This window comes from Camellia sinensis, chromosome 9 (assembly GCF_055761805.1).
Source record: "Camellia sinensis isolate YWXY chromosome 9, ASM5576180v1, whole genome shotgun sequence".
Lineage (NCBI taxonomy): Eukaryota > Viridiplantae > Streptophyta > Magnoliopsida > Ericales > Theaceae > Camellia > Camellia sinensis.
Window position 1 is genome coordinate 135400776 of NC_138969.1, and position 144179 is coordinate 135544954.

Here is a 144179-nt window from a genome sequence, read left to right on the forward strand (position 1 = left end):
TCATTTTCTATTTCTTTTTCATTTCTTTTTCTTTTCTATTTTTTTCTTTTCTTCTTTTTGTATTTTTCTCTTTTTTTGTTGTATTTTTCTCTTGCTCTAACTTTTGCCTGGGTCGCCCTTCCGGGTTTTCGGCCCAGCGAGCCTCTCAAAGGGTAGAAGTGTAGCAAGTCCATGCCAAATGGTTTTTTTTGAAATTGAAGCCTCTCTGTGTCTAGGAGAACGGTTGTTGCACTGATTTGCAGAAGAATCCATCAGGGTTACTCTACGAGCTTCTTCCGGCGAGGTCTACTCCTTCTGATTCGGCTTTGGTGCCTCCTGCTCGAGGGCTGTTTCGAAACCGGCCACACGGGCCTCCATGGCGTTTGTCCGTTGAACTTTCTGAACATTCTGAACGGGTTCAAACTCGGAAAACAAATAGGTTGAATCTTGAGGCTGAGAGCGATCCTAGGCTGCGCAATCTCAAGAGCAATTCCACACAGGTCTTCGCAGGGCTGCGTAAAACATTTGCTTTTGAAAGTTTTTAAGAAAGCGACAAATCGCTCGCGCCGAAGACAGTGTGGAACCAATCTGGATCAGGCCAGGGTCCTTCTCAGTACTCACGCCGACAAGCATGATTTCATTCATAAAAAGGCTTAGCACGCCTCTCTTTCTCTCAAAATGATCAAAATTTTACAAAACCCGAGGAATTCCTTCCTTTTCGTTTTCATCACCGCAGTGTTCAAAAAGTTTGTTTTTTGGAAAACTTAGGCTAATGCAATGAGTTTGGCACACAGGAGAGCAGGCGAGATGTACTGTCAGCCCGATCAAATTCTCTGGTCCTTATGCTGAAAGCAAGCATAACGTTTGAGATAGCAGCAGCTGTTTCATTCGGATCCGTTGGTGCAACTGGCCCCTCGACAGAAACAAACTCAAAACAAAAACAGATAATAATTACAAAACAAAATGGTGTTCGAGGCAACAACCCCAGAATCACCTGGTATTATATACAACGGGGACTGACTCGATACAATCAGACAGACCCTTAAGCAAAAAAGACTGACTCAAGACAAAGAGACAGACTTAAAAACAAAAGACTGACTCGACATCCAAGCCAGGATTTACAAAACTCGGTCTCACCGATGCTCAAAAATGCGTGCCAGACGCTTCAAAAACACACCAAATGTTGCCCGCAGGCGGTCCACTTTACATACTTGCAGTATCTGAGCCCTCGAAATCGAACAACTGAGTGGTGACGGGCTTGCCTGAGGTAGGTGGTAGGATAACCTTCTTATCAATCAAATCCTGCACTTCATGACGAAGGCGGGAACATCCATCGGTACTGTGACCGGACTGCTGATGGTACGCGCAGTACAAGGTAGCATCATGAGTGGTGGGGAGATTCTTCGGGAGTGGCCGGGGCTCCAAAGGCTTAAGATGCCCATTCTTCGCCAATATTAGCAATGCCCCAGACAAAGGCATGTGGAGGTCGTGAAAGGCCGTGCGCCCTCGGGGCAGGTACTTTGCAGTTTGAGGATTCTTGCCAGATGCGCTGGCAAAAGGATCAGCTGGCGCTGCCTTGGCTTTTTGAACCTTCCCTGGTGCAGGGTTGGGAACTACAGGAATTGTCTGGGCATGACGGGGCCCATCCCGGTTTTCTGTCTGGCTTGAACTGCCTTTGATTGGAGCGGGGAAAGCATCATCTACAGCTTTGGTCACTATTGCAGATGTTTGTTGCTTGTTCATCCCTCTGACCTTCAAAGCCTCGACTGCCCACAGCAGTTGCTCAATAGGGTCGGCGTCTACCTTTGCCTTGTCCTTTCCCCTGGCCTCAGCCTGATCGAGGGTCTGGGTTGGTGCTGACATGTCGTAGCTATAGCCGGAAGCCACCTCTGGCTGGCTGAGCTCTATCACAATCCGCCCCAGTAGCGGGGGCTCCTGTGGTACAAAATTCCCGGCATACGGCGCCGCTGGCGGTGGAGCCGACATTCCATAGGCGAGGTCTGCCATAGACCTTTGGAGATCGCCTATCATCCCCATCAATTCGAAGGTGGTGGGCTCACGAGCCTGATATAACTGGGGAGCCCAAACCGGGAGCACAACGGGCATCCTGGGCGGGTGTGACATACTGATATTGGCCTCACTCTGCGGAGCGGTCCCCTGCTCTGGTGCGGCTGTCATAACCACAATTTCTTCTGAACTTTGTGCCGCCATAAATCTCGCCTCAGCAAAGGGGAGACACTGGTTGTTCTGTATCAACTCTGCCACTCTCTGAACTGAAAGGAAAAAACAGACAGCATTTCAGCCCAAACTGATCAAACACGGGTGTAGCCACACAACTGTACCCTTCTGCTGATCACTGTTCCCAGAAATTACTGTTCCCGAAAACTGAACCGATACCCGCGGATAACTGATTCTCACAACTGATACTGATACTTGGTATCTTCAGGTTTGATCCTCAAACTTGCAAACTGATACGTACTTCCCTGTAGAAATACATTCTAGAAGCACATAGCAAGTAAAGAGAAGAAAACACCCCTATATTGGGGTAGGGTTTCCCTGTCCTATTTTGTCAGGAGCTAGGGTTTCACTACGCACACAGCGGTTTCAAACAACTTAGCATCGGGTAAGCAACCTGTCCTACTTTGGAATGGTCACTATGGATTCCGAATATGCACTAGGTCGAATGGTCAAAATGGGTGCCCCGGTAAAACCGGGGTTTGTGTTCCCATGCTGTCAGAGCCCATAGCCGGTCGGCCTTATGGACATGCCTTGACAAGACAAGCCTCCGGCAAACCGTTCAGGAATGGCAGATGGCAAACACTGTGTTCCTAGGCGCACCAATGCACATGCAATGCAAAGAAACACATAAATGAAGTCAAAATGGGATATCACGAGTTCGAGTCAAGCTCTCTAAAATCCCCAGCAGAGTCGCCAGAAACTGTAACAGCGCCCGCGTGGGACCTCGTGCTACAGTTCGGACTCGATTTGTGTCACGGTTCTTAATCTGAACCAAAGAGTCCAAATCTGGCAAATCGTTTTGAGAAACAGATTTTTGAAAAAGTAGTGCCAAACATGGACTGCTTTGCCAGATACAGAGTCGCCACCTAAATATTTTTAAAATGGGAAAATTTAGGAAACCCTGACTCGGTGCCGAAGGCCACATGTCCGTCATCACCGGAGTTGTCTCGGCTCGGGAGCTTGGGTACGATCGGGGAAGGTCAGCTATGAGCACCCCCTTTCGCCCGGTCCGAAGACCGGCCTCTACTAACCGTGATATCCAATTTTGAAAACGTTATGTGTTCTTATTCCAATTATTAGCCTAGAATTACTATGTTATGCGCACAGCAAACAAGTATAGACTAGATTGCCTAATTGGGAAAGAAACATTGCATATCCGTTTGTTTTGAAAATGCTTTAAATTTTGCTACTCGCAAGTAGGCTAAAACACGGATTTCAATGAGTTTTTCCAACTCAAACAATCCAACCTTCACCCACAGGCATTCAAAACAGTTTAACACATAAGCATCTAGCCACATGTTAAGCATGCTGTTATGGCAACATTCACACTCATGCGATATGCTAAAGCGGAAATACTTACATAGTACTCCGTGCCAAAACAAAGAACTTGTTAGCACACATGCATGATCCAAGTCCATGTGAAGTGCCTAATGCATCGCATACAAAATGTTGCTAGAATAGGCTCGGCTATCCTAAACATGTCATGTGAAAATGCACAGTTATCACATATTCAGTTTGGAATTGAAGCATTGATGCAATTAGCGTGATGTGCCGAGCCTAATGCATGCAATACAAATGCATGGATGCACACATGCATAGCATAAGGTATGCTAAATTAGACGTGCCCTAATACTAACCATCAAAGCAGGTAAGTAAAAGGGAAGAAAGAAGTGGGGATTGGAAGACATTCACACCACCCACACACACTTATTACAGATTTGCCCTCGCTCGGAGGGACCAAATAAATATTACAAATTAATTAACTACGCAAGCTAATTAAATATTACAAATTAATTAATTAACAAATTAACTAATTAATTAAAGCAGGAAAACGCCTCGGGAAGCGTGCCACCATGCTCAAGCTGCCTCTGTTTTCCTTCCTTTCCTCCTCTGGAGGCTGTCAAAGCCTCAGGACTGCATCCTTGGACAGAGAGGATCATCACCGGCTGAATGAAACTTCCACCGGCAGTGTAGTATGGCCATCGGCACAAAATAGGGTCTGTCGGCAGAGAAAATTGTGCCGGTCGGCACATTACACTGCCGGTCGGCAGAGTATTCCTGCAGAACCTGCAACTCACAGCAACAAAGGGCAAAACAAGGCATGGCAGCATATTTCAAGGCATGTATGCATCAACCATGTCTCTTATCATTGTGATGACTCAAAGGGACATGTGCCTCGGTTCTCGGACCACCAATCACGCATTTCCATGCATGATGGCCCAAGGAACCAAGTATGCAACTTTGATTTCAAATGCATGCAAACCAATCAAACAAATTAGGCCCTATTCCTATCACCAATTCAAGGAACAAGGCATGCATACAAAATGCAATGTAACCTAGGCATACAAGCTAGGAGTGCAACATGACATGGCAATGCACTTATGCAATCATGCAAGCATACATAGGGCAATGCAAATGGATGGCAAGATGGACTTATACATGAATTAGGCAGCTCTAAAATAGGCCTAAAACAGTAGCCATTGTGCTAAAAGGTGAGGGCTAAATGGCATGCACACACACATGCACATAAGGACCAACACTTAAGCATAAATCAAACAACATTCAAGCACACTTGAAAGGAGGGATCATGGACTAATTAGCATGCAACATGAGCCCTAAAATTATGTTATAAAATGATGCCAAATCAAGTTATAAATCAAGCCAAAACATGCAAAGAGTAGTCCAAGTGTTCAAGGCAAATCAATAATGCATTGAACTACACTTATCATGACCAAACATGGCATGCATTAAACAACTAAAAACAGATTTTTAGCATGTTAAAACAAGGCCAAAAGACTCCTTAGATGGCATCTAAATGGCCCAAATACAAAGGCATACACCATGGCCAAAACATGGAGCATTGCAACACATGCTTTCAAAGCATTAAAGAGACATGCAAGGAAATCAAACAAGCATGGAAATGGGACTGAAATAGCATGTAGAATGATCCCAAATCACCAAAACAATGCAAAGATGGCATGCTACACATGCACATACTCAAGGCCAACAAGCCCAAATACAAAGGAGCTATATCAAGCATGCCAAAATCAACCCAAATACTTATGGACAGACCTAGAACATGGCAAAATAAGCACATAAACTTCACAAATACAAGCCTAAAACATGCTCCAACAAAGGCTAACAACCTAAGGCACATTAAGGCATAAACAAGGCATTACATGGCAACTATGCTAAACATGCATGGAGTTCCAAAACCAACTTGAAATCATGTTATATCATGGATATATAAGCATGAAAAACAAACCAAATATGCTCAACACACACTCAAGCATAGGCTTCCTTAAGAGGCCAAAAAGTGTCCTTTTCAAGGACAACAAGGAGAGGGGGTGGCCCTCTCCTTCTTGGGACTTCAAAGCATCATCTTCACCACTGAAATCCCTCAAGATTTCAGTGGTGAAGAGACCTCAACACCAAAATCCCGGAGCTAGCACAAAATGGCTCAAAATGAGGCCTTTTGAGGCCTAAGGGTGGTCAACACCCCTCAAACAACAAAACACTCTTAATAAACAATAAAAAGGGCTTAAAAATAGAACTTTTTTATGTTATACAATAATCACAAAAACAGTTCTAAGATAGGTATAAAATTGATGCAAAAAAGGGGGAAAAATGGACTAGTTTCTCACCCTTGATGCCTTCTTCAACAAAGATGCTCCAATGGCCTCCTTGAGCTTGAATCCAAGACCAAAACTTCAAAACACACTCTTTAGAACCTCAGCTCCTAGAGGAAGGTGAAACACTAGGTGTTTGTGTGCAATAGTGAGACACAAAACACCTAGTGTGCAAAATGAGAGGGAAAGAGAGATAGGTGAGTGTATCTAACCCTAACCCTAGAAAACCAGAGCTCTCCTCTGTATTTTCCTTCCTCAAAAATGTCTAAAGCCTCCCTTTTTTTGCCTTAGAGAGAGTTCCTCTCTATAAGCCTCTTGTAAAGCTTACAAGACAAGCTTTGCAAGAGGGAGATCCCTCCATACACGTGTATGGAGGGGAGCAAAAGTTATACAGCTGTCCTAAAATATCTACAAAAGCAGATGAACAGCAATCGGCCGGCAAAAAATGCCATCTTGGCCAAACAAAGTGCCGACCGGCACAAAAAAGTGCTGACCGGCAACAAATAGTGCCGACCGGCAAACTATATTGCCGGTGGCAGCAAAAACCAGCCGGTGGCATCTAGCCACTGCCGGTGATGGGTGGGGATGGTCTACAAGCCCCACCCTGCCTCTCAAAGGCAAGATGCAAGTGTTTGGTGCAAAACCAGACACTAAACGGTCGAGTTCGGGGATCCTGAGGCGGGGCGCGCGAGCCGAGACCTCCGGGAACTCCAAACGAACACAAACATGGATAATCACCGAGTGTTCAAACGGTGACGTCCAAGTCTTGAGGACGGTCAAAAATGGGGTGTCTACATATGCCTTAGGTTGTTAGCCTTTGTTGGAGCACGTTTTAGGCTTGTATTTGTGAAGATTATGTGCTTATTTTGCCATGTTTTAGATCTGTCCATAAGTATTTGGGTTGATTTTAGCATGCATTATATAGCTCCTTTGTATTTAGGCTTGTTGGCCTTGAGTATGTGCATGTGTAGCATGCCATCTTTGCATTGTTTTGATGATTTGGAATCATCCTACATGCTATTTCAGCCCCGTTTCCATGCTTGTTGGATTGCCTTGCATGTCTCTTTAATGCTTTGAAAGCATGTGTTGCAATGCTCCATGTTTTGGCCAAGGTGTATGCCTTTGTATTTGGGCCATTTAGATGCCATCTAAGTAGTCCTTTAGCTTTGTTTTAACATGCTAAACCTCTGATTTTGGTCCTTCTTTTCATGCCATGTTTGGTCATGTTAAGTGTAGTTCATTGCCTCATTGATTTGCTTTGAACACTTGGACTATTTGTTGCATGTTTTGGCTTGATTTTGTTGCTTGGTTTGGCACCATCCTAACATGATTTTAGGGCTCGTGTTGCATGCCAATTGTTCATGTTTCCTCCTTTCAAGTGTGCTTGAATGTTGTTTGATTTGTGCTTAAGTGTTGGTCCTTATGTGCATGTGTGTGTGTATGCCATTTAGCCTTCACTCTTTAGCGCTTATTGGCCACTGTTTTGGGCCTTATTAGAGCTGCCTAATTCATGTATAAGTCCATCTTTCCATTTATTTGCATTAACATATGTATGCTTGTATGCTTGCATAAGTGCCTTGCCATGCCATGTTGCATTCCTAGCTTGTATGCCTAGGTTGCATTGCATCTTGCATGCATGCCTTGTTCCTTGAAATGGTGATAGGAATTAGGCCTAATTTGTTTGATTGGTTTGCATGCATTTGAAATCAAAGTTGCATACTTGGTTCCTTGGGCCATCATGCATGGAAATGCGTGATTGGTGGTCCGAGAACCAAGGCACATGTCCCTTTGAGTCATCACAATGATAAGAGACATGGTTGGTGCATACATGCCTTGAATTGTGCTGCCATGCCTTGTTTTGCCCTCTGTTGCTGTGAGTTGCAGGTCCAGCAGACTTTCTTTGCCGACCGGCAGTGTAAGGTGCCGGCCGGCAACCTTTTCTCTGCCGACAGACTCAATTTTGTGCCGATGGACACATACCAGTGCCGGTGATGATTCCACTCAGCCGGTGGTACTCCCCAGTGCCTAGGGATGCAACCCTGAGGTTTTGACAGCCTCCAGAGGAGCATAGGAGAGAAAACAGAGGCAGCTTGCGCATGGCGGCGCGCTTCCCGAGGCGTTTTCCTGTTTTAATTAGTCTATTTAATTTGTTAATTAAATTAGGCAATTTGTAATATTAATTAGCCGGTGTAGTTAATTAATTTGTAGTATTTATTCGGTCCCTCCGAGTGAGGGCAAATCTGTAATAAGTGTGCGTGGGTGGTGTGTATGTCTTCCAACCTCACTTCTTTCTTCCCTTTTACTTACCCGCTTTAATGGTTAGTATTAGGACACGTTTAAATTAGCATACCTCATGCTATGCATGCGTGCATCCATGCATTTGTTGACATGCACCGGGCTCGGTACATCATACAAACTACATTGTACTTTTCAATTCCAAATTGAATACATGTTACCTGTAGCATTTCATATGCCATTTTAGGGTTAGCCGAGCCTGTTTAGATTGCATCTTTGCATGTGTTGCATTAGCCATTTTTAACATGGACTTGGATCATGCATGTTTGCTAACAAGTTTATTATTTTGGCACGGAGTACGATGTAAGTGTTTATGCTTTAGCATCCCGCATGCGTGTGAATGTTGCCATGTCAGCATGCTTAACATGTGGCTAGATGCTTATGTGTTAAACTGCCTGAATGCCTGTGGGTGAAGGTTGGATTGTTTGAGTTGGAAAAACTCGTTGAAATTCGTGTTTTAGCCTACTTGCGAGTAGCAAATTCCAAAGCATTTTCAAACCGAACGGATATGCAATGTTTATTTCCAAATTAGGCAATCTAGTCTATACTTGTTTGCTGCGCGCATAACATAGTAATTCTAGGCTAATAATTGGGATAAGAACACATAAAGTTTTCAAATACGGATATCACGGTTAGTAGAGGCCGGTCTTCGGACCGGGCGAAAGGGGGTGCTCATAGCTGACCTTCCCCGATCGTACCCAAGCTCCCGAGCCGAGACAACTCCGGTGATGACGGACATGTGGCCTTCGGCACCGAGTCAGGGTTTCCTAAATTCCCCCATTTTAAAATATTTAGGTGGCGACTCTGTATCTGGCAAAGCAGTCCATGTTTGGCACTACTTTTTCAAAAATCTATTTTTCTCAAAACGATTTGCCAGATTTGGACTCTTTGGTTCAGATTAAGAACCGTGACACAAGTCGAGTCCGAACTGTAGTAACCCCAAATGAACAGAACGGGACTCATCCTCCCGGGGCGTTCGGGGCTTGTTACAGTAGTGCATGCTAATGACTTGGACCCTCAAAGCTAACAAGCTAGAATGTATGGTAGCTATGCAAAGTAATGCATATATGATCAAAACAACATGAAACAGAGCTTTAACATGCTGAAATATGAACAAAAGCTCCTTTGAGTCGAGTCAAAATCATGCTAAAACCATAGCTTAAAGCACAAAGCATGTTAAGGCAATAGAGAGGATTACAAGGCAAGTATATGGTGCATACAAGAGACCACTAAACCAACCTTAGACAGAGGTATAACATGACAAAATAACACCAAATACTTGCTAAAATGGAGCCAAAACAAGCTAAGCAAACATGTTACTATTATGAGCCATCAAAGCAAGCAAATGAGACACAAGGAGAGAGGGGTGCCCCTCTCCTATTCAAGACTTTAAAATCACCTTTCCACCACTGAAAATCCTCTGGATTTCAGTGGTAGAAAGGTCAAACCAAAGCAAGAACAAAGGCCAAAAGAGGTGGCTCTAAACAAGGCCAAACAAGGCCTAAGAGGGGGTAGACAACCCCCAACCAAAAAGTGACCTTAAACAATCATCTAAAGCATACAAAATCAGAACTTTTCTCAATTTGTAGTTAAGCTTAATACAATATGCAAATAGGTCTAAGGGCTTACGCCAAAATGGGGAAACAAAAAGTTAGTTGCTCACCCTTGAAGAACACCTTCAAGAACACAACTCTAGCTACTCCCTTGGATCACAACCAGCCCCAGAACTCTGAAACCAACTCCCTAGTGCCTCAGCAACCAAAGGAAGGTGATCTACTAGGTGCTATAGTGCAAAAGTATGAACAAAATACACTTTTAAGGCACCAACACACACACACACAAATATAGAGAGAGATATAGAGAAAGAGAGGGATATATGAACTCTATATCTATTTTGCTAAACCTCTGGAAAGGGAAGGGAGGCTCCCCTCTTATAGGAAATCAAGTTGAAAGCTTCTTAGAGAAGCTAAGCTTTGGTTCAAATCCCTCCATACACGTGTATGGAGGGGAGGGTCTGTGCTCACCAGCTGGCACAGCTGGCATGCATAATGCCTGAAAAAGGCAAAGAAAAGGCCTCGGACAGAAAATATGGCTGATCGACCAAAATAAGTGCCGACCGGCCAACACTTTTGGCCGATGGCAAGAAAACAAGGTTGATGGCTTCAAGCCTTGGCTAGTGGGTTAAGGGGATGGCAAACAAGCCACCCTCTTCCCTCAAAAGCAAAACCACACGTCCTTGGTTCACAACCAAGCACAAAATAGACAAGTTGAGAGATCCTAAGGCAAGGCGCGTAGCCGAGACCTTTGGGAACTCAAAACGAACACGAGCATGGATGATCATCGAGTGTTCAAACGATGACGTCCAAGTCTTGAGGAAGGTCAAAAATGGGGTGTCTACACACCCCTTTCATTAACTTGCGCTATTAGGCGCTGCTTTCCTTGCGCTGTTACGCGTGCTTTACTTGCGCTGTTATGCACTGCTTTAATTGCGCTGTTACGCATGTTTTACTTGCGCTATTACGCATGTCTTCTTGTTTTACTTGCGCTATTACGCATGTTCTACTTGTTTTACTTGCACTGTTATGCATGTCTTCTTCTTTAACATGCGCTGTTACGCATGTTTTACTTACGCTGTTACGCATGTTTTATTTCTTTTACTTACGATGTTACGCATGTGTGGACGCACCCCGCGTGAGGGCCTCACCCCACAGTTCGGACTCAATTTGTCACGGTTCTTAATCTGAACCAAAGAGTCCAAATCCGGAAAATCGTTTTGAGAAAATAGTTTTTTTTGTAAAGAAGTGCCCAAACATGGACTGCTTTGCCAGATACAGAGTCGCCACCTAAATATTTTATTTTGGGAGAATTTAGGAAACCCTGACTCGGAGCCAAAGGCCACGTGTCCGTCATCACCAAAGTTGCCTCGGCTCAGGAACTTGGGTACGATTGGGGAAGGTCAGCTATGAGCACCCCCGCTCACCCGTTCGAAGATCGGCCTCTACTAACCATGATATCTTATTTTGAAAACATTATATGCTCTTATTCCAGTTATTAGCCTAGAATTACTATGTTATGCGCACAACAAACAAGTATAGACCAAATCGCCTAAATTGGAACAAAACATTGCATGTTTGTTTCGAAAATGGTTTACTACTCGCAAGTAGGCTAAAATGCAAGTTTTGCCACCCTCAAGTGGGCTTTAGAAATGATGGTTTTGCCACTATCTAGTGGGCTTAAAACTCACAGTTTTAATGCATTATTCCAATTTAGGTAATTTGACATCCATCCACAGGCACTCAAGCAGTTATATCACATAAGCAGCTAGCCTCATGGTAAGTATGCTGTCATGGCAACACTCACAGGCATGCTAGGATGCCAAAGCACAAGAACTTACCGAGTACTCCGAACCAAAACAAAAACTAGGTAGTAATCATATGCATGATCCTAGTTCATGTTAAGATGGCTAATGCAACACATGTAAAATGCAACTAAGATAGGCTCGGCTAATCTACAATGACATGTGAAATGCTACAACTAACACGTATTCAATTTGGAATTGAAATACAAATGCAGTTAGAATGATGCGTCGAGCCCGGTGCATGTAACACAAATGTATGGATGCATGCATGCATAGCATAAGGTATGCTAATTTAAATATGCCCTAATACTAACCATCGAAAGCAGGTAAGTAAAAGGGAGAAAGAAGTGGGGGATTGGAAGACATGCACACACGCACCTACACTTATTACAAGTTAGCCCTCACTCGGAGGGACCGAAAGAATAATACAATTTAACTAACTAACAAGCTAATTAAATATTACAGACCAACTAATTAATTAAGCAAATTAATTAATCTAATTTAAGCAATAAACAGCCTCGGGAAGAGGGTCCGATGCGATGCGTGCTCGATTCCGCTCGGATGTCACTGCCATGCACAAGCTGCCTCTGCTTTGACTGTTCTGCTTCTCTGAAGACTGCACAAGTCCCAGGGTTGCTTCTCTGAGTGCTGTGGAACACCACCGGCCATGAGGAATAGTCACTGGCCATGGGGAATGGTCATCGACCATAAATTAATCCATCGGCCACTTATGAATGGCCGGTCGGCACTGCAGATGGCCGGTCGGCCAAATCTTCCTGCAGAATCTGTTTTTGACAGCAGCAGAAGGCAAAACATAGCATGGCAATGCATTTCAAGAAAATGTGTGCATGGCCACTCTCCAAATCATGTTATGGACTCAAGGGAGTGTTGCCCTCGGTACTCGGGCCACCAATCACGCATTCCAATGCATGATGGCCTAAGATACCAAGTTTGCCAATTAATGTAAAATGCATGCAACAAGTGAATGAATGCTAACACCCTATCATGTTGAGATCAAGGGCGTCAGCGACCGATGATTGAGACGTGTTTCGTCACTTTAAGTACGAACACTTCCCAATCCTCATACTTGGTTTGACACCCCAAACCAAGCGAAATGTAATGCAATGTATGCCATATACAATGCGAAGTAATGCAACTAATGCAATGCAATGCTACCTATTCATGCAAACATTAGTATGCCAAGAGTGTAACAAAATCATATGATGCAATTATCTAAACAATATGCAAACATGCAAACAAGGCATCATGCAAGCATGCAAATAATGGAATGCAACATGCCACATGCTAAGTATGCAATTATGTACAAGGGTGGTCTTAAACTGAAATGGGAGGCCTCAGCCACACCCCAAAACAGTGGCCAAAAACGCCAAAAAGGATGGATAAATGCTCACGAAAACATGCATACTAATAGGCCCAAGACAAGGAGCATTCTACTACAACTACCCCAAACACTCATGACATGCATCATGCAACCAAAAATAGAGTTTTAATGTACCAAAATAAGTCCCAAAACCCACTGTTATGGCAACTCAAAGCCTAAAACACATAGGCATGTACAATGCTCATTTCAAGGCACAACAAAACAACTCCCCTAAAGCATGAAAGAGATGATGAGTGTATGCATACAAGCACGGTTTATGGACTGAAACATGGTTCCTAATGATTCCAAAGCATGAGAATAAGCTAGGCTAAGCATGCTAGAGTCCCACATTCTTAAGGCTCACAAGCCAAAATGCAAAGAGGCTGCCCTAAACATGGAAAATATGACTAAAACAGCCCCCAACAGTCCTTGATCATGGCAAAATAATGCTAAGACCTTCATGGAGTTAAGCTAGAGCATGCAAGAATCATGGCCTAAATGCATGGCTTACTTATAGGCAAAATGGAGGAATGCAAGGCAAGTATACTATGCATGTAAGGGACCACAAATCTGACCAAAAACAAAGGCAATAAGTGACCAAATAACATCCAAAAACTTCTGAAATGGGGCCAAATACAACCAAGCATACATGCTACCCTTATGAGCCAAAAATGAGGGCAAAAGAGAGATAAAGGGAGAGGGGTGTCCCTCCCCTATGCAAGACCTTAAAACCTCTTCTTTATCACTAAAAATCCACTAGATTTTAGTGGTGAGAAGGCTAATACTCAAGGGTAACCAAAGCTTAGCAAAGAGGGCACCAAAAGGGCCAAATAGGGCCTAAGAGGGGGAGATCGACCCCCAACACCAAAACAACCTTAATGAAGTATCTTAAGCATGCAAATACAAGACTTTTTTCAGTTATACACAAAGTCTAAAACAATGAGCAAGGTAGGAAAAAGTCTAGTTCAAGATTGGGGAATCTAAAGTAAAAGAGTTACCCTTGAAGAACCCTTGATGAACAGCAAGTGCAGCCTTCTTCTTTTGATCAAAACCAGTCCAAAACCTCAAGAACAAACCCTTAAAGCCTCTCAAATTCAAAGTATGGTGTAGTAGTGTGTGTTTGTGTGCAAAACTAAGGATAAAATACACTTTAAGTCCCTCAAACACACACAAATGATGAGAGAGAGGGAGATATAGAGAGAGAAGGTATATCTCAGATGTATATATGTATATCCCTCTTGTTTTTGCTGAACCCAAACAAAGGAGGAGGAGGGGCTCTTATATAGGCAAGGTAATTGGCCAAAGCTTCTAAGGGAAGTTACTCAAAAGGGTCAAGGCTTACAAGGGAAGCCAAGCAAAGGGTGCAAGGCTTCCTGAGGAAGCCATGACAAAGGGCCAAGTCTTCCTCAAGAAGCTTGAGCAAAGAGTGCAAGTGGTTGGGATCAAAAGGGTCAAAGGCTCAAAACAGCCACACCTGTGCATGGGGGGCAGGGTCCGTGCATTCCAGCTGGCACAGCTAGCATGCATTATGCCTGTAAAAGGCAAAAAGCTGATCTCGGCCAGTAAAAGAGGACATCGTCGAAAACTATGGTCGGTCGACCACACCAAATGCCGACCGACCAATGGTACATTTCACCAATGGCCGGTAGTAAGAAGACACGGCCGGTGACCTCAATCCAGGGCCGGTGGGTGTCAGGGGTAGCTAAAAAGCTACTCTCTACCCTCAGGTGTAAAAACACACAAGTCCTTGGTGCAAAACCAAGGGCAAGACAGTCGAGTTAAGAGATCCTGAGGCAAGGCGCGCGGTCGAGACCACCGGGAACTCAAAACGAACACGAACATGGGTGATTACCGAGTGTTCAAGCGGTGACGTCCAGGTCTTGAGGACGGTCAAAAATGGGGTGTCTACAGCATGTTTTATTTCTTTTACTTGTGCTTTTACGCATGTTCTACTTGTTTTACTTGCGCTGTTACGCATGTTTTACTTGTGCTGTTACGTATTTCTTTAACTTGCACTGTTACGCACATATCTCTATCCTGCGCTGTTACGCATGTTTTTACTCTCGCTGTTACGCATATTTTCTTTGCACTGTTACGCATGTTCCACCCGCGTTGTCTCGCAGCTTCAGGATTGCATTGTCTTGCACCCCTCTACTTGCATTGTTATGCACTATTTCATTTGCGTTGTCACGTACTTTTCACTTGCATTGCTATGTATGTTTCTAACAATATTGTACCTGTTGAATTTCTTTCTTTTACAAGCGCGATATTATATGTATGGTTCATTTGGAGTTGCCACGACCAGACGAACCGTGCGGTATTGTATGCACTTCGTGTGAGATGTTGCTAGAATTGCATAATTCTCTTACATCCTTTCTATATGTAATGTACTTAGATTTGTAATTTGCCTACTTAAAACTGTTGCATTTATTGTATATAATTGCTTCATTACAACTTTCTTGCATAATCATAAGTTATGCTCTTGCATCGTGCATGTTATTTGCATTTTGCCCCAGTCTGCGGGCACATCTCTGTTTGTTTATTTTGAATGTTAGCCTGAGTCTTCAGCCTTGTCAAAAATGGGTCGTCTCTGGGCTTTGACATTCACTCCCCTCACTTTGTGACTTTTGAGTTTTGTCAAAGAGGGGCAACTGCGGACACCCCATTTTTGACCGTCTTCAAGACTTGGTTGTGCTTGCAGGTACATCCAACAACTTGTTCGATTGCTCGTCGAGTACTCGAATGTCGCGGCGGAACGTCATAGGTTTGAGCTTCCCAAACCCTGTATCCTTTCTGCCTTTTTTTGGACCATGTATTGTCCCATCCAGTTTGATTCTCTTGGTGTACTGCCCGCTCCATTTTGGCCCTACCGGCCATGCATTTGTTACTGCCGGCCATTGATGAAGCCTGTCGACCATCAATGAGCCACTGCCGGCCACTGCTGATGGCCGGTAGAACCCTAGTCTCAGTAGGTTTCACGCCAGATCTTTTGAGCCAACTGGTTTTCACTCATTTCCCATCCATACACACGTGTATGGAGGGATGAAGCTCTTGCCAAGCTTGTTCAACGAGCTTTGCATTGTTTTCCTTCTATATAAGGAGAGGCCCTCTCTCCTTAGCAAAATTTCAGCCATTTTTAGAGAAGAAAGACCACTCTCTCTCTATATTTCTCATTCTCGCTATATATATTGCATAGAATAGTGTTCTAAAGTCCATTTTCCTTGCACTTTTACACTACAACACATAGAGATACACCACCATCTTTTGGCTAAGGTTCTTGGGAGTGTTACTTGAGCTCTGAAACTTGGTTTTGGGCCCCTGAGGTTGCTGGTTTCGAAGTTGATTTTCAAGGGTGAGTATATTATCCATTTTAGCATTTATTTGTACCTCATTTTGGCCATCCTTGCATATTGTTTTAGGCCTTACTTTCAACTGAAAAAAGTTCTGTATTTGAGTTCTTTTGATGATTGTTTAAGGTCTTCTTGGTGTTAAGGGTGCACAACCCTCTTGTTTGCCTTGTTTGGCTTTGTTTTGTACCATGCTTTAAGGCCTTCGAGGTAGTTTTGGTTTGGCCTTTTAGCCACTGAAATCCAGTGGATTTTCAGTGGTAGGCATGTGGTTTTGAGGCCTAAAACCAGAGGGGGTGACCCCCTCTCTTTTTGTTTTGTTTGCTTGAGTTTTTGGCCTATCAAAGGAGCATGTATCCCTATACTTTTGAGGCTAGGTTCAGGCTCTTTTTTGTGACTTTTAGGACCTTCCTTGACTCTGTCCATGGCTGGTTTGGTCATCTTTTGCATGCTTCTTATATGTGTAGTGTAATCCCATTTGTGGCTCATCAAAGTAGCATGTTTGCCTAGCTTATGTTGAGTCCATTTCAGCATGTTTTTGGTGATGTTTTTCCATGACATAACCCTGCCTAAAGTTGGTTTGGTCATATTTTGCATGCTTCATATACTTGTAGAACAAATCTTGCTTACTAGCCTTATGTGCATGTTGATTTGACTCATCATTCCAGCATATTTTGGCTTTGCTCCAGCATGATTTTATTCTTATTTTGGGCTATTCTAGGACTATTTTGGGCTGCCATGGTCATATCACTCATGTTTTGTATAGCTATAGTGTAAATGGTTTGGCTAGCCTTGGGTTTTGAGGCCCCTACCATGCCATACATGTGATGTTTGCATGCTTTGCCATCATTTCGAATGTTATTTCAATCCATGAAATTTGGTCATACACCTTCATTTGACATGCTTTCAATGCTTTGGAGAGTTTTTGTTTTATGCCTCATGAATGGATCATTGTGCATGCCATCAAGCCTAGGCCTTTGGGTCATCATATCAGTGCATTTTTAGTGTTGTTATACTATGATGTAACTCTGTTTTATGTTGTCCAAGTCATGCCATGTTTGGTTTTAATAGGTATAATGTAATATCCCTCTTGTAGCCTTGCATGCTCCATGTTTTTTACCTTTGTTCTAGCTTGTATTGGCTAGGTTCAAGCATGTTTTTAGTATCACCTTGACCTGCCTAGGGACTGTTTTAGGTGCCCTTAGTCCTTCGGGGCTTGCCTTGCATGGCCATGGTTTAAGTCCCTTTGTTGGCTTCGTACTTTAAGCTTTCTTGCATGCTATGTTTGACTTGTTTGGGTGGTTTGGCATCACTCCTTGCATGATTTCTGAGATTACCTCATTGCCACATTATCATGATTATCACCCTTTGCTCATGTTTGAGAGTTGTGTCCTCATGCTTTAATTCTTGGGCTAATGCATTGTGCATGCATACCTTGCTTTTGTGCCCTCATTCCAACACTTTTGGCCACTGATTTGGAGCATGACTGAGGTCTACCCTTTTGGTTTAATTCCATTGTGTATGCTACGTATATTGCATTGAGTATGCCACCATTGCATTGAGCATGCTAATTGATATTCACATTGAGTATGCTAGTTGTTGTAAGCAGTAGCATTGTGCATGACATTAGCTTTGTTAAGTTAATCATATTACATTGCATTGAGTATGCCATGTAGTTGCATGTTTGCATACTTAGGACATATTGCATGGTTGCCATGCTTGTGTTTCATTGTTGTTTGGATTAAGTGTTAATCCGAGCACGAGGAACGAGGGGCGTTTCATACTTTAAGTGATGAAACGTGTCTCAATTCTCGGTCGCTGACGCTCTTGATGATCCATCATAGAGTTCTAGGCACTTATGCGTTTTTCTTGCGCATTCATTTTACATTGATTTGCACAAGTTGGATCTTTGGCCATCATGCATCGGTATGTGTGATTGATGGTCGTGGATCCAATTATGCCTTTACCCTGATGTTTCGAGGTGATATGGGGTGGCATAGTCCGCACATACCCTTGGGAGACCCTCCATTTTCTCCATTTTGTGCTCTGCTGCAGGTTGGTGTCCCAGCACATCAGTGGCAGGCAGTGCCTCGCAGATGGCCGGCAGTGCCCACTCTTGGTCGGTAGGATGGTCGACAGTGGCTCCCCATGGCCGGCAGGCCACTGATGTATTCCCCAGACTGGTTTTGGTAAGGTTCAGCAAGAATTCCTTGAGGACACCCTGCAGACAGAGCCTCAAAAGAGCATCCGGAGAGCTTTCGGGACAAGAACTGAGCATGCATCCCCTTCTCCCCCAACCAGAGCTGGAACAACATTATTTACTGTTTTCCTTAATTGTTAGTTAGCATTTGGTTTTGTAATTTATTTAGTTAATTTGTTAATTAATTAAGTTTTGTAATAATTAGTTGTAGCTAGTTATTCATTTGGTTATGTAATAATTAATTAGCTTGTCAGTTAGTTAATTAGTTGGCATGTATTGTTCATTCGGACCCTCCGTCGAGAGGGCACAATTGTTGTAATAAGTGTGCGTGCATGTGTGCATGTCTTCTAATCCCACGTCTTTCTCCCTTTTACTTAACGGCTTACAATGGTTAGTTCTAGGGCATATTTTCAAATTAGCATCCTTATGCTTTACATGCGTGCATCCATTCATCTGTCTTGCATGCACCGGGCTTGGCGCATCATACTAACTGTATCGTATTTCAATACCGATTTGAATACATGATTATCAATTGCTGCATCTCACATGCCATTTTAGAATAGCCGAGCCTATTTCTAGTTTCATTTTGCATGTGTTGCATTAGCCATCTTAACATGAACTAGGATCATGCATTGATTACTAACTAGTTTCTGTTTTGGCTCGAAGTACACTGTGAGTGTTTACGCTTTAGCATACTGCATGTGTGTGAGTGTTACCATGATAGCATGCTTTCCATGAGGCTATTTACTTAATTAATATAACTGCCTGAATGCCTGTGGGTGAAGGTTGGATTACTTGAATTGGAACAATTCATCAAATCCATATTTTAGCCTACTTACAAGTAGCAAACTTCAAACCATTTTCCAAACAAACGGATATGCAATGCTTTGTTCCAAATTAGGCGATCTAGTCTATACTTGTTTTGCTGTGTGCATCACATAATAGTTCTAGCTAATTAACCGGAATAAGAACACATGTGTTTTCAAAAACAAGATATCATGTTCAGTACAGGCCGATCTTTGATCGGGCGAGCGGGGGTGCTCATAGATGGCCTTCCCCAATCGTACCCAAGTTCCCGAGCCGAGACAACTTTGGTGATGACGGACACGTGGCCTTAGGCACGAGTCAGGGTTTCCTAAATTTTCCAAAAATAAAATATTTAGGTGGCGTTTCTGTATCTGGCAAAGTAGTCCATGTTTGACACTTCTTTATAAAAATCAGTTTTTCAAAACGATTTGCCGGATTTGGACTCTTTGGTGATTTATCGGTCTCATATCGCACATTGTGAGATTAGATTTAGAACTGTGAGATTGAGTCCAAACTGTAGTAGCTCAGAACAAAGCGAGATTTGCGCCTTCACAAGAAGCGTGGATATCGGAGAGTTCTCGGGAGCGTGTCTACACATACTATAGTTGTTCACATTGAAGATAGGTAGTAGTTACCGTGTCAAAAGTGTTGAGAAACTCTCTTCTTGATCATTTTTGAAATATGAAAATTGATGTCTCATCCTTGTTCTGTGAATAAAAGAGGAGTTATCAACAATTTTTGATGAGTTGTGTGTTTAAAGCTTTAAATAGTTACCTTGATTTTTTTGATTTTCTCCCTTTTCTTCTTTAAAGTGTTGTATGCTCTCTTCTAGTTCCATTTTTGAAGCATGGAAATGGATGTCTCATCCTTATTCCATGAGTAGGATAATGAGAATGCTATAACTTTTTATAGCTTTCATTCATTTACTTAGTCATGCTTTTGTTTTACTTTGAACCCAAATGAGAGCTCTTTCATCAGAAGAACTAGAAACTCTCTTCTAGTTCCATTTTGAAGCACGGAAATGGATATCAATCCATGTTCCATGAGTAGGAAGAAGAGTCTCTAAGTTCTTTCGTCAATGATGTAATCTCTTGTTTACAAGCCTCACTTTCAAAGATGGTTTTCTCTAACCTATTCTCTCCAAATTTGAGTACTCATTTACTCTTATTCACTATGAGATGTAGTAGGTTCCAACCATTACTTTGAATGATTTTCTTTTTTTTCTTTTTTTTTTTTAATTTTTGTTTTGTACTCATTAATTTTTCCATCTCGTTGTTTCATTAATCATCATGTAACACCCTTGGGATGTTTGATGATTTGGGAAGCAAACTTATTTCCTCCTTGAACAGCTTCATGATTGGAGGGAACATGAAGGATGAACATCCTTTGGAAATCCTCTGTTTACTTTGTTCCAATTCTGTTGCAGCAAGTTTTCCAAAATCAGCGGCCGGCCTGCCATCCAAGTGTACGGCCGAGCAGATGTTTTGTACAGTAAGTGTGCTTATGCAGCCAAGCAAAGCAGATCTTGAGGTCAAAACAGTACTGCTTTTCTGGCTATGAACAGGGCAATTTCTGGCAATAGACAGAGATGTTTCCGGAGGATGTTCTTGCTTGGGGCACGTAGCTTCCCGCCTTTGATTCAACTCCTTTAGATTGACCTCTTGAAAATTTGTATTTGTAATAATTGGTTAATTCATTTGTGTTTGTAATAATTAGTAAATTAGGACATTCAGACCCTTTTGTAAAGGGGGCAAATTTGTAATACTTGATGTATCTCTTCCAACCTCCATTTCTTTCTTCATTTTATTTACATGTTTACCGTGGTTGTATGAAGCAACATGTTTTCCTTTATCATTCCCATGCATTGTATCCATTTTTTTTGCAATTTCCTACTTGATTATATGTGCTACCTCATGCTTTGAGTTGATTCACATGTCAAGTTAGCCGAATCAAGTAGTTCATTTTTGTATGCATTGTATTAGCCATTTTGCATATTAGGATCATGCATTTTTTCTAGCTATCTTCTTTTCTTTGGCTTGCCACAATTGAGTGTACTAGATGAGCATTTTTTCTTTAGCATATCATATGTGCATTTGTGTTACCATGTTAAGCATATTACCATGACGCTACTTGTTTACTTCAAGTAATTCTATGAATGCCTAAGGATGGAGGCTGTTTTGCTTAAATTGGAATGACTTTGGTTGTCGTATATATGAGCTTGTTTTTCCTTTGAGTTGTACATATTCAAAACTCTTTCAAGAAAGCATGAAATGAAAGCATTCCAAAGTAAGTGATGTGGTCTATACTCGTTTGTCTCACATAGTAATGTTAGCATATTAATAACTAGAATATGAGCGTATAATGTCTATAAGATTCACATCATAATTTAGTAGAGGTGAATCTTTGATAGAGTGAGTGGGGTGCTCAATTCATCACCTTCCCCTTTCAAACCTAAGTTCCCGAACCGAGACAACTTGGTTCTGACGGACAAGCGGCCTTTGGCATGAGTCATGGGTTTCCTAATTCTACTAAGAATATTAGGTGGCGACTTCGAAATCTAGCAAAGCAGTCAATTTTTGGCATCTCTAATGATTAATGGGTTTTTCTAAGATTTGTCGGATCTTTTGTTTCACATTGCACTTGTGAAGCTAGATTCAGAACCACGGGAGTTTGAATTGTAGGAAATCACATTTAAGAAGACTAAACCCTTCTGAGGAGCACGAAAAACCAGCCACACTCACTTAGTTTAATAAGCATGTTATCAAATAGTATACGAGATCTATTTCTAATACTATCTAACGAGATACCCCATTGTGGTAAAAACCATATCCCACGATCCCAAAGTTTTCAAACCTGGTAGCTCTAATACCAAGTTGTAACGTCCCAAAAATAACAACAATAAAGCCATTCATTCTATTAAATAGAAAACACCGCTTACGGAACAATAACCCTCATTTATATAAGTCTGTCGTACAAATGGTGGCATATGCGGATATGCATTCACAAATCTTAACTCCTAAATCTATAGCATATACCACAAGGACGGAAATTGTGATAAAGGTTAAATAGATAAATAACAACAATAAACCCACTCATTGTATTAAATAGAAAACACCACTTAAGGAACAATAACCCTCATTTATATAAGTTTTTCGTACAGTGGCATATGCGGATATGTATTCACAAATCTTAACTCCTGAATCTATAGCATATACCAAATGGATGGAAATTGTGATAAAGGTTAAATAGATAAATTAATGTCTTAATGGCTACATGTTTCCAAGACAATGCTTAGGTACAACAAAAGTGAGTTTAAATCAATACAGTTAAAGCCCAAGGCTTGTGCAAAATAATTACAATAGATAAATAAAAAGGGAAGCCCTCGGCTCCTGGTCCTCCCAAGCTATGTCCTTGGTGGAGGCATATCATTAGCACCTAAAAGTTGTTTTTCACATAGGGTGAGCCAAAACCCAGTTGAGATACTTTAACACAAAATATGAATCTTAACAAAGTCATAAGGTGAATACACATGCATGCCATTTGCCAAAATTCTTCACATTTCCTTCTCAAAACAATGTAATGCCAGATTATATATCAATTCAAGAAAACATCTTTTTATAACAGAAAACAAGGTAGTGGACACAAAACACTAGGAACCTCTAGGTACATGTCTGGCAGTAGCCTATACAAGTACTACCAAAGCCATTTTACCTATATTAACTAGAGGGATTGGCCCCTAACTGCGCGAGTGTTTGGACTTTCACCAAGGACACACAAGCCAACATAACAACCACACCCCGTAAGTACATTCATCAAGGTATTCACCCATTTTTCTCAAAATGATGCATTTTCAATGTTAAGAATGAAACAATACACAATGCATGATGAATGAAAAATTAGTTTCGATTCACTTAATTCTCATGCAATTGCTACAACAATCAAAGCTATCCTACACCGATAGCCCAAAATAGATATTTCTATTTAATAGATAATTTTCAATGAAAGATATAATCTAATTTCCAAGATAGGAGTGATATTACATATCCAATTCTACCATCATCATCAACATATACATTCATCCCAATCTTTCACAACCAACATCATTTCCATTTTTCCTTCATAAACCAACATTTATGATTTTAAAACAAAATCCTATTTACTTTCAAAATGAATTTTCAGTTTGGAAATCCACCATTTTAACATAACTTAACTGTAGACACATTCCCACAACCTTTTCCAATGACCCAGTTGAAAACCGCTCTTTTTAATTTCCAAAATCAAACCCTAGGTTTACCCAAAATCCCTAAATTGCTAGATTCTTTAAAAAGATAAATAACTAAGATAAAAATCATGCCAAAGGATGAAGAAATCTCTACCTTGAAGCTAGGAGACAAGGGGTAGGAAGGATGAAACTTTGACTGATGACAGAGCCAAAAATATGATCCTCTCTTATTAGAATGAAACACTCAACGTGCTCTACATTTTCACTAAAGGACATGGGTGGAGAAATTGGCGGATAATGGTGTATTTGGGATGTGAAATCAATAACTAGAGAGAGTGTGTGATGAGCTTAGGGTTTTTGAAATGTTTAGAGAGAAGGAGAAGTGAAAAAAGTGATCCCAAAAGTCACTTTTCCAAATTGATACATGCCCAGATCGCTCGTGCGACCAAAACACCACTCGAGCGACAGACACAATAAGTGACACCACTCGAGCGACCATAATGACCGCTCGAGCGCAAGAAAGATTGCTCGAGCGAAGAACACTATATTCCCAGAAGTTTTGTAGATCTGCAAAAATACTAGGAGATCTTAAAGACCGCTCGAGCACAAGAATGACCACCCAAGCGAACAAGCAAAAATCTAGGCAACTACTCTTTTGAAAAACTAACTCCCCACCTGTTCCAAATGCAACAACAACACCCAAATAACCAAACCCAACTATAAATAAGATGAATAAGCATATGAACAACCTGTAGGTTGCTTTTTGTGCTCCTTTCGGATATGACTAGCTCTACAGTTTGGACTTTCGTGGTTCTAAATCTGATTCCACAAGTGAAATGTGAAATAGATAAACACAAATCAGTCCAAATCCAGCAATTCTTTTGGAAAATTGATTTTGAATCAAAAATATCAAAAATGAATTGCTTTGCCAGATTACAAAGTCGCCATCAAAATATTTTTAGGACATTTAGGAAACCCGAGAATCGTGCCAAAGGCCACTTATCCGTCATCATCGAAGTGTCTTGGCTTGGGAACTTAGGTATGCGAGGGGAAGGTCATGAATTGAGCACCCCACTCACTCGATCAAAGATCTGCCTCTACTAATCATGATGTGATTCTTATTTACATTATATGCTCTTGTTCCAATTTATTAGGCTAATTTACTATGTGGGTGTTTGGGAAGTGAGTTTTTATGTAGGTTTTTTTAGTTGTAGGATATTATTGGAGAAAATTTTTTGGTGTTTGGGAAGATAGTTGGGTTTTTTTGTGGTTAGATGTGATGTTTGTGAGAGAAAAAAGTGAAATGATTATGGGGTTGGATGTGATATTTTGTTTGGATGTGTTTTTTTTGGTTTTGCAAAAACTTTGTCTTTTAGTGAAAAAAAAAAAAAAAAAACCCAAACCCAAAACTTGCCAAACATCGCCTATGTGTTGTACACAAGTATAGACTAATTTGCAAAACTTAGAACATTTTGATTTCATGTTTGGTTTTGAAAATTATTTAAATATGTACCATTAAAAAAAAAAAAAAAGAAGGTGATCTCATATGTACATTCATCAAATTATTCCAATTTAAGCAATTAGCCTTCATCCATAGGCATCCTAACAGGTATATCAAGTAAGAACTTAGCCTCATGGTAATCATGCTTGACATGGCAACAACCATACACATGCAATATGCTAAAGCAATAAATGCTCACCTAGTACTCCGAGGCAAGCCAGACAAAGCAAAATAATTAGCAAACATGCATGCTCCTAATTAATGCAATATAACTAATGAGACACATACAATCATTCAATTTAATAGGCTTGGCTACTAGCATGGTATATGATCCAATCCGAGAGAAGAGAAATCACATATTCGAGTAAGAATTTTGAATTTGACATTAGTTAGTATGATGAGCCGAACTTTAATTGCATACGAGACGAGTGTATGCAAACATAGAAAGTGCTAAGGAAACATGATGCTACATGCAATCTAACATAAGCAGGTAAATAAAAGGAAGAAAGAAATGGGGGGTTGGCAGACATACACATTATTACAAATTACACCCACACGCGGAAGGGTTCAAATAATGTTCTATTTTAAGCTAATTATTACAACACCGAAATAACTAGCTACACTAACTAATTATTACAATACAAAAATAAATAGCTATCTAATGAATTGAAAGAAAAATGGACTGACTACTCTAACTAATTAATCACTTTACAACATGAGTTAACTAACTATTTACAACACAAATTATGTTGCTATTCTGACTAATTAATTAATTGTAACACACTACTAGTGAACATAATTATAATGAGCCCCGAAAAGCGAGGAATGACTCATGCATGTGCGCGGATTTCCACCCGAAAATGCTCTTTATTTTGCTGCCAGAATGCTTCTGTTGCACAGTCAGAAAATTGCACTTATTTTCACCTCAACCTTTGCTCTATTCTGCAAAAAAATAAAAATAAAATAACATTGCCTGGCTAAAAAAGGTGGCCAGCTGGGCACTAAGTTTTGCTACTGCCCTGCTACAACAGACAAGAAACTGAGTACAAATAGAGTATTTTCAGGGAATGTTTGTCCACTGTGCCTCTCCTTATCATCAAACAGGTCAAAGGAGAGATAAGCTCAATTCGCAAGCCATCAATTGGTGCACATTCATTGCATGATAACTTATGAATCAAAGAACACAAGCTTAAGAAATGAAGCTAAAAAAAAAAGACCAACAAAAACCCCTCCCTAACATGACATTGATCAAGGGAGTGGTTGACTTGATATTTTGAACCATTTTCATCATAAGAGAGTATGAAATGGCTCAAAACTCAACGGGATTAACGTCCGATTTAACCCCAAACCATTTTATTATCTTGTTACCCCTTCATTCAAGTTCATTACCTCTTGTAATTAACATCCCATTCATTAGTCATTTTAGTCCAATAATGAAGATTAAGTCCACTAATGGAGAGAAGTGTCAAACAAAGGGTTGTTTTGGGCATGAGAGAGATATCATGTCTTTGGTAATGAACCTCCGAAGAGATCAAACCATTAAGCATAAGGATCTTTATCTCAGGCTTAAACAATGACCATTTGAAACAACTCTCAAAACAAAGAAAAAGCCAAGAAAATAGGGAGGTTGCAGAGGTGATTAGAGGTGAACACAAATATGGAAAGCACTAAATAAATGCCATTAACTTAAATAGGTTGGTGGCTAAGGCCTAAACCACTAAACCTATGGGGACCATTACACTACAAGCATGCCATACAAAGAATAAATGAAACTAACAACCTAAAATAGTCAAAAATAACACTGAAATTCATATTGAAAAATCTAGCTACAATATTGAGGAAATTAAGCTAATAAACAAGCACAAGGAGGGGAGGCTAACCCCTCCATTTTTGGAACTTCAAGATAACATTTTCAGCCTCTGAAAACCTATGAAATTCAGTGGTAGAAAGCTCAAAAAAATTTGATGAAGTGATGGGAAACACAAGGGTAAAAGCTTAGGAAGTGACGTTCAAAGAAGGGTAGTCACCCCCTCTACCTTGGATAGCTTTTAACCATAAGTTTCAGCCTATAAACATAGGTGAAAAATACCCCAAAAACAGCAAATAAAGATGGTAAAGAAATTGTGCAAAGGAGCTAGGAGTTATACCTCTTGAACAGGGATGACCCTTTCAGATGCAAACCGCCAATTTTACATCCTCAAGAGCTAAGATGCAAGCTCAAGTACCTTAGCAAAGGGACCTCAAAGAACTTGTTTTAGAAGTCTAGGCAAAGGTGTATATAGGTTGCAAGGAAAAGAGAAATATTTTCTCAGAATTTTCTTTCTCCAAATTTTTCTAACCTAATTTTATGAGAGGGGATCAAGTATATATAGAAAATAATGTTAAGCTCTCAGAAATATCAATACAGAAATAGTTGGTGCAGTGCATGCACCTATGGAGACAGCTGGCATAGCTGGCAAAAATATCTGGTTTTTTGACACAAGTGGCCGGCCGGCCACTAAGGGGACATCCGTACACTCATTTGTGGCTAGACGACCACCAAGTGGTCTGCAAGCCTCTAGGTTGTTAGGTTTGGTCAGGCTTGGAAAACTACTATTTTGGTCCAAAACAAATGGTGCAAGGTTTATAGGTTTCTGAGGCTCAAAACCAAGGCTTTCTGCTGAGGAATTTGAGCATTTGACAAGCGTATAAATTCGTCATTGGGTGATCAATCGGTGGCGCCCAAGGCTTAAGGGTGGTAAAAAATGAGGCGTCTACAGTTGCCCCTCTTTGATAGAGCTCGAAGTCATGAAATGACGTGAGTGAATGTCAAAGCCTGGAGACAACCCATTTTGACAAGGTTGTAAGACTTGGGCAAATAATTAAGACATAAAATTAAAGTGGTTAAACCCAAAGGTTGCCTACATATCCCTTTGCAAGGAATAAAACTAGGGTAGTTTATTGGCAAAATGTAAAATGATATGCACAAAGAGTACAGTTGAAAGCTGGACGCACACGCTTCGTGAAGCCAGTTATTTTGAAAATCCATGATTATGCAAAACAATGCACTAAGAAATAACAAGATAATAGCATCTGCAAAACATGAGAGTAGAAAGAGAAAAACCGCTCAGGGTCATGCGTCTGCACACCCTGAAATACTCTAATCACGCTAAAAATTTGAGAAGAGGAAATGCGATGATGCAATAGATACACAATGTATTACCATGCGATAGATGCATAGAGTGGTATGATCGTGCGAATGATGCACGATGTAATTCGATCGTGCGATAGATGCAGGATGTAGTATGATTGTGCAATAGAATCGTTCGATTGATGCACAATATAATGACAGCGTAATCGTGTGATAGATGCACAGTGTAAAATTGTGCGATAGATGCATGGAGTGGTACAATCATGCAATAGATGCACGATGTGCTATGATTGTGTAATGGATGCACGATGTGGTATGATTCTGTGATAGATGCATAGAGTGAAATCGTGCGATAGATGCACAAAGTGAAATCATGCTATAGATGCACAGGGTGAAATCGTACGACTGATGCACAGGGTGAAATTGTGTGATAGATGCGCTGGGTGGCATTGTGCAATAGATGCATAGGGTGAAATCGTATGATAGATGCATAGGTGACATGAATGTGAGCACCACTCATGAATACAACACAAGGTGATGTAATTGAAAATTAGTTCGATGACAACGCCTGTTCTATGCAACATAATAGATGTAATGCACGTTCTATGCAAACGTGATGGGTAGATGAGTTACGATGCAGTGCGCACATGCAACGTAAAAGATATGAAAATGTACATTCTATGCAAAAGATACATGAACCAAAAAGATGGACAAAAGTGATCCCCAACAATGACCTCCAACTTACCACTCGAAGGCTCTGCAAAATGCTCAAAAAGGATACAACTTACTCATAGTTGAAATTGGGGTATGTTCATGCACCGGACATGCAACGGGATTCGAAACGATGCAACTGGAACACAGGTTCGAGATCTTTGGAAACCAAATCCACTTCAAGGACCTCAATCCTCCGTCCCAGACCCACAACAAGACCTCCCATACACTGATTGAGTAAAAACCAGCCCTGGGCCGCAAAAAGGGCCAGCCAGCCACAAATGAGTGTACGACCGGTCACTTGTGGCAGGTTCGGGGCAATTCAGACATTTTGGCTCAAGTCTTCATTAAATAAACACCCAAGCTCCATTTTCTCACACCACACGAACTGAAAATGCTCTCTTTCTCTCTCTCAGTGTTTTCTCTCTCTAGATTTGTGCTTTATACACATTTTCTAACGCCCCATGCAATCTTTATTCGTAAAACCTCTTTGGCCCTCTACACTTTGAACCGATCAGATTTTGATTTCATTGATTTTTTTTGGTTGTCATCAGTTTGGGCTCATTGTCCTCACGTCTTCCTTGGGTTTCACGAACTTTCCCAAATTTTGACTTTTTCTTCCTTTTTCTCTCTTCTAGGTTTGACTTTTTTCAGGCTTTCACTCTTTTTCCGTATTTTCTCCATTTTCTCACCCACTTTTTAGATGGCAGACTATGTCGCACATGACAGTGCCCCTCCCAAGGTACCTGTGCTTTCACCTATAGCCGAGGTAGAGGAGCCAACAGTTGCAGAGGCCAGCGGGGTGGCAGATGACATCGTCATTGATTTTGAGGCCGAGGTAGAGGTAGTCTTTCCCCCAGGGCCTGAGCCCGAGCCGCCACCATTGACATTAAGGCTATTTGATCCAGCCACTTATTACCCACAGATGCACATGATGGCCCCCGACGGCATGCTGCGGTTTGGTGATTTTATTAGTGGCTTGCCGAAGGATGTTTTGTTGAGGGAGCAGACCTCCCACCTTTCTTACGATGCTACTAAGGTACAAACTTTGCTTTCATGAACTTTACCTATTTCAGCATTTCATGCCTTTCATTATTGTCTTTATTCACTGTCTTTCATCTGACTCATTCTTTCCTTATCACAGGAGGACTCTCGCTCTTGAAGAGGCCACGGGATGGTAACGGCCAGGGACTGGTATCACGAGCTCCCCGCTCAGGTCTACGACCTTGTTGACAAGGCAGTCTTTGTCTTATTCTACACTGAGCTCTCACACTATATAGCCATCCGAGACTTACTTGGAGTCTTGGTGGAAAGGTGGTGGATACCACCAACTCCTTCCACCTCTGTTCCACCGGAGAGATGACGATGACTCCCTATGATTGCTCGATGACCACTAGCTTAGGCGTAGGGGTTGATCCGATCTCATTTGTAATGGATATGGGCCAGTGGGAGGCAGCCTGGATCTACCTGCTTGGAGCGAGCCCACCTCTATATAAGCCAACTATAGTCAGATACAGCTAGTTCTATGAGCACTTCTGCGGGAGTCAGCCCGAGACTCAGAAGAAGGTAGAGCAATATGCCCAGGGCTTCTTGATATACCTTCTCGATACCACCTTGTTTGAGAATAGGTGGAATACCATGGGCTTGTACCTATTGAGTGCCCTTGTGACCTTGCCTCGGGTCCAATTTTACAACTGGGGTGGAACTGGCCTTGCCACTCTCTACGGCTACATGAGCTCCAATTCCCTCATGAAGAGGAACAAGGTTGGAGGCTATTAGAGAGCCTGGGAGGTACTCACTATACTTATCATTATCTGTTTGCTTCTTATGCTTTCTACTTTGCATTTGTTGCTTATTATTTGCCCTTACACTGTGCTTTCTGCTTCACATATCTGTTCACACATCGTGCCTTCTGCTTTGCACTTTGTGCTTCGTATATATGTTCACACATATTGATTCACAACTGGTCTCTCCATGCATTTATGGGCTTATGCTTATTTTTCAGCCCTTGCCTCAGTACTGGTAGAAGTGGTAGCCCCGGCCGTGCGTTACTTGTGGCAGTATGATGGTAGGTGTTGCCGCCGGCGTCGCGTTGACACGACATTCAGTTACTTCCGTCGATATTTTGATATAGTGGTGGCCCAAGAGGTAATTCGAAATTTACAGTCATTTCATCTTTATTTCCATTGCTTCCGTTCTGATTCATACTCTGACAACTGACAGTAACTAAAAACTTATAAATTCTCAATTTACAGATCATGTGGCAGCCATGGGCAATGATGCTGACCGGAGTTAGAGACCAGTATACTAGGGCTTGGGCCACCTCCCGGTACAGGATGTTACTGGAGGGCCCATTCTGTCGGGCTTGGGTTTTGGGCGAGTGTTTCGTACGCTAGACCATGGGTCTACCTGCCCCAGTTATTCCTATTCTACCACCAGTATTGATGAGGTCAGCCAATAGCCATCTAGTTGAGGCTATTATTCAGTTCATGGAGGTGCAGGATACGGACTACTTCTGGCGAGATGGTGACTACACAGCCTTTATCAGGACTCACCTTATGCCACCCCTGACTGGAGTTCGTGCCAGCGACGCTGCAAGTGCCTTGTTTGCCGGAGAGGTTACCTAGGAGGTCGAGGCTGACGTTAGAGAGGCCCCTGTTATTGTGGATGCGGCCGGTTGGCCAGAGATTCCCACCATGATTCCATGCTAGCGGCTAAGCAGAATGGCCTATCAGATCCCGATAAAGCCACCAAAGGCGGGGCGCGAGCATGTCAGAGCCCCCGGGCGCACCTCAGGTATAAACCACACTTGAGAACTTGCATCCCGCATTTTTCCTTTCAGATATGGATCAAATTCACTTGTAGGTGCCCACAGAGTACACAGAGGGCCGCCTTCAGCTGTTTGCATCTCTAGTCCACATGGTGTAGAGGAGAGAGACGTTGCTTGCTCTTCACGGTATCCAGGTAGATCCCCTTCCCTCTCGTGCATTGCATTGCTTCCCACACTACACTTGCATGCCATACTCCCACTGATACACGATACTCATACTGTAAACTGACCTGACTTTTGAGACTACCTCACACTACACTGATGCACTGAACCTATGCTGAATATGTTTCATGTATCACACTCATACCAGATCATGTATTCTGCAACATACTTGTATTGTATCTAATGTTCTGGTGCATGTTTCCCAAGTCCCACCTGCACCGAGGGCACTGGCTGTACCGAGGGCACTGGCGGCACCTCATCCAGTGATAGGGAGAAGAGGTAGAGAGGTCCCATCATGCAGCCGAGATGAGCGTCAAGGTTGAGGCAAGGGCAAAGGTGCTCGTGGTTGGAGCAGCTCGGAGCCAGTTTTGAGTATGCTGAGACTAGTGACTCTGAAAAGGAGGCAGTGAGCCGACGCTCTAAGTCCAAGAGCAAGGACGATGATACTGGCTCGAGGTTAGGGAGTCCGGAGAGTGTAGAGACTGGCTCTGAATCAGAGAGCAGAGACGATGATTCCAGCTCTAGGTTGATGTTTGATTCTGATAATGGCACCGACGGAGACAATGCCCCTGAGTCCCCTCCGAGGAAAAGGACAATGAGGGCCTCCCAAGCTTGATTTGACTGGCGCAAATTCTTGTACTCTTTTGCTTAATTTCTTTTATTTTAGTAGCTTAACACATGTATAGCTTCAGATAGGTCTTACTTTTGTTTTTGAAAAGCCTTGTATTCATTTTTTGGAAAAACTATGATCGGGGTAAAACCCTACTGTTTTATAAAAAGAGCTATGTTTTTGCATCATGAGCACCATACTTGCATAGAATGTAAATGGAATGGAAATTGCAACCAAACTTCTTGTATTGGAATGATGTTCTTAACTCGATAATGAGCTAACCAACAACCAAAATACATAATACAACTCGATAAACAGAAAACAAAGCAAAAACAACCTGAACACAACTATTTACACTTGCTAAAACCAAAAGACTAAAAACAAGACCCCAAAAAACAAAGACCAGGACACAACCAAACTGCCAAAATCGCTAGGCCCACACTAGTGGACAACTGACCACTAAAGGTAGACGGCCGACTAGTTGTGGTGATCCATCAGCGGGCTAATAGTTGGCACCCACCCAAAGCCTTATCTTATACAAAAGGTCTTCATTTTCAATTTCTTTGCTAGAACCTCATTCTTGCTGCTATGTTTTCTACAAATAAAGACATTTCTTGCCGAGAAGCTCAAAGATTGGATAGCCACTTTGGACGGCAAGGAAAAGGTAAATTTCTCTGGTTTCGGCATAAATACACTTTTTCCGTTAAGTTGTACTTCACTTTGTTTTCTTTTCCTCCATGCCGTGGTATGATGTTGGGACCCAATTACACCTGTATTTCATTTCGGAGCACAAGAAATGTGCCCGACTCTTGAAGAGTTTCAAGCATTGTTGGAGTCCCAGCGCTATGAGGAGATAACTTCCCAGCCCCGTTTTGGCCATGCCTAGGCTTTGGGACGGATGTGTGGGCTTACTTTGCACGAAGCTCGATCCATGGCTCATGATGGGGGAGATAGATATACCCGGCTTGATTCATCGATTTTCTAACATCGGAGATAGAGGTGACCTCCTCTGACGATGTTATTGGCAATATGCCCTCTATTTATACATGCTCGCATATTTCCTTCTTGCCCTTAGTTACGGCAGAGCTAGCATCAGGTTGATTGACGTACCCCAATGCCTGAAGAAGGATTTGGCCCTACATGAAACTCTGGTGGGTTTAGATGCTTTTCATAGGCGAGAGACTACTCGGTTCACAGAGAGTCCACTGCTACTCCAGGTAATGTTCCCCACCCTTTCTCATTTATAGCTCTCATCACTCGGCGCTCACATTGTATTTTTCTCTACGCCCTTTTCTTTACTTTTCTCTCAGCAAATATCTATTTATTCTTTAATCTCTCTTCTTCTTTTTTTTATCCCTTCCCACGTATGGCTAATGGATAAGCTGAAAGTAGTGAACCCTTGCCCCAAGTATTCAGCCCAAGCCTACTTCTTCCACCAGCGGTTGGTGGACTTTCCCACTGAGGGATGGTGGTGCAACTAGATGTACAGCAGATCTGCGACTAACATAACTTGGCATTGCCCCTAGCTTAATTTGACTAAGATGAGCTACAACATATCCTGACAGCTAGGTACACAATTGATTAGCTTTACACACTACGTGTTCTACTACCTCTACCGGTTCAGACAACAGTTTGGACATGGCCAGATCTACCTAGAGGAGGAGGTGGAATACCCAGCTCCATTTCCAATTCGTGCTTCAAATCTGACTTGACACCTCATTGCTTGAAGGGCAAGAGAGCTTCTGGCCCCTGCCTCTAGCTTCAGTTACACCCATTCCAGCGAGTGTTTGGCCTGGCTTGAGGACGAGGGATAGGTTGGGCCAACTTTGGCTTCAGCGCCTTCCGCAAGCACAAGCAGAAGACGTAGGAACACCTGACTCATCTATGCCCCTACTTTATTGCTTTGACTTTTCTTTTCAAGTTTTTTGATGTAAAAGCAACTTTGATTTATTCAGAGATGCGGAGAATGTACTTGTGTTGAAATCAATGGAATTAAAGTTGTGAGCACTAAAAAATTTCCTTTTGGTCCCAAAATGGTCTAAGTTGTGAAAGGTAAAATTTTGAGAAAAATCAACTTTATGAAAACTTTTCAAAACAATTTTCAAAAATGATCGCCACCTGACACACACAAAATCAGCATGCAAGATGTACAAACCAGAATTATTGCATTTCATTCCAACTGACCCTTCTGCTAAAATGGAGATAACAACAACCAAGCTGACAGATAATGGACAAAGATGGCCCTATCAGATAAAAGGATAGGACAGCTGACCTGGAGATGGTTATGGCCGAACTTTAGGATGAAGTTGCCTACGTATCCCAAAAATGGGAATTAGGCCTTACGCAGTTTGGTTCTGGTTCACTCGACTACTAACTCTCTCTTTTTACGCTCTAACTTTTGCCAAAGTCGCCCTTTAGGATTTTCAACCTTGCGAGCTCAGTTTTTCTTCATTTCTATTTTTTCATGCTCTAACTTTTGCCTAGGTTGCCCTTTTAGGTTTTCGGCCTAGCAAGCCCCTCAAGGATAATATTTCCTCAACTTGTCCATATTGATCAGTTGTGAAAACTGCAAACCATCTAGGTCTATAAGAATAATTGCCGTTCCTGACCAAATAGATTTGAAAATGTAAGGGCCAATCCAATTAGGCCTGAAATTGCTCCTAGGGTCACAGATGGGAGCTAGGTTGTCTTTCAGCATCATATCTCCTTCCTTGAGGTTTCTAGACTTAACCTTCTTTTTGAAAGCACTAGCAATTCTGCGTTGGTAGCCCTGGATGTGATACAGTGCCCTCAGCCTTCTCTCATCAAACAACATCAACTCTTCGAACCTGCACTGCTGCCAATCCACCTCTACTATCTGACACTTAGCTATAATTCGCAGCGATAACACTTCAATTTCTATTGGCAGAACGGCTTCCATCCCATAGACAAAAGAATAGAGGGTTGCCCTGTGGATGTCCGAATCGATGTTCTGTAGCCCAAGAGAGCAAAAGGTAACTTATCCGGCCAGTCCCGGTAGGTCTCAACCATCTTCCCTAGGATGTTCTTAACGTTATTGTTGGCGACTTCAACAGCTCCATCGGTTTGTGGTCTATATGCTGATGACTTGTGAAAATCCAGGTTATATTTCTTGAGTAGATCCACCACCTCTTTCTTGAAGTGTGAACCATTATCCAGGCCTAATGATAAACCTTCATTTTCTCTTCTTTGACCTTACAGTCTCCGTTTACTTGAAAAACAACCAAGTTTGAGTCTCTAATAACATCCAACCTTATTGCCCCTAGTTCTAGGGCAACTTCCAAACCAACAATACACGTCTCATATTCTGCTTCGTTGTTGGACACTTTGGACCGGAGTTTGAAGGCTAGGGGTATATGGGAATCATCGGGTGCTATCAACAACACACCTATCCCATAACTGTACTGATTGGATGCTCCGTCGAAGTACATCGTCCAAGTTTCCTCTTCTACCTACAAAACATCTTCATTTGGGAACATGTATTCTACTACCTCATCTCCTTCTACTAGGTGGTCTGCCAAGAATTCTGTTACAGCTCTCCCTTTAACTGATTTGTGCATGACATACTTGAGATCAAATTCGGAGAGAGGAAGCAACAAACGAGCTAGCCTACCCGTAAGCGCCGGTTTCCGAAAAAAAAAAATTTGATAGGATCAAATCACGAAACTAGGATTACAAAGTGAGCTAACAAGTAGTGCCTTAACTTCCTGGTAGCCCATACCAAGGCTAAGAAAGCCTTCTCAAGGGGTGTGTAATGGATCTCATAGTCCAACATCTTCTTGCTCAAGTAGTAGATGGCATTTTCTACCTTATCCTTAGATTCTTGTGCGAGCATGCACCCCATGGTCGAGTCCGTTACTGACAAATATAGAATCAAAGGCTTCATCGGCTCCGGCGATAACAACGCAAGTGGATTCTAGAGGTACTACTTAACCTGCTCGAAGGTAAACTAACATCAATCATCCCATTTGACTTTCTTTCCTTTCTTTAAGAGACCAAATAGTGGTTCACAAGTCAAGGTTAATTTGGAAAAAAACCGTCTTATGAATTACACTTCGCCTAGAAAGTTGCGCACCTCCTTTTCAATCCTTGGTAGTGGCATTTCTAAAATGGCCTTGATTTTGGACGGATCTACTTCAATTCCCCTATGTGTGATTTGAAATCCCAGCATTTTCCCTGCCATCACACCAAATGTGCATTTCTGTGGGTTTAACCTCAATCTGTATTCCCTAATCCGCTGAAAGAATTTTTTCAATGCGGTGTAGTGGCCCTCTTGCTCTTTAGACTTGACAATCATGTCGTCCATGTACATCTCAACCTCTTTATGAATCATGTCATGCAGAATGGTGGTCGCAACCCTCTAATAGGTAACCCTAGCATTTTGCAAGCCAAAAGACATGGCTCAATAGCAGTAGGTGCCTATGGCATGGTGAATGCGGTCTTTTCTCTGTCTTCTAGTGCCATCACAATTTAGTTTTACCCGGAGAACCCATCCATGAATGATAGCAATGCATGGCCCGAGGTGAAGTCTACCAATTCATCAATGTGCGGCAAAGGAAAGCCATCATTCGGACTGGCTCTATTCAAATCCCGAAAGTCAACACAGACCCTGATTCTGCCATCTTTCTTTGGCAGTGGGATGATGTTGGCCGACCAGGTTGGATACTCAGACACTAACGAGAATCCTGCATCAATCTTCTTGGTGACCTCTTCCTTCATTTTCAATGCCCAATCCGGACGAATTTTACGCAATTTCTGTTTGACTGGTCAGGCCTCAAGGTCAAGAGGGATCCAGTGCTGTACAATCTCAGGGTCGATTCCAAGCATGTCTTCGTAGGACCACGCGAAAACATCTTTGAAATCTTTTAATAAAGCGATTAAACACTCACGCTTCTCCAAAGACAACGTGGACCCAAACTGGACTGAGCATGGATCCTTCTTAGTACCCACATTAATGGAAATGATTTTATCAATATAGGGCTTAGCAAGCCTCTTCTGCTCTCGATTAATCAAGTTTTTCAAAGCTAGAGTAATTTCTTCCTTTTCGTTTTCATTAAAATTCTAAAAATCTTGGTCAATACAATAAATCAACGGCACAGAAAAGTACACAAAATTTGCAAAGTTTTCATTTGAAAGGTCTGGCTCTTTGGTTATAGACTCAAAAGAAAAGCTAAATGAAGACCTAGACAGGACTTTGGTATCCAGGTTACTACCCCTGAAAATAGCAAACTCAGACTTAAAGGAACTTGATCTGATCCCGACTCCACAGAATTAGTGGAATCAGACTCCAGCTCATCACCTGATTCAGAACTGGAAATAAAGCCTTTTTCTAGTTGCCAAGTAAGACACGGTACCCTCGATGCTTCCAAAATACCACTGGTTGGGTCCACACCTAGTTCTTCCCCGATCATGGAGACAGTAAAGTTATCCCCAAGTACTCTAGGCCAATCGCAGGATTCGCCAAGAGACTGGCTAGTGCTGCCCCTACTTTAGCCTCGTTGTTGTCTGAGTCATCTTCCTTGCTTTAGCTAACTTTGGTGCATGGCTCATCCCTCTTCTTATCACTATTTTGCAGTTGTAGATCAAAGAAGATTTCAAATCCGGGGACTCACTTTTTCAAGGAATTTAGCCAAGGCTCAGGAAAGCTGTACAAAGGGAAATCCTCTCATTCTCGAACAAAACGACCATTCAACGTCCCCTGGATTAGCATGTGGACAAGCTCATAATGCTTCCCACCTCTCTTGGCCTTGGTGTTAGCCCTCATCTCTTCCTTCTTTCTTGTCCAGTCTTCTTTGGTGGGCTCATAGCCCAGTCCAAAGGCATGTGGGTTATGTGACACCTCGATTGATGTTGTAACACCTTTTTGCTTGCTCTGTCCAAGTCCTATTCTGCATGTGCCATAGTTCATTCATGAAGTAGATGGACTGGGCACTAACGTACATGCCTTCGTCCGCGTCTAGAATGGTCTGCACCACTCGAGCTTCTGCCAAAGTGAATCCTGAGAGGAATACATCTTCATCGCCATGGTTAATCTTTAACACTGGTGTAGTTACCTCTGGAGGTGGATAGATAGATGAGTTCCCAAAACTAGTTGCTACTCCTCCCTCATGAGGATACTTCAACATCTGATGGAGGATGGAGGAGACAACCTTCACATGATGTAACTAAGGCCTCCCTAACAGCAGATTAACGGTAATCGGCACATCCAAGATGTGGAACTCGATCTCTTGCTCTGGCGAGCCCACCTGAACCCGCACTTTCGCTGTACCCATGACCTTCATGCTTGTATTGTCATACACCCGTATCACCTAGGCTATGGGGATAAATTCTGCCGGTTTAAGGCCAACCGCATAGGCAATACGGGAGGGACAGACATTAATGGTAGAACCGGTATCTACCAACACCATTGGCACCCACTTCTCTCAGCACTCCACAGATATGTATAATGGTTTGTTATGAGCCGACCTTTCTAGCGGCAGCTCTTTGTCAGAGAAAGTGAGCATTGGCTTGGCACCGCTAGGAAAGACCAAGCCCACAAGTTGCTTAAGCGTTGTATCAATGGACAATTTAGCCTTGTCCATTGTTGACAATATTGCCAGTCGGTGCACCCGTGAAGCCATAAGGAGCCCCTAAATAAAGATATCAGCTTGGATTTTCTTGAGCTGCTTCATGACTAACTCTTCTTCTAGTTGTTTCTCCTTCTGTTTCTCGACCTCCTTGTCCTTTCCTGATGGCTCTTCTTGATCCAAGTATGGCAGCTTGAAGCACCGTCCACTTCGGGTAAGATGGTCTATCTCCTCAGCATACCAAGTATTATTTGAGATGCAGTCCCCCCAGCCTCTATTAGTATGGGCCAAATGCAAATCATTGTTGTCCCACCACTCGCCCTCTGCTACCAACAAACAATTGTCCAACTTCCCCTGAATCATCTCTAAAGTACAAGTGCCCCCCTCAGGGCGACACACGGTTATAATTTTCAGGCTGTCTTCAATTCTTTCACTGTCAAACTGCCTCAGCGTAGCTTCCTATTAAGTATCTATAGTATTCATAACACACACTTTTTAGGCTGGGTCTCTTGCACATGTGCCCTCTGGCAGTTTTCCTTTTTCAGCCTTTCTGACTACCGCAACTACCTATGTTCCCTTTCCCCCTGGGTTTATCGTAGTTTTTTCGTCCTTGTCTAGCTCATCACTCAGCCATCTGGTATTATCGGATGATCCATTCAAGTCAAACCACTCGATCTGTACATCTCCCTGATCACACTCATCGAAGAACTGTAAGTTGTCTAGGTCTTTTTCGAGATCTGCTAGGTCGTCTAACGCTTGGCTCAAGCCATTCTTCCTAACCACTTTAATCTCTACCCAAGGTTAGTAACACCACTTCAGGCCTGGTTTGAGTGTTTGGCACGATATAGCAACTCGGATCATATGCCCTTTCAAATAGATCCCTGAGACACCTCGACGACAAACTAGTACCTTCCTCTGAAGCAAAAATCTTCTTTACTACAGGTATTGTCACCACATTGTGAGGCTCAGGTTATGGATTAGATGTGCCCATCATGCACAAATTCGTGCCCTCGAGAACAAGCAACATCGATTTTGGTAGGTAGGAGGGGGAAATATATACGCTGGGGTCACAAGAGGTAGCCAGTGTATGGATAAGGTTCAGGTTTTGAAGTGGAGGGACTTGATTATAGGTCGGGAGTGGATTTGTTGTTACATATGGTTTTTGACGTGGAGCGATGACTTTGTTGTCAATGAGATCCTGAATCTCATGATGCAAGTGGAAGCACTGGTCGGTATCATGACCGTGCTGCTATTGAAAAGCACAGTACTTTGCGGGGTTATGATTGGGTGGAAGAGGATCAGGAAATGGACAAGGTTCTAAGGGATTTAGGTGCCCTTTCTTGACCAGCACCTGCATGGCTTTGGATAGGGTCATGTATAGTTAGTTAAAAGTCCTACCTTAAGGTTGGGTAGGGTTTGACGATGTTTGTGGGCTTATGTTGGCAAAGGGGTCGGCAGTCTTGGTTGTGGTAACAACACTTATATCGGATGGCCTTGCAGCTGTGCTACCACTGGCAGCATTCGACTTGCGAACAAATGGCCTCTTAGCCGGTCCCTTGTTGTCGATGATAATCCCCTGCTTCATGGCATCCTCTATTTGAACCCCTATCTCATGAAGTTCTTTGAATGTAAACAGGGGAGAACAATCATTTTCTGTAATAGCTTGCCATGCAGATTCCGAACAACCATTCTAATTTGATCTTTCTCTGAAGGTCGAACAGTCGTCATGGATACTTTAGCATTCCATCTTGTCATAAACTCAAAGAAACATTCCTTTGGCTCTTGCCACGTCGCCTCGAGATCACGGGTTCTAACCTCAATTTGCGTGTTGTAAGAGTACTGAGTCATGGACTCAGCTAGCTCCTCCCAATTCTGCTTTACTGAATCTTCTAACTTGGCGTACCAAATGGCCGCTATACCCGACATAATGCGACCGAAGAGAGATAGCTTTTCTAGTCTAGTTAAGCCTATCGGCCGTAAGATATCTAAAAACAGTCGTAAGTGAACCATCGGGTCTCCATAACCATCAAAGCGGTCAATGTGCGGCATCTTGAACCGCTCTGGTAAAGTAACCGCAGATTTAGTGTGTCCCTCCATTATGTCTAGAATGGAATTGACCCCTTGTGCCTTTTTGAACAACTTTTCCAGTTTGTTGACTTTGAGCGTAGTAGGATCAACCTCCAATTCGAATGGTGCCTCGGTTTGATAAACCGGGGTTTTGGAAGCTTGTGCTGGAATGGGTTCTGTTTGAGCTGGGAAAACCAAATCACCATCGTTTTTTGGATCTTGAGTAGTGGCTATATTAGCAGTGACACCGGGTACAAGGATAGCCGCGGTGGATGCATGTGATGCAAAGGTCGTTGCTGGTTGCGGTTGCTATCACTGTAGCCTAGTTATAACCTCAGCCTGACGGGCCGTGTCCTGCTGTAATGTCTCAATTGTCTGTTACAGCTGGAGTATTAAGTCCTCCATATTTACTAGGGGATACTGTGCCATTGGAATAGGTGACTATTCTTGATCTGGACGGGAAGTAGACGCCTGTTCTTGAACCGGGCTGAACACAAGTGAGCTAAGAGGTGATTGCTATAAGAATTGAACTGGTGAATTCTGTCTGACCGTTCTGCACATCATAACTGGTGACAGTGAGGTAAATATGGGCTGTCCCCAAACAAGATCTCCGACTTTGCAAAGTCTTTCGACGTGGGTCCAGAGTACTTGGGGGATATCAGAACCTTCTGAAGCTATGGTTTAAACTACCTATCAAAAGTAATAAAGCAAAAGAGCAGTAATGAGAAACCGCATAGCACCTCTGCTAAGATGTTATCAATACAGACATGATCAAAACTGTATGACTGTACTCCACACTGAATTCTGCCCCAAAATAGATACCAACTCTACCACTGATATGAACATTCTTGTATAGTCTCATTGCAAAGCTCATACCAGTTAAGAAAGAGACAAAACACCCATACGAGAGGATAGGGTTACCCTGTCCTAGTTTTGTCATGAACTAGGACTCACTACTTCAAACAAGTGGTTTCACACAATCCTGCATACAAGTGAGCCTCCTGTCCTAGTTTGGAACAATCACTATGGCTTTACTATATGCAACTAGGCCAAATGGTCGAAGGGGGTACCTCAGCAAGACTACCTAATATACCTCTCATTTGTAACACCGAGAAGTGAAAGGGGCATCAAGCGGTACGATGGTAGTCCAAATCCAAGGGTTGTGTTTCCAACATGGTAGAGCCCACGACCAGTCAGCCTTTTGGCAAGCTTTTGGGTAAGCCTCCAGCAAACCATCTAGGAATAGCAGATGGAAAACATAGTGGCTTATAGAACCATGCAGATGCAATGCAAACAACATATAAGTGTAAATAAAAATTCACATCATGAATTTCAAGTCAAGCTCTCTAATTCCCTAGCAGAGTCGCCAGAAACTGTAGCTTGCTATTCGTGTTCTTTTCAGATACGGCTAGCCCTACATTTTGGACTCCCGTGGTTCTAAATCGGATTCCACAAGTGCAATGTGAAATAGATAAACACAAATGAGTCTAAATTCGACAATTCTTTTGGAAAATCGATTTTGAATCAAAAATGCCAAAAATGGACTGCTTTGCCAAATTACAGAGTCGCCACCTAAATATTTTTAGGAAATTTAGAAAACCCGAGACTTGTGCTAAAGGCCACTTATCCGTCATCACCAAAGTGTCTCGGCTCGAGAACTTAGGTATGAGAGGGGAAGGTCATGAATTGAGCACCCCACTGATCCGATCAAAGATTGGCCTCTACTAATCGTGATGTGATTCTTATTTATATTATATGCTCATGTTCCAATTTATTAGGCTAATTTACTATGTGTTGCACACAAGTATAGACTAATTTGCAAAAGTTGGAACATTTTGATTTCATGTTTGGTTTTGAAAATTGTTTGAATACGTACCACTCTAAAAATAAAAAATAAAATAATAATAATAATAAGCAATCTCATATGTACATTCATCAAATTATCCAAATTTAAGCAATTAGCCTTCATCCATAGCCATCCAAACAGGTATATCAAGTAAGCACTTAGCCTCATGGTAATCATGTTTGACATGGCAACAACCACACACATGCAATATGCTGAAGCAATAAACACTCACCTAGTACTCCGAGGCAAGCCAGACATAGCAAAATAATTAGAAAACATGCATGCTCCTAATTAATGCAATATGACTAATGAGACATATACAATCGTTCAATTTAATAGGCTCGACTACTAGCATGGTAAATGATCCAATCCAAGACATGAGAAATCACGTATTTGAGTAAGAATTTTTAATTTGACATCAGTTAATATGATAGGCCGAACCCTAAATGCATGCGAGACGAGTGCATGCAAACATGGAAAGTGCTAAGGAAACATGATGCTACATGCAATCCATCTTAAGCGGGTAAATAAAATGAAGAAAGAAATGAGGGATTGAAAGACATAAACATTATTACATATTGCACCATCAAGCAAGAGGGTCCAAATAATGTCCTACTTTAAGCTAATTATTACAATACTGAAATAACAAGCAACACTAACTAATTATTACAATACAAAAATAAATAGCTATCTAATGAATATAAAGCAAAATGGACTAACAACTCTAACCAATTAATCACTTTACAACATGAATTAATTAACTATTTACAACACAAATTAAGTTACTATTCTGACTAATTAATTAATTGTAACACGCTACTAGTGAAGACAATTGTAACGGGCCCCGAGAAGCGAGGAATGACTTATGTATGCACGTGGATTTTCATCTGAAAATGCTCTCTGTTCTACTGCTAGAATGCTTCTGTTGCACAGTCAAAAAATTGTACTGATTTTTACCTCAACCTCTGCTCTTCTGCAAAAAAAATGACACTGCCTGGCTGAAAAAGGTGACCGACTGGCCAGAAGAAGTAGTCTGCTATACAGTAATGGTGGATGGCCAGCCACTAATTTTTGGTATTGCCTGCTGCAAGAGACATGAAACAGAGCACAAACAGAGTATTTTCAGGGAATGTTTATCCACTCTGCCTCTCGTTATCATCAAATAGGTCAAAGGAGGGGTAGGCTCAATTCGCAAGCTATCAGTAGATGCACATTCATTGCATGATAACTTATGAATCAAGGGACACAAGCTTAATAAATGAAGCTAAAAAAACAAATACCAGCAAAACCCCCTCTCTATCATGACATTGATCAAGGGATGTGGTTGACTTGATATTTTGAACCAATTTCATCACAAGAGAGTATGAAATGGCTCAAAACTAAACGGGCTCAATTTAATGTCAGATTGAACCCCAAACCACTTACTATCTTGTTACCCCTTCGTTCAAGTTCATTACCTCTTTTATTTACCTTCCCATTCATTAGTCATTTTAGTCCAATAATGAAGTTTAAGTCCACTAATGGATAGAAGTGTCAAACAAAGGGTTGTTTTGGACATGAGAAAGATGTCATGCCTTTGGTAATGTACTTCCGAAGAGATTAAACCATTAAGCACAAGGATCTCTATCTCAAACTTAAACAACGACCACTTGAAACAGCTCTCATAGCAAAGAAAAAGCCAAGAAAATACGGAGGTTGCAGAGGTGATTAGAGGTGAACACAAGTATGAAAAGCACTAAACAAATGCCATCAATTCAAATAGGTTAGTGGCTAAGGCCTAAACCACCAAACCTGTGAGGACCATTACACTACAAGCATGCCATACAAAACATAAATGAAACTAACAACCAAAAATAGTCCTTAAGCAGTAAAAAATAACGCTAATATTCACATAGAAAAGTTTGGAAAAGCTAGCTACAATATTGAGGAAATTAAGCTAATAAACAAGCACATGGAGGGGAGGCTAACCCTTCCATTTTTGGGACTTCAAGATAACGTTTTTATCCTCTGAAAACCTCTGAAATTTGTTGGTAAAAAACTCAAAAAAAGTTGATGAAGAGATGGGAAACACAAGGGTAAAAGCTTATGAAGTGAGGTTCAAAGAAGGGTAGTCAACCCCTCTACCTTGGATAGCTTTTAACCACAAGTTTCAGCCTATAAACACATGTGAAAATAGCCAAAAAACAGCAAATAAAGATGGTAAAGAAATTGTGCAAAGGAGCTAGGAGTTATACCTCTTGAAGAGGGATGACCCTTTGAGTAACAAACCACCAATTTCACACCCTCAAGAGCTAAGATGCAAACTCAAGTGCCTCAACAAAGGGACCTCAAAGAACTTGTTTTAGAAGTCTAGGTAAAGGTGTACATTGGTTGCATGGTAGAGGGAAAAATATTTTCTAATAATTTTCTTTCTCCAAATTTTTCTAACCTAATTTTATGAGAGCGGGTCAAGTATATATGGAAAATTATGTTAGGCTCTCGGAAATATCAACACAGAAACGGCTGGGGCAATGCATGCACCTGCGAAGACAGCTAGCGCAGCTAGCAAAAATATTTGATTTTTTGACACAAGTGGCCAATCGGCTACTAAGGGGACGGTCGTACACTCATTTGTAGCCAGCCGGCCACCAAGTGGCCTGTAGGCCTCTGGGTGGGCAGGCTTGGTTAGGCCTAGAAAACTGATGTTTCGGTCCAAAACAAATGGTGCAAGGTTTGTAGGTTTCTGAGGCTCAAAACCGAGGCTTCCTGCTAACGAAATTGAGCATTTGACAAGCATATAAATTCAACATTGGGTAAGCAATCTGTGGCACCCAAGGCTTAAGGGAGGTAAAAAATGTGGTGTCTACATAACCATTCAAGGCAAGGAATCTAGGATCCAAAACAATAAATAGGTCAGGTCTAAACCGGAATTTTTATAACCTCCCCTGTTAAGGAATTCTGTCCCCGAAATTTAAATCAATCCAACAGCCACAACATTTTAAATTGAATACTACAATGATAACCAAGTCAACTTGTAACCATGACCCACCCATTGCTCATTCATACTCGTAACAATGAATAACAAACTTTTTCAATATTGAATATTACAATTCGCTTTCCAAAGTGTTTACAATGTTTACATTTCCCAACATTAATAAGATTTCCAATATCAGTTTCAAACACTAACAAATAGGTGTAGATACTTCTCACGGACTTCCGCCTCACGTTTCTAAGTCACCTTCTCAACCCCATGGTGTCACCACAACATGTTAACCAACGAAATAATCTTACCTCGCAAGACTTGGTCCCGAGTATCTAAAACTTAAACTGGCATCTCCTCATACGAGGCATCTTCATCTACCCTAACTCAATCCAATCCTACACGTGTAAAGGATCAGGCTCATACTGTTGGAGCATACAAATATGAAACACGTCATGAACCCCGAAAAAATGAGGCGGCAAGGCCAAACGATAAGCTACCTCCCCAATGCGCTCTAAGATCTCAAAAGGCCCCATAAATCCAGGACACAACTTCCGACTCTTCCCAAACCTCATCAAACCCGATCTTAGTGATATTTTCAAGAATTCATGATTTTCTACCTCAAAAGATAAATGTCTCTTCCTCTGGTCGGCATAGCTATTTTGGCGACTCTGAGCCGAAACGAACCTTTTACGAATAAGCGCGACTTTCTCCGTTGTTTCCTGGACTAGTTCAAGACCTAACATAGGTGCGTCACCCACCTCAGCCCAACACACTGAAGATCTACATGGTCGGCCATACAAGGCCTCAAATGCTGCCATAACAATACTCACCTAAAAGTTATTATTGTAGGCAAACTATACCTAGTGCAATTACTTCTCCCATGACCCCTTAAAATCAAGAACACGACCCGTTAAAATCAAGAGCACAATCCTGTAGCATGTCCTCTAAGATCTTAATGGTTTGCTTGGACTGCCTGTCAGTCTGAGGATGATAGGCACTGCTAAAGGTCAATCTAGTGCCCAAGGCAATTTGTAGGCTCTGCCACAACCGAGCCATGAAACGTGGATCTGTATTTGAAACAATAGTCACAAGGACCCCATGAAGTTGAACTATGTCCCTAATATAAAGGTCGACAAGATAATTTACCGAGTCACTCATGCGCATAGGTACAAAGTGTGATGATTTAGTTAATCGATCGACTATCACCCACACGACATCATTACCTCGTTGAGTCCTCGGAAGATCCACAACCAAATCAATCGTTACAGGCTCACACTTCCACTTGGCTATAGCCAAGGTTGCAACAAACCCACTAGTCTCTGATGCTCGGCCTCTACCTAATTCTCATGCAATTTCCATAACAATCAAAGCTATCCTCCACCGATAGGCCAAAACAAATATTTCTATTCAACAAATAATTTTCAATAAAAGAAATAATCTCATTTCCAAGATGGGAGTGATATTACATATCTAACTCTACCATCATCATCAACATATACATTCATCCCAATCTTTCACAACCAACATCCATGATTTAAAAAAAAAATAAAAAATCTTCTTTACTTTCAAAATCAATTTTAAGCTTTTTCTCTAGAAGACAAGGGTGGAGAAATCGACGGATAATGGTGTATTTGTGTAACAACTACCTCCTTAATTAATTGTTAATCTTGTGATTTGCCTTGATTATGTGTCTATATGTTCAATATGTGCCAAGTGTTAGTTGTATTGTGATCATGTGAACAGATATATATATATATATATATATATATAGAGAGAGAGAGAGAGAGAGAGAAGAGAAGAAAAAGAAGAATTTTGTTGAGTCTTGTACAACAAAGGTAAACATACATCACCTCTTCTCTCAAAGTTCTTTTACCACTTGTTTTTCCCCTCCTAATACATGCTCTTTGTATATATATGTTGTAGTCTAGGCCTACACTCTTGTATAAATGTGTATTAATCAAGAAATGATATGCTTTCCTTTCTTTCTTAAATTTCCAACAACAAATCTTTTCCCTCTCTTGAATTTATTTTCCTATCAAAACTCCATAAACTCGAAATTTGTTTTTATGGTGTAATATTTGGTATGTCTAGAGTATGTGATAATTTTGGTAGGACCTAAGGATCTATTTTTATAACCTAAACAATTTTTCTAAGTTTGTTACTCAAAGAACCAAAAAAATAGTCAACTTTTTCTATTTTTATAAAATTCCAGAAAAATAATATTGAGTCCACTTTTATGTAAAAACCATAATCTTGGTGTTATATTTTAACTAAAATTTGTCTGAACTCAAGAGAGTGAGGGGTTCGAGAGAAAAACCGATTTGCGTAACGGTCAACGGATCTGGACAGATCTTGGTAATTCTGAATTATCTTAAAATCTAAAATACATATCTTACTTTCGTAAATTGAGTTTGAAACTAGACTTATTTATCTAGAAACTCACATGAGGCCAGGTACTTAGGGCCAATAAAAGTATTTTTTTTTCATAATTATTTTCAAACTGGTTCAAATCTGAAAATCTGAAAGTTTGTGTTCATATGCTCTTATTTGGTTTGCAACTCTTATATTCTATGTTTCTTGAATATCTTAGTCTTGATATGTAATCTATGATAAATTGTAAATTTGCTTTGCCATGAATAAATTACTTGTTGTTCAGTTTTGATTCGTAATTATATTGACCATGCTTTGCTATAATTGAAAACATAATGCACTTAATAAAGGGGAAATCAAATGGGATTGTAACGGGTTGCGATCATTCTAGTAAATTTTTTGAGATAATGAACGACAGATTCAAGAGTATGATATAATGGAATGTATTCAATTTTTGTGAAGTCTTGCACAAGTGTGCTTTCGAACCCTAACATGGCACGAGAGGTATTCTAACTGCTTAACGGAAATGGGAGGCATAAGGGTGGCAATGAGGGTCTCACACAGGGAGAGTATCCCTGGAAGCCCGTTCTCTTGGGGCAGACCGTGATGTCACCACACGGGTATGTAACCTAGGTGCGTGGGCATCATTTGTAATTGTGCGATAAGCGACGCACTGGTGGCTATGTAGTAAGCGACGCATTGGTATTGTATTAACCAAGGAGGAGTCAGAATTGCCCGTGGCTAGAGTTAGTGGTTGGGTAGGAACAGAATTCCGCGGGGAGTTGCCTAGAACTAACTAAAATTGACTATTATTCATGAGAACAAAAATTTAATTATAAGCTCTGCTTAATTATTGCTTTCACTGTATGTTATGATCGTGCCGTTATGTTACTTGTATATTTGGAATGGAAAAAAGGTTGGAGTGTGTGTGTTTACTGGGCATTCCAAGCTCATGGTGTTTTATGCCAAGTGAAGGCGAGTTTTACACTGAGAACAAAATCCCTAAAAGCTTTGCAGAACCATAGTGGCCTTAGAGATTAGATTGTATATTTCTTGTATTTGGGATAATATTTTTGTATCAAGGAACTCATTTGTATTTAAAGACTTGAAATTTTTTATTTGTAACTATTATTAATATTTTCTTTTAGTGTAATTATTTGTATTTTGTACTTCAAAATGATGTGTATCCGCTAGTTAAATCTCGGTGTATCGTTGTATTATATTATCAAAATTTGGGGCGTCACATTTTCCATTGGTTTTACTTAACAAAAATAGGCCATGGTTTAGACTAAAAACAAATTAAAATATTAAGATTTAAATTGACAAAATTAAAAACTCGTGATATATTTTGTTATAAGGCTCAAATCCTATGATTTTTTATCGTAATTATTTCGAAAATTTATGATGTGCACTGTTTTGTTATGAACAGTAGAATCTAAGTATTACGAGTAATTTGTGATTAGAAAACTTATGACATGTTGTAATATGTTATTTTGGGATATTGTGGTTACGTTACATATGTTGCAATCAATTTTAGGGTTACACACCATAATTTTGTCATTCAAAATTTTTATCACAAAAATTATAAGTTTCACCATAAAATTTTTACTTTTCTTACATTGTGTACCTTAACATTGTAGCAATTTTGTCCAGGGTAAAGGCATTTATGCAATAATTTTTAAATTGGAGAAATTTTATTATGTGACTTATATATATATATATATATATATATATAATTTTTTAATGTAGCAAAATTGTTTTTAAAATAAAAATAATAATAATTCGATGTGTCACTTTTTAGTATGAAATGCACAGAGCATTAGTTTGGGGAGGTTGCAATCTGGACATTCTTCTTTCCAATAAATTCCATATCATTCATTCCATAAAGAAAAATATTAGGGATGCAAAGAAATTTATCAACATTTTTATGAAATATTTTATATAAGTGCTACATTTATGTCAAACATTTGGTAGAAATATTAGTAAATCTCTTTGTGGCACTGGTATTACCCTTCTATACAACATTACAGAGCATTATTTTACTCTACTATAGCGAAATTCACCAATTTAAGCTCCAATCCACTTGTTATTGGGCATGTGGAGTTTATCATAGGTCTCATTTTGATAATTCGAAGTTAAATGTGTAGAATTCGTTGAGTACTTTATCCTTGTAAAAAACCACGTCGATCGGATATCAATAAATGCTTTATCACAATATATTTTTGTGAATAATTTATTTTTAAAATTATATTTACCATTAACAAAAATATGATCTGATCGAGAGTTATCGCTATCCATTCAACGTGAGTTTTTGCTAGAATGAAGTACTCGACGAATTCTATACATTAAATGTTCGAAATATCAAAATGAGACCCATAACGAGCTTCATAACATTGTCTAGTCCATAAAGTGGACTGAAGAGAAGTTATGGCCTCTAAAGTACTTCGTTTTGTTATATGAATTGAACTTTGTGTGGACAGCTTGCTATTATCCTTAATTGTGATGGATTATGAAAGCATAATCAATGATTCTTCAGAACCAATTTTCTGCTTGTGATATATATTATCCCTTTTAAACTGTGAAATAATGTTTGTTGTTTAACTAAAATTGAAATAAATCAAACTGCGTAAATTATAAATACACATTTTGAGATTTGCTTAAAATACAAATTTCACCTATGATTTGAAAAATTACAAATATCCCATTCTCTGAATTTTTTATTTAACAAAATTAACTGAAAAAATAAAATTCATAACTGTTCTCTTACCTAAATTATAAAATTAAAATATATTTCTGACAACATTAAGAACTGTTGATTGACTTAATGATTTATTAATATAATAGATCATTTGTTATGAAATTAGAAATTTCATGGATGAAATGTAATTTTTAAAACTACATAAGACAATTCGTATTTTAAGCAAATCTCAAATGATGAATTTCTTATAGAGAATATTTTTTTAATCGATAGAAGAATATTTTATAATATTGCTGAAACAAACTTATTCCAAAAATGTCTTTTGGAATGTTCTATTTAAGAACAATCATAATTATATAATTATAGAAGCTCAACAAAACAACCCTCATAATTTGAGAAAAAAAAATTATATTTAAGTATTCGTAATCCAACAAAAATAGGAGTTCAATAATAACAAATAGCCCCATAACAAAGAAGAAATGAATAATAAATGGGAGGAATTATATATCTGTGAGACAGATAATATATATATATATATATATATAGGCATAGGGATGTGCAAGCTTTTGAGTTGTACCCCACCCTTATGTTTTACAATTATTATTATTATTATTTGATCTTCTACCCTGCATTGTTATTTCTCCTAGTAAATACAATAAAAAGACCCATAATACGAAAGAAATTATCAATCCTTGCATGTAGGAGAAATTGACCCCATGAGTTCTATGATAGCAATATACATTGACAGTCAACAAAGTTAGTTCAATTGGTTAATTTTCCTATCCAGTTATTTATTTATTTGGCAATCTGTATGGGAATTATTACATTAAACTAGGCAATTATAGTCCAATAAGACATATCTACAATACAAACATCACAAAAGAACCACCTAATGGAGTGGTTGTTGGGCTTGGACTTAATAAGTTTTATTAACTTTCTAACTATTATAAACTAATCTAACATTTTTTATACTTATAATTACTCTTGAGTCAAAAAAAAAAAAAAAAATTCACCATGTCCAAGGATCACTGTAACCCTTGCAATGGGACACAAATTATCAAAAGGTATCACTAGGCGAATGACGTTTTGATTTTTCTATTCAGCTTGACCTTCCAATTTGTCAACAAAATGGGAACTTTGTCCATCTCTTATGGCTAAAAGTAAGATAATATTATATCAACTGAAAGGCTAGGATATTGTAATTTCTATTCATGTGATTTAATTGAACACAATTTTACAAATTTAATAATTGATGAAGCGTAATTTAATAGAAAGAAATCTTATTTCATAATTTGAATGATTCAAATTATACAATAAAATGCTCATTTTTTACTATTTTGAACATAGTACACCCTAAGCATTTGATTATATAACTTAAGTTGTTCAAATTATAAAATTATCTTTTACCCACTATAAATTAAATTTTAATAGTTATTGATTTCTATAATTGTAGCCTGCATAAATATGAATTAAAAACTTTAAAATTTACGTGGATGAGAGTGAATGTTTACAAATGAAATAGAAGACATAAGGGGGAATATAAAAAAAAAATTAAATTAAAAAAAAAAAGAGTTAGGAAGATAGTAAAATAATTTTAAATGCATTTTCGTATAACATTCTCTTGCATAAATTAGTGCATGTGCCATTTGTACTTTCATAAATTTTAAACTATTTTATTATCTTTCTATTTTTTTTTTTTTTTTTTTGAGATTCCCCCAAAAATAATAATAATTTAAAAGATAACAGCAAATTCAACTCATTTTAAAATCAGAATTATAAATGAGAGACTACTCAAAAAAATTTTAAGAGCACTTCTACTTGATATGTCAAATTCAATATGGCAGTCCAACAACTCTATTTTGACATAAAGAATGAAGTCCACCCGATATAACAAATGCTGAGTTGGCATTTGGCATAAACTCAATATGTCAAATTTGACATGCTCTATATTGATGTCAAATGTTAAATCTATCCAATAAAATATTTTCTTTTAAAAAATAATATAATAATAGATTTGACATATTTGGTGAAGGGTTTTTATGTCAAATTGACATATGCCAATTTTTCATCTCAGACTTTAAAAAAATTTGACACATCAAATTTTGAAAGTTTGAATGGAGATGCTGTAAATTGTTACTCCAAATTGTTGATACAAGTCGAATGGGAAATGCTGCATATTTTTTGGAGTGTGGTTGCTCTTTATACTACTATTCAAAGTAATTTTATTTTACACATTAACTTTCCTTAATTAACATAGTTAGAGGTTGCTTAGGAAATACTAAATAAATATACTTTTTACATTTTACAAAAATATGTACAAAAAAGTAGAGAGACGATGTGACACAAAAAAGATAAAAATATAGAAAAGTATACCTTTTTGGTAGTTCCCAAGCAACCCCTTAATAAAAAAATTTCTTAATACAATTTTGTCTTATATATAATGAAAATACCATAATACCCTTATCTTCTTCCATCCAAACCCTAATACTAAAACACCACCACTATCCTCCATTGCCAACACTACATTTATCTTCTGCCAAGCCCTCCAGTCGCCTTTATTACCCTCGCTTGCCACCACCTTCCGCCATGAACCATAATACACTCTCACAAGCCTCCCACTACAAACCACCAACTTTCCAAGTTTATTGTAGAGGTCTAGCGATGGATGGCTAAGAGTTGCGGCCACGACGACTAAGGAGTGGTGGGTGGATGAAAGGAAAATTAAAGATTTTAAAATTGAAGATGAGGATATTATTGTAATAAAGAGGTGTGTACTAATTTTTTTAATGTGTGTAATGAGAAAATGTTTATTAAGTGTATGCTCTGAGAGAAATTAGTGTGTGAAAATAGAATTACCCAACTATTCGTCATACTGTTTTACACTTTGTTTTGTGGGTTGCACTCTAGGTTCTCAAAAATGATTCGAACCGTTGAATTTGCACATTTCCTAGTGAAGACCATCTATGAAAAAAATTAGTTTCATCGAATATCAATGAATAGATTAACAATCATATTTTGTTTTATTGTTTATGTTTAAAATTACATTTGCCAACCCTTTTAAAAAATAATACTTAAAATATTCATATGTTTAGTGATGTCTGATAAAATTAAATTTTTACATAACTCATATTTACTTGGTGCTACGAGATAAACAATGCTGATTATCATTGTGGGCCTCGACTGAAACTCACAAAATAGAATATGGAAAGCTTTGAAAAATAATCAATGCGTTTGGTTTGAGTTTTCTGAATTAAGTTTTTTGAAAATTGACTTTTTTAGTTTTCGTATTTTTTTATTTTTAGTGAATATGTTTTAAATTTTAAACATTTTTTTTACTTTTTTAGATGTACCTTATTTAGATGTATCTAAAAAGTAAAAAATTTTTGAAAAAATATTTTAAAAATTAATAAATACATAAAAATACAAAAAATGTACTGAATTCTTGTATTTTTTTTATATTTTTGGTATTTAGTGAATTTTTAAAACATTTTTTTTTACAATTTTTTTACTTTTTAGGTGTATTTATATTAGGTGTGTCTAAAAAATAAAAAAATTGATTAAAATATTAAAAAAAATCAGTAAAAACAAAAAAACACGATAAATAAGAAAGTAGAATTTTTTGAAAAGTGTTTTTAAAAAGTGAAAACAAGCAAGGTGATATACTATGAAAGTCATTTTCGTATTTTTTGGGAATATGGGATGGTTGTTGTACATCAGGCACTATTGTTCTGTTGGTAGGACCCACTCCGGGTCCTATCTCAATAATATGAGTTGTTCGCTTTTTAAAATTTGTCGAGTAATATATTCATATAAAAAATAAAGTTTGTCGGACATCAATAGTCTTTTGATCATATATATTTGTATTCAAGTTAACACTCAAAACTACAAGTATTATTCATTTATTTAGATGTAAATGTATTCTGATCAAAAGGTTGCCAATGTCCAATTAAATCAACTTTTTACAAGGACGTACTACTCGATGGATTTTAAAAAGTAAACGGTTCAAATTGTCAAAATAGAACTCATGGTAAATTCTATTGGAAACACATTATAACTATTATGTCCTCACACATAGGTCATCTAAAATCCGTATTGTTTAAGTCATATAAGCAATTTAACGAGGAAGATGCCGTGATTGATTTTCTTATTTATAGTCTCTCTCTCTCTCTACGGAAAAAAAAAAATCAGAGGAATCTCTAGACCACGACCATCGCCATCACAAAGACCAAAACCTCTCTGTTCTTTGTCTCTCACCATTTGACCATTGCGCAAATTGCTCTTGCTATTTAAGTTCTATCACCGTATCATTTTCCATGCTGTGCAGCAGCATCCCTAATTCGTCCTGGGATCCTTCTCTTAAGCATGCTCAGTCTTCACTTATGATTTTTAATATGATAATAATTTATCAATCAATCTGTTAGAAGACTCTATTTTGGTTTATTTATTTATTTTCCAAGCAGGTTCATTTTTTAAAAAAAGGTGTAAACTACACTTATTACTCCTACACTCTACACTTTACAGTCAAATCTCATTTTGCATCCTCGCTTTTTAACTGAGTCAGCCAAAGTCTTACCTTTGATCAAGTATCTATGTCACGAGAAAATTGATAAAAATTGTCACTAATCAACGTGAAAATTAGACAGGATTATTTTCTGTCAACTTTTGTAATAGATTTGGTTGAGGCCTAGCGTTGACCCTTGATTAAAAGTGAACTCTGTAAGCAATGTTACATCATTTTGTAATGGAATAATTTTATTTACACCATAAAATTAACTCCTTACACTCTCAAAATTTATTTAATTTTTTATTTTACAATTTCTATTGTTCCATTCTTACCATTATCCCTACCGGCCACTCTTCCCCTTATACCAAAACCTAAAAAACCCTAACTTCTTCCACCATCACTTGGAATCAACATCTAGCCACAGTTGCCACTCCCTTTGTCGTCTCACTGCCACAACCATCACCGCCGTCATGACAACCACCTTCGTAGGCCCTCAGCGCCACAAGCACTACTCCTGTTGTTGCTCCACCACTGCGATCATCACCATCGCCGTAACCACTCTATTTTCGTTCTCAACCATCACGACCAGGATTGGCCCTGAGGCCAGGCAGGCAAGGCTGCCGCCTCAGGCCCCCAAATACTACTTAAAAAATAGGGCCCCAAAATAATTTCGATATTAAGTTATGTTTGGTTAATTATTTCAGTCTTAAATTATGTTTGGTTTATTAAAATAAAATTGAATAGAGTAATCATTTCATGATAGTGTCCATTTTCACATTTTTTTTAACATGGTCCATTTTCACATTTAATTTACTAAAACATATTACAAATGAAATCATCATCCACCATTGTAAATGAATAGTAATTTTATAAAAAGATTAAGGAATAACCATTTCATTCAATTCAATTTCATTTCAGTGAAACACTGCATTATAGTATTACTAGTTTAAAAATAATGGTTTAAACACACAATTGAATTGGTGAACTATTTAAAAATAATGGATGGTTGCTGGCCAAATGTATGAATTATTTATAGAATATTATTTGACTATACAAGTTACAATTCCTTCTGAAGAAATAGTTTTTTTAGGTTGAATTTAATCAAATTTTACAATTTAATTTACTATGTTAGGAAAATGTGTGAATAAATTAATATTGTTAACAATAAAAAATGTTCAAAATTTATCTCAATAATTATGATTTATGTCAATAATTATGTGTACCTTATGCAATAGATTTATAGAAGGCACAAGTAAAAAATTAAATTAAATTAAAAATTATTAATATCTTACCAATATGTATATATTAAAATTTGTATGAGAGTAGGGCCGATGTTCTGTATCCACCTTAGGGCCCAAAGTCGGCCCTGCATAGAACACTACTATTTTGTAGAATAAACCAAAAGAATTAAAAGCATTCTCACAAACGGTCGAGACATAAATAAGGTAATAAAAAGTAGTTTTAATAAAGTTTTAAATATAATATTATCAGTATATTAAAAGCAAGTTATATAGGAGTTTAAAAACCAGGATTTATGGCAAAAGAAATTTTATAATTATGAATAAATAAATAAAAAGAACTTTCAAAGCTTTGTTTCAACATTATTTACTGTGCAACATGATTGTCAACGTCACAGCATTTGGCCTTGAATATATTGACAAAGTCCACTATTAGGCTAATAATTTCATGACTAGGGAAATTTAATGAAATTTAAAAATTAAAATTTGTGCGACAAAAGAGTGAAATTCAAGCAAATTGGGATTATGAGCGTTGTTTTGTTTCAATTATATTAAAATATTTTTACCTAAGTTATTCTAATCATGCCAATATTCTATTTTAAGTTGCTCAGTGATAGGGTAATTTGTATCGAAATAGTGGGGCGGACTAAATTAGCATGGGGCCAATTTTGGGCCGGAAAAAAGTATAGTCGACTTGATTAGTTTGGGCCACACAATTGGCATTGGGCCAGGCAAATGACACTTGAAGGCTGATTGGCCAAACAGTATAAGAATGTCAAGGGGACAATCGGAGCTTGGTTATTGATCGGGTTGACAAGACCGTTATGACTTTCACCAGGTTACGTAGGCCTTCGACCATAATGAAGAATTCAATGGATGGTTGAATTGGCAAACATAGCATGGTCTTGATGCTAGGTTTTAGCTCGGCGGTCTTATCTAAAGTTTTTTTTTTTTTTTTTTGATCGGCCAAAAAAATTCTTTATTGATGAATAAACATACACGGTATGATAAAATACATCAATAAAGAGGAGCTTAAAGCTAACAACAAGCTCCAAGCGCCAGTTGGTGAGGAACCAACAGAAAAGAGAGCAAAAAACACAAAAAAATATAGCCACAACAACAGGCAGAGGCAACTCCAACAGCAAACAGATGCTGCCACACATTGACATTCATCACATTCAGCCAGCAAACCAGCCTACCAGCATACAGAGCAGCAACCAGAGCATAACAAAGCCAGCATTACAGCCATACCAATCATACCATCATAGCTCCAGCCATAACAGATGCAGACCAGCAAAAAGCTACCTCACAGCAGACCACCAAAAAACCAGATGCATTCCACCAAAAAGCACCCTTCAATTACAGTCCACCAAAAACACCCCACAGAAACCCATTGCAAAAGTTGCCATGATGTCCATTAAAATACACCAAACATTCAAATCATCAATCAATGCAGGTTTATCTAGGCTCAATTCAAACTCACAGCATCACTGCTCCTCCAAGGCACAATCTGAGCTGCCTAATATTACAAATGAAATCATTAATTGTGAAATTAAAATCCTTCAGATGTGGATTCAACCACATAGCAATCCTAGTCTTAATCAGCTCATAGACCTCATACCAGTTTGGATTAACAGCCATAAAACAAACTTGTTTCTAAGTTTCCAAATTGACCACAGCACAGCCAACGGAATAGCACTCCAGATCTTTCTTTCCAACCTCTTCATTATCCCACCTGCCCACCACAACGGCAGTTGATCCACAGATTCAGGTAATGCCTCTTGAGTCGCCCACCAATTCAGCATATCAGTCCAAACACTCCACACAAAAGGACAGCCAATTAAGACATGATTCACAGATTCAGTGGCATCGTTACAGAACACACAAAGGTTTGATTTAGACCCCTAAAGCACACCAATTCTTTGTAAGAATTCAACTGTCTTGATTCTCTTTTTCCAAGCTAACCACCCAAACACCTGGACCTTAGGAGGGATAAATCTCAGCCACACCAATTTACAAATTGTAAGTGTTGGGTCTAAATTATACACAGCTGCATTGTACATTGTAGCCACAGAGAACTGTCCTGACTTAGATACTGACCAAACATGTCTATCCACCTGGTCTAGACACATTGCAGGACCTGCTGCCAGCAGGTTTAACAGAGTCTGCAACTCTACCTCTTCTCATACATACAATACTCTTCCGAATGATAGATTCCACACCCCTACTGCATCTTTCCTATCAAAGATATCTCGCAATGTGTCATTTTTCTCTAGAGACAGCCTACAAAGGCCTAGAAACACAACTCTCAAACACAGTTGCTAACACCACTTATCATTCCAAAAGTTTATTCTTCTACCATCTCCAACCTTTAATTGGAAGTTGTTCAGGAAAACTTCTAGCAGATTGTTGCTCTACTCCGCAAGAACAGTGATACCTTTCCATAACACTGAAGAGTTACTGCTAGATGTAGTAGATGTCAACCAGTTATCCACCTTGAGCTTATACCTGTTACATATAACCTTCTTCCATAGAGCTTCATTCTCACAACTAAACCTCCACCACCATTTTACAAGTAAACAAATATTTACCACTCTCAACCGCCTTATGCCCAAACCTCCTTGATCCATACTTTTACACACATCCCCCCATCTGACCATATGGATTTTCCTCCTTTGTTCTGACCCACCCCACAAAAAGGCAGCTTTCAACCTCTCGATTTCTTTGGCAACTCCTTCAGACATCCTAAAGAGGGATAGATAATACACTGGTAGTGCAAATAACACAGCTTTCACAGGAGTTAATCTCCCAACAAAAGACAACAGCTTTCTCTTCCAACCAACCAACCTATATGTGACTTTATCTAGGATAGGCTTCCAAGTAGCTTTCCTCCTTGGATTGGCTCCTAAAGGTAATCCAAGATATCTAAAGGGTAAAGACTTTACATTGCAATTCAAAACTGATGCAAAACAGTCCATGGTATCATCTGACACCCCCACCCCACACACTACGCTTTTATGATAGTTAATTCTCAATCCAGACATTAACTCAAGGCATCTTAGTACCCTTTTCAAATGCCTTACCTCTTCAACCTCTGCTGCACAGAATAATAGGGAGTCATCTGCTTACTAAAGATGTGAGAGTATAACACCATTTGATCCAACCTTGACCCCTTGAATCAGACCTAACTCATGGGCTCTAGACAACAATATGTGCAATCCTTCAGCAACCAAGTTAAACAGAAAAGGAGACAAAGGGTCCGCTTGCCGTAAACCCCTTTGTGGACTGAAGTCTTCTGTTGGAGACCCATTAACAAGCACTGATATTCTTGCATATGTTACACATTCTTTGATCCATCTGATCCATTTATCCTCAAAACCAAACTTAGAAATCAAATAGAGTAAGAACCCCCAATTAATGGAATCATATGCCTTCTCAAAATCCAACTTGATAATAAGACCATTTCTCTTTTCCTTCTTCCACCCATCAACCACTTCATTAGCAAGTAATACCCCATTTAGGATGTTCCTCCAATTTAGAAGCCCTGTCTGGGTTTCACTAATTATATGAGGCATCACTTCTTTCAGCCTATGAGACAATAACTTTGATATAATCTTATATATTGATCCCACCAAGCTTATAGGTCTATAGTCATTTAACCCTACAAGATTCTCCTTTTCTGGTACAAGAGTGATGAAGGAACTGTTAATTCCTTTTACCAGCTTGCCATTCTTATGAAATTTATTCACAAACTTGATCACTTCAGTCCTTATCACTTTCCAAATTTTCTGAAAGCCTCCCATATTAAAGCCATTTGGCCCTGTTGCTTTATTCCCATCACAATCCATCACTGCAGCTTTAATCTCAGCTTCTGACAACTCTGCTTCCAACCTGTTAAAATCACCACTTCCTTGCACTGAGTTGAAGGTCCTTCCTAGTACAGGTCTCCCATTCCACTCTTAAGAAAAATAGCTCTGAAAAAGTTGAAACACTTTGTTTTTCACATCACAAGGATCCTCATATATCACCCCCCTCTGATATTGAATTTATTTCATTCCTGGATTGTCTACATTTTGTCATGACATGGAAGAATCTTGTGTTCCTATCTCCCATCAATGCCCGATTCATCCTTGACTTTTGGGACCACAATCTCTCCACCATCTTGGTCAATCTTCACACCTCTCCTCTAACCTCTCCCCTCCTCCTTCTTTCTTCATCATTAAGATCTCTAGCCTCAGTAGCAAGCTCTAACTTGTGTAACTCAACCTCTGCTACCTTCAACTTATTAGTAATGTTCCCAAACACCTCCACATTCCATTTATTTAGGCCAACCTTTAAGTTTTTTTTTATTTTTCCAGCAAAATATACCCAGCCCACCCCACTACAGCAGATTATTTCCAGGTCTTTTCCAAAAAAGAGTGGAAGTTTTTGTGAAGAAGCATGCATTTTGAAACCTAAAGGGTTTTAGATCCCAGTCTCTCTCATCCTCCATCAGTAGTAGAGGGCTATGATCAGATAGCAATCTAGGCAAGCCCCACAACTTCACCAGGAACACCTTCAACCACTTAGGATCGACTAGCACTCTATCAATTTTACTCCACTTTTCACCATCACTTGAGTTACAGCAGGTAAACTTTCTTCCAAGCAGTGGCAAGTCTGACACTTCGCACCTGTCAATCAACTCATTAAACTCCCTTATTCCCCGATCTCCCCTTGAGCAGCCTTTCATTTCACCAATATTTCTTATTTCATTAAAATCCCCACCTAGACACCAAGGCTTAAGGAAATCCTCCATTAACTTTACTAAATTGTCCCAAAGTTTCCCTCTTAGAGCCACTTCATTAGGTGCATAGATGTTTACAACAGTGCACTCAAAAGAGTTAAAGAAGGTACCTAATAGTATTATAAACCTCCTATTACTGCAGCACTTTGAGATCTGGAAAGCATTTGGATCCCAAACACACAGTAGCCCTCCAGTTGCTCCTTCGGAATCTATAGCCATAAATTCCATATTTTCTCTAGCCCATAGTAATCTAATTTCATCCTCAGATATGGTAGATTTTTTAGTTTCTTGGAACATTACCATGTCCACCTTTCTTTCCTTCAATTACTTCCTAATCTTTCCTTTCTTTACCTTCTTACCCAACCTTGTTATGTTCCATGTAAGTATTATCATTACAAGATGAAGAAAACTCCTTAGCTTCACCCCAGCTGGTATTCTACTAAAGCTCCACCACTGTCCCCCCTTCTAATTCTTCCTTGATCATTTAGCTCAAGACCCACAATTTTCTTTAACACTTCATCCGCTTTTCCATTAAACTGCACTACCAGAACCTCCTCCATTTTCAATGTTGCTTGGGCTTCATTAAGTACACGCATCCCTTTATCTAGTCCATTCTCTACCGAGGTTGATAGTGATATTACTGCTACTACTGCTCTCCAAACTGCAGCTCTCCAAACTGCAGCCTTTGGGACTGATCTGCTTGTTGAGGCCCCTCTCTGACCATACGTTCTGAGTAGACTAAGTGGACCCTTCATAAATAGTTGATTCCCATTTTGTTTTTTATAGCTAACCTTTTTCTTCCCTTTCTTGGAATTTACAGGCCTATTGTCGGGCTCCACCTCCTTGTCTTCAGAACCACTTGAGCTTTGCACAGCCAACCCAGCTTCGCCATTCCCCTCCTTAATACTACTTGCCTGCCCCTTTAGCCCATTTTTGCACTGTTGGGTTTGTTATTGCTCAAAACCTTGACTAAGCCCTTGGTTATGGCCCAGCACCACTTCGATATCAATTCTAGGTCTAGATGGACTTGCCCTCCCTAAACTTCTAATATAGCCTGGTGTAGGTACATGATCATCCATACTCTGTATAGACACCCCATTTTTTACCGTCCTCAAGACTTGGACGTCACCATTGGAACACTTGGTGATTACCCCTGTTTGTGTTCGTTTGGAGTTCCCGGAGGTCTCGGCTATGCGCGCCTTGCCTCAGGATCTCTGAACTTGACTGTTTAGTGTCTGGTTTTGCACCAAACACTTGTGTTTTGCCTTGGAGGGGCAGGGAATGCCTTGTGAGGCATCCCCATACACCACCGGCAGTGGCTAGAGGTCACCGGCTGGTTTTTGCTGCCATCGGCACTGTTTGTTGCCGGTCGGCACTCTTTGTTGCCGGTCGGCACTCTTTTTTGCCAAAATGGCATCTTTGGCCGGCCGACTACTGTGCATCTGCTTTTGCAGATATTTTATCACACCTGTCTTGCTTTTTGCTTCCCTCCATACACGAATGGAGGGATCTCCCTCTTTGGAAGCTTGTCTTGTAAGCTTTACAAGACAAGAAGCTCTATAAGAGAGAGCCTTCTCTCTTGGCTTTAGGGTTAGACACTTGAGAGACTTGAGATATTTTTAGACAGCCATTTTTAGGGTTTTGAGTTCTAGGGTTAGAAACCATACACTTTCTATCTCTATATCTCCCTCTTGTGTGTGTTAAAGTGCATTTGTGTCTTACTATTGCACACAAACACATAGTGTTTCACCTTCACTTAGCTACAGAGGTTCTAAGAGGTTGGTTTTGAAGTTTTGGAGCTGTTTTCAACCTAGAAGGAGTTGTTGGAGCACCATTGTTGAAGGGGTCTTCAAGGGTAACAATTTTGCCTCTTTATTCTCCAATTTTGCATTGTATTTCTACCTATCTTAAATTCGTTTTTGAGCTTGGTGTATAATACAAAAAAGTTCTTTTTTTAGGCCCTCTAAATTGTTTGTTTAGAGTGTTTTGTGGTTTGGAGGTGTTTGACCCCTCTTAGGCCTTGAAAGGCCCCATTTTGAGCCATTTTGAGTGAGTTTCGAGACTTTGGTGTTTGGGCCTCTTCACCACTGAAATCTTGAGGGATTTCAGTGGCGGAGATGGTGCCTTGAAGTCTCCAAAAGGGGAGGGCCACCCCCTCCCCTTGTTGTCCTTGAAAGGGACCCTTTTTGGCCTCTTGAGAGAGCATCATGTTAGAGTGTGTATTGATCATGTCTTGGTTGTTTTCCATGCTTATTATGCCATGATATAACCTTGTTGTGTGTTGGTTTTGGTACACCATGCATGCTTAGCATACCTACCATGTAATGCCATGTTATTGCCTTAATATGCCTTAGGTTGTTAGCCTTCGTTCGAGCTTGTTTTAGGTCTAGTTTTGTGAAGCTTGTGTGCTTATTTTTCCATGCTAGAGGTCTGTCCATAATTGTTTGGGTCAGATTTGGCATGCTTAGTATAGCTCCTTTGCATTCCGGCTTGTTGGCCTTAAGTGTATGAATGTATAGCATGACATTCTTGTATCGATTTAGTGGTTTAGGACTATCCACCATGTTATTTCAGTCCTCTTATCATGCTCATATGCTTGCATTTCATGACCCTTTTCATGTTTCAAGAATTGATGTTTCATGCTTCATGTTTATGCCATTGTGTATGCCTCTAAGATTAGGTCATTTGGATGCCATCTAAGTGGTTCTTGAGGCTTACTTTTGCATGATTTGGGGCTGTTTTGATTCAATTTGCTCATTTGTATCATGAGTCATATGGTCATGTTTTAGGTCCTTAGGTTTGGATTCATGCATGGCTTGTATTGGTAGGTTAATTTGACATCATTTCCTACATGTTTTCAAGGTTTATAATGCATGTCATTTATCCATGATCATTCCCTCCTAAGTGTGCTTAGAAGTAGTCTTTTGATGCTTAAGCATTTAGGCCTTCAACATGTGCATGTGTGTATGTGTTTGGCCCCTTATTTTGGTCACTTTGGCCATTGTTTTAGGCCTAATTAGAGTTGCCTAAACCTTGTGTAAGTACACCTTTCCATCAATTTGCATTACCTCATGTTTGCTTGTATGCTTGCATAAGTGTCTTGCCATGCCATGTTGCACCCTTAGCTTGCATGCCTAGGTTGCATTGCATCTTGCATGCATGCCTTATTCCTTGACTTGGTGATAGGAATTGGGCCTTGGTTTGTTTGTTTGGTTTGCATTTCATTTGACATGAAAGTTGCACACTTGGTCCTTTGGGCCATCATGCATGGAAATGCGTGATTGGTGGTCCGAGAATCGAGACACATGCCCCTTTGAGTTACAAACATGATAGGGAGCATGATTAGTGCATACACTGCTTGAATTGTATTGCCATGCAAGTTCTGTCCTCTGCTGTTGTGAGTTGCAGGTTTTGCAGGCATTCTTTGCCGACCGGCAGTGTACATTGCCGACCGGCAATTATTCTTCTTCCGATAGCTTCATTTTGTGCCGGTGACCACATACCACTGCCGGTGGTAATTTGATTCAGCCGGTGGTGAACCCCAATATACAGAGAGGCATCTTTGAGACTTTGGCAGTCTTCAGAGGGGCAGAGCAGGGAAAATAGAGGCAAACTAGGCGTGGCGGTGCACTTTCGAGGAAGACCCGAGCACGCGCTGCATCTGGCTCTCCTCCCGAGGCGGTTTACTGTTTTTCCTAGCTTAGTTAATTTATTAATTAATTAGGCAATTTGTAATATTTAATTAGCTTGCGTAGTTAATTAATTTGTATTATTTATTTGGTCCCTCCGGGCGAGGGCAAATCTGTAATAAGTGTGGGTGAGTGGTGTGTATGTCTTCTAATCCTCACTTCTTTCTTCCCTTTTATTTACCTGCTTTGATGGTTAGTATTAGGGCACGTTTAAATTAGCATACCTCATGTAATGCATGCGTGCATTCATACATTTGCTTTGCATGCACCGGGCTCGGCGCATCATTCTAACTGCATTTGTATCTCAATTCCAAATTGAATACGTGCATCAATTGACTGCATTTCACATGCCATGCTTAGGTTAGCCGAGCCTACTCTAATTGCATTTTTCATGCGTTGCATTAGCCACTCTAACATGAACTAGGATCATGCATCTTTGCTAACTAGTTTATTGTTTTGGCACGGAGTACTATGTAAATGTTTTCCTGCTTTAGCATACTGCATGCGTGCGAGTGTTGCCATGACAGTATGTCTGCCATGCGGCTAAATGCTTACGTGATATAATTGTTTGAATGCCCGTGGGTGAAGGTTGGATTGTTTGAGTTGGAAAAACTCGTGGAAATCCGTATTTTAGCCGACTTGCGAGTAGCAATTTCCAAAGCGCTTTTCAAAACAAACGGATATGCAATGCTTGTTTCCAAATTAGGCAATCTAGTCTACACTTGTTTGCTGTGCGCATAACATAGTAATTCTAGGCTAATAAATGGAATAAGAACATATAAAGTTTTCAAAAACGGATATCACGGTTAGTAGAGGCCGATCTTCGGATCGGGCGAGAGGGGGTGCTCATAGCTGACCTTCCCCAATCGTACCCTAGCTCCCGAGTCGAGACAACTCCGGTGATGACGGACATGTGGCCTTCGGCACCGAGTCAGGGTTTCCTAAATTCCCCCATAAAAAATATTTAGGTGGCGACTCTGTATCTGGCAAAGCAGTCCATGTTTGGCACTTTTTTTCAAAAAAAAAAATCTGTTTCTCAAAACGATTTGCCGGATTTGGACTCTTTGGTTCAGATTAAGAACCGTGACACAAATCGAGTCCGAACTGTAGTGAACCCCATAAATGAACAGAACGGGAGCTCACCCTCCCGGGGCGTTCGGGGGACGTCTACACTCTGGCTTTTCCAATTACCTATCGCAGACCCTACATTGTGTTTCTCATTCCCATCATGAGCCTGCAAGCCTCTACATCAGTTGATAGCTTTATATTGTGATTCCCCATACCTACTACCATCCCTGCTCGACTTCTGGACTCTACAACTACAGTGTCACTTTTGCAACACACTTCCTGCTCCACCTCCTCACTCTTTCTTCCTCCAAGTGCCTTAATGTCTATAGCCACATCATCCAACAATGCCAGAGCATGGTCTGAGTTAGACTCCAAGTCATCATCCCTGTCCTCTGCACTGTTACCCCTTTCCATTCCATGTTCGTCTATAGCATTCGAATTACCCAGCTCTTCCAGCTCTTGATTTTTCTGGCATTGGCACACCATTTTTTTCATCGCACCACTTGTTCTTCACAAGCTCTCACTGAATGTATCATACCTTTACACTCCAAGTTAACTATCTTATTAATTGGTTCCATGCAATTGGTGGAAATCTTTAGCTTAGCACACACAATGGACCTTGGTTGATTCATGTCCCCCTCAAAACATATAAACTTCCCCCATAACCCAACAATCCTCTTCACATTTATACTATTCCACAAATTCAAAGGAATCCCACAGAAGCTTAGCCAAACATTCCTTTCCTGCTCCAAAACCATACCAGATTTCCCTTCAGAAATAACCTCACACCAGTCCCTGATCAGTTCCTTCATGGGTTTCAGTTTAAGTGTCATCTCCTCCACTGACTTAAAAGTGAACACCACATCTCGGCCCCCACTTTCTCTTACCAACACATCCTCCACTCCTATTGCTTCAATTTCCTTCTTCAAGTTAGTGTTAACATAATTCTCCTTCAAGCGCACCACTACACTTGCATACAACCACCCATTCCCTATTTCATCAGCCTTCACTGTGATGTTATCTCTTCCACCCTGCGTTTTGCCTATTGCTGCCTCAGCATATGACTTGTGATCTGTAGACACTTCGATCCACCTTCTGTTTTCCATCGTTGGCCATTTTGATTTCTACCCTGAGGACGCAGTGGCCCTGTTAGTCCTTTTCCCCCCCTTGTTTCCTTACCCAAACGTGTCATGCTTTACCACTATTGCCTTATCATCTACCCAGAGTCCATTTCCTTTTTGCACTAAAACATTTGCCGCCACTTTCCAATGAAACCTAACAAAACCATATCTTATATTTGTGATCCGTCCTCCCTTATTCGGAATGAATACATCCTTCACCACACTAAACTTAGTGAATAGATTGTGGAGTCCCTTCGGGTTCACTGAGATTGGTATGTTATCCACAAAGATAATGAAGACGCTTGCACATCCTTCATTCTTCTCTCTTCCTTGTCTGCCTCACTGCCTTACAACTGGGATCCATCCTCCATACTGATCCATTTTTGCTGTTGTATTGCTCGACAAGCTGTCACTCAAATTGCACTTAAATTTCTTTTATTTAATATAGTAAAAAATTCACCTCCGACGATTGCCGACAATTCCCCATAAATGGTAGAAACTTATGTTACATATTCTCTTTGAAATACCTTAATATGTGTTATTTCATAGTATGCTTTTAAGTCAATTTTGTCTTATCTAAAGTTACTAAGACAACAAATGCAGTTATGTAATTTACATGTAACTGGACTACGGATTTGTTTAGCTCGATTGTTAGCCTAAGACTTAGGCCGTTTCACCTGAACTTAGTGATAAGGGTGTTAAAGGATAAGCCTTATTCTTTAGGAAGATAATCCTAGTGGGATTCTAGGAAAGGGAATTAGAGTCCTACTAAGGAGTCTACCATGCAGAATATATAAACGCTCAGAGAGTACCTAAAACAAGGTAATGCAACTTTACTCATTAAATACTTGAAAGATTTCCCCGTATTGATTTAGTGAAATATCAATTTTAACGTTTTTTAGATACTTGTTAATTTTTGAAGGTAACATGTAAAAAAAATTAACAAAGATTTGATTGAAATGAAAAAATTGAAATTTGACTTAAAGTTTAAAGACTGAATTGTTCAATTTGAAACTATAAAAATTAAGTAAAATTTGAATCAAAATATAAAGATGAAAGATGTAATTAACCCTTTAGTTTAATAATTCTTGCTATTATTTATTCTGAATTGTTTTTTTACATTGTTATAAATATGTTAAATTACTGACAATATCACACCCCGAAATAAATAATAATAGCTCATCTCATAACATTCTTTACAAATGATCAATGACGTCATATCTTATATTCCATTTCACATGCCATGCTTACGTTAGCCGAGCCTACTCTAATTGCATTTTGCATGCGTTGCATTAGCCACTCTAACATGAACTAGGATCATGCATGTTTGCTAACTAGTTTATTGTTTTGGCACGGAGTACTATGTAAGTGTTTTCCTGCTTTAGCATACTGCATGCGTGCGAGTGTTGCCATAACAGTATGCCTGCCATGCGGCTAAATGCTTACGTGATATAATTGTTTGAATGCCCGTGGGTGAAGGTTGGATTGTTTGAGTTGGAAAAACTCGTTGAAATCCGTATTTTAGCCTACTTGCGAGTAGCAATTTCCAAAGCGCTTTTCAAAACAAACGGACATGCAATGCTTGTTTCCAAATTAGACAATCTAGTCTATACTTGTTTGCTGTGCGCATTACATAGTAATTCTAGGCTAATAAATGGAATAAGAACATATAAAGTTTTCAAAAACGGATATCACGGTTAGTAGAGGCCAATCTTCGGATCGGGCGAGAGGGGGTGCTCATAGCTGACCTTCCCCAATCGTACCCTAGCTCCCGAGCCGAGACAACTCCGGTGATGACGGACATGTGGCCTTCGGCACTGAGTCAGGGTTTCGTAAATTCCCCCATAAAAAATATTTAGGTGGCGACTCTGTATCTGGCAAAGCAGTCCATGTTTGGCACTTCTTTTCAAAAAAAAATCTGTTTCTCAAAACGATTTGCCGGATTTGGACTCTTTGGTTCAGATTAAGAACTGTGACACAAATTGACTCCGAACTGTAGTGAACCCCATAAATGAACAGAACGGGAGCTCACCCTCCCGGGGCGTTCGGGGGACGTCTACAGTTTCTGGCGACTCTGCTGGGGATTTTAGAGAGCTTGACTCGAACTCGTGATATCTTGTTTTGATTTCATTTATGTGTCTCTTTGCATTTGCATTTGCATTGGTGCGCCTAGGACACCGTTTTTGCCATCTGCCATTCCTGAACGGTTTGCCGGAGGCTTGTCTTGTCAAGGCATGACCATAAGGCTGACCGGTTATGGGCTCTGACAGTATGGGAACACAAACCCCAGTTTTACCGGGGCATCCTTTTCGACCATTCGACCTAGTGCATATTCGAATCCATAGTGACCATTCCAAGCTAGGACAGGTTGCTTACCCGTTTATAGGTTGTTTGAAACTGCTGTGTGCATAGTAGAACCCTAGCTCCTGACAAAATAGGACAGGGAAACCCTACCCCAACATAAGGGTGTTTTGGCTCTCTTTACTTGCTATGTGCTTTTAGAGTGTTGCTCTACAGGAAAGTACATGTCAGTTTGCAAGTTTGAGTATCAGACCTGAGGACACCAGTATCAGTGTCAGTTATGAGAATCAGTTATCTGCGGGTATCAGGTTCAGTTTTGGGACAGTGATTTCTGGGAATAGTGATCAGCAGTAGAGTACAGTTGTTCAGCTACACCCGTGTTTGATCTGTTTGGGCTGAAATGCTGATTGTTTTCTCCTTCAGTTCAGACAGCCGGTACAGAATAGCCAGTGTTCCCTCTCGCCGAGGCAGGGGTTATGATGACGCAGAATTCGGAAGAGATCGTGATTATGACGGCTGCATTGGAGCAGGGGATCACTCTGCAAAGTGAGGCCAACACTGATGTGTCACATCCACCCAGGTCGCCTGTTGCGCACCCGGTTTGGGCCCCCCAGCTATACCAGGCTCGCGAGCCTACTACATTTGAGCTAATGGGGATGATAGGTGATCTCCAGAGGTCTGTGGCGGATCTCGCCTACGGAATATCAGCTTCACCTCCAGCCGTACCATATGTCGGGAGTTTTGTACCCCAGGAGCCCCCGCTGTTGGGGCGAATTGTGATCGAACTTAGTCAACCGGAGATGGCCTCCAACTATGGCAATGACATATCAACATCAACTCAAACCCTCGATCTGGCTGAGGCGAGAGGAAAATACAAAATGAAGGCAGATGCCGATCCCATTGAACAACTGCTGTGGGCAGTCGAGGCTTTGAAAGCCGGGGGGATGAACAAGCAACAGATGTCCGCAGTTGTGGCAAAAACTGTGGAGGATGCTTTCCCCACTCCACCTAAGGGTAGTTCAAGCCAGTCAGAAAATCAGGATAGGCCCCGTCATGCCAGAACAGTTCCTCCTGTTCCCGCCCCTGCACTCGGGAAAGATCAGAAAGCTAAAGTGGCGCCTGTCGACCCTTTCGCTTGTGCGGCTAGTAAGAGCGCTCAGACTCCAAAGTACCTGCCTCGGGGGCGCAGGACCTTTCATGCTCTCTACATGCCTTTGTCCAAGGCACTTCAGATTCTTGCCGAGAGGGGGCAACGTAAACCCTTGGAGCCTCAGCCTCTCCCGAAGAATCTCCCCGCTACGCATGATGCTGCTCAGTACTGCGCGTACCACCAGCAGACCGGCCATGCAACCGACAATTGCTTCCGCCTCCGTCATGAGGTGCAAGATTTGATTGACAACGAGGTTATCCTCCCACCCACCTCAGCCAAGTCCGTTACTACTCAGTTATTGGATTTTGAGGACACAGATACTGCAAGTATGTAATCAGAAGGTGAACCACCTGCGGGCGGCATCTGGATGTATTTTGAATGTGGCGTCTGGCACGCATTTTTGAGTGGCTGTGAACGCTAGCTTTGTAAATCCTGGCTTGGGTATCGAGTCAGTCTTTTGTTTTGAGTCTGTCTCTTTGTCTTGAGTCAGTCTTTTTTGCTTAAAGGTCTGTCTTGTTGTAGCGAGTCAGTCCCCTTTGTATAGAATACCAGGTGATTCCGGAGTTGTTGCCTCGAACACCGTTTTGTCTTGTAATTACCTGTTTTTGTTTTTTTTGTTTAGTCTATTTCTGCCGAGGGGCCAGTTACACCAACAAATCTGAATGAAACAGTTGTTTCTATCTCACTTTCATGCTTGCTTTCAGTATAAGTACCAGAGAATTTGATTGGGCTGACAGTACATCTCGCCTGCTCTCCTGCGCGCCAAACTCATTGCATTAACCTAAGTTTTTCAAAAAAAAAACCCTTTTTGAACACTGCGGTGATAAAAACGAAGAGGAAGGAATTCCTCGGGTTTTGTAAAATTTTGATCATTTTGAGAGAAAGGAGAGGCATGCTAGGCCTTTTAATGAATGAAATCATGCTTGTCGGCGTGAGTACTAAGAAGGATCCTGGCTTGATCCAGATTGGTTCCACACTATCTTTGGCGCGAGCGATTCGTCGCTTTCTAAAAAACTTTCAAAAACAAATGTTTTACACGGCCCTGTGAAGACTTGTGTGGAATCGCTCTTGAGATTGTGCAGCCTAGGATCGCTCTCAACCTCAAGATTCAACCTGTTCATTGTCTCGAACCTCGAACTCATTCGGAACATTCCACAGTCAACTGTCAGAGGAGGCCCATGTGGCCAGTTTTGAAGCAGCCCTCGACCAAGAGGCGCCGAAATTGAACCAAAAGATTAGCTCTCACCGAAAGAAGCCCATGGAGCACCCATGACGGAGTCTCCTACAAATCATTGCAACAGCCGTTCTCCTAGACACAGAGAGGCTTCAACTTCAAAAACCATTTGGCATGGACTTGTTGCACTTTTACCCTTTGAGAGGCTCGCTGGGCTGAAAACCCGGAAGGGCAACCCAGGCAAAAGTTAGAGCAAGAGAAAAATACAAAAAAAGAAGCAAAAAAGAAAAGAAAAGCAAAAAAGAAAAAAATCAGAAAAAGAATAAGAAAAAAAATAAATCAACAAAAAGAACAGAAAGAAAAGCTCGCGAGGTCGAAAACCCGCATCGGGCGCCTTGGCAAAAGTTAGAGCCTGAAAAGTGAAGGTTAAAATACCCGAGTGTACCTTAGCCGGAACTACGTAAGGCTTGATTCCCATGTGTGGGATACGTAGGCAACTTCATCATGAAGTCCAGCCCCCAACGCTTTCATAGCGTCTCAGTCCATGCAATGGTTTCGATTTCATCCCAAAGTCCAGTCGCCAACGCCTCCAAGGTGACCGCGTCCATATATTTGTTGCGACTGTCTTCGTCATCTCTGTGTCCAAGAGTTCGACCACCACCAATGAAGACTGTGTGCGGATCGCTGCGGCACCATCCAAACAAGGGGCAACTTTCTGTTGCCACGAGTCGTCGTGAGCCGCCATTCAAACCAGGGGTAACTTTCCGTTGCCATCCACCCCCCCTTTTAAGCCAGGGGCAATTTTCTATTGCCTCCGATCCGAGGTTGCGCATCTCAAAGAGTAAGTTCCATGCTTGTTGAGCATTGACTATTTGAAAAATAGTTTTTGAAAATTTTTACTGAGGTTGACTATTTTCTCGAAAACTATTCCATTTTCCAAAACTAGACCATTGTCTCGGACCAAAAAAGGAAAATTTTCAGTGCTTACAGCCTGACTCGCATAGTTTTCAAATAAAAAATCGAACAAGTACGTTAATCTGACTCTCATTTTGATCAAAACTGTTTTAGTAGAAAGCAAAAACGAAAAAAATGGTCAAAGTGATGAACTAGGGGCACGGTTGAGCCAGGCGTTCTGTCTCCCCCCCCCCCGTCGTCAACATACTTGCCAGAAAGGCACTCTACCCACCAGAAGAAATAGCCGTGAGCCAACGGCATTGGGCATGAACCCGCAACTTCCTATTCATTCATTGATCACCTTGGGGAGGGACGAAAAATGAGAGAATGAAGAATAGAGAGGTGTGAGTTGAGAGAAAAGTGAGGAAAAGGGTTTTGAGAGAAAAAACCGAACTTGAGTGCCAAAGTGATGTAAGAATCAGAAATCAGAAAGGGTGGGAAATAATACCCAGAGAAACTGGCTCCTCGTGATCTGGGGTCCCCCGTCGTCGTTAACGCGTCTGTATGTCGTGTCGTTTATTTTGTTTACCTCAACCTTTGTTTTAGGTCTCTTCCGAGCGTGTCTCGTTGTGCTTGGGCCGTGTACCCTTTTTGTTTGAGTCCTTCCCGCTGTGTTCAGTTGTAGGCTCGATACCCCGGTTGAAAATCCTTTTTTATTTCAAAAATTGTTTATGCTCAGAGTGCTGTGCCATTCTCTACATTTGGGCAAACCGAAAGAAGGAAGGGAAAATTTGGGGCATCCGAGCACGTTTCAACCCTAGCCGGTTTCACCTTTGAAGGCCGTCTTGTCAGATTGGGCTGTTTGTTCGGGATTTGCTGTGTGCAGAATAAACCAAGTGTTGGGTTATGGGCCGTATGCAGATTAATCCCCAGTAGAGCAAGGGCTGTGTATCTAGAATCAGGCAGTGGGTTGCTTGGGTTATTTTGCTGTCGGCTGTTTAGTTATCTGATTATTACAGTGCAAGTGTTCAATTTTCAGACAACCAATCAATTTCATTTACATTGAGGTGTAATACGGTGTGATGCGATGCAAAAGTATGAAATGTAAAGATACACTGACATAACACTTTTTAAGATAAAAAGTTTGTTCATTTCATAATCTTTTAAGTACAAAGTTTTGGAAACAAAAAAATCTGCCTGCGGCAGTACAAAGTATCCTGACTACCAACAAAAGGAAAAGTACAAGAAAGAAGAAAAACAAAAAAATCTGTATCCACGTCCAGTGACTCCAAGGGCTAACGATCTGTCCTAGTCCTCTTCCTGGACGAAGGTCCAGGAGCATCAGCAGCATCGTCGTCAGAGCCCAAGCTAGTGCCGCCTCCGGTCTCCTCCTCCGATGACTCCGCCGCCGACTCTGCCTCCGCCTCCAACTCGTCATCCTTATCATCGTCGTCATCAGGAACGGGAGCCCGCGAACTACTCCCGGCATAAGTGCGCCCCGCCTTGGTACGGGGGAATACTCGGCCCTCCTCATCTCTCCCTCGGGCAGGGACAGAAAGTCCAGCCGAAGCACCTCCTACCCCGGGAATCTGGAAGGCAGGCTGAAAAAGTACACAAAAGGCAAATGCATCAGTATACCATGGACAGAGTATAGTGCAGAATGCAGTGTACAGTACAAGAATGCCGTGGGCAGTTTATCAGTACAGAATGCAGTGTATGAGTACAGTGCAAGAGTGCTGAAGGCAGTACAATGCAGAATGCAGTATATGAGTACAGTGCAAGAGTGCCGAAGGCAGTATAGTGCAGAATGCAGTGTATGAGTACAGTGCAAGAATGCCGAAGGCAGTATATCAGTACAGAATGCAGTGTATGAGTACAGTATGAGAATACCATGAGCAGTTTATCATTGCAAAGTACAGTGCAGAATGTAGTGTATGCAGTGTATCAGGTGTTGTGCCGTGCATCAGATTACGTGAATCAGCTTGTCAGCGATTTGAAGCCGTAATCAGAAAAATATATCGGAATGTTGTAAAGGGCCAGGAGATCAAAGGTCCGCTGGAGCATCCCCATCATGGAGGCGTTCATCTCCAATGACTGCCGGGTGTGCTCAGAAGAAGCCTGCAAAAGTATCAGATGCATTAATATTCTGTGGAATATCAAATAAACTGAAATGAAGTGACTGTATAGAAATGCAGTAATACATACCGGAGATAAGTCGGGGACACCGACAAACTTGTGATCAGCTGGCGGAGAGGTGAAGGGGATCTGATAGGTCGCCCCACCCTGCCCTCGGAAAGTCAATGAAGCGGGCAAAACAGGCCAACCAGTCCCCTGTCCCCTCTGAACTCCGCCCCTGCTATGGACTCGGGCCCTCCTCGAAGCTCCGGCTCCAGCTTCCGCTCCTGTTCTCGCTGCTGGCGCCATGGGTCTAACTCCCTCAGCTCGACGGCCGCCGCTCAGAGGCCGCATAAGATACGTCTGTACGTACTCTCGGTAGTCGCCGATGCCTCTGAAGCGGGTCGCCTCCCAACCGATGGTGTAATCGTCCATCTGCTCAGTGGTGAGCCTCTCGGTCTCCCTCATATCCTCGGGAGGGTGAACCGGGACTATCTGCTCAGGTAATCCCAGGGTCTGGCGTAAGAAACGCTCACCCAGGTACCAAGCCCGACAGACCGGGCCCTCCAACAAGATTCGAAAACGCGAGGTCTCATCGGCACCGGCAAACCGATCCCGCGTCACGGCTGGCAAAGGAGCCCAAGGATGCCAGGTGATCTGAAAATGCAACACAGTTTGTTATCTACTGTTATTGAAATATGCAGTGGAAGGGCGAAGCTTAAATGAACTGCAAATAAAACATACCTCCGCAGGGGTGATGGTATCAAAGAAGCGGCGGAAGAAGCTGAAAGTCTTTCGCGGCCTCCGGGTGCATCTCCCGTGAAAGCGGTGCGAAAAGGGGACGACCAGAGGGGTCTCCGTGACCGGTACGAGTGCGAGCCTAGGAAAGTAGGCGTAAACCCACAACTGCAGAAAAAACATCAAGATGACTATCAGATAAAGCAGAATACAGAATAAAGCAGAAATGGCGGAGCCATGTGTTGTGCAGTGTATTGTGCAGAGTGTGCAGTGTGAGCAGTGTACAGTCAGTGTAAAGCAGAGTGTATGTGTGTGCCGTGTGTACAGTATACAGCAAGTATAAAGCAGACTACAGTGTGTGTAGTGTACAGAGTACAGAAAATATAGAAAAGCAGAAATGAAAAGCGGAGAAGAAATGTACCTCCCAAGCCCACCAGTAGCCTCCGAGCAACTGTCCACTGCCGAGGGAAGCCGAGCTCATGTATCCGTAGAGAGTGGCTAGAGCGGCGCCACCCCAGTCGTAATGCAAGATCCGCCTGACGTCCACCAGTGCGCTGAGCAGGCAGAGTGGCACGGTGTTCGCCCGGTCGGCGAAAATAGTCGTCCCGAACAAAAACATGAGGAATCCGCGAGCGTACCTCTCCACGGCCTCCGGGGTCATCGGGGCTGCGTCAACAAGGGTGGGCTGGACCCGGAACTGCACCTCGAACCAGGAATATCGGACAAAGCCTGGACGAGCGAGAGGTGGCGCCTCACCGAGTAGATGGATCTGAGCGGCAGTCCACTCGTCCATGTCAATATCAAAGGGGATCGGATCACCCCCTGCCCCGATGCCTATGAGCATCGAGAAATCGTAAGGGGTCATCGTCATGTCCCCTGCCGCGGAGAAGTGGAATGAATCGGTGGTGTCCCACCCCCTCTCTACCAAAGCGGCGAGTAGAGGTCTGCACGTAGTGAGCCTGGAGAGTCCTCTTCAGAATGCGCCGAAACCCGCCTGGTCCACTATGCGACGGATCGCATCAGGAAGCTCGGCGTACCACTCTCGAGCGCCGGTGTTCCCATACCCACGAATGGTATGGGAATCTCCCTGTAAAGAGAAACCAACAATTGCGAGGAAATTTTCAAAATACAGTTCTAAGGAGCATATAGATATAGCATGCGTGCAAGTTTGACAGATTTAAATAAATACCGGGTGCCGGTGTGCTTGCAGTGAACTACAACGTGTGATGCGTCAGCGTGTTTGGGTGGTTCAGTACAGTATAGCATGCGTGTAAGTTTAACAGATTTAAATAAATACCGGGTGCCGGTGTGCTTGCAGTGAAATACAACGTGTGATGCGTCAGCGTGTTTGGGTGGTTCAGTACAGTATAGCATGCGTGCAAGTTTAACAGATTTAAATAAATGCCGGGTGCCGGTGTGCTTGCAGTGAACTACAACGTGTGATGCGTCAGCGTGTTTGGGTGGTTCAGTACAGTATAGCATGCGTGCAAGTTTAACAGATTTAAATAAATACCGGGTGCCGGTGTGCTTGCAGTGAACTACAACGTGTGATGCGTCAGCGTGTTTGGGTGGTTCAGTACAGTATAGCATGCGTGCAAGTTTAACAGATTCAAGCAAATACCGGGTGCCGGTGTGCTTACAGTGAGCTACAACGTGTGATGCGTCAGCGTGTTCGGATGGTTCAGTACAGTATAGCATGTGTGCATACGTTCAGACTCAAGCAGATATCAGGTGCTGATGTTTGCAGTGGAATACGGTGTGTGCCGTGTGTTGAGTGGTTCAAGGCTAGTGCAGTGTGTGTGCACGTGTGAGTCTTAAACAGATAATCAGTTGCAAGTGCATTTGCAATCAACTACAATATACAGAGTATCAACTGTAATCGGTTATGGCAGTTGACAGTTTTGTATCTTACATTGCAGAAAGTAAAGCAGAAAAAAGAGAGTTACCTCAGAAGTGTCGAAGGACAAGTGGGAGGTAGGCTCACGCAGTAGTTGCTCGGGTCGCGCGTACCTCTCGAAACTCCTGAACTGGCGCAGTCCGTCAGGGGGCAGAACATGGATCGCCAGCCGGTAGGTCGCTGGGTCGAACGGGCGCTCGCTCAAGGGTAGGAGCTCGACCCCGGGATCCATCTCGTGATCCGGGGGAGTCCCGCCGCGTGGGATCTCATCCGCCATGTCAAGAATAGTGAGAAAATAGCCGGAGGAAGGAAAACCGAGCTAGAATATGGAAAGTCAACCAAAAAGTCAACCCCCGAGAAGGCCAAAAATGACCGGAAAGGCCGGGATGTGAAAGGACACAGAAATCAAGAGGAAAGCGAGGGGAACAAACCCCAAAAAGGTGGGAACGGCAAACGAGGCACCGAAACAAAGATTTGTTCGGTTGAAAATGTCCGAAACGCGAAGAAAATCGCGAATCCGACGACGAAACGGGCGTAGAACGTGAAGAAACGGAAGAAAAAGGAAGGGAAAACACTCTAGAGAGAGAAAATGTGAGTTTTCGGCAGAGAAGGAAGTGAAGAATAGGGTTTAGGAACCCTATTTTAAAACACCCGTGGTGAAATGTCGAATCTGCCCCGACTCAGCAACTTTTTGCCGGTCGGCAACATTTTGTGCCGGCCAGCAGAATATTGCGCCGATGGGATTATTTTTCAGCCGATGGACAGCCGGTGGCTTCCCCTCCCGGCCGGTGGTGTCCCCACAGCCTTGTTTAGGCCATATGAGTAGTTTTTGGTCTTCATAGCTCAAGAAAGTACAAGAAAGTGTATCTCCGACGCTCAACCGGCCTCCGTTGTGACCTCGGATCGTGTCTTTCATGCGCGGCACTCGAATTCGTGCAAGGTGTATCCTTTTCGTATCCTTTTGGCTTTTACGAAATTCAAAAGTTGCCCCATGTGCATCGCACCTCAATCGCACTGTTTTGTGCAGTTTACATTCGCGCTGTTTTGTGCACCTCCATCGCACTGTTTTGTGCAGTTTACATTCGCGCTGTTTTGCGCACCTCCATCGCACTGTTTTGTGCATTGCATTTCAATCGCGCTGTTTAGCGCATCGCACTGTTTTGTGCATTTCAAAGTCACTCGCGCTGTTTAGCGCATCGCATTGTTTTGTGCACTTCAAATCCATCGCACTGTTTTGTGCATTGCAAGTCAATCGCGTTGTTTAGCGCATCACACTGTTTTGTGCATTGCATTTCAATCGCGCTGTTTAGCGCACCGCACTATTTTGTGCATTGCATTTCACTCGCGCTGTTTAGCGCATCACACTATTTTGTGCACTTCAAATCAATCGCACTGTTTTGTGCATTGCATTTCAATCGCGCTGTTTTGCGCATCGCACTGTCTTGTGCATTTCAAAGTCACTCGCGCTGTTTAGCGCATCGCACTGTTTTGTGCATTGCAAGTCACTCGCGCTGTTTAGCGCATCGCACCGCTTTGTGCATTGCAATTCAATCGCGCTGTTTTGCGCATTGCACTGTTTTGTGCATTGCAAGTCACTCGCGCTGTTTAGCGCATCGCACTGTCTTGTGCATTTCAAAATCAATCGCGCTGTTTAGCGCATCGCACTGTTTTGTGCAGTTTACATTCGCGCTGTTTTGCGCACCTTCATCACACTGTTTTGTGCATAGCATTACATTCGCGCTATCTTGCGCACCTCACTTGTACTTGTTAGTACATTGCATTGTTTTGGATACGAACCGGCTTCGCGTAGCGTATAAGTCCAATTGTCAAAATCTACATTTCATGTGGCATGCGTGTCACACTTGCATCATTTTACATCTTATGAGGCACGTGTGTCTCATTTGTTTCATTTTGCATTCCGTGTGGCATGCGTGTCACACTTGCATCATTTTGCATCTTATGAGGCACGCGTGTCTCATTTGTTTCATTTTTGCATTCCGTGTGGCATGCGTGTCACACTTGCATCATTTTGCATCTTATGAGGCACGCGTGTCTCATTTGCTTCATTTTGCATTCCGTGTGGCATGCGTGTCACACTTGTATCATTTTGCATCTTATGAGGCATGCGTGTCTCATTTGTATCATCTTGCATCATGCCCCATCTTCACCGGCATGCGTGTCTCATTTTCATTGGCATGCGTGTCACATTTTTGTTGGCATGTGTGTCGACATTTGCATTAGCATGCGTGCCTCATTTGCATTGTCATGCATGTTGCTAACAATATTGTACCTGTTAAGTTTGTTTTCTTTTCAGGCGCGATATTGTATGTAGGGTTCATTTGAGGCTGGAGCAACCAGACGAACCGCGCGGGTATCTACACGGTCTAGGAGACCTTAAATCCTTGGAAGGTGTGAAACCTTCGGCACATTGATATGTGTAGTTCACTTGCATTGTTATGCATTTCTTGTGCAATCTACACGGTCTAGGAGACCTTAAATCCTCGGAAGGTGCAAGTCCTTCGGTGTTTTTATATTTTGTCTTCACAGTCTAGGAGACCTTAAATCCTTTGGAGGTGCGAAACCTCCGGTGCATTTCTCGTGCAGTCTCCACGGTCTAGGAGACTCTAAATCCTCTGAAGGTGCAATTCCTTTGGTGTTTGTCATGCCCGAACGACTTTTGGTGGTCTGGTAAAGCCACCTGCCTATGTTTGCGGTGAGTTCCTAGAAGACCAACTGGGACGGTGGAAACTAGAGTTTGAACGGCTTATGCCTAGAATGCAAAGGTTCGGGAGTTCCGAGACTAAAGTCTGGTTTAAATACCCAAGGGTATATCCTCGGCTTGAAATCTGTATGGAAACCCCATAGATTGAGGCGGCATGTCTACGCCTCAGTTCTGGATACTGAACCAACCTAGTATATCGCCCTGCTGGTAAGATAGGGAAAGTCGCAATCATAGTCGTTGCATCATAGTGCATTGTCATGCATTTCCATTGTAGCTTGCATGCATTCATTGCATTTTCCCCAGTAGATCGCATCATACTGCATTGTCATGCATTTTGTAAATATCCATTCCATTGCATATTTGTAAATATTGCATTGTAGATTGCATGCATTCATTGCATCACCTTCCATCTATGGCTTGCGCCTTTCCATGTTGAGCTTGGTCTGGTATGTGCCCTTACTTTTCATGTTAAAACACAGTTCTGCATGTGTACGCGCCTATTCCACGCTGGTATGTTGGTTTGAGGGTTGCGGCACCTTTTCTGTGTTAGACATGGCTCGTATGCGTACATGCCTTTCCTAGGAAAATTTGGTTTGGCCTGCGTGCCATATCCATTGCATTGTAGATCGCATGCATTCACTGCATCACTTCCATCTATGGCTTGCGCCTTTCCATGTTGAGCTTGGTCTGGTATGTGCTCATACTTCTCGTGTCGAAGCATAGTTCAGTGGACCGTTCTATGTTAGACGTGGCTTGTATGTCTACATGCCTTTCCTAGGCAAGATTTGGTTTGGCCCGCGTGCCATATCCATTGCCATTTCCCCAGCATTTCCATATATATATATATTACATTGTAGCGTCATCCTTGCATCCAGCATTAGAATCGTTATCCTTTCCCCAGCGGGTCGTTTCCCCACTTATGTCATTCCACCCAATACTTGTTCTTGTGTCTGTCTACAATGCACATAGTTCAGTTGACCGTTCTATGGTAGACAGACTAGTTACCACCATCAATCTGTTTGACATTTGTGTGGTTTTGAACCACTCGTGATTGGACCGTGATTCGATTGCTTTGCATATAGTTTGCATTATTTCAATTGCATTTTCATTTTCATTTGCATTGCTTATACATTGTTTTGTATATACTGCATTATCATAAGTTATGCTCGGCTCTGTGCATTGTCTTGCATTTTGCCCCCTGCCTTCGGGCGCATATCTTGTTTGTCTTGCATGTTTGTCTGAGTCTTCGGCCTTGTAAAAAATGGGTCGTCTCTGGGCTTTGACATTCACTCCCGTCATTGTTATGACTTTCGAGTTCTGTCAAAGTGGGGCAACTGTAGACACCCCATTTTTGACCGTCCTCAAGACTTGGACGTCACCATTGGAACACTTGGTGATTACCCCTATTTGTGTTCGTTTGGAGTTCCCGGAGGTCTCGGCTACGCGCGCCTTGCCTCAGGATCTCCGAACTTGACTGTTTAGTGTCTGGTTTTGCACCAAACACTTGTGTTTTGCCTTGGAGGGGCAGGGAATGCCTTGTGAGGCATCCCCACACACCACCGGCAGTGGCTAGAGGTCACCGGCTGGTTTTTGCTGCCATCGGCACTGTTTGTTGCCGGTCGGCACTCTTTGTTGCCAAAATGGCATCTTTGGCCGGCCGACTACTGTGCATCTGCTTTTGCAGATATTTTATCACAGCTGTCTTGCTTTTTGCTCCCCTCCATACACGTGTATGGAGGGATCTCCCTCTTTGGAAGCATGTCTTGTAAGCTTTACAAGACAAGAAGCTTTATAAGAGAGAGCCTTCTCTCTTAGCTTTAGGGTTAGACACTTGAGAGACTTGAGATATTTTTAGACAGCCATTTTTAGGGTTTTGAGTTCTAGGGTTAGAAACCATACACTTTCTATCTCTATATCTCTCTCTTGTGTGTGTTAAAGTGCATTTGTGTCTTACTATTGCACACAAACACATAGTGTTTCACCTTCACTTAGCTACTGAGGTTCTAAGAGGTTGGTTTTGAAGTTTTGGAGCTGTTTTCAACCTAGAAGGAGCTGTTGGAGCACCATTGTTAAAGGGGTCTTCAAGGGTAACAATTTTGCCTCTTTATTCCCCAATTTTGCATTGTATTTCTACCTATCTTAAATTCGTTTTTGAGCTTGGTGTATAATACAAAAAAGTTCTGTTTTTAGGCCCTCTAAATTGTTTGTTTAGAGTGTTTTGTGGTTTGGAGGTGTTTGACCCCTCTTAGGCCTTGAAAGGCCCCATTTTGAGCCATTTTGAGTGAGTTTCGAGACTTTGGTGTTTGGGCCTCTTCACCACTAAAATCTTGAGAGATTTCAGTGGCGGAGATGGTGCCTTGAAGTCTCCAAAAGGGGAGGGCCACCCCCTCCCCATGTTGTCCTTAAAAGGGACCCTTTTTGGCCTCTTCAGAGAGCATCATGTTAAAGTGTGTATTGATCATGTCTTGGTTGTTTTCCATGCTTATTATGCCATGATATAACCTTTTTGTGTGTTGGTTTTGGTACACCTTGCATGCTTAGCATACCTACCATGTAATGCCATGTTATTGCCTTAATATGCCTTAGGTTGTTAGCCTTCGTTCGAGCATGTTTTAGGTCTAGTTTTGTGAAGCTTGTGTGCTTATTTTGCCATGCTAGAGGTCTGTCCATAATTGTTTGGGTCGGATTTGGCATGCTTAGTATAGCTCCTTTGCATTCCGGCTTGTTGGCCTTAAGTGTATGAATGTATAGCATGACATTCTTGTATCGATTTAGTGGTTTGGGACTATCCACCATGTTATTTCAGTCCTCTTATCATGCTTATATGCTTGCATTTCATGACCCTTTTGATGTTTCATGCTTCATGTTTATGCCATTGTGTATGCCTCTAAGATTAGGTCATTTGGATGCCATCTAAGTGGTTCTTGAGGCTTACTTTTGCATGATTTGGGGCTGTTTTGATTCAATTTGGTCATTTGCATCATGAGTCATATGGTCATGTTTTAGGTCCTTAGGTTTGGATTCATGCATAGCTTGCATTGGTAGGTTAATTTGACATCATTTCCTACATGTTTTCAAGGTTTATATTGCATGTCATTTATCCATGATCATTCCCTCCTAAGTGTGCTTAGAAGTAGTCTTTTGATGCTTAAGCATTTAGGCCTTCAACATGTGCATGTGTGTATGTGTTTGGTCCCTTATTTTGGTGTGCATTTCATTTGACATGAAAGTTGCACACTTGGTCCTTTGGGCCATCATGCATGGAAATGCGTGATTGGTGGTCCGAGAATCGAGACACATGCCCCTTTGAGTTACAAACATGACAGGGAGCATGATTAGTGCATACACTGCTTGAATTGTATTGCCATGCAAGTTCTGTCCTCTGCTGCTGTGAGTTGCAGGTTCTGCAGGCATTCTTTGCCGACCGGCAGTGTACATTGCCGACCGGCAATTATTCTTCTGCTGATAGCTTCATTTTGTGCCGGTGACCACATACCACTGCCGGTGGTAATTTGATTCAGCCGGTGGTGAACCCCAGTATACAGAGAGGCATCTTTGAGACTTTGGTAGTCTTTAGAGGGGCAGAGCAGGGAAAACAGAGGCAGACTAGGCGTGGTGGTGCACTTTCGAGCAAGACCCGAGCACGCGCTGCATTTGGCTCTCCTCCCGAGGTGGTTTACTGTTTTTCCTAGCTTAGTTAATTTATTAATTAATTAGGCAATTTGTAATATTTAATTAGCTTGCGTAGTTAATTAATTTGTATTATTTATTTGGTCCCTCCGGGTGAGGGCAAATCTGTAATAAGTGTGGGTGAGTGGTGTGTATGTCTTCCAATCCTCACTTCTTTCTTCCCTTTTATTTACCTGCTTTGATGGTTAGTATTAGGGCACGTTTAAATTAGCATACCTCATGTAATGCGTGCGTGCATTCATACATTTGCTTTGCATGCACCGGGCTCGGCGCATCATTCTAACTGCATTTGTACCTCAATTCCAAATTGAATACGTGCATCAATTGACTGCATTTCACATGCCATGCTTAGGTTAGCCGAGCCTACTCTAATTGCATTTTGCATGCGTTGCATTAGCCACTCTAACATGAACTAGGATCATGCATGTTTTCTAACTAGTTTATTGTTTTGGCACGGAGTATTATGTAAGTGTTTTCCTGCTTTAGCATACTGCATGCGTGCGAGTGTTGCCATGACAGTATGCCTGCCATGCGGCTAAATGCTTACGTGATATAATTGTTTGAATGCCCGTGGGTGAAGGTTGGATTGTTTGAGTTGGAAAAACTCGTTGAAATCCGTATTTTAGCCTACTTGCGAGTAGCAATTTCCAAAGCGCTTTTCAAAACAAACGGATATGCAATGCTTGTTTTCAAATTAGGCAATCTAGTCTACACTTGTTTGCTGTGCGCATAACATAGTAATTCTAGGCTAATAAATGGAATAAGAACATATAAAGTTTTCAAAAACGGATATCACGGTTAGTAGAGGCCGATCTTCGGATCGGGCGAGAGGGGGTGCTCATAGCTGACCTTCCCCAATCGTACCCTAGCTCCCGAGCCGAGACAACTCCGGTGATGACGGACATGTGGCCTTCGGCACCGAGTCAGGGATTCCTAAATTCCCCCATAAAAAATATTTAGGTGGCGACTCTGTATCTGGCAAAGCAGTCCATGTTTGGCACTTCTTTTCAAAAAAAAAAATCTGTTTCTCAAAACGATTTGCCGGATTTGGACTCTTTGGTTCAGATTAAGAACCGTGACACAAATCGAGTCCGAACTATAGTGAACCCCATAAATGAACAGAACGGGAGCTCACCCTCCCGGGGCGTTCGGGGGACGTCTACACTCTGGCTTTTCCAATTACCTATCGCAGACCCTACATTGTGTTTCCCATTCCCATCATGAGCCTGCAAGCCTCTACATCAGTTGATAGCTTTATATTGTGATTCCCCATACCTACTACCATCCCTGCTCGACTTCTGGACTCTACAACTACAGTGTCACTTTTGCAACACACTTCCTGCTCCATCTCCTCACTCTTTCTTCCTCCAAGTGCCTTAATGTCTATAGCCACATCATCCAACAATGCCAGAGCATGGTCTGAGTCAGACTTCAAGTCATCATCCCTGTCCTCTGCACTGTTACCCCTTTCCATTCCATGTTCGTCTATAGCATTCGAATTACCCAGCTCTTCCAGCTCTTGATTTTTCTGGCATTGGCACACCATTTTTTTCATCGCACCACTTGTTCTTCACAAGCTCTCACTGAATGTATCATACCTTTACACTCCAAGTTAACTATCTTATTAATTGGTTCCATGCAATTGGTGGAAATCTTTAGCTTAGCACACACAAAGGACCTTGGTTGATTCATATCCCCCTCAAAACATATAAACTTCCCCCATAACCCAACAATCCTCTTCACATTTATACTATTCCACAAATTCAAAGGAATCCCATAGAAGCTTAGCCAAACATTCCTTTCTTGCTCCAAAACCATACCAGATTTCCCTTCAGAAATAACCTCACACCAGTCCCTGATCAGTTCCTTCATGGGTTTCAGTTTAAGTGTCATCTCCTCCACTGACTTAAAAGTGAACACCACATCTCGGCCCCCACTTTCTCTTACCAACACATCCTCCACTCCTATTGCTTCAATTTCCTTCTTCAAGTTAGTGTTAACATAATTCTCCTTCAAGCGCACCACTACACTTGCATACAACCACCCATTCCCTATTTCATCAGCCTTCACTGTGATGTTATCTCTTCCACCCTGCGTTTTGCCTATTGCTGCCTCAGCATATGACTTGTGATCTGTAGACACTTCGATCCACCTTCTGTTTTCCATCGTTGGCCATTTTGATTTCTTCCCTGAGGACGCAGTGGCCCTGTTAGTCCTTTTCCCCCCCTTGTTTCCTTACCCAAACGCGTCATGCTTTACCACTATTGCCTTATCATCTACCTAGAGTCCATTTCCTTTTTGCACTAAAACATTTGCCGCCACTTTCCAATGAAACCTAACAAAACCATATCTTATATTTGTGATCCGTCCTCTCTTATTCGGAATGAATACATCCTTCACCACACTAAACTTAGTGAATAGATTGTGGAGTCCCTTCGGGTTCACTGAGATTGGTATGTTATCCACAAAGATAATGAAGACGCTTGCACATCCTTCATTCTTCTCTCTTCCTTGTCTGCCTCACTGCCTTACAACTGGGATCCATCCTCCATACTGATCCATTTTTGCTGTTGTATTGCTCGACAAGCTGTCACTCAAATTGCACTTAAATTTCTTTTATTTAATATAGTAAAAAATTCACCTCCGACGATTGCCGACAATTCCCCATAAATGGTAGAAACTTATGTTACATATTCTCTTTGAAATACCTTAATATGTGTTATTTCATAGTATGCTTTTAAGTCAATTTTGTCTTATCTAAAGTTAGTAAGATAACAAATGCAGTTATGTAATTTACATGTAACTGGACTACGGATTTGTTTAGCTCGATTGTTAGCCTAAGACTTAGGCCGTTTCACCTGAACTTAGTGATAAGGGTGTTAAAGGATAAGCCTTATTCTTTAGGAAGATAATCCTAGTGGGATTCTAGGAAAGGGAATTAGAGTCCTACTAAGGAGTCTACCATGCAGAATATATGAACGCTCAAAGAGTACCTAAAACAAGGTAATGCAACTTTACTCATTAAATACTTGAAAGATTTCCCCGTATTGATTTAGTGAAATATCAATTTTAACGTTTTTTAGATACTTGTTAATTTTTGAAGGTAACATGTAAAAAAAATTAACAAAGATTTGATTGAAATGAAAAAATTGAAATTTGACTTAAAGTTTAAAGACTGAATTGTTCAATTTGAAACTATAAAAATTAAGTAAAATTTGAATCAAAATATAAAGATGAAAGATGTAATTAACCCTTTAGTTTAATAATTCTTGCTATTATTTATTCTGAATTTTTTTTTTACATTGTTATAAATATGTTAAATTACTGACAATATCACACCCCGAAATAAATAATAATAGCTCATCTCATAACATTCTTTACAAATGATCAATGACGTCATATCTTATATTCCATTTATAAATTTGATCATACAAAAGATGACACATGCGGTATACATTCATAAATTCTAGATCCCGAATCTATAGCATATGACATAAATACACGAATCTAAAAATAAAAGTAAAATTAGGTAATTATATGCCCTAATGGCTACATCTTTCCAAGTCAATGCTTGGATACATCAAAATGAGTTCAACTCAATATAATTAAAGCCCAAGGCTTATGCAAAAATAATTACATCAAATCAACAAAAGAAACTCTTGGCTCTAAGTCCTCCCAAGCTATGTCCTTGATGGAGGCTTATCATTAGCACATGAAAGTTATTTTCCACATAGGGTGAGCCAAAACCCAGTATAGATACTTTAACACAATATATGAATCTTAACAAAATCATAAGGTGAATGCACATGAATGTCATTTGTCAAATATTTCACATTTCCATCTCAAAACAATGCAATGCCAGATTATATACCACTTTATGAAAATAATCCTTTTCATAATTGAAAACAGGACAGTGGATACAAAATATTAGAAATCTCTAGGTACCTATCTACTAGTAGGCTATACAAACACTACCAAAGCTATTTTACCGATACTAATCGGAAAGATCGGCACCTAACTGCATGAAGTTTCTAAACTTTAAACCAAGGATACAAAAGGTCAACATAACAAGCACAACCGCACCTCCTAACCAAATTTACGAATGTATATACTCCTTTTTCTCAAAACAAAACATTTTCAATGTTTAAGTATGCAATAATGCTCAATGCGAGATGCATGAATGTTTAGTTTTGATTCACTTAATCCTCATGCAATTTCTATAACAATCAAAGTTATCATCCACCGATAGCCCAAAACAGATATTTCTATACAACAGATAATTTCCTACAAAAGATAGAATCTCATCATTTTCAAAATGGGAGTGATATTACATATCCAACTCCTCCATCATCATCAACATATACATTGTTCCATTCTTACAAAACCCAACATCATTTTCCATTTTCTTTCAGAAACCAAATATCCATAATATTAGAACAGAACCCCATTTACTTACAAAATCAATTTTAAGTAAAAAAATCCACCATTTTAACGTATGTCAACCATAAACACATCCCTATAACTTTTCTCAAGAACTCATTTGAAAGCACCTCTTTTTCAATTCAAAACTAAACCCTAAGTTTAACCAAAAATCTCTCATTCACTAGATTCTATCAAAGGTTGATGAAATCCCTACTTCAAAGTAGAAGACAAGAGAGAGTAAGAATTAAAGTATGTGGAGCAAAAAATGATAACAAGTTCGATTAAAACAAAGCTCTCAACGTGCTCTACTTTTTTCTCCAAAGGGCTAGGGTGAAGAAATCATTAGCTTGGGAGTATTTGAAGCTTGAATGCTAGAACTAGGGAGAGAGTGAAGAACTAGGGTTTTTGGAATGTTTAGAGAGAGAGAGAGAAGTGAAAAAGTGACTTAGAAAACCCTTTTCACGGACTGATATATGCACAGACCGCTCGAGCAACAAAAACACTGCTTGAGCGTCAGACACAATAAGTGACACCGCTCGAGCGACCAAAAACACCACTTAAGCGGACAATGACTCCCTCCTAGAAGTTCAGACTTGCAAAAAATAGCCCGAGCGCAAGAAAGATCGCTTGAGTGATGATTCCTCACTTCCAGTAGTTTTGTAGAGTGTAAAAGACCACTCGAGCGCATAAAGACCGCTCGAGCAAATAGGCAAAAATCAATGCAACAACTCTTTTGAAAAATAAACACCCTAACTTGTTTCAAACACAACCATCACTCCCAAATAATCAAACTCAACCAACACAGGACGGAAAAAAAAAAAAAAATTAAATGAACAATAGTTGTGGACATGGATTCCCAAATTCAAAGCAAGAAATAGGTCAAGTCTAAATCGAAATTGTTATAATCTCTCCCCATACAGAATTTCGTCTCCAAAATTTAAAACAAGGCAACAATCACTAAATGCAAATCAAATCACGGATCATCCATACTTGTAACAAGGATAAACAGAGCTTTTCAACAACCAAATATTACAATTTGACTTTCCAAAACATATACCAAATTCACATATTATGACATGAATAAGATTTTCAACACAAGTCTCAAATATCAAGAAATAGGTCCAGATAGTTGTCACGGACTTTCGCCTTACACTCCCAAGTTGCCTCCTCAACCCCATAGTGTCGCTACAATGCCTTAACCAATGGAATAGTCTTGCCTCGCAAAGCTTGGTCTTGAGTATCTAAAACCTGCAATGGTCTCTCATCATATGAGTCATACTCATCCACCTCTAACTCAGTCCAATCCCACACGTGTGAAGGATTAGGCTCGTACTTCCAGAGCATACAAATATGAAACACATCATGAACCCCAAAAAATTGAAACGGCAAGGCCAAACAATAAGCTACCTTCTCAATCTGCTCTAGAATCTCAAAAGGCCTAACAAATCTAGGAGACAACTTCCCGCTCTTCCTAAATCTCATTAAACCCCATCTTGGTGATATTTTCAAGAACACGTGATCTCCTACCTCAAAAGATAAAGTTTTTCTCCTACGGTTGACATAGCTCTTATGGCAACTTTAAGCCGAAACTAACCTCTTACAAATAAGTGTGACCTTGTCCGTCGTTTCCTAGACTAATTCTAGACCTAACATAGGTGCGTCACCGACCTTAGCCCAACACACTAGAGATCTACACGATCAGCTATGCAAGGCCTTAAACGGTGCCATACCAATACTCACTTGAAAGCTATTATTATAGGCAAACTCCACAAAAGGTAAATGCCTTTCCCACAACCCCTTAAAATCCAGAAAACAACCCTGAAGCATGTCTTTTAAGATATAAATGGTTCTCTCAGATTGCTCATCAGTCTAAGGATGATAGGCAGTGTTAAATGTCAATCTAATGTTGCAGGCATTCTAAAGGCTCTGCCATAACTGAGCCGTGAAACATGGATCTCTATCCGAAACAATAGTCATAGGGCCCCATGTAGTTGAACTATGTCTCTAACATAAAGGTCAGCAAGATAATCTACTGAGTTATTCATGTGCATAGGTACAAAGTGTGTTGATTTAGTTAACCGGTCTACTATCACCCACACGGAATCGTTACCCCCATTGAGTCATCGGAAGACCCACAAAAAAATCTATCATTATATGCTCCCATCTATACTCGGCTATAGGTAAGGGTTATAACAAACCCGCTGCTCGTTGGTGCTCGACCTTCACTAGTTGACAGGTAAGGCACCTCGAAACAAACAAGGCTACATCTTTCTTCACCCCCCTCCATCAAAATTGGAGGCTAAGGTTGTGGTATATCTTTGTGCCTCCCTGGTGTACCGCAAGGCATGAATGGTTGAACTCTCGGAGTACCTCCTCCCTATAAGATTCTAGCACAAAAAGACGATCCAAATGCCTCACACTTGAGTTAGAATACACATTCAAGCCCATTTCCACCTTTCCACTAGATATCCTTCCTTGGATAGCTTATCCCAACCCAAACCTGCCCCTATAGGTTTAATGTTGTAATCGACTAGTAAACCTTAGATCACCTAAGGTCTCTAAATAGAACAACATATATACATAGTCCATTGGCTGTGTTGACATACATGAGGTAGATAATTTACAACTTTTTATAAAGTATATACGTATATGACGTCATGTCTACATAAGACATGCAACACCGTACAAGTATTATAAAAAGGGACTTAGCCCAATGTGCGGATAAAAAAAAATGAAACTAAATGTAAGTGTTCTTAGCATGATCCATAAAACTTGACTTCTATAAATGGGAACCTCTCTTGGAGGCATAGTGGTTGGTTGACTCCAAAACTCTCCCGGCAGCAGCTTAGGCCTAGTTACACAGCTGCTCACCTACATACATAATATAAACAGTGAGCAGAAGCCCAGTGAATAATAACAGAGTAAAGGGCTAAATGAATAATGTCCCACTAGATTCAGAAATTAGAAACAGATTCATATTTATCTTCTTATTTGAATCATATACAGAAATCAGAATTCGTGCTTGTTCATATGTGGTACATCCATTAGCGGTAACAAATTAAACACAGAGCATTAAGGGTCATACTTGTCAATTCCATAAAGGAACCTCCAGTACCGGGAACAGATAACATGCTTTCCAGTTCCACAAAGAAACCTCCAGTACTAGGAACAGATAACATACTTGCCAATTCCACACAGGAACCTCCAATACCAGGAACATATCATATACTTGGACCACGAAATTATTGCCATGAGTGCTTGTTAGAAACTGGACAATCATTCATTGTACATAGCATAACATTTCATAAAACAGATCTTACTCCACATACAGAAAATAAATAAAGTTGAACATAGCTTTACGAAGATATTACTCACAGATGGCTCCAAATCGAACAACAGAGCAGACAAATCAGGTAACTTGCGGCGCGTAACCTATATAGATATAGAATGAATACGTACTGAATTCCACACCCGGAATTATTAACTGAGTTCATTATTCTTTTGGTGTGTTTCTACTTCTTATCCTTATCATTATGTCTTAACTAGGGCATAGGAATGCATAGGATGTAATGAGGATGCCAAAACATACTATTCAACACTTAGGCAAATATGCTGAAAACAGGGGCCTCACTCGAGCGGAACTTCCTTCACTGAAGAGAACGTCCAAACGTGTAAGTGATCGCTCGAGCGCAACTTTCTTTGCTCGAGCGGTCTATAAACTTTGCAAAAGTATTGGTTGCTTAATTTTTTCGTTCGACGCACGCTTAATAGTCACTCAAGCGTGAGACTGAGGTCTTCGCTCAAGCGCAACTGTTGTCGCTTGAGCAGTCTGCAAAAATGGTAAACTTCTAGGAGTATGCATTTTATGCTCGAGCCAACTTGAGATCACTTGAGCGGAGGTACAAAACACAGAGGGGTCGGTCGAGCGCAGGATCTGTTGCTCGAGCAAAGAAGTAGTATCTGAAATTCCCAGATTGCTCTTCCAAGTTCACAATTCAAATTCAAAGCCACAAATCTTGTTCTTTTGGCCCAAAAGCTTGAGAAAACATGTCTAAACTTGTCAAACATCTTGAATTCAAAGACATTTCTCCAAATCAAGGCCCAAAAACTTGCCAATTGCTTAAAATTCACCTGGAAACTTAGACATGAACTTAAACTTTCCAAAACATGATCAATTAGGGTCAAATGGTAAGAAATGTGATGAATTCTCAAAACAAGGTCAAGATAGATGCATGCATGTGAGACTTTTGTGAAATTCAAACTCAAATTACTATGATATATGAATGCATGAATGGAATTCATCAATTGAAGATCAATTCTCATGGTAATTCACCTATCACACTTGATTTCTTGTAGGAACCAACTAAATTACGAACTAGGAGATATAAATTCTTACCTTAGAAGCTTAATTATGTCCTAGATGTTCAAATGGTTGAGTCACTTAGGTGAACACCTTGATTTGTCTACAATTTTTCTTCTTCTCCTTAGATTTCCAAGCCCAACACTTAATCTCCCTCTCTCACTCTCACGTTTGATACTTCAAGAAGGAAGAATGAGAGCGTAAAATGTAGTGAAGAATATACATGAGCCTTATATTGGCCTAAATAAGTTGACTTAAGTAATTTTGGGCTTTAACTAATCAATGAGCATAATTATTCTAATTTAATTCGTTCCAACTTGAATTTTAATTAAACATACTATAAAATTCTAAAAATTCTAACTAACACAGAACTCAAGTCAATTTCGTGATCGGATGCCGATTAGGCCTTCAATTCGTCGAACATAACAAAAACACAAACAGATCTTTCTACGATAAACAAATAGAAACTCAAATAATGTCACACACAAGCAATTAATTCAGAATTTCATCTTGGTTACTCATTAAGCATCCTTAATCATGATTTAACGGTTAATCACGGGGTCGGGGTTGTTACAGTCTCCCCCCTTAAAAGAGTTAAGTCCTCCAAACTCGAATTAACTTCATTTTGGAAGAATGTCAGGTCTAGAGGAAACAAATCTAGGTACCTCTTCATCATATCTTCCTCGGTCTCCCAATTCGCATAAGTCCCTCCGTGATTTTGCCAATTAACTTTCACTAATGGAATTTCTTTGTTCCTTAATCTTTTGATTTAGCGGTTAACAATCTGTGTTGCCCTCTCTTTGTATGTATAGTCGTCTTTCAGAAGCACATGAGTTGGCTTAATCACATGGAATGGATATTGCAAATATTCCTGAAGCATCAAAACATGAAAAATATTATGCATATGATCCATGACTGGCGGTAAGGATACTCGATACTCGATACGTCACTGGGTTGATCTTCTCAAGGATTTCGTACGGCCCAACATATCTCAGTGCCAGTTTCTCTTTCACACCAAACCGAGTTTGCCCTTTCAATGGAGTCACTTTTATGAACACGTGATCCTCGACTTCGTATTCTCTATCATGCCTTCGGACATCTGCATAACTCTTTTGGCAGCGTTGTGTAGTCTTCAATCTTTGTTGAATCAATTTCATATTTTCTGTCGTTTTTTACATAAGTCCCAGTTCCAATAAAGATCTATCACCTACCTCGGCCCAACATATCGAAGATAAACATTTTCTACCATACAAAGCATCATAAGGAGCCATACCGATACTCGAACGGTAGCTATTGTTATACACAAACTCAGATAAGTCTCCTAATTGCCTTGGAAATCTATAGGATACACATTCTGAGCATATCTTCCAAGGTTTGTATCATTCTTTCTAATTGGCCGTCTGTCTGTGGGTGATATGCACTGCTTAGTCTTAACTCAGTTCCCAAAGCTTGTTGTAGACTTTGCCAGAATCTTGAAGTGAACTTAGGATCTCTGTCAGATACAATAGATACTGGCACACCGTGTAATCTCACAATCTCATTTACATAAATATTAGCTAACTTATCCGCATTATAAAAGGCTTTCACATGTAAGAAATGATCAGATTTAGTCAATCGATCAACTATGACCTAGATAGAATCAATACATCGAGAAGAATAAGGCAGTCCAACAATGAAGTCCATGGTAATATGCTCCAATTTCCATTTTGGTATTGGAAGCGGCTGTAGCAATCCAGCGGGTCGTTGATGTTTGACTTTCAGTTGTAAGCAATGCTAGCATCTAGCCACATAGTCAGGAATACTCTTCTTCATTCCCGGCCACCAAAAGTTTTGCTTCAAATCTTTGTCCATTTTTGTATTACCCGGATGCATAGCAAATTTTGAATTGTGAGCTTTGGCCATAACTTGTTTTCTCAAATCTAGATAATCCGGCACACAAAGTTGACTCTGAAATTTTAACACATTGTTCTCCAACACAAATCCTGGTTTTGGTTTTGAATCAATCTCATTACGAATTTTCTTCAAGAATTCATCTTCCAGTTGTTTCTCCTTAATCTCCTCAATGATTGTAGGTTATGCGGAAATGGCGACTAAGATCCTGCCTCGTTCACGCAACACAATTTCAATCTCATTCTTTTCCAAGTGACATAATAACTCCCTTTGATTGGTGAGAGAACATGACAAATTGCCAATGGATTTCTAACTCAAGGCATCTGCAACAGTTTTGGCTTTCCTTGGATGGTACAAGATCTGCAAATCATAATCCTTGATTAATTCAAGCCATCGCCTTTGTCTCATGTTCAATTCTTTTTGGGCAAAGAAATACTTCAATCTTTTATGATCCGTATACACCTCGCAAGTCACACCGTACAGATAATGTTGCCAAATCTTCAAAGCAAACACCACATCTACTAAGTCAAGGTCATGTGTTGGATATTTTTTCATGTGCTCGAAGTTGCTGAGAGGCATACGCAATTACCTTCCCATTCTGCATTAACACACACCCCAAGCCTTTATAAGAAGCATCACTATAAATCTGAAACTCATTGGTTCCGTTAGGCAATGTCTGGATAGGTACAATTACCAATCTAGTATTTAATTCTTGGAAGGCTGATTCCCGTTGTATCTACCTTGAACCATACGAACCAGATGCACCACATGCTTCAGGGTAAAACCTCCTCAAGTGCTCTGACTGTCCATACTGATAACAAGTAGGCAGCTGCCCTCTTTTCTGACTCTAGCCCTGAGGACAAGCCAAAGACGACATAGACTATTGCCCTTCTCCTCTCTATGGGAAAACTGAAGACTTATGGCCTTATTGACCACACTTGAAACAAGTAATCCCACTTTGGCTACCTGTCCCTGAACCAGAACTCGGTATAAGAAAAGTGAATCTGAACTGTGCTGCATAGGACTATTATGGAATGGAACGCCTCTTCCATTTATTGTCCCAATTATCTCTTTGAACCTCTTGACTCTTCTGCCTAGAGCCCCTCATTCGCTTCTTCTTTTCCTAGATCATAGTCTCTAGGTGAGTCGTCGCCTTTACAAGGCAGCCGTAATCGCTAATCATAGACCCAACCACCTTGAAAAGGAGCTCGGTCCTCATTCTCTTCTCAAACTTGATGCAACGACGTTCCTCTATCGCCACAAGTTTCGGTGCAAATCTAGAGAGGCTAGTACAAGAAACCTTAAACTCTGCTACTGGTGTGTTCAGTTGCTTGAGCTTCAAAAATTGATCTCCCAACTTCTCCCTAGCAGTGGGAGGCAAAAACTTGTCTTGGAAAGCGTTGACAAAAGCCTCCTAAGTCACCTCAATACTTCATCGTGCATACTTCCACTATTGATAGGCATCTCCCTTCAGTTGGAAGGATGCTAAGGTCACCCTCAACCTATCGTCCTCGATGCCAAGCATCTCGAATGTCTTCAATTTCTACTCAAGCCACTCATCCGCCTTCAGTGGCTTTTTCAGATCCCCCAAAAACTTATCCAAATTTGACCGGAAGAACTCACTCTTTAGAAAAGACGGCCCTGTCTCAGCAACATAGGCCTGAACTTGAAAACCCTGAGAATGTCCATGGATTCCTACAAAGCTCTAGCAACTTCACGAGTCAAAGCGCCTATTTCTTGCTGACTTGCTGGCTCAGCCATGTTGGCCAGACTAGCTCCCTCCTTTTATATTGAAATATCATCTAGTAACGGCACCTCCTGCTGCCTAGGCCTACTACACCTACCGCCACCACATCCATGTCCTGACATCCTAATAAAGGTAAGACAATAGATTAGCACATTTATAAATGTACCAAAGCTAATTCACTCACGCCCTAATATGGTGGACAACAAATAATTCACTCCACATAAGCACCTAATCACGTTAACACAAACGAACTTCCTTTCTCAATAATAATTGTCCCGCGACATTGCCAGAGTTCCAGTTAGAAATAGCAATGATCAAGTACTCTTCTAACAGGATTTCTAGAAACTCATAGACCCAATCAATATCTTAGAAATTAAATCTCATACTCATTTAGTCACATAAGTATGTTATCACATAGCATACTAGGTCTACTTCTAATATCATCTAGAGAGAGAACCCATTGTGGTAAAAACCACATCCTACGATCCCAAAGTATTCAAACCTAGTGTAGCTTGCTTTTCATGCTCCTTGGAGGAGTTTAGTCTCCTTGGATACGACAACCCTATAGTTCAGACTCCCGTGGTTCTAAATCTGGTTTCACAAGTGCAATGTGAAACAAAAAGAACACAAATCAGTCCAAATCCAGAAAATCTTTAAAGAAATCCATTTAGCATTAGAGATGCCAAAAATGGACTGCATTGTCAGATTTCAGAGTCGCCGCCTAAATATTTTTGGGAAATTTAGGAAACCCCTGACTCACACCAAACACCACTTGTTCATCATCACCAAAGTGTCTCGCCTCGGGAACTTAGATATGAGAGGGGAAGGTCATGAATTGAGCACCCCACTCACCCGATCAAAGATCAACCCCTACTAATCATGATATAATTTTTATGTACAGTATATGCTTTTTATTCCGATTATTATGCTAAATCATTTCATGTTTGCTTGAAGATTGTTTGGAATATGTGATACTTGAAAAGGTGAGCTCATATGTACATCAATCAAAACATCCCAATTTAGGCGACATAGCCTTCATCCACCGGCATTCAAAAGGTATATCAAATAAGCACTTAGCCTCATGGTAGTATGCTTAATATGGCAACATAAACATATATGCATTCTACTAAAGCAAAAACGCTCACCTAGTACCCAACCGAGGCAAGACAAAATAGAAGAAAATAGTTAGAAAAATGCATGCTCTAATTGTAAGTGACTAACACAACACATACAAAAGGCAACTAATAGGTTCAGTTTATTAACATGACATATGGCTCAACTCAAAGCAAGTGATAGTGCACGTATTAAATTAAGTAGGAAATGACAATAAGGTTAGAATGATGAACCAAACCCAATGCATGCAAATATGGATACAAGGCATGGCAATGATATGAAAATGTAAAACATGATGCTACTATTATAAGCATATAAATAAAAGGGTGAAAGAAAAGGGGGTTGGAAGACATACACAATATTATAAGTGTGCTCTCATGCAAGAGGGTCCGAATGAATGTCCTAATTAAACTAATTATTACAACACCAAATAAATGAATTAATGCTCATTTAACTAGCTTATTACAAGTTTTTGAATGAAGCTACTAATTAAGCACAACATGTTACTATTAAAGCATTAATTTAAAGAACTATGGGAATCGAAGAGCCGTACGCACGTGAATGAGAATGTCCTCCCGGAAACCTCTCTATTTTGTTGCCAGAAACTATTCTCCTTGTAGTCAGGAAATTAATCTGTTTTTGCCTCAGCTTCTGCTCTGTTTTGCCATGAAAATTACATTGCTTGCACAAAATACAGTGGCCGGCCGGCCTTGGAAAGTGGTCGGCCATATCGAGAGGTGGCCAATTGGCCACTGTTTTTCCGTACTGCCCTGCTGCCACAGAATTGAAACAGAGCAAAAAAAGAGTGTTTCCAGGGGATGTTTATCATTTTTTCCTCTCCCTATCATGAAAATAATCAAGGGATGAGGAGACTCGATTCATAAACCATCAATTGTCGCAAAGTTGTTGTATGATGATCTATGAACTGATAAGACAAAATATCAATAAATGGAAACAAAAGACCAACAACACGTCCTCCTTATCATGGAGTTACCTCAAGGGAAATGGTAGACATTGTTTCTTGAATCATTAAGATCACTAAAGAGTATGTAATGATTCAAGACTTAATGGGTTCAATATAACGTCTGATTGAACCCAACTCAATTTTATTGCCCTTTTTTTTTTTTTACCACTTTTACTCCAATTTTAACCTCTTTGACATTACCTTGCCATTCTTTATTCATTTTTGTCCAAAAGTGATAACTACGTCCACTAAGTGCAAAAAGCGATAAAGGGAAGTGTCAAACAAAAGGTTGTGCTTAGCATGAGAGAGATGTAATGCCTTGGTAATGAACCTCCGAAGAGATTAAACCATTAAGCACGGAAAGTCTCTTTCTCATCCTTGTGCTTGAGACAACTCTTAATCAAAGGAAAAAAAAGAAAGGAGGGAGGTTGTAGAGATGATTATGCAAAGGTGATTATTAAAGTTAGACTCTTTACATGAAAAATAAGGAATGGAAAGCTATCAACTCAAATGAATTGGTATCTATGACCTAAACTGCCAAATCCATGAGGACTTACACCAACACAAGCATAGTATTCAAAGCATACATTAAATAAACAACTAAAACATGCCCAAAAAAAAAAAAAAGTAGCGTTGAAACAAAAGTTTGAAAACAAAGCTAGTAAGCAAGCTTAAGGAAAAGTGGCTAACCCCTCCACCTTTAGGGCCTTAAAATCACATGTTTTAGGACTCTAAAAACTCAGAAAATTAGTGGCTAAATGTAAAGAACCAAGTGGGAAACACAAGGATAGTGCATGGATAGCATATGTATATTGCACGATAGAAAGGGAGAGTGTTTGACAAATTTTTGGCTCTTGGCAAATTTTTCTAACCTAAAACCATGAGAGATGGTCATATATTTATAGAAAAACAGGTTCCTCTGTCAAAAACATATATATTGAGCCAGCTGCTGCAAGGCATGCATATGGAGGGGACAACTGGCAACAAATATCAATTTGCCGCTCGATGTGGCCGGCCGGTCCGCCAAGAAGGGGGACGGCCGGGCAATAAAATTTGGCCTGCCGGCCATCTGTTGGCCAGTATGCCTCTGAGTGGTCAAGCTAGAAAAAAAATAGGTTTTTGTTCAAAGAGGGTGTAGACACCCCATTTTTGACCGTCCTCAAGACTTGGACATCACCGTTTGAACACTCGGTGATTATCCATGTTTGTGTTCGTTTGGAGTTCCCGGAAGTCTCGGCTCGTGCGCCTTGCTTCAGGATCCCCGAACTCGACCGTTTAGTGTCTGGTTTTGCACCAAACACTTGCATCTTGCCTTTGAGAGGCAGGGTGAGGCTTGTAGACCATCCCCACCCACCACCGGCAGTGGCTAGAGGCCACCGGCTGGTGTTTGCTGCCACCGGCAATGTTTATTGCCGGCCGGCACTATTTGTTGCCGGTCAGCATTATTTTGTGCCGGCCGGCACTCCTTTTGGCCAAGATGGCATTTTTGGCCGGCCGATTACTGTGCAGTTGCTTTTTGAGATATTTTTAGGCAGCTGTATTGCAGTGACTTTCCCTCCACACACGTGTATGGAGGGATGGCCCTCTAGTTTTGCTTAACTTGTAAGTTTTGCAAGTTTGGTGAGGGATATAGATAGAGGCTCTCTCTTGGGGCTAAGGAGAGAGACTTTAGACATTTTAGAGAGGGAAAAACACAGAGAGAAGCTCTGGTTTTAGGGTTTGAGTTGCATACATATCCTATCTCTATATTTACTCTTGTGTGTGTTTTAGTCCATACTATTGCACACAAGCACCTAGTGTTTCACCTTCCTCTTGAAAATAGGGTTCTAAGGGCTTGTTCTTGAGTTTCTTGACTGGTTTGGAGCCAAAAGAGGTCATTGGAGCATCATTTGTGAAGGAGGCTTCAAGGGTGAGAATCTAGTCCCATTTTCCCCCTTTTTTGCATTGATTTTATACCCATCTTAGAGCTGTTTTTGTGCTTATTGTATAACATAAAAAAGTTCTGTTTTTAGACCCTCTTTGTTGTTTATTAAGAGTGTTTTGTTGTTTAAGGGTTGTTGACCACCCTTAGGCCATAAAAGGCCTCATTTTGAGCCATTTTGTGCTAGCTCCGGGATTTTGGTGTTGAGGTCTCTTCACCACTGAAATCTTGAGGGATTTCAGTGGTGAAGATGATGCTTTGAAGTCCCAAGAAGGAGAGGGCCACCCCCTCTCCTTGTTGTCCTTGAAAAGGGCATATTTTGGCCTCTTAAGGAAGCCTATGCTTGAGTGTGTGTTGAGCATGTTTGGTTTGTTTTTCATGCTTATATACCTATAATATAACATGATTTTGAGTTGGTTTTGGAACTCCATGCATGCTTAGCATAGTTGCCATGTAATGCCTTATTTATGCCTTAACATGTTTTAGGTTGTTAGCCTTTATTGGAGCATGTTTTAGGCTTGCATTTGTGAAGATTTTGTGCTTATCTTGACATGTTTTAGGTCTGTCCCTAAGTGTTTGGGTTGATTTTGGCATGCTTGATATAGCTCCTTTGTATTTAGGCTTGTTGGCCTTGAGTATGTGCATGTGTAGCATGCCATCTTTGCATTGTTTTGGTGATTTGGGACCATCCTATATGCCATTTCAGTCCCATTTCCATGCTTGTTTGATTGCCTCGCATGTCTCTTTAATGCCTCATAAGCTTGTGTAGCAATGCTCCATGTTTTGGTGCTTATTCATGCTTTTGTTTTGAGTCGTTTGAATGCCATTTAAATGATTCTTGAGGTTTGTTTTAGCATGATTTTCAGAGCTTATGTTGCATGCTTTTAGTCCATGAATGTCTCTTTCAAGTGTGCTTGAATGTTGTTTGATTTGTGCTTAAGTGTTGGTCCTTATGTGCATGTGTGTGTGCATGCCATTTAGCCCTCACTTTTTAGCACGTTGGCTACTGTTTTAGGCCTTATTAGAGTTGTCTAATTCATGTATAAGCCCATCTTGCCATCCATTTGCATTGCCACATGTATGCTTGCATAATTGCATAAGTTCCTTGCCATGCCATGTTGCATTCTTAGCTTGTATGCCTAGGTTGCATTGCATCTTGCATGCATGCCTTGTTCCTTGAATTGGTGATAGGAATTGGGCCTAATTTGTTTGATTGGTTTGCATGCATTTGAAATCAAAGTTGCATACTTAGTTCTTTGGGCCATCATGCATGGAAATGCGTGATTGGTGGTCCGAGAATCGAGGCACATGCCCCTTTGAGTCATTATCATGATAAGGGGCATGGTTGGTGCATACATGCCTTGAATTGTGCTGCCATGCCTTGTTTTGCCCTCTGTTGCTGTGAGTTGCAGGTCCTGCAGACTTTCTTTGCCGACCGGCAGTGTAAGGTGCCGGCCGGCAACCTTTTCTCTGCCGACAACTTCAATTTTGTGCCGATGGACACATACCAGTGCCGGCGATGATCCCACTCAGCCGATGGTGCTCCCCAGTGCCCAGGGATGTAACCCTGAGGTTTTGACAGCCTCCAGAGGAGTGAAGGAAGGAAAACAGAGGCAGCTTGTGCATGGCGGCGCGCTTCTCGAGGCGTTTTACTGTTTTTCTTAGTCTATTTAATTTGTTAATTAAATTAGGCAATTTGTAATATTAATTAGCTTGCGTAGTTAATTAATTTGTAATATTTATTCGGTCCCTCCGAGCGAGGTCAAATCTGTAATAAGTGTGCGTGGGTGGTGTGTATGTCTTCCAACCTCACTTCTTTCTTCCCTTTTACTTACCCGCTTTAATGGTTAGTATTAGGACACGTTTAAATTAGCATACCTTATGCTATGCATGCGTGCATCCATGCATTTGTATTACATGCATTGAGCTCGGTACATCATGCTAACTGCATATGTATTTCAAATTCCAAACTAAATATGTGATAGTTGTGCATTTCTCACATACCATGTTTAGGATAGCCGAGCCTATTCTAGCAACACTTTGTATGCGATGCATTAGGCACTTAACATGGACTTGGATCATGCATGTTTGCTAACAAGTTCTTTGTTTTGGCACGGAGTACGATGTAAGTATTTCCGCTTTAGCATATCGCATGAGTGTGAATGTTGCCATGTCAGCATGCTTAACATGTGGCTAGATGCTTATGTGTTAAAATGTTTTGAATGCCTGTGGGTGAAGGTTGGATTCTTTGAGTTGGAAAAAACTCATTGAAATCCGTGTTTTTTTAGCCTACTTGCAAGTAGCAAATTTCAAAGCATTTTCAAAACAAACGGATATGCAATGATTCTTTCCAAATTAGGCAATCTAGTCTATACTTGTTTGCTGCGCGCATAACGTAGTAATTCTAGGCTAATAATTGGTTTAAGAACACATAAAGTTTTCAAAAACGAATATCACGGTTAGTAGAGGCCGGTCTTCGGACCGGGCGAAAGGGGGTGCTCATAGCTGACCTTCCCCGATCGTACCCAAGCTCCCGAGCCGAGACAACTCCGGTGATGACGGACATGTGGCCTTCGGCACCGAGTCAGGGTTTCCTAAATTTCCCATTTTAAAAAATATTTAGGTGGCGACTCTGTATCTGGCAAAGCAGTCCATGTTTGGCACTACTTTTTCAAAAATCTGTTTCTCAAAACGATTTGCCGGATTTGGACTCTTTGGTTCAAGATTAAGAACCGCGACACAAAATCGAGAGTTCGAACTGTAGCGAGCCCCCCCCCCCCCCCCCGCGGGCTTGTTACAGAGGGTACTAAGTTTGGGCTCTGAAGTTCGAAAACCGAAGCCTTTTGCTAAGGAAATTAAATGATTGTACAATGTACTAATTCATCATTGAGAGTTCACCATAAGCCGCGGTAAAAAATGGGGTGTCTACACCTGGTAACTTTGATACCAAGTTGTCACGCCTTTAAATAAATAACAATAGCCCATCTCATAATATTCCTTACAAATAATCAAGGACATCATATCTTATATTCCATTTATAAATTTGATCATAAAAAAGATGACATATGCGGCATACATTCATAAATTCTAGATCCTGAATCTATAGAATATGATATGGATACACAAATCTAAAAATAAAAGTAAAATCAGGTAATTATATGCCCTAATGGCTACATCTTTCTAAGTCAATGCCTAGGTACATCAAAATGAGTTCATAACTAAAGCCTAAGGCTTATAAAAAAAAAAAAATTACATCAAATAAACAAAAGAAACTCTTGGCTCCAAGTCCTCCCAAGCTATGTCTCTAGTGGAGGCATATCATCAGCACCAGAAAGTTGTTTTTCACACAGGGTAAGCCAAAACATAGTAAAGATACTTTAATACAATATACGAGTCTTAACAAAGTTATAAGGTGAATGCACATGCATGCCATTTTTCAAGAATTTCACATTTCCATCTCAAAGCAATGCAATGACAGATTATATAGCATTTCATCAACATAATCATTTTATAACAGAAAACAAGGCGATGGATACAAAATACTGGGAATCTCTAGGTACGCGTCTGCTAGTAGGCTATACAAGCACTACAAAAGCTATTTCACTGGTACTAACCAGAAGGATCGGCACCTAACCATGCGTGATTCTAGACTTTCACCAGGGACACATAGGCCAACATAACAAGCACAACCACACCCTCTAACCAAATTCACCAAGGTATTTGCCCCCTTTTTCTCAAAACAAAACATTTTCAATGATTAAGTATGCAACAATGCTCAATACAAGATGTATGAATGATTGGTTTCAATTCACTTAATTCTTATGCAGTTTCTTCAACAATCATAGCTATTTTCCACCGATAGTGCAAAACATATATTTCTATGCAACAGATAATTTTCAACAAAAGATAGAATCCCATTATTTTCAAAATGGGAGTGATATTACATATCCAACTCGTCCATCATCATCAACATATACATTGTTCCATTCTTACAAAACCCAACATCATTTTCTATTTTCTTCCAAAAACCAATAGCCGTAATATCAAAACAAAACTCCCTTTACGTACAAAATTAATTTCACGTAAACAAATCTACCATTTTAACATATGCCAACCATAAACACATCCCCACAACCTTCTCAAGAACTCATTTGAAAATCCCTTATTTCCAATTCAAAACAAAACCCTAGTTTAACCCAAAATCTCCAAATCACTAGATTTTATCAATATAGAAATAACTAAATCAAAAATCAAACCAAAGGTTCAAGAAATCTCTACCACAAAGGAGAAGGAAAGAGAGAGCAAGAGTTGAAGTATGGCGGAGCCGAAAACGATAACTTCTCTAATTAAAACAAAGCTCTCGACATACTCTACAAGTTTCTCCAAAGGGCTTCAGTAAAGAAATCAATAGATTAAGAGTATTTGGAGCTTGAATACAAGAACGAGAGAGAGAGAGAGAGAGAGAGAGAGAGAGAGAGAGAATGAAAAACTAGGGTTTTCGGAATGTTTAGGGAGAGAGAAGTGAAAAGTGACTCAAAAAACCCTTTTCTTGGACTAATATACGCGCAGACTGCTTGAGCGTCAGACACAATAAGTGACACTACTCGAGTGCCCAATGACCCCCTCTTAGAAGTTCAGACATACAAAAGACCATTCGTGCACAGAAAGACCGCTCGAGTGAAGATTCCACACTTCCAGCAGTTTTGCAAACTGTAAGAGACTGCTTGAGCACAAGAAAGACCGCTCGAGCGAACAAACAAAAATCTGGACAACAACTCTTTTGAAAAACTAACTCCCCAACCTGTTTCAAACATAACCATCACTCCTAAATAGTCAAACTCAACCAGCACAAGATAACAAAATGAAATGAACAATAGTTAAGGAAATGGATTCCCAGATTCAAAACAAGAAATGGGGCAGGTCTAAACCGGAACCGTTATAGACAACGCCATTTATCGCCATAACCATGACTACTCTGTTAGTCCTTAGCCTATTTCTATTTAACTTTTACGAAAGGTTCTCACAACTAGTCTCTCAGTCCTCAGTCTATCACTATTTATGAAGGTTGTGCTTGACTAATTTGTCAGTCCTTAAGTCTATTGCTATTTAACCTTTACAAAAGTTGTCCACAATCAATCTCTCATCCTTAGCCCATCGCTATTTAACCATCACAAAGGTTTCCTAACTCGCTTTCTCTATTCAAACATTGTCACCAATACCATTTTCCATTACTATTTGTCATTAAGTATTTTTTGGTCTTATGATTTTTGACATGTTAAGAATTTGACCAATAAGTAAAAAGATCCTACTTTCCTTTTTGTTAGTTTTTCTATTTTTATTTTATTTTGTGATGCATTTTTATTTTTTATTTTTTTTATCACCAATGTAAGCCAAATGAGAGGTGTTTTTTAAACCAAATAAGTAATTGAGTTAATTATATTTTTCAATCCTATAGTTTGATTTAAATTTTATTTTAATTTTTATAATTTTAAATTAAATAATTTAGTCCATACATTTTAAATCCAATTTTAATTTAGTCATTCCGGCTGAATTTAAGGTTAGAATTAAAAATTTTATGACATTTTTCAATTTTCTAAGGTAACATGCGGAAAAAATTAATAGAAATGAAAGACTAAATTGAATTTGGACTTATAGTATATGGATTAAATTATTAAATTCGAAACTATATAAGTAGCAAAGTGAAATTTGGATCAAACTATAAGGTGAAAAATATAATTAACCCTAAATATTTTAAAGTAGTGTTACTCTAACCCAAAAGTTAGATTCAAGTTTTCAACCCGATAATATAGTGGTTCATTAAAATATGGATTAGGCTCCTCCCCAGTCACCCATCTAGACTAGAGGGTGCAAGTCAGATCCTTGGGGTTTACCATAGGTCCAGTTTTGATTATCTAAACCATTTATTTTGTAGGATTCTTCCTGTATATCATCCATAAAAAAAAAAGAAGGTTAGATCGATCTAATAATCTTAACTTTTTTTAATTTATAGCATTTGTCTAAAAAAAACATAAATGACAAATGTGTTGTTTTTAAAAATTACCCATTCATTTTTTGATAACCAACACAATAAATTGAATAAGTTATAATTATTGGATCGGCATAATTTTTGTGTTTGGATGATATACACGAAGAACCCTACAAAATGAATAGTTCAAATCATCGAAACTAGACCCGTGGTGGCTCTACAAGCCTGAATAGCACCCCTCGGTCTAGACAAATGACTAGAGGGGAGTGTAGTTAAAATATCTAAAGCAACCCTCTCATTCATATTTTTCTAATAATTAGTCAAGAATCACTTTTACACATCGACGGATCTAGAAAGTAGGTTTAAATGTTTGGTTTATGTTTAAAAAAAAAAAATTTGAATTATTATTATTAATTATTATTTGAGAAAATGGAAATGAGTTGGATAAAAATAAATATAAAAATATAATTTAAAATTTTAAAAATTATTTTTGGCCTTCCATAATACAAAATTATATAAAAATGATAATGATTTTTTTTATTTCTTTCACCGAATTAATTGTTAATTTTCTAAAAAAAAAATTAAAAATTTAGGAAAATCAAACCTGACATGACCAATATTATTTTCTAGCAATTTAACGTGAAAGGATGATGTGACTTGATGATTGTCTTATCTTTTATTTGTCTTTATCTCATCATTTTCTCTCAATATTATTACCTTCTACCAAAATTTAATATAATAACGAAACCAATGACATGGTGGCACTATTTAATAGTTATTTGTTATTTTTTCTCCTATGCATGTGTTACAAGGTGATTAATAAGGTTTATCATTTCCATATAATATTTATTTTATGATACCATGTGTGACCATATTATTGTTTTAGTGAATTTTTATTCCAAAACTAGAGAGGTGTCTAGGCCACAATTATCGCTATTAGAGCATCCACAGTGGAATAGTTAAAATTGTGTGTTAAAGTGTTTTATGACTAAAAGTGATAAACGTTAGACCAAAAAATGTGTGTTAAGAATTTGTCAATTTAAAGACTGAATGGTGGTGTAATAGATGTGCTAAGGTGCATGTTAAGGATATATAAATCAAAAGGTCTAGCCGTACAAACGACCGGGCATAGAAATTGTGAATCCAATCATCTGGTTGGACAACCGATTGGATGATCCGCCAAAGCTTGTCGATCGTGACTGTCATGGTGTTGACTGAGGCTGTCATGGTGTCTTCCGGTCGTTCGGGCAGTCAGCCAGACGACTGCCTAGTGGAACAACTTTTGTCTTTCGTCTCTGTGTGCATAGCATTACTATATATAAATAATAGATAAATAAATAAATAGTGTAAAAAGTACAGTGTGTCCCACACCACATAAGCACCTTGTCACATAGAGCACATACGAGCCACCCCTTAAAGATATCCATATGATCCATGGTGCTAAAAGATTCCCAAGTGGAAAAAGCATTGATCAAGTACCTTTCCAAAAGGACTTAAATGAGTGGAAAGAATGCAAGCTGTATCCTAGAAGCTTGATCTCATACCCACATAGTTACGTAGACACATAATCATGTTAAGCAATTGACATCCTTTCCTAACATGGCAACCTATTATGGCAAGCCACTTCCCAAGAGCTCAAGGTAGTCAAACCTGATTGCCTTTGATACCAATTTGTAACACCCCTGAATTATTAATAATAAAAACATTAGTCATAACATAATCAATTCTAATCCATTCTTCACCAACCAACAACATTAATCCAACACCCTCTTTCTCATTGAACTACAACCTCAAGCTTACAAATTTCATGTTCAACTTTTAGTTACATCAACATTAATATAGTTCAAGAAGTTAGAGGAGATGATATAAAAATGCCCTATTGGCTTACAAATATCAAGGCCATGCCTTATTACAACAAAATGGACTCACAGTCCATGAATGTAGCAGGTACATTGGTCAAACCAAATGACATGACTACAAACTCATAATGACCATATCTGGTACAAAACTTCATTTTAGGAATATGCCTATCCCTGGCCCATAGCTGATGATAACCCAACCTCAAATCTATCTTCGAAAAAACATGGTGCACCTTTGAGTTGGTCAAAAAGATTGTCTATTCTAGGCAATGAATACTCATTCTTAACTATAACTCTATTCAATTGTTAGATAATCTATATACAATCTCAACAAACCATCTTTCTTTTTTTTTGGAAAAAAAGGTCCAAGCTCCCCACGGTGAAATGCTAGGGCTTATGAAGCACTTATCTAGCAACTCTTGCAATTTTTCATTTAGAACAATCAACTCGGCCGATGCGAACCTATACAGTGACATGGAGATAGGTGTCGTCCCCGACACCAAATCTATGGTAAACTCAACCTTCTGATGATACGGTAATTCGGTCTAGAAAGACATCTAAATACTTGCAAACCACTCTGGGAAATACATCTCGAGTCATACCACTCCCATCATCTAAGAAGAATGCAAGGAGGGAGCTAAATTCGCATCAACCACGTGGGTCATACAAAGGTGGCAACAATTTATCGGATCTGTCCCCCAAAAAGGAGAAACAATCACTACCGAATGTTCACATAGTAACTCTCATACAGTAGTAGTATATGATGGCACTGTAAGAGGACAACCAATCCATGACGAAGATGACATCAAAACATGACATATCCAATAACACAAAGCTGAAAGGAAATTGACGGTCAGTAACCTCAATCACACACCTACGACATCTTTGATTCAAGACAATCTTACAACTAACAGGTGACTCTACCATAAATGGAGACTCTAGTTTCTCAGTTTCTAACCCCAAAATGGATGCGAACGCAAATGCTATGAATGAGTGAGATGCCTCAGTATCTATTAACACACTGCCCAAGTATTGAAGATAAGATATGTACCTCTCACAATGGATAGTCCTGTAGACTGCTCAGATGTGGTGACGGTATACACCTTTCCCTATGTTCTCTGCTCTCCTAGGCTGCTTCCTGGAACATAGGCCTGTTGCACAAATTGTGTAGATATGGCCCTAGGCAATGTTTTGGATGCCTGGCCTGACTAGATTGGCTGATGAGACTTCATGTGCCCCTGTCCTATCTAGAAACCTTCTAACTTGAGATATCTCGATACACAAACTGACCCTGCTCTTTGTGGGTAAAACTTCTTCAAATGCCCTGGTTGACTGCACTGATAACGAGACAACGCCTGACCTCTATTTTGAGACTAGCTCTGGGAATGAGCCAACTGAGACTGTGGCCCACCCTTCTGTCCACACATCAAAGCTTTGTGAACTAACTGGCCACATTTGTAACATGCACCACGGGTTTGACCCGCGTTCCCGAAACTTTCCTCCATCACAGAACCTAAAGACTTGGTTTGCTACGATGGGGAATGAAATGATAATGAACCCCTAGATTTCTTAGAAGGCTCCGAATCACTCCACGATTTCAACTATCCCGACCTCTTCAACTTCTACCTTGCCTCATCTGCCTCTACCATGATTTCCACATGTACGGCGACCTCCACTAACCGATCATAATCTCTAATCATGTTACCCACCACCTTCATCAAAATTTTTTGTCTCAATCTCTTCTCGAATTCTAAACATCAACACTCCATTGCTATAAGCTCAGGTGCAAAATGGGGAAAAACTAGTAAATGTACCTTCAAACTCAACCACTGGTGAGTCAAGCTGTAACAGCTCCTTAAACTGCCTTGCCAACTACTCCCTAGCAATAGGAGAGAGGAATTTCTCCTAGAACTCATGTGTAAATGCCTCACAAGTGTGCTCAATACGGTTCTTAGCATATTTTAACCACTGCCCTGCATCTCCTTTTAGTTGGCATGCCACAAATGCCACCCAAAGTTCACCCTCATGGATTTTTATGATCTCAAAAGATTTGGCTATTGGTTCTAATCACTAATCTTCTTTCATAGAGTCAGGCCCACCACTGAACTCGGAAAAATTCCATGTTTAGAAAAGTAGTTCTAGTTTCTCCTTCTATAGTCCTAGCCGCTTTTTCAGCTTTCAATATGTCCATGGACTTTCTAAAAGCCCCTGTCATCTCTTGGGCCAAAGGCCCCATTGCATCTTAGGCCAGTGGAGCGGCCATGCTGTTTTGACCCACTCCTTCTTCTTGAGGAGGAATGTTTCTTTTGTCGGAACATCCCGACCATCCCGACGAGGTCTGCCATGGCCTCTACCACATCCTGACATTCTATAAGAAAGAGAGATAATTTAAATTCATGAATCACATACCCCACACTTAGTCTCACTCATCACACAGGCACTAGCATGAGACCACACATACGTTTAAATCACATTAAGCAAACCACATAAGCACCTTGTCCTATAAAGCACAAAGGAACCACCCCTAATATCAACATGTTCCGCGGCGCTCAAAGATTCCCAACTATAAAAAGCATTGATCAAGTGACTTTCCAATAGGACTAAAATGAGTGCAAAGAATGCAAGTCATATCCTAGAAGTTTGATCCCATACCCACATAGTCACCTAAACACATAATCATGTTAAGCAATTGATATCTTTTCCTAGCATAGCAACCCATTATGGCACTAACCACTTCCCACGAGCTCAAAGTATTCAAACCTGGTTGGCTCTGATACAAATTTGTAACACCCCCGAATTATTAATAATAAAAACATTACTCATAACATAATTAATTCTAAACCATTCTTCACCAACTAACAACATTAATCTAACACCCTCTTTCTCATTGAACTACAACCTCAAGTTTACAAATTTCATGTTCAACTTTTGGTTACATTAACATTAACACAGTTCAAGAAGTTAGAGGAGATGATACAAAAATGCCCTATTGGCTTACAAATATCAAGGCCATGCCTTGTTACAACAAAATGGACTCGCAGTCTCAAAACACATATGCTCGAAGCTTCCACAAATATGTTCATGAGCTTTCGTGCACCAACCTATACAAAACTTCCACCTCCTTATCATTGGGGTGGTGGCATATCACCAAGTCCTGAAATGTTAGATAGCAATGAGCTAGATGCCCAGTAGAAAAACTTTTAGCAAAGTATCTAGTTATTCAAAAGACCCATATGGTATTGTCACAACCAAACCGTATTTAATTCAACTAATAATATTAATTTAAAGGAGAAAACGAGAACACACAGTTTCTACAAATTTGATACATTCAACACCCTGGGTAAATGCGCCATGAAGTCCCTAAAGAGAGTCCCAATACATACATATACATAGGTTTATATCAAAAAATATCCCCCCATTTTCCGACTATTAATACGGGAAGAAATGAGCACAAAAAATCATCCATTTTTTTCCACTTTTACTGACTACAATACGGTAGGACCAATGGACACCCAAAAACGTTTCCCCATATTCATCCGGCGATAAGCTCAAGACAAGGCAATTGGGCACCTAGACTTCTCTGCACGGGTACCAACCATACACAACACTTTCCCGAACCTGACTCTCTACCTGGACTCACATGCTATTTATCTCCCCCTTAATAATTTTTCCAAAGCTTCTGAGTATTCAAACATTCATTGGAATAAAAGTAATCTTTCACCATCCAGGCAATTGGGGCAAAGATAAATGACAATATCCAATATATCAGGAACATTCCAAATTCACAATTCTCCATTCAAAGACCAGTTTAATATCATAAACCAATCATCAATTTAAATAATTAAGGGTTAATTTCATTTTTATTACATTATTTGTAAAACTTTAAAAATAATTTTTCTTTTTTTTATATATAAAATTTGAAGCTTTTGCCCCTCCAACATATATGATATTAATTTTCACCAAAAACTTCCATAATCCATGGCAAAAAGTAGAAATCTTAAGAAAATTGTAGGGAATATACTATTTTTGTAAGGAAGATGTCAATTCATAAACTCAAACATTCATTAACTCATCAGTGTCATGGCAACACCACATAATCATCTCCAAATTAAAGAGATAGAAGGTTAAAAGTAGTCCTACCTCAATAATCAAGACAAAGAAGCTAGATTTTTGAAGAACTCTTCGTAATATCAAAATCCAATCGATAGAATCCCATATCTCCAAGTGAACTTCAATTTTTACAAGAGCTTTTAGCTTGAATCTTGGCATAATGAGAGATTTCTAGTGAGAAATAGTTAGGGTTTTTAGAACTAGAGAGAGAGAAGAAGAAGAGAAAAAGAAAAAGAAAAATAAAAAGTGAAGAAAATGATCTAAAAGTCACTTTTTAAGTGGATGATATCGCACAGACAACTCGAGCGGTGAATGAAATCTCTCAGTGTCTTTGCCTGTAAAACGAGATACTGGGAACCCCTCATCTTCGCTCGAGTGACAATTTTTTCGCTTGAGCGGTACTTCGACCTACAAAACAAACTACTGAGAGCACCTCGTCTCTACTCAAGTGGTCACCTGTCACACAACAAGTATACAAGGAAAGGGTCAAAAATGCCTTTTCGACCCACATAACTCATTGGGGTCTACGAGACAAGAAAACAAACAACGATTACCACTCGCACCCAAAGACGTCAGCCACGTCCCAATCATCAGCAAACACACAAATCACCACTGAGTGCTCAACACTCGAACACGGACGAAAAAGAAAACTATCCTCACAAAAGAACTCCCGGTCAGCTCTCATCAAAGAAGAGGACTTACTACGCAACACTGCTCAAAAGACAATACGCCAGTCCAACAAGCCCCAACAACGCTAAGTCACTACACAACCCAACCACGCAAGGAAAAATAATTAACAACACATCCTTGTAAACAAAACTATTTTCTGTTTTCCTTTAAAAATCTTGCTTTTGTATATAAATCCTCCAGAAGGTGCTCATACTTGCACCGCCCACTACCAAAATACATTTTTCGATTTCCATGTAAAACATAAAATTTTGCAAACAATTTCTGAAAACATTAAATGTTACTCACAACACATAATCAACCATATTCTCGTGGTCTATTAGATTTAACTTTTGTTAAATCGAATAAACGACTCATTGAAATTCTTCATTACAACTTAGACTAAATCTACAACATTTTCAATTTAATAATGCCGTCCAAGGCCACCACACAACCGAAACAAAAAAAATTCATTTTCCAAATTATTTTGAATATACCAACTGGTGAATCTCAACCGTCACCCAAGTACACCCATCACTCTTATAGTGATGTCACAGCACAAACACAACATTTCTATAATAACAATTAATAGAAATAACAAGTATGCTAATAACTCAATAAAGCATAAAGGAAATTCACAATCTATTGGGGTCTCATCCCATCATAATCACCAATCACATGCAGGCGCAAAAGAACCCATAAAACTAAGGCTCCAATATGTAACCCTAACTCGGAGGATTACCATAAGCACATACACTCATTTACACTTGACTTCAAGCTAACAAGCCCGACCTAGGGTACTTATAACTTTACAACCCTTTCAATTCCAAGCTAACACAAAGGTGACTACTTGTCAACCAAACTCCAATGTCATTCAACCAACCAACCAAACCAACGCTACTTTACACTCAACACCAAACACCAACATGTTATCCAACACCATTCACTCCTAGATGGAGTTCCATACACAACCCCACATATCATTTGAATCACACAGGATCCCTCAAGCATAGATCACACCACTATTGTTGCCAATAATACATTACCACTCATGTGCTTGTATGGAAAACACACCCCTTTACATCACGAACACAAGATGAGTCAATGGTAAAATATATAATCCCAGACGCATAAAACAACCAACACACACTACCCTCTTACCCGAGAAGATAAACATCGCTTTCTCCTAAGGAACACTCTCGTATCTAGCCAATAAGTTCTCATCACCATCACATATCCCATACAACTACTAGAAATGCCACCCAACACTCATCACATACTAATTTACAACTACTCGCAACCACCAAGTCTCAACAGACCATAACACAAGCTCTGTATTCATCATTAAAAGACACAAGTCTCATACTCCCTCAAAACACTTTCACAATCGACCAGGTAACTCCTACCACCCTTACAAAACTCTAAGGTATCTCACCACCTCCAAAACAAACACACTTAGCACTACACAGCTCAATTCTGACTACATTCAAGACTTAGTAGTCATAACAACGAACTCACCTACCTCTCAACTAACAACTCCAAAACAATCTAAGGCTCACAAGGAAACACGTGCTCAACCCAAGAAGATAACACGAATACACAATAAAATTAGGATTTTCATTTCCCACAACCTTTCTCAATACAAGCAAGTTTAAGATTAATTACTTACCCAGACTAGTTGGGTTCACAACGACACATATACACATATATACCATCAGTAGGCATAAAAACCCTTCATAAAATAATATAACTTTACAACAACTTAACAATAAAATTCCACAGCTTCACAACATCACCACCGTTCCCATGTGGACTACAAAAACTGGCCCTGCCGACGCAGAGGGCAACAATGTCGAATATGACCCGACCAACCACACCTAGAACTAGTAGGTGGTTCTCTATTTCGCGATTCACTCAAAGAAGCCCGAGTTTGGTTGGACCTCCCAAAGGATTAGTCTAAAGAAACAAAATTAGATTATGGCGACAACACTGCATATGTCTAAGATCTTGACCGTATCCAATTCCTGCTAGGTCGACTACATCCCCGAACAATCAGAATTGCTGATATGGCCTCTTTTTCCCCATCCTGACCAACATCAAGAATACTGACTTCCATGTGAGTCACTGCCTCTACAAGTGTGTGAAAATATCTATACACAACTCTGACAACCTTTCCTCAAATATCATCACATATCCTTCCCTCAAACTTAAAACAACAACACTGCTCTATTGCGACCAACTATGCAGTGAACCTCGCCTCAAACTGTGTCAAATGAGTATCATCCTGGCGCAACTCAAAAAACTATTTCCTCAGTGCTTCCAAAGCGGAAGAAAAAAAAATACTTAGCCAAAAAGGCCTCAGTGAAAGCAGCCCAAGTGGTGTCCACAAAAATCCTCGTAGATTTCCACCAATAACCGGCGTCTGCCTTTAGTTGGAAATCAACCAAAACCACCCTAAACTCTTCATCCTCGACTCTAAGCACATCAACAATCTTGATAATCTGTTCCAACCAATCTTTTGCCTCCAATGATTTAGGCTCTCCTAAAAACTCAAGTAGATTAGAGTGTAAGCTTGAGGGTATGACCATGGTCCCCCTCATTGAGAGCTAGAGTATCCCTTACTGCTTTTACAATCTTGCGTGCAACTTCCTTGCCCAAAGTCGATGTTACAAAGGCAGTTGCTAACAGAACTGTTGTGCCCATACCGGCACTTCTACTCCCAACACGATCTCAACTCCATCGTGTAAACATCCTATAAACCAAAAGCAAAACCAAACTTAATGAGCAACGCAACGGTCTTCCTTTAGGCGAACACACTCACCACCGCTAAGATACAACACACACACTTAGCACAAAATCACACAATCCTATTCACATAAACAGTTAAGCATTTAATAACATAATCGAATCAAGTCCACAAAGATAACTACTCATCTCGGAACTCTCAAGGAATTCTCATTAGAAACCACTTTAATCAAGCATGTTTTCAAAAAGACCTCAAAGTTCATCTGCTACCAGCACTATACATGAAACTTAACCCCATGCTCACATAAATGCAATGTATAGAGTCCTAACACTTCTCATAACTACATTCAAGCATCCTCACCAAACATAATAAACCTATTGTGGTAAAACCACTTCCCACGAGCCCAAGGTATTCAAACCTAGTTAGCTCTGATACCAAGTTCTCACGACCCATTTCTTTATTGCTTGGATAATCTTACTATATCCATCAACACTATCAAATTCCATTAATAACATATGGAAACTATACATACATTACAACCTTAATTGAATAGAAGTTCTCTTAATCATACATGTATTGAATGCAACATAATTTACATTTAAACAAAAAGCCCGTAGGCTTACATCTTTACATAAAAAGGAAGGGCATAATCCTTTTACAACAAAGGTGTTTCACTAACAGATACAAGGCCCCATGGCTAACAATCAAAAAAGATCACTGATCTTGAACCATTTCTGAACTTGTACTTGAAAAATAATTCACAATGTGGAATGAACATAAAGTCCAGTATAGATTACAACATGATCCTAAACAATAACAACATACATATAGCTATGATCATTAATGCACCACGACATACAATATAAGTAATGTGACAGTTTATATTGAAATTATACTTATATAAGTACATTTTTCCAAAATCATCATCTATAACACAACCAAATGTAAAATATGTTCTTTCCTTTTTAACTTCCATTTTAGTTCAAAAACATTTCATCACAACACTTGCTTCTCACTTAAACCTTCTATATTGATACAAAAGGGTTTAATCTAAACATTTGTTTTGAAAACATATTCATACATACAAGTCATAACTCGGTCTTACATTCCAAAACACTATACACATTTATATACACCAATACATCTACTACCTTCCCTGGCCATAGGCCCAAGGGCAAGGAACAACCACAACAATAACTTAAGACATATATTTATAGACATTTATAACCAAAAGTAATACATGTTTCCAGTTCCACCGGCCTACAGCACAGATGGCAAATGCAGCATCCCACATACCAAAAAAGTGCTTTAACAACCTCACCCAGAAAGGAACGACCCCAAAGTCACACTTTACCAAGCATAAATTGGAAGGGAGAAAACCTATCTCAAGGCACCAAGCTTTGTCGGCCTAACTAGAGAGAAACGGACCTCAATTTCACACCTTACCAGGCGCAAACCATAAGGGAAAGGAAACCCTTGTCAAGGTGCCACGCTTTGCCATCTTAACTGGAGAGAAACCGACCTCCAAACAATGGCTTCATAAATGCAATGCTAGTGTAATACACACACATAATCTATTCATCAACAACAATGCCATCCTCCACCGATAACCAACGACAGAACCTCTAATTGTTAAATACTAGACTCTTACGAATTAAACTCCACAACATGTTCCAAAATTCCAAAACATTGACATGTTCAATGAAATTATTTCATAAACAACAATTTTTCCCTTTCATTTTACAAAAATGACACACAATTCATTTTATTTCCAAAATCAAACCTGTTGTTCCAAATCCTCAAGACTTCTAACTCTTAACCAAATTGCCTTTTTCTTTAACAAAATTCCAAATTGTTATACATAACTCCCCAGCATAACACAACAATAACCAATAAAGATATTTAATTCCTCTTTAGCAACCAATGCACTAATTCATTCACATAACGCATGACTCAACCATTATCCAACTTTACTCATTTTAATAATATTATACCCTTAATAACAAATTAGGGCTTTTCACCGCTATCAACCTAACCACATTCCAATTTACTGAAATAACCATACACGTACAATTTCAACTTCCAAAACTCAAACCCTAAACCCCCTTTCATGCTTTTGGAAAAAACCTTAACAAACATGATTTTAAATACAATAAAAAGTACCAGATGTCTATCTATAATGAGGTATTGAAAAAGAGCAAAAGAATCTTTACCTCTCAAAGCGAAGAGGAGAAAGCCAAAAAACCAATGGTGACAAAAACACGGTCCACTCAGATTAAATGAAAGCCCTCGACGTGCTCTACATTTTCGTAAAACTAGGGGTAGGAAATGGGTAGAAATAGATGAAACCCAAGCTTAAAAGCTTAAAGGACACAAAAATAGTGGAGAGAGAGAGAGGAGTCAAAGAATCAGAAAAACAAATTAGAAAAAGATCTTTTCTTGCAGCTTTATACAAATAGACCGCTTGAGCAAACAAAACACCGCTCAAACGTCAGACATAACACATTGCTCAAGCGACCAAAACTAGGCTCGAGCGAAGAAACCAAACATCTAGAAGATCAACTCTGCATGACAGACCACTCGAGCGACACCACTCGAACATAGAATACAAACTCTTAGAAGTTCAGACTGCAAACCCAAAAACTACGAGAAACGAAAGACTGCTTGAGCGACTAACACATCGCTCAAGCGAACCCGTGAACAAATAACCAACACTTCCCCCAAAACTCAAAAATCACACCTGTTTCAACATAACTCCAAAATGACATATGACTAGAACAGATGACAAAAACACCTATAGGCACCAAATGTCACAACCCAAACCCGCCCCTAAAAGTTTGGTCCATGACTGGCCTGTACATAGGCCTCAAAACAGAATTTTAGAATAATATTTAATAACATATGGGGCCTTAAGCGGAAGCAATATCAATAAAAGACACCATCCATTAAGTTTGTGCATACATGATAGTTTAATTGGGTTTAAGCATTTAAATACATTTCCAAATATGCATGTACAATCACAGAATTTATATAGATCTCACACACACTTACATAAGACTTACTAATTTATATGACTCCCAACAATAAATTAAGGCCTCCACGTGGAGACATACCCCAGGTAACTTGGCAGACAGGCGAACCTCGGTTCAACTCTAGTGTTAAACCCCGATGGCTCATCTAAAGAAATACATATAAAACAGAATGAGCAAATCTCAGTGAATAATAACACTCAAACAATTTAATGATTAAACTTGAATTGTAATATTTATACAGTATATAAGTGCAGAGGTCATATAATTATTCTTATCATGTATACATTTTCAGAATGGCCTTGGGCCCAGTCTTCAAACTGAGTGGCTTTAAGCCCTTGAACAGAGTGGCATTGAGCCCTTAAATAGAGTGGCATTAAGCCCAGAATGCAGAACGGCCTCAGCCCTGTTCATGTATGTATGAACTCAAGAGGTGTCTCGCACGGATTCTAGAGGTGACTCACACTGTAGCACTTAGTTCTGTACAACATTTTGTTCCATACTAGAAATACAGAATGGCCTCTGGCCTAACAGATCATACAGAATAGCCATAGGCCCAGATTGTCTTTCAGCCCAGTTTATATATGTATGGACTCAAGAGGTGCCTCGCACGGATTTTAGAGGTGACTCACCTTGTAGCACTTAGTTCCGTACAGCACTTTGTTCCATACCAGAAGACAATAGGTCTTAAAGACCGAACAATTATATCATGTCATATCATAAACAAAACAGATAAACAGAACAGAATAATCCCAGATTCATAAGAATACCGTTCACAATAGTGCACATAAATTTCCCCATGTTTTATTATAAGTTGACATAGTTGTCTTACGTATAACAAATCATTAACAATATTAACATATAAAGCAACCCACAGTTCTATCCGATTATCCATTTCGATGATCCATTGTAAGATATTCACAACATCATGTTCTCAGTAGGTGGGTCTTATATTCACAATTTCTTCCTGTTGACAATTTCCACAGTATTAATTCCCAAATGCAGAAACACAGTAGAAATCATTCCCTTAAGTACACAGTTCAGATCACTCTCTATCATAACAAAGATATTCTCAATTATGTTCATCCCGGAACCAATCCAGTATTAATAGTTCCTATACAATTCTCATGCAGAGACATAGGCAATTTACAGTTTCCAGAGTCGTACAAAGGTACGCAGAATTTCCAATCATTTATAACAGTTAACGTAATTAACTTGCGAAGAACAGAACGTTAATAATAAGAATTATTAACGGTAGGTAAATGTACAACTACAGTACTATTACTCACAGTGATCGGTTCCCGGTTGTAATGGGACGATGACCTTGTCTCGACCTACGAACACAGTGCACAACACATAATATGAGATTATAACCGATCCTTTACGTATTCTCTTTGATCAATTAATCACTTAGCCATGGTGTTCCCAAGATCATTATTCTTTAATAAGTTATAATCTATGACTCAAAAGATAGGAGGAATCGATAGGAAAAAGGTTCAGATGAAGGAATGGTACAAACCCGGTAAACAAAAAGTGAACAGTCATCACTAATTTGGGCATAACTATTCCTGTTCATACAATTTGGGACTGAGACCACCACCATTGGAAACTAGACTTCCGGGGCTTGATTTTAGGCTCAATAATCGCTCAAAACGGAGTCCGAATACAAAAGATATGCTTGTTCAAAGTTACAAGGTATAAGCTGAAACAGGGTTAGCCGCACGTGTGCCCAATTGGACCGCTCGTGCGGCCCAATTCCGCTCGAGCGGAGAAACCCGGATGCTCGAGCGCCCAAAAGCAGAATAAAACCTTCTTTTTTCCTCCATGCTCCGCTCGTGCGGTGCCGGTGGCCGCTCGTGCAGTGCCCGTGGCCGCTCGTGCGGTCTGGGCAAAAAAACCAGTCCGAAAATAGCTCTTTTGCTCCAACACTTGGTTCTTTCCATTTTAAGCTTGGTTCTAAACTTAAATCACTCAAAAACATGTAAAATTGCCTAATAACATGATAAACTAAAATCAACCAAAAATAATCTCATCTCAAATCAATCAATCTTTGCTTCAAGTTAGGAATCCAAGTCTCATCTTTTCCATATATTCAAACTTCCATAATATATGCTCAAAATCATGCTAATACATCTTACCCATGGTTGATTCTCACATTAAATCTTGTTATTCTATAAATCATTCTTAAGATTGAACCTACATCAAACAAATTAAAGGAAATCAAGGTTCAATTCCTTGAATTCAACCCAATCCACTCATAACCCAACCCACTTATTCATTTACATACCAAACTTCCAAATTAATCTTTGATCTTATGTAGTAGATGAATTATCTACAAAGATGATAGTTAGAGCCCCATACCTTCACCCTTTCATTTTTCCCTTTGTTTTCTTCCATCTTCCAAGCTTTAAGGTTGATCTTCTCTCTTTAATTCCCTTCAACCATCCATGAATGTTGAGCTTTCTTAAAGAATTTGTCTCTCCTTCTCTCCCTCTCTCTTTCACGGTTCCCACTCTCTTTCTGCCTTAGATATTTTTGACTCAAATATCTTGAGTTCCCAACTCGCACAATGTAACACCCTCAAATTAATAACATTAAACCCATCACTTTAGACATGCATTGACATAAAAGAAATCAACCATCTTTCCATTAATCAGAGTAGTTCTTACAAAAGTATTACATGTTAACAACAAAACAAGTGGCCTACGGGCTTACAGCTTTCCAAGTTAACAATTGGATACAAAAAGGAGTACTAACTCAATACATCTTAAGCCCTTGGCTTGAATTCACATGCAATACATCAAAAGAAAGCAAGGAACAAGACAGTTTGTTTGCCTCTAGCCTCCCAAGCTATGTCCTTAGAGGTGGCATGCTACCGGTACCTGAAAATGATGTCCCATAAAGGGTAAGCCACAACCGAGTAGAAATACACTAAACCAGCCATGAACAATGACGAAAGGATTAGCAACTAATAGATGGTCAACACAGATACATCCACATATATCACATTTCGATTTCATGACATTAAGTCCATGTTACATTTCATTTCCCATGTCTTTTCCAACTTTGAGTTTGAAAACAAGGCTCAACACCTAGCCAAATAACTTAATGAGATTTAGACTCATTCTTAAAACACTTTCAAAATTCATGAGGGATACACATTTTAATGCTATATCAATAACACATAAACCATTCCTACGCTTTGCGAAAGATACACATTACGGTGCTATATCAACATAACATAGAATCACTTCTATACTTTACAATTGATAACGATATACATTTTAGTGCTATATCAAATCAATTCAAAAACTTCCATAAGTCTCAAATAATACACATTGTGGTGCTGTATTAATAAAAAAAAACACTTCTAATTCGCAGCCTGATACACATTGTTGTGCTGTATCACTATCACACAAAATTCGGTTTAGAGGTTCAGCCCCTTTCTTCCAATAAACCGTGGAGTACGGCCCCTTTCTCCTCCTACACAATACAATGTATATAAACAATTATCATATACAAATTCAATCTATCAATACACATTTTAGTGCTGTATTGTACTGACCACCATATTCAATGGCTTACTTAAATGATTAGCTTTAGTTTGCCTAATCATCATGCATTGTCTACAACAATCAAGACTATCCTCCACCGATAGCCCAAAGCAGTTATTTCTATATTGAAGATAAATGCATCAAATGGATATATAATCAACATTTCAACTAGGTGAGCGATGAGCGAATCTAACTACACCCTTTAATCCCGTACACCTCCAACTCCAATATTTTCAATTTACTTCCTCTTTTCTTCAAATTAATTATATCATTTAATTTATCAATGTAATTAGAGTATTTCCCATAATTAACATCACAACCCTAAGGTTCCATTTTCACCAATAAACCAATATTGATCTCATCTCTCTATGCCAAACATGCATATAAGTTTATATAAACAAAACCCCAACTTTTGTAAAATTATACAAAGGCCCAAACTTTCTCAAAATTACCCAACAACCCCCAACTCATCAAAATGCTAAACTTCACAAACAAAACTCATGAGAAGGAGTAGGATATCCCTACCTCGAAGTTAGAGCTAAAACGGGAAAGTTAAAGAAAACCAAAGTGCTCCAAACTCAAAGATTCACGGACCAAAATGGAGCCCTTAACGATCCACACACTTTTTACAAAGGCCGGAGGATAGTGAGACACTCTAACTAGATCAAACCCTAGGGAGAAGGGAGTTTCTAGAGAGAGGAGCTCTCAAAATGTCTTTTTAGAAAGTAAGAGAGAGAAAGAGGATGTAAAAAGTGATTTTAAAAAGCCCAGCTGCCAATTGATATACGACATTCCCGCTCGAGCGGAAAACACAACACTCGAGCATCTAGAACAATAAACTAGGTATGCTCAAGCGCAAGAAGGGCCGCTCGAGCGCCAAGACACAAGAATAAAGTACATCTGCTCGAGCGCGAAAACCAGTCCGCTTGAGCGTGGATTTCCCCCTCCCAGAACTTACACCAAAAAGTACTACCCGCTCGAGCGCCACCGCACGAGCGTAAAGAAACCCGCTCGAGCGTAAAAATCACACCTGCAGAAGTTTTGCAGGGATACGAAATGCTGGGAGTGTGCAATCTCCGCTCGAGCGCAACAAGACCCGTTCGAGCGGAACGACCAAAAACCCGGCAACAAGATTTTAGACCAAGGTTCAACCCACCTGTTCAAAACATGCCCAACACATCCTAAAACTCAAACAAATGGAATTAAAGGACGACAACAAGATAGATACAACTGCCAATTCCATGGAACCGAGTCCGGAATACAACAGAACAGTAAAGGGACAACCGGGATCGCTATAACCTCCCCCCCTTAAAGAATTTCATCCCCGAAATTAAATACAAGGCTTTCAAAAACAAGATTTTCTCAATTCCCAACATTATCACAATGCGAATTTTAACAACTCGACCCATTACCGGTCATCTCATCTCTTTTCAAGAGGCAGTTTACAACATTTTCCACAACATGCATTATAGTTATGCATTCCCTGAAATTCCACAAATTTCACTACTACATTCCACAATTCTATATCATATTCAGTATTCATGATATATTTCCATTTATACAATACATCCAACATATGCAATGTTACATTAAACTTCCATTTTGAGGCAAGTTTCAAAATACTTCCATCAAAACCATGTTTTACAACCTAAGATATATTCAATACTCTTAAGGTCCAACAATACAACAAAATATACAATACATGCTCAAACATCCATAAATAGATCCGGATATCTCTCTCAGACCTCCAACTCACGTTCCCAAGTGGCTTCCCCTACTCCGTGATGTTTCCACAACACTTTTACCAAGGGAATGGTCTTGCCTCGCAAGACTTGATCCCTCCTATCCAAGACCCGAACTGGTCTCTCTTCATACGAGGCATCCTCATCAACCTCTAAGTCAGTCCAATCCAACACATGCGATGGATCTGGCTCATACTTCCGAAGCATACTCACATAAAACGCGTCATGCACTCCGGACAACTGCGGTGGTAAAGCTAAATGATAAGCGACCTCCCCAATCCTCTCAAGGATCTCAAAGGGACCGATAAACCGAGGGGATAACTTCCTACTCTTCCCAAACCTCATCAAACCTCGCCTAGGTGATATTTTCAAGAAGACATGATCACCTACCTCAAACGTCAAAGGCCTCCTTCTACAGTCGGCATAACTCTTTTGGCGACTCTGGGCTGTAACAAGCCTTCTACGAATAAGCTCAACTTTCTCCGTCGTCTCCCTAACCAACTCCGGACCCAACAAAGGTGCATCACCCACCTCGGCCCAACACACTAGAGACCTACACGGTCGGCCATACAAGGCCTCAAACGGTGCCATACCGATGCTAGACTGAAAACTGTTGTTGTAGGCAAACTCCGCCAAGGGCAAGTGCGTCTTCCACGTCCCACTAAAGTCAAGGACACAACCTCGAAGCATATCCTCAAGGATCTGAATAGTACGCTCGGACTGCCCGTCAGTCTGAGGATGATAAGCCGTACTATAGGTCAACTTAGTGCCCAAGGCACTCTGCAAACTCTACCACAACCTAGCAGTAAAACGAGGATCCCTATCTGAGACGATCGTCACTGGGACCCCGTGCAATCTCACTATGTCCCGAATGTACAAGTCGGTGAGATGATCTACCGAATCTCTCACGCGCATAGGAATGAAATGCGCCGACTTAGTCAACCGGTCTACAACCACCTAAATGGCATCACTACCCCGCTGAGTCCTCGGAAGACCTACAACGAAGTCCATAGTGACATGCTCCCACTTCCACTCGGCAATAGGCAAGGGTTGCAACAAACCCGCTGGCCTCTGATGCTCGGCTTTCACTTGCTGGCAAGTAAGGCATTTCGATACGAAAACAGCCACATCTCTCTTCATACCCCGCCACCAAAACTGGCGACCCAAATCCTGATACATCTTAGTGCCTCCCGGATGCACCGTAAGGCGTGAATGGTGGAACTCTCGAAGTACTTCCTCTCGGCAAGACTCCGGAACAAACAAACGGTCTCGGTGTCTCACACTCTGGTCGGGATACACCATCAAACCCTTCTCAACTTTCCCACTGGAGATCTTCTCTCGGAAGGACTCTACCTCGAGGTCACCTCTCTGTGCCTCTAATACTCGGGTCACAAGTGTAGGCTGCGCAACAACAGAAAACAAGGCCGCAGCCTCAACAGATTCGCCCAGAAGCAAATCAAACTCGCCAAGTGCACCCGACATCTCCCCTTCCCGGATGGCTATACAAGCTACATCACTAATGGATTTCCTACTAAGGGCATCGGCCACAACATTGGCCTTCCCCGGGTGATAGTGCAACTCAAAGTCATAGTCCTCAATGAACTCCATCCATCTCCTCTGCCTCAAATTCAAGTCCCTCTATGTAAACAGATACTTCAAACTCTTGTGGTCCGAGAACACCTCGAACCTCTCACCATAAAGGTAGTGCCTCCAAATCTTCAAGGCAAAGATCACTGCTGCTAACTCTAGGTCGTGCGTGGGGTAATTCTTCTCGTGTATTTTCAATTGACGTGAGCCATAAGCTACCACTTTCCCCTCTTGCATCAACACATAACCCAAACCCTCTCGTGAGGCATCACAATAAACCGCGTAACCCAACCCTCTCTCCGGAATAATTAAAACTGGAGCGGTTGTCAATCTAACCTTTAACTCTTGGAACGACTTTTCGCAAGTCTCATTCCACACAAACTTGACCCTTTTCACGTCAATCTGGTCAACGGCAAAGCTAGCCTGGAGAAATCTTTCACAAACCGACGGTAATACCCAGCTAATCCCAGAAAACTGCGGATCTCAAACACACTCTTAGGCTATGCCCAATCTTGCACTGCCTCTACCTTGGATGTATCAACAGATACCCCTTCCCCGGATACCACATGGCCTAAGAATTTGACCTCTCCTAGCCAGAACTCACACTTCCCAAACTTGGCATAAAGCCTATGGGCTCTAAGCAACCCAAGCACCACTCTCAAGTGTTCCTCGTGCTCCTCCTCTGAAGGCGAGTAAATCAGAATGTCGTCCACGAAAATAACTACAAAACGGTCTAAGAATTCCCGGAAGATCCGGTTCATCAAATCCATAAAGACTGCCGGTGCATTGGTGAGCCCAAACGGCATCACCAGAAACTCATAGTGGCCATACCGCGTACGGAATGCCGTCTTCGGAATATACTCCTCCCTGACCCTCAACTGGTGGTAACCCGATCTCAAGTCTATCTTAGAGAAACAATGGGAACCCTTCAACTGGTCGAACAAATCATTTATACGGGGCATAGGGTACTTATTCTTAACCGTAGCCCGATTCAACTTCTAGTAGTCTATACACAATCTCAAGGCACCATCTTTCTTTTTAGCAAAGAGGGCCGGTGCTCCCCACGGCGAAACACTAGGGTGAACAAAACCCTTATCTAGCAATTCCTGGAGCTGAATCTTCAACTCACTCAACTCGGCTGGGGCAAAACGATAAGGTGCCATAGAAATCGGCGCTGTGCCGGGCACTAAATCAATAGAGAACTCTATATTTCGGTGAGGTGGCAAACTAACGAGATCCTCGGGAAAAACATCCGAATACTCACAAACCACCCTCAACAATACAATCTGGGTCTCATCACACTCACCACTCATAAAGCTAGCAAGCAGACCACTAAGCTTATTCCGCCTTCGCGGATCATACATCGGTGGCAACACACTACCAACCCGATCCCCCAAAAAATGGAAACACTCCCCGCTCAAGGTACAAACTCTGACCCTCTGGCGGTAGCGATATGACGATAGCCAGTCCATACCCAAAATAACATCAAAACCCTTCATGGGCATGACAACAAAAGGAAAAGGAAGCCTGTGGTCGGCGACCTCTATATCACAACCTCTAACACCTTGTTTCAAGATCAACTCACTACCAATAGGCGATACTACACATATAGAAGATGCTAACTGTGCCAACTCCAATTCCAAAACAAATGCAAATGCAGCAGATACAAAAGAATGAGATGCACCTGTATCAATCAATACACTAGAGATCGAGTTGCAAAACAGAAAGGTACCTCTCACTATTGATGGAGCCGATACTAGGTCCTGTGCGGTAACATCATACACGCGCCCAGTAGGCCCCTGATCCAACTGCTCACCCCTCGGAGCAAACGAATGCTGCACAGACTAAGAGGATGAAGCCCCCTAATTGGCCCTCGAGGCCTGCACAGACTGAGTTGGCTGAAAACCCTGCGTCTGCCTAGAACCAGACGCGCCCGAAGTGGCACTCAACTGTGGGTAAAACCTCTTCAGGTGCCCAGGCTGACCACACTGATAACAAGACAAGGGCTGACCCCTACCCTGACTCTGGCTCTGCGGTCTAGCTGAAGATGAAGCAGCTCTCTGACCTCCTCCCCTCTGTGGGAAAACTGAAGCTTTGTGGCCCAACTGACCACACTTGTAACAGGTGAACTCACCTTGATTACCTCTCCCCGAGCCTGCACTCGGCACTGGAAAGGTCGATCTAGCAACACCACCCTGAAACAGCTGAGGGTTAGCACCCCTCTGTCTCCTGCCATCACCTTGACCATCTTGGCTCCTTTTGGAGCCTCTCTGTCCCTCCTCTTCCTGCATCATGATCTCCATATGGGCTGCAGCATCAACCAAGCGCCCATAATCTCGGATCATCGAACCTCCAACTCTCATCTTGAGGCCGTGCCTCAACCACTTCTTGAACTCAATACAGCGGCGTTCCTCGGACGCCACAAGTTCAAGTGCGAACCTGGACAAGCTAGTGAAAGCAGTCTCATACTTGGCTACTGAAGAATTCAACTGCAAAAGCTGACAGAACCGGTCTCTCAGCTTCTCCCTGACTGCTGCAGATAAATACTTCTCCTAAAAAGCCTCCACAAAAGCCTCCCACGTGCCAGCAATACGGCCCCTCATGTATTTCCACCACTGACCCGCACCCCCTTTAAGCTAGAAGGATGCCAAGGTCACTTTCAACGCTCTGTCCTCGATGCCGAGCATCTCGAACGTCTTACTCATTTGCTCTAACCACTCGTCAGCCTTCAGTGGCTCCTTCGGATCCCCAATAAACTCGTCCGGGTTAGAACGGAAGAATTCCCTTTTCAAGAAGGAAGGCCCTACCTCAACAACCTGGGCCTGAACTGGAGCCTGAACTGGATTCTCAGCTCAGAAAATACCCACAGACTCCCTCAAAGCATCGCATATCCCTCGGGCTAAAGCACCCATAGCCTCCTGACCTGCTGGCTCAGCCACATTGGCCTGGCCAACCCCCTCCTGCTGTGCCAGAATATCATCTGATAAAGGCATCTCCTACCTACCACGTCTGCCACGTCTACCACATCCTCGTTCTGACATCCTAATAAAGGTAACGAAGAACGTTAGCACATTCATAAATGTGTCGAAACTAAACACTCGCGTCCTAATACATGGACAACTATAAGTCACTCCACGTAAGCACATAAACACATAAGCACCTACGAATTTCATTTCCGGATAATGATAGTCCCAAGGCGTTACTAGAGTTCCGGTTAGAAATAGCATTGATCAAGTGCTTTTCCAACAAGACTCATAGAAACCCAAGGATCCAATCAACATCCTAGAAACTAAATCCCATACCCAAGTAGTCACATAAACATGTTATCAAATAAACACGTAATGTCACACATAAGTCTCTAACAAGCGAGACAAACCCATTGTGATACTAATCACTTCCCACGTACCCAAAGTATTCGAACCCGGTACACTCTGATACTAAGTTGTAACGCCCTCAAAATAATAACATTAAACCCATCACTTTAGACATGCATTGACATAAAAGAAATCAACCATCTTTCCATTAATCAGAGTAGTTCTTACAAAAGTATTACATGTTAACAACAAAAGGAAGTGCCCTACGGGCTTACATCTTTCCAAGTTAACAATTGGTTACAAAAAGGAGTACTAACTCAATACATCTTAAGCCCTTGGCTTGAATTCACATCTAATACATCAAAAGAAAGCAAGGAACAAGACAGTCTGTCTGCCTCTAGCCTCCCAAGCTATGTCCTTAGAGGTGGCATGCTACCTGTACCTGAAAATGATGTCCCATAAAGGGTAAGCCACAGCCTAGTAGAAATACACTAAACCAGCCATGAACAATGACGAAAGGATTAGCAACTGATAGATGGTCAACACAGATACATCCACATATATCACATTTCGATTTCATGACATTAAGTCCACGTTACATTTCATTTCCCATGTCTTTTCCAACTTTGAGTTTGAAAACAAGGCTCAACACCTAGCCAAATAACTTAATGAGATTTAGACTCATCCTTAAAACACTTTCAAAATTCATGAGGGATACACATTTTAACGCTGTATCAATAACACATAAACCATTCCCACACTTTGCGAAAGATACACATTACGGTGCTATATCAACATAACATAGAATCACTTCTATACTTAACAATTGATAACGATATACATTTTAGTGCTATATCAAATCAATTCAAACACTTCCATAAGTCTCAAATAATACACATTGTGGTGCTGTATTAATGAAACAAAAACACTTCTAATTCGCAGCCTGATACACATTTTAGTTCTGTATCACTGTCACACAAAATTCGGTTTAGAGGTTCAGCCCCTTTCTTCCAATAAACCGTGGAGTACAACCCCTTTCTCCTCCCACACAATACAATGTATATAAACAATTATCATATACAAATTCAATCTATCAATACACATTTTAGTGTTGTATTGTACTGACCACCATATTCAATGCCTTACTTAATTGATTAGTTTTAGTTTGCCTAATCATCATGCATTGTCTACAACAATCAAGACTATCCTCCACCGATAGCCCAAAGCAGTTATTTCTATACTGAAAATAAATGCACCAAATGGATATATAATCAACATTTCAACTAGGTGAGCGATGAGCGAATATAACTACACCATTTAATCCCATACACCTCCAATTCCAATATTTTCAATTTACTTCCTCTTTTCTTCAAATTAATTATACCAATTAATTTATTAATGTAATTAGAGTATTTCCCATAATTAACATCACAACCCTAAGGTTCCATTTTCACCAATAAACCAATATTGATCTCATCTCTCTATGCCAAACATGCATATAAGTTTATATAAACAAAACCCCAACTTTTGTAAAATTACACAAAGGTCCAAACTTTCTCAAAATTACCCAACAACCCCCAACTCATCAAAATGCTAAAATTCAAAGACAAAACTCATGAGAAGGAGTAGGATATCCCTACCTCGAAGTTAGAGCTCAAACGGGGAAGTTGAAGAAAACCAAAGTGCTCCAAACTCAAAGATTCACGGATCAAAATGGAGCCCTCGACGATCCACACACTTTTTACAAAGGCCGGAGGATAGTGAGACACTCTAACTAGATCTAACCCTAGAGAGAAGGGAGTTTCTAGAGAGAGGAGCTCTCAAAATGTCATTTTAGAAAGTAAGAGAGAGAGAGAGAATGTAAAAAGTGATTTTAAAAAGCCCAGCTGCCAACTGATATACGACATTCCCGCTCGAGCGGAAGAAGGCCCGCTCGAGCGCCAAGACACAAGAATAAAGTACATCCGCTCGACCGCGAAAACCAGTCCGCTCGAGCGTGGATTTCCCCTTTCCAGAACTTACACCAAAAGGTACTACCCGCTCGAGCACTAGAGTACCTGCTCGAGCATAAAAATCACATCTGCAGAAGTTTTGCAGGGACACGAAATGCTGGAAGTGTGCAATCTCCGCTCGAGCGCAACAAGACCCGCTCGAGCGGAACGACCAAAAACCTGGCAACAAGATTTTAGACCAAGGTTCAACCCACCTGTTCAAAACATGCCCAACACATCCTAAAACTCAAACAAATGGAATTAAAGGACGACAACAAGATAAATACAACTACCAATTCCACGGAACCGAGTCCGAAATATAACAGAACATTAAAGGGACAACCGGAATCGCTATACATAACATGTCTCCATATATATAAATATACACACACTTAAGCTTTCCACAATAAGGAGGCCAAACACGCCCTTACGAATCGCACGAAATCAACTTCCAATTGAACTTCCCAGATGACTCTAAAAATTATGCTGATCATAAATATGTCCTCTGTTCCGGTTTCTGAAGCCTCTACGGCCTTCAATTTTGCAGTATAAAATTAACCACCCAAACGTGCATTAACGAATCAGACAAGTTAGAATTCCAATTAATTTTCCCAAATAGTTCTAAAAATTTCCATTAACATACCCAAGTACTCAATTTTGATTTCTGAACCCGTAAAGGTCGTCAATTCCACTTTTGAAGTCATAACTCAACAGATAGTTCTTCAATTCCAATAGATATGTTTAAATTAAAACACATTATGCCCTAATTAAATAAGGATGACTTCTTATACGCATTTTGGGGTCGTTACATTCTCCCCACCTTAAGAAGTTTGGTCCTCCAAACTTGATTCACCTTGTCACAAGTCTAGTTCCGTCCTGGACATATAACATTTCTCAATCATTTAGCCATTCACAATCCTATACAGTCAATTTCAATGGAGTTTGCTCCCAAAATCACAAGTTATTCATCTTTACTAACTAATTGGTAACCCAATTGATAATAATACTTAATAACATCAAAGCATCGTCTCATTATTCACAACTCTGGTACATTTCAATTTATTGATCCAAAGGTCATGCCTCCCAAATACTATAACAAATTAAGGGCATTCAGAAATGGGTTCACTCAAGTATTCGATTACATGTGATTCATAAGCTATCATACTTAGTTCAAACTTTGTAGGTTCACAAACAACCCAAGCTATCCTAATTCCTCATAGGTTAAGGAAACGTTTACTATATAATCATGTTTCAAAGGCATATGCATCCTACAACAATTAAACCCAAAATAACAAATAAGTTCTAAATCAACGACTTCGTGGCTCTTTGCTCACTATCAAAATTAGACTTATCAGTTCAAATCAAATTTCTAACAGACTCCAAATAACAACTCAAATCCCATATCAAGGAATTACATATTCAGAGTAAATTATTAGTAAAATCAAATACGAATCAAACCTTAATGGTCACAATTCCCAAATTATAGTAAGGTATAATCATTTAAATCCATGTTTGCTTGGAAGATCTTAAAGTCAACATCATGACATCAAGCACATAATACATTTACCTTAAAGCTATTATATTCTTGTTCCATATTTAGTAAAATGTTCCTATCATGGACAAAAACATTTTCCAAAAAATATGTAATACGTAAAGTTCATCAAACCTTTCATAATTACACACAATACGTTGTTCAGAGACATTACTCGGAAACTTATCAGACTTTTTGAAAGATTATCAGATGATGGAATAATTCCCAATAGCATTAAACTTATTTAAACTTTGACAGAACAATCTCTGATCCAACTTATAATAGATAGGACAAAATGACTTTAAGTTTAACATAGAGCATTCATCAAGCATGCCATAATAAATTATCAAATGGAAAACTCATTCATGCATAGCAAAATATCTCTTTTAGAAAACTTGTCACATCCTGAACATTCGGAGTTTCGTAGCATATCTAGTCATTTTGGGGAAATTATTCGGAAAGCTTATCATGTCATAAACATGTCGGAAGTTCATGGCATTTTTATCATTTCAAAAAATACTTATCATATAAAACATTTTGTAACCAAAATATAGATTCCATTAAACATCGTATAGCATAGCCATTTTCAAAATCATTTACGCAAAAGTATCTTTTACACAAACATTACTCACTTAGGTCCATGGTCAACTCACACAAGGTCACACTTTATTCATCTATGTCGGAAGTACTGAATATAATTGATGGTATGACATCTCTAAATAACACGGATCACATAAGTTTTATTCCAATTATCACTCATTTACAGATCACAATAAAAGAACAAGCCTTGAATTAATTCTCATACAAATATTTCACCCTTAATTAATAATGGTGAGTTTATGATAACAATATGTTAGGTTCAGAACGAAAACGCATCAGAACAAAATTATGTCTTTCAGACAAATGGCTGTCCACAAAAGAAACACAATTTTCCTTTTATTCACATTCATTCACAAGAGTACATGTTTGAACTGAAAGGTGGAACAAAACTTCACTTACCATCCCATAGAAAGATTCACAACATGTCCTTCTTTTCACCAATGATCCACTTCAATAACCCAACTAATTTGATTAACAAATATATCATCTCACTGTGTTAACAATGTCCATTCATGTTCTTACATGTTGTAGGAGAACATAAGAAACACCTCATTCTTACTACCTTTCCCTCAAGACACTAAATACAAATTGTCTTAATACATAATATCATACCAAGTCATTTACCTCTATGATTCAAGATCTCAGATAATATTTTCCTTCACCAGTATACATATCTCAAGTTCTTCAACATACACTCTATCTCTACAAATTAACATACTCAACACCACCAACATTCTAGTTAGAATTTCAATTTCCCTGTATCACTAAACTTCCATAAAATTCCACCGAATACTATGTGATCACAGATCACGATACTTATATTTAGTAATATTCCATTCATCCCTACTCCGAGAGTCATAAGATGCAGATTGTTAACACCTCGCATATCATTCATTAATTACTCCATAAGACATAGTTTCACATTTTTCATTATAGCACACACATGTATACAAAGATATAGCCATTCTCTAATTCTCAAATCCCATACTCGTTATTGATCATCGCGTTTCTCAATTGTCACAATTCCATACACTTTATTCATCAACCACACCTCAGTTTCCCTGAAATTTCTTATGGTTAATTTCACATGTAATCCATATAGAAACTAAGTTTAATCTCTATTCACATCACGTTTCCCCAAACATGCTTATACTTATCAATTTGATTAATCGAAAAACATCGATATTCCACATCTTTCAAAATGTTAACCTTATATAACCCATTCCCACTTCATAATAATTATCCAATTTTCCTTAGTCACAAGACTCAGTCTATGAAACAAAACATATGAATCGTCTTTTGTTACCTCAGAGTCCATGAGAATTCTCATTCTTAATCTCGATACTCAACATATTATACAAGCTCACATGCATCCTTTAAAATGCACACTATATCCTTTCGTTACTGGATGCATGCAACTTAAATGCATTCTAGACACTCTAATGCTCAATGGACACGTGTGTGAGATCTCAACGCGTGCTTTGATACGACCTGTCACAACCCAAACCCACCCCTAAAAGTTTGGTCCATGACCGGCTTGTACATAGGCCTCGAAACAGAATTTTCGAATAATATTTAATAACATACGGGGCCTTAAGCGAAAGCAATATCAATAAAAGACGCCATTGATTGAGCTTGTGCATGCATGATGGTTTAATTGGGTTTAAGCATTTAAATACATTTCCAAATATACATGTACAATCATAGAATTTATATAGATCGCACACACACTTACATAAGACTTACTAATTTATATGACTCCCAACAATAAATTAAGGCCTCCACGTGGTGACATACCCCCGGTAACTTGGCAGACTGGCGAACCTCGGTACAACTCTAGTGTCAAACCCCGATGGCTCACCTATAGAAATATACATAAAACAGAATGAGCAAATCTCAGTGAATAATAGCACTAAAATAATTTAATGATTAAACTTGAATTGTAATAATTATACCATATATAAGTGCAGAGGTCATATAATTACTCTTATCTTGTATACATTTTCAGAATGGCCTTGGGCCTAGTCTTCAAACAAAGTGGCTTTAAGCCCTTGAACAAAGTGGCATTGAGCCCTTAAACAAAGTGGCATTAAGCCCAGAATGCAGAACGGCCTTAGCCCTGTTCATGCATGTATGAACTCAAGAGGTGTCTCGCATGGATTACAAAGATGACTCACACTGTAGCACTTAGTTCTGTACAGTACTTTGTTCCATACCAGAAATACAGAATGGCCTCTGGCCTAACAGATCATACAGAATGGCCTCTGGCCTAACAAATCATACGGAATGACCATAGGCCCAGATTGGCTTTAAGCCCAATTTATATATGTATGGACTCAAGAGGTGTCTCGCACGGATTCTAGAGGTGACTCACCTTGTAGCACTTAGTTCCGTACAACACTTTGTTCCATACCAGAAGACAATAGGTCTTAAAGACCGAACAATTATATCATGTCATATCATAAACGAAACGGATAAACAGAACAGAATAATCCCAGATTCATAAGAATACCGTTCACAATAGTGCACATAAATTTCCCCATATTTTATTACAAGTTGACATAGTTGTCTTACGTATAACAAATCATTAACAATAGCTATTAACATATAAAGCAACCCACAGTTCTATCCGATTAGCCATTTCGATGATCCATTGTAAGATATTCAAAACATCATGTTCTCAGTAGGTGGAGCTTATATTCACAATTTCTTCTTGTCGACAATTTGCACAGTATTAATTCCCAAATGCAGAAACACAGTAGAAATCATTCCCTTAAGTACACGGTTCAGATCACTCTCTATCATAATAAAGATATTCTCAATTATGTTCATCCCAGAACTAATCCAGTATTAATAGTTCATATACAATTCTCATGCAGAGACATAGGCAATTTACAGTTTCCAGAGTCGTACAAAGGTACGCAGAATTTCCAATCATTTATAACTGTTAATGTAATTAACTTGCGAAGAACAGAATGTTAATAATAATAATTATTAACGGTAGGTAAATGTACAACTACAGTACTATTACTCACAGTGATCGGTTCCCGGTTGTAATGGGACGAAGTCCTCGTCTCGACCTACAAACACAGTGCAAAACACATAATATAAGATTATAACTGATCCTTTACTTATTCTCTTTGATCAATTAATCACTTAGCCATGGTGGTCCCAAGATCATTATTCTTTAATAAGTTATAATCTATGACTCAGAAGATAGGAGGAATCGATAGGAAAAAGGTTCATATGAAGGAATGGTACAAACCTGGTAAACAAAAAGTGAACAGTCATCACTAATTTGGGCATAACTATTTCTGTACTTATAATTTGGGACTAAGACGACCACAATTGGAAACTATACTTCCGGGGCTTGATTTTAGGCTCAAGAATCACTCAAAAAGGAGTCCGGATGCAAAAGATATGCTTGTTCAAAGTTACAAGGTATAAGCTGAAACAGGGTTGGCCGCATGTGCGCCCAATTGGACCGCTCGTGCGGCCCAATTCCGCTCGAGCGCCCAAAAGCAGAATAAAAACCTTCTTTTTTCCTCCATGCTCCACTCTTGCGATGCCCGTGGCCGCTCGTGCGGTCTGGGCAAAAAAACCAGTCCAAAAATAGCTCTTTTGCTCCAACACTTGGTTCTTTCCATTTTAAGCTTGGTTCTAAACATAAATCACTCAAAAACATGTAAAATTTCCTAATAACATGATAAACTAAAATTAACCAAGCATAATCTTATCTCAAATAAATCAATCTTTGCTTCAAGTTAGGAATCCAAGTCTCATCTTTTCCATATATTCAAACTTCCATAATATATGCTCAAAATCATGCTAATACATCTTACGCATGGTTGATTCTCACATTAAATCTTGTTATTCTATAAATCATTCTTAAGATTGAACCCACATCAAACAAATTAAAGGAAATCAAGGTTCAATTCCTTGAATTCAACCCAATCCACTCATAACCCAACACACTTATTCATTTACATATCAAACTTCCAAATTAATCTTTGATCTTATGTAGTAGATGAATTATCAACAAAGATGATAGTTAGAGCCCCATACCTTCAACCTTTCCTTTTTCCCTTTGATCTCTTCCATCTTCCAAGCTTTAAGGTTGCTCTTCTCTCTTTAATTCCCTTCAACCATCCATGAATGTTGAGCTTTCTTACAGAATTTGTCTCTCCTTCTCTCCCTCTCTCTTTCACGGTTCTCTCTCTTTCTACCTTTGATATTTTTGGCTCAAATATCTTGACTTCCCAACTCACATAACATGTCTCCATATATATAAATATACACACACCTAAGCTTTCCACAATAAGGAGGCCAAACACGCCCTTACGAATCGCACGAAATCAACTTCCAATTGAACTTCCTAGATGACTTTAAAAATTATGTTGATCATAAATATGTCCTCTGTTCCGGTTTCTGAAGCCTCTACGGCCTTCAATTTTCCAGTACAAAATTAACCACCCAAACGTGCATTAACGAATCAGACAAGTTAGAATTCCAATTAATTTTCCAAAATAGTTCTAAAAATTCCCATTAACATACCCAAGTACTTAATTTTGATTTCTGAACCCGTAAAGGTCGTCAATTCCAGTTTTAAAGTCATAACTCAACAGATAGTTCTTCAATTCCAATGGATATGTTTAAATTAAAACACATTATCCCCTAGTTAAATAAGGATGACTTCTTATACGCATGTTGGGGTCCTTACACCAAAAGTCACACTAGAGAGTATAAAAGGGTCGGGTGTTAACCTGGGCCGCTATATTTCATATCCCGAAAGTCTTTAATGATTGACTCTGTGTTAAAATTTTCAACAATTTCCTTTTCAATGAATACAAACAAAGAGTAATATATGTATATATATATATATATATATATATATCATAGGACATAGAAAAATTGTGTGCCTAGAATAACAAATGCAAGTTTATGACGCCCCGGATTTACATAGTCTGACCAGCGTGAATAAACCCATAATCTGACAAATAAAAGACGATAAACAGGTAGAATAAAATAATATCTCTCATGCAAATGGATACAATAGTGTCACACAATACATGTGTTGTCCGATTTCATACACCCTATGTTCACATCTATGTGGAATGAATGATCTTTAACTTAAACATACAACAGACGTTATATATATCAAATTGAAATGCCCAAAGGCTTACATTATACACAAAGGGTGTAAGCCTTACAAGAATGGCACATAGGAAAATAAATAAAACAAATGGCCCAAGGCCTACAAATAATGGAACCGCCCTACCCAGCTATAGACGTCCCCGAACGCCCCGGGAGGATGAATCCAGTTTTGTTCGTTTGGGCTCACTACAGTTCAGGACTCAAATGTCACGGTCTTGTATCTAATCTCGCAGAGTGCAATGCAAGACCGACGAATCATCAAAGAGTCCAAATCTGGCAAATCGTTTTTGAAAACAGATTTTTTTGAAAGAAGTGCCAAACATGGACTGCTTTGCTTGATACAGAGTCGCCACCTAAATATTATATTTTGGGAGAATTTAGGAAACCCTGACTCGTGCCGAAGGCTACGTGTCCGTCATCACCAAAGTTGCCTCGGCTCGGGAACTTAGGTACGATTGGGGAAGGTCACTTCGTGAGCACCCCCGCTCGCCCGATCAAAGATCGGCCTCTACTAACCATGATATCGAGTTTTGAAAACATTATGTGCTCTTATTCTAGTTTATTAGCCTAGATTTACTATGTGATGCGCACAGCATACAAGTATAGACTGGATTGCCTATGTTGGAACAAAGCATCGCACATCCATTTGTTTTTTTAAAATGGATTGAAGTTTACTACTTGCAAGTAGGCTAAAACACGGGTTTCGACGAATTATCCTAACTCAAGCAACCCAACCTTCACCCACAGGCATTCAGACATGTATATCACATAAGCACATAGCCTCATGGTAAGCATGCTATCATGGCAGTCACTCACACACATGCAAGGATGCTAAAGCATAAATACTTACCGAGTACTCCAAGCCAAAACAGAAGCTATGTTAGAAATCCATGCATGAACCTAACTATACAGAAATGCCTAATGCAACACATGCAAAGTTGCAACTACAATAGGCTCGGCTATTCTAAGACTGGCATATGAGATGCTAGAGCTAACACATATTCAACTTGGAATTGAAATACGATGCAGTTAGTATGATGCGCCGAGCCCGGTGCATGCAAGATAGATGAATGATGCAAACAAGCAAGCATATGTATGCTAATTGAAACATGCCCTAATCTAACCATCATAAGTTGGTAAATAAAAGGGAGAAAGACGTGGGGTTGGAAGACATGCATCACACACACGCGCACTTATTACAGTTGTGCCCTCGCTCGGAGGGTCCGAATAAATAGTACAAACCATCTAGCTAGTCTAAGCTAAATAACAAATTACAGCTAATTATTACACAACATTAATTAATCAACAAATTAACTAAGTAAGTAATAAACTAGCGTGCAAACTAAATACAATGGACTGCCTCAACTCTGTTTTGGATGGCGAAGGGTGTATGCATGCTTGAGTCGCCTTGTCGGTAAATTCCATCGCGATGCCTCGCCTCACCCTTGTGTGCAATTGATCTCAGAAATTTGCACAAAGCTCCAGAAGGCTGAAACTTCACCCTGGGAAGGCTGCCGACCAGGTATTGGCTTGGGAGAAACCTGCCAACCACCCTTTGTGGCGGAAACCAAAAAAGGTGGTCGGCCTGCCAGAAAACCTGGTTGGCCGGCCATTTTCTGCCCCTGGATTCTAGTTTTTCTGCAACAAAGGCAAGAGGGAGAGAAAGCAAGGTATTTTCAGCATATGTGTGCAACACCACTCTCCCCGTCCTTGCACAAGCTCAAGGGAGTGTAGACCTCGATCCTCGTGCCACCAGTCACGCATCTATGCATGATGGCCGAGGAGTTGAATTACATGACTCAATATGAAATGAATGCACACATTAGCAAGTAAAGCCAATGACTCTATCATGGACAGTCAAGAGTGTCGGTGATCGAGAATCGAGGCACATTTCATCACTTGGAGTACGAAACGTCCCTCGTTTCCCGTGTTTGGACTAAACCCTACTCCAAACATAATGCAACAAATAAGGATGGCATGACATGCACAAATACAACTAGCATGCAATCCTAACGCAATGCGACCTAATCATGCAAACATGCAAGGATGAGATGCAAACATGCTACTAGCATACACAATGCTATGAACCATATGGAATACACAATACGACTAACAACCTAGCATACGCAATACAAGGAAATGAGATGGCATGCACCATGCCTAAAACAAGATGGCATGCACAATGCACTAACATGCAATCTAGCATACGCAATGCTATGGACTAAAATGGCATACACAATGCACGATGGACTTACACCAATATGAGTGGACCTCAGCCACACTCAAATCAGTGGCCATATGATGAAAATGAGACAGCCGAAATACATGCAAACATGCACGAATGCAAGGGATCGATCCTAAGGCATCAAATGCCACTCTACCAAAGCATGGAAAAGGATGCAATATGGAATACAAACACACAAATTCCAGCTCTGAAACATGATACAAAATGGTCTCGAAACATGCAAACATGGCACACAATGCAAGCTAGGGGGCCCGGGTACCGAAACTAGTAAAGTGCGTTACTCTAGAGGTACCCAAAACAATGCACTAATGGCAAAACCAACCCTAAACAGACCCTAGGCAGGTCTGAAATAGTGGGGAAATGGCCTAAAATTATGGCTCGGAATGCAACGAAATGCAGCTCGTTCAATGGTCGGTAAATGAGGCATACAAGCCCGACTCTCAAACACATTTAAAGAGTATAAAACATGGCAATATGGCATTGATACAAGCTCTAAAATATGATATATAATGGACCCAAAACATGAACACACCTCCGTATATGCATGTAATGAGCCTCAAAACTCAAAATTAAGCATGGGTATTGAACTACAAGCATGCAAAACAAACATCATTCGACCACAAGACCCAAAAACAAAGCTAGGGCAGTCCAAAATATGCACAAAATCACTTTAAGGCATGGCCAAAAGGAGCTAAAATCAAGGGTCACCAAAGCATGCGAAATAAGCTAGTGAACCATGATTTACACTACAAGTATGTGAAGCACATGAGGGCTCACCGAACCAGCCAAAAATAGAAGTATTCCATCCCAAAATATGCCCAAATAACCACCGAAACTCAGTCAATGCATGCAAAAATGAAGTGTTCCTTTGGAAAGCCATGAGGTGGATTACTCTACACATACATGATGGACATACAAAGTGGCAAAACTACCTCTAGAAAGAGGTTATGAAAGCCCTAAAACTTATTGAAAAGGGCCTGAAATGGGTCAATGAAGCATGCAATGAAAGGTCCCTTTGAAAGGCCTTGAGGAGGATTGCTCTACACATGCATGAGGGACACAAAATATCAGTAAAAGGGCTCCAGAAAGAGCTAAGGAAGACCTTAAAACTCACCAAATAGGGCCTGAAATGTGGCTTTGAAACATGCAAATGGGGGCCCCTTTGGAAGGCCAGCAAAGCTAGTAAAGAGAACAAGGGGTCAGAGGGTCACCCCTCTCTGATTTTGGGGCTCAAAAACACATGTTAGCCATTGAAAATCCACTAGATTTCAGTGGCTAAAGGCCAAACCAAGGCCATAAAAAATGCTCTAGTACATGGCTCAAAACATGAGGAAATGAAGCATGCAAGGGGGAAGGTGACTCCGAACAGAAAAATGACCTTGAACAAACTTGAAGAGGAGCTCAAAAAAAGACTTTTTTTAGTTTATGTGGAACTCCAAAAATGCTTGCTAATAGGGCTAAACTATGGAGCAAAACAATGTGAAAATGGGGGAAATGGAGACTTACCCTTGAAGAGAAGAAGGCTAGCAGCTTCTGGACTAAAATAGTGAGTCTTCAAGCTCTGAAAATCAGCTCCAAGGTGCTTGGATGGATGGTGGAGGTGTTGTGCTAGGAGGTGTAGTGTAAATGGCCAAGAATAATGGAGTTTGGAGGCTTGGGATGTAGAGATATATGGAGGAGTGTATCTATCTTGAGACCAAAATGTTCAACAATTGCAAGTGGAGAGGAGGGTTGGTTTTATAGAAGAGGAGGTCTAAGGCTTCTTGGAGAAGCCTCAAACAAAAGGGCCAACCTTCTAAGAGAAGCTAAACAAAAGGGTCAAGCTTCTTGAGGAAGCTAAACCAAAAGGGTCAAGCTTCCTCAAGAAGCTTGTCAAAAGGTCAAGTTTCTCCTAGAAGCTAAGCAAAAAGGGCCAAACTTCCTTAAGAAGACAAGCAAAAGGGTCAAACCCGGAGCAAATGCCTCCGAGCTGGCACAGCTGTATGCAACTCAGGAAGGCCAAAAAGGAGATGGTTGGCCGACCAGTTCAAGTGGTCTGCTGACCACTTGCCCTGGTCGGCCGACCAGGGTTCAAAAGGTTCAATGTGAAATGCTGGTTAGCCATACCAGAAAGGTGGCCTCCCAGATGAGTACAACACAGCTGTATGGTGGGAGACCAGAAATTGTGGCCCAAGAAAGAGGAAAACCAGCTTTCTAGCAAGGTTCAAGATGGTCAGGAAGAAAAGCTGGTCGGCCTACCCATATTGGTGGCCTCCCAGATGAGCACAACACAATGGTGGTATGGGAGACCAGAAATTATGGCCCAAAAGTGAGGAAAACCAACTTTCTGTGAAGAAAATCGGCTGGAGGAGAGAGAAAATGATTTCCAAACGAATTGCTGGTGTCCCACTATAGTACCACCTTCCAAACAATGAAAATAGGGTCCATACCAAAAATGAACCCTAACCGATGCAAAATAAGGGTTCGGGGGCCAAAACACGCCGCCCAGGGCCCCGAAAACAGGCTGTTAAGCGCCGGAAGTGGCGTGCGACCCCAAAGGTGGTCTCCTGGACCACAGTGTCCCTTTAGGGAGAGAAAATAAGGTGTGTGCCGAAAACTGAAGCAAACGGAAGAAGTTAAGCGGTCCCGAACCGAGGCGTACGGCCGACGGCTCCAAAAAACTGAAAACTGGTCTCCAAACGGGAAAAATGGCCTACGACCATGAAACGTAGCCTACAGCCACTGAGGGATGGTCTACGAGACCTCTCCCTCCCTTCGGGAAGAGAAAACAGAGAAAATAGGACCTGGTTCACAAATCGAGACAAAGCACAAAAGAGCCCCGAAGTCTGGAGGCAAGGCTCTCAGCTGAGACTCTGCAACTTTAGAACGAGCACAATATACATCATCACTGAGCGCTCAATTGGTGACGTCTAAGTCTTAAGGTCGATCAAAAATGGAGTGTCTACAGTTGCCCTTCTTTGACAGAACTTGGAAGTCATAAGTGACGGAAGTGAAGGTCAAAGCCCAGAGACGACCCATTTTTGACAAGGCCGAAGACTTAGACAAACAGGCAAGATAAACAAAGATGTGCCTGCAGGCATGCCCACAGGTAGGGGGCAAAATGAAAAATGTTATAAAGGAAGATTTTGATAATTGAACTTATACGCTACGCGAAGCCGGTTTGATAATTGGACTTATACGCAACGCGAAGCCGGTTTGATAATTCGGGATTTATGCAATGTAATAGCTAAAATGCAATGTAATAGCTAGGAAGTGAAGGTACCTGTAGACACCCCATTTTTGACCGTCCTCAAGACTTGGACGTCACCGCTTGAACACTCGGTGATCATCCATGTTCGTGTTTGTTTTGAGTTCCTGGAGGTCTTGGCTACGCACCTTACCTCAAGATCTTTCAACTTGCTTGTTCTGTGCTTGGTTTTACACCAAGGACTTGTTTGTTTTTTTTTGCACCTGAGGGTAGAGAGTAGCTTGCTAGCTACCCCTGATACCCACTGGCCATGGCTTGAGGCCACCGGCCGTGTTTTGAGGTTATCGGCCATTGGTGAAATAGTCAATTAGCCGGTCGGCACTTTGTGTGGCCGACTGACCATCTGTTTGGCCGATGGCCTCCTTTTCTGGCCGATACCGCCTTTTTTCC